The following is a 144,179-nucleotide window of genomic DNA, read 5'->3' as shown; positions in this document are numbered from 1 at the left end:
TTGGATTTCCGGATCACGGAGTGAACTACTTATACGATGGACTACTTGCTAGAGATGGGGTGCACCTTACGAAGACTGGTAAGCATGTATTTGGAAGTCGCCTTGCTACACTTGTAAGGAGAGCTTTAAACTAGAACAACATGGGAAGGGAAGCAAAAGACCAGAAAAAGCCATACACCTGACAAATGCTATTGAGAACTCTGCTATTAGAAGTGGAAAGGAAGAACAAAGACGAAAGAATCTAATTAATAAAAATATTGGAGAAAGAGAAACCAATCACAAACTAAAATGTTTCTATACTAATGCACAAAGCATGGGCAACAAACAAGGAGAATTGGAACTACTAACACAGGAAAAGAAATATGATGTCATTGGAATCACTGAAACTTGGTGGGACAATACACATGATTGGAATACAAGACTAGAAGGATACAACTTATTTGCAAGAAACAGACTTGATAAACGAGGAGGGGGTGTCGCATTGTATGTTAGAAACGCGTATATCTGCACAGAGATTGAAGCTTCAGAGACTGGGAGTTCTGTGGAAACTGTTTGGGTAAGAATACAAGGACAGAACAATGGAAAGGACACCATTGTAGGCATTTACTACAGGCCGCCTGTGCAAGCTGAAGCTATGGATGAACTCTTTATGCATCAAATGGCCAAGTTCTCCAAAAAATATGACATAGTTGTCATGGGAGATTTCAACTATCCAGACATTTGTTGGGAATCTCTCTCAGGCAAAACTAACAGGTCAAGGAAATTCTTATCCTCTCTTGCTGACAACTTTATCTTCCAAAAGGTAAGGGAGAAAACAAGGGGAACTGCTACCTTGGATCTAATCCTTATAAACAGGGAGGAAATGGTTGAGGAGGTAAAAGTGGCTGGGACCCTAGGAGGTAGCGACCATGCTATTTTAGAATTTTGGATAACTAGAGGCGGAAGACCTGTGAAGACTCAGATGTCAAGGTTAGATTTCAGAAAGGCAGATTTTAAGGGATTCAGAAAGAGAATTGGAGGGATCCAATGGCTGGATATCCTTAAAGACAAAAATGTCCAGGAAGGATGGGAAATCTTGAAAAATGAAATTCTCAAAGCACAGTTGTTAACAATTCCGAAAAGAGGGAAGAATAGGAAGCAGTTAAGGAAACCAGGATGGATGAACACAGAACTTAAGCACATGCTAAAAAGGAAGAAAAAAATGTTTATAAAATGGAAAGAGGGAGGCATATCTAAAGAAGAATATAATGCTGTCTGCAGAACCTGCAGGGCACAAATCAGATTAGCTAAAGCTGAAAATGAATTGAGGCTTGCAAGAGATGTCAAAAGCAATAATAAAGGATTTTGGGGATATGTCAAAAGTAAAAGAAAAGTCAAAGATGCTATAGGATTTTTACAGGATGAAAATGATGAAATGGTAAGACAGGATGTTGAGAAGGCTGAACTTTTAAATTCCTATTTTGCATCTGTTTTCTCTCAGAAAGGAAATGTAACATCAACTGTTATTCACTGTCCTATTAAGGGAATAGAAGAATCCAGGATATCTATAAACAGAAAGATAGTGAGGAAACACTTAGCTAGCCTAAATGAATTCAAGTCTCCAGGTCCAGATGAATTACACCCCAGAGTACTGAAGGAGATAGCAGAAGAAATGTTTGAACCCCTCTCTATAATCTTTGAAAATTCTTGGAGAACAGGAGAAGTGCCAGAAGACTGGAGAAGAGCAAATGTTGTTCCTATCTTCAAAAAGGGGAAGAAGGTGGACCCAGGTAACTATAGGCCGGTGAGTCTGACTTCTATACCAGGAAAGATCTTTGAACAAATTATTAAACAACATGTATGTCAATACCTGGATAAGAATGAAGTGATTAAACAGAGTCAGCATGGGTTTGTAACTAATAAGTCATGTCAGACTAACTTAATTTCCTTCTATGACGGTATCACTGATTGGGTGGATCAAGGAAATGCTGTAGATATAGTATATCTTGACTTCAGCAAAGCATTTGACAAAGTCTCTCATACAATCCTTATTGAAAAAATGATTAAGTATGGAATGGACAAGGCAACTGTTAGGTGGATTCATAACTGGCTTAGTGATCGGACCCAAAGAGTGGTCGTAAATGGCTGCACATCCAGTTGGAAGAATGTCTCAAGTGGGGTACCACAGGGCTCTGTCCTGGGCCCTGTATTGTTCAACATCTTTATCAACGATTTAGATGAAGGAATTGAGGGTAAACTGATTAAATTTGCTGATGACACAAAGCTAGGAGGGATAGCTAATACTAGAGAAGAGAGAGAGAGGATTCAAAAAGATTTAAATAAACTGGAGAAGTGGGCAGCAACTAACAGAATGGTTTTTAACAGGGAGAAATGCAAAGTACTACATCTGGGCAATAAAAATGGAAAAAGCATATATAGAATGGGAGGAATAGGGCTAAGTGACAGCACATGTGAAAAAGACTTGGGTATACTAATAGATCACAGACTGAATATGAGTCAACAGTGTGATGCAGCAGCAAAAAAGGCAAATGCAATTCTAGGATGTATTAACAGAAGCATACAGTCTAGATCACGTGAAGTCATTATTTCCCTCTACTCCTCTTTGGTCAGACCTCATCTGGAATATTGTGTCCAGTTTTGGGCACCACATTTTAAAAAAGACATCAACAAACTGGAGCAAGTTCAGAAAAGAGCGACCAGAATGGTGACCGGTCTGCAAACCCTGTCTTATGAGGAAAGGTTGCAGGATTTGGGAATGTTTAGTTTGCAAAAGAGAAGACTGAGAGGAGACTTAATAGCTGTCTACAAATATCTAAAGGGCTGTCACATTGTAGAAGGATCAACTTTATTCTCATTTGCACAAGGAAAGACTAGAAGCAATGGGATGAAACTGAATGGGAGGAGACACAGATTAGATATTAGAAAAAACTTTTTGACAGTTAGAGTGATCAATGAGTGGAACAGGCTGCCACGAGAAGTGGTGAGTTCTCCTTCAATGGAAGTCTTCAAACAGAGGCTGGACAGACATCTGACTGGGATGATTTAGCGAATCCTGCTTTGAGCAGGGGGTTGGACCAGATGGCCCAGGAGGTCCCTTCCAACTCTACGATTCTATGATTCTATGATTCTACCCAGTGCACGCTCTGCTCTGTCCTGGTCTCCCACACATTACCCAGTGCACGCTCTGCTCTGTCCTGGTCTCCCACACATTACCCAGTGCACGCTCTGCTCTGTCCTGGTCTCCCACACATTACCCAGTGCACGCCTCCTTAATATAGGATCGCATAGCCTCGTGCTCGGGTACAGATAAATTGAAGAGCCGACCCTTGGGAAATTTACACCCCGGGATCAGTTCAATTGCACAGTCATAACTCCTATGAGGAGGCAGAGACGCAGACTCATTCTCACTAAATACATCATAAAAGTCTGCCAAATAATCAGGAACATCATGCGACTGAGGAGAGGTGGAAAACACCGGAGCCTTACTAAAGGCACACCGACAACCCCAACTCACCACAGACACAGATTTCCAATCCAAAACTGGATTATGAATTTGTAACCAGGGAAACCCCAGAACAATAGTATCATGCAGATTATGCAACACCAAAAATCTGCAATTTTCTTGATGGTCTGGGGCGACCCGCATTACCACCTGGGTCCAAAACTGAGGTTTATTTTTAGCCAAAGGAGTAGCATCAATCCCCCTCAAAGGGATAGGCGTCTGCAGAGGTGTCATCGGAAATCCACAACGTTTAGCAAAATCCAAGTCCATTAGGTTTAGGGCTGCTCCCGAATCCACAAAAGCCTTGGCGGAAAATGTGGACAGGGAGCAGATCAGAGTAATAGCCAGAAGAAACTTAGGTTGAACACCACCAACAGAAAACGTGTGTGCAAAGCGTTTCTCTCGTTTAGGACAGACAGAAATAATATGCGAGGCATCTCCACAGAAAAAACACAACTTATTACGCCTTCTGAACTCCTGACGCTGCTCTCTGGAAAAAACTCTATCACATTGCATAGGTTCAGACATTTGTTCAACAGGTGGCAACACCTCTCGTGCAGCTTTGCGTTCGCGCAAACGCCGATCAACCTGAATGGCTAATGACATAGAATCGTCAAGACCAGAGGGAACAGGAAATCCCACCATAGTATCTTTTACGGCTTCTGACAACCCCTTCCGAAAGAGAGCAGCCAAGGCATTATCATTCCAGGTAGTAAGTACTGCCCACTTTCGGAATTTTTGACAGTACAATTCTGCCGAATCCCGACCCTGGTTCAATGCCAGCAGGGTCTTTTCAGCCTGATCAATGGCATTAGGTTCGTCATACAACAACCCCAAGGCCTGAAAAAATGCGTTCACATTATTCAGAATAGTATCATCTGGTTTCAAAGAAAACGCCCAATCCTGGGGATCGCCACGCAGCAAAGAGATGACAATTTTAACCTGCTGCGCGGAGCTCCCTGACGAGTTAGGCTTCAAGGCAAAAAATAATTTACAATTATTTTTGAAATTCAAAAATTTAGACCGATCCCCAAAAAATACATTAGGTGTAGGAATCTTTGGTTCAGCAGCATGTGAATGAGCAAGGTAGGCGGAAATTCCCCACAGTTGCGCAGCGAGCTGCTCCACACGATCGGACAATTGCTTTATCTCCATTGAGAGAAAAAAAAATTCCCCCTACGGCCTCAGAGATATAGAGGAAACAATATACACACCTTTTTTTTTTTTTTTTACAATTCTTTCCTGCTATTGAGTACCCTAGGATCTGCGGTATGGCAGGTGATTCTGTTATGATTGAGTCACCGTAGGAGGCAGACACAAAAATAGCTACGTCCAGAAAACCAGAGAAGTTGGCAACTATCAGATTGCAGACCCCTGAACCTATCAACACAACTAGCTGTAGCCGTGGGGGGTTCCTACGATGCCCTAGACCCCTCGATCACAGCCGGAGCGCTAAATAGCCTAAAGACAGAAAAGGAAATCTAAACTGCCCCAGAGCAGACCCCAAAGTAAAAGGCAGCCCCCAACATATAATGACTGTGAAGCAAGATGAAAAAACACTCACACAGATAGAAAGATAGGCTGAGCAAACGATGGGGCCCAAGCTAACTAAACAGAACAGGAAAGGAAGGTTGCTGTCTGCAATCTGCCAAAACCCTATCAAAGACATAAGCCAACAAGCTGATATGAAAAAGACCCTGAAGCAGCTAGGCTTCAAAAACTAAATCAGCACTCAGGTATTTTCAGAAGACAGAGCTAAAGGAATTCAGCACACACCAGCAGGGAATGGCAGAAATCCAGAAAAACAAAGCAAAACAAAGTCAAAGCACAAATGCAAAAAGCCGAGCAGAAAACTTAGCTTTAGAAGAGCAGGAATTCAGACTGGTCTCCAAGGATCCCACAGAGAAATCACCCGCAGGGCAGAAGGGCGTCGGCAGCCTTATATCCAGTCAGTAACTCCACTCAGCCAGTCATCATCATCAGACTCAGGTGTTTGATAATCAGGCTCACTACCTTTCTTTACAAGAAGAGGGAGTTCCTCGGGCATCAGTAGTGAAGGGGAAAATGAACTCACAACACATTACCCAGTGCACGCTCTGCTCTGTCCTGGTCTCCCGTACATTACCCAGTGCACGCTCTGCTCTGTCCTGGTCTCCCGCACATTACCCAGTGCACGCTCTGCTCTGTCCTGGTCTCCTGTACATTACCCAGTGTACGCTCTGCTCTGTCCTGGTCTCCCGCACATTACCCAATGCACGCTCTGCTCTGTCCTGGTCTCCCGCACATTACCCAGTGCACGCTCTGCTCTGTCCTGGTCTCCCGCACATTACCCAGTGCGCGCTCTGCTCTGTCCTGGTCTCCCGCACATTGCCCAGTGCACGCTCTGCTCTGTCCTGGTCTCCCGCACATTACCCAGTGCGCGCTCTGCTCTGTCCTGGTCTCCTGCACATTACCCAGTGCACGCTCTGCTCTGTCCTGGTCTCCCGCACATTACCCAGTGCACACTCTGCTCTGTCCTGGTCTCCCGCACATTACCCAGTGCACACTCTGTTCTGTCCTGGTCTCGCACACATTACCCAGTGCATTCTCTGCTCTGTCCTGGTCTCCTGTACATTACCCAGTGCACGCTCTGCTCTGTCCTGGTCTCCCACACATTACCCAGTGCACCCTCTGCTCTGTCCTGGTCTCCCACACATTACCCAGTGCACGCTCTGCTCTGTCCTGGTCTCCTGTACATTACCCAGTGCACGCTCTGCTCTGTCCTGGTCTCCTGTACATTACCCAGTGCACGCTCTGCTCTGTCCTGGTCTCCCACACATTACCCAGTGCGCGCTCTGCTCTGTCCTGGTCTCCCGCACATTACCCAGTGCACGCTCTGCTCTGTCCTGGTCTCCCACACATTACCCAGTGCACGCTCTGCTCTGTCCTGGTCTCCCACACATTACCCAGTGCACGCTCTGCTCTGTCCTGGTATCCTGTACATTACCCAGTGCACGCTCTGCTCTGTCCTGGTCTCCCACACATTACCCAGTGCACGCTCTGCTCTGTCCTGGTCTCCCGCACATTACCCAGTGCACGCTCTGCTCTGTCCTGGTCTCCCGCACATTACCCAGTGCACGCTCTGCTCTGTTCTGGTCTCCCACACATTACCCAGTGCACGCTCTGCTCTGTCCTGGTCTCCCATACATTACCCAGTGCACGCTCTGCTCTGTCCTGGTCTCCCACACATTACCCAGTGCACGCTCTGCTCTGTCCTGGTCTCCCATACATTACCCAGTGCGCTCTCTGCTCTGTCCTGGTCTCCCGCACATTACCCAGTGCACGCTCTGCTCTGTTCTGGTCTCCCATACATTACCCAGTGCACGCTCTGCTCTGTCCTGGTCTCCCATACATTACCCAGTGCACGCTCTGCTCTGTCCTGGTCTCCCATACATTACCCAGTGCGCGCTCTGCTCTGTCCTGGTCTCCCGCACATTACCCAGTGCACGCTCTGCTCTGTCCTGGTCTCCCGCACATTACCCAGTGCACACTCTGCTCTGACCTGGTCTCCTGTACATTACCCAGTGCACACTCTGCTCTGTCCTGGTCTCCTGTACATTACCCAGTGCGCGCTCTGCTCTGTCCTGGTCTCCTGTACATTACCCAGTGCACGCTCTGCTCTGTCCTGGTCTCCCGCACATTACCCAGTGCACGCTCTGCTCTGTCCTGGTCTCCCACACATTACCCAGTGCACGCTCTGCTCTGTCCTGGTCTCCCGCACATTACCAAGTACGCGCTCTGCTCTGTCCTGGTCTCCTGCACATTACCCAGTGCACGCTCTGCTCTGTCCTGGTCTCCCGCACATTACTCAGTGAACGCTCTGCTCTGTCCTGGTCTCCTGCACATTACCCAGTGCACGCTCTGCTCTGTCCTGGTCTCCTGCACATTACCCAGTGCACACTCTGCTCTGTCCTGGTCTCCCACACATTACCCAGTGCACGCTCTGCTCTGTCCTGGTCTCCTGCACATTACCCAGTGCACGCTCTGCTCTGTCCTGGTCTCCTGCACATTACCCAGTGCACACTCTGCTCTGTCCTGGTCTCCTGCACATTACCCAGTGCACACTCTGCTCTGTCCTGGTCTCCCGCACATTACCCAGTGCACGCTCTGCTCTGTCCTGGTCTCCCGCACATTACCCAGTACGCGCTCTGCTCTGTCCTGGTCTCCTGCACATTACCCAGTGCACGCTCTGCTCTGTCCTGGTCTCCCGCACATTACTCAGTGCACGCTCTGCTCTGTCCTGGTCTCCTGCACATTACCCAGTGCACGCTCTGCTCTGTCCTGGTCTCCCGCACATTACCCAGTGCACGCTCTGCTCTGTCCTGGTCTCCTGCACATTACCCAGTGCACACTCTGCTCTGTCCTGGTCTCCTGCACATTACCCAGTGCACGCTCTGCTCTGTCCTGGTCTCCCACACATTACCCAGTGCACGCTCTGCTCTGTCCTGGTCTCCCGCACATTACCCAGTGCACACTCTGCTCTGTCCTGGTCTCCCACACATTACCCAGTGCACGCTCTGCTTTGCCCTGGTCTCCCGTACATTACCCAGTGCATGCTCTGCTCTGTCCTGGTCTCCCGCACATTACCCAGTGCACACTCTGCTCTGTCCTGGTCTCCCGCACATTACCCAGTGCACACTCTGCTCTGTCCTGGTCTCCCACACATTACCCAGTGCACGCTCTGCTTTGCCCTGGTCTCCCGTACATTACCCAGTGCATGCTCTGCTCTGTCCTGGTCTCCTGCACATTACCCAGTGCACACTCTGCTCTGTCCTGGTCTCCCGCACATTACCCAGTGCACGCTCTGCTCTGTCCTGGTCTCCCACACATTACCCAGTGCACGCTCTGCTCTGTCCTGGTCTCCCGCACATTACCCAGTGCACGCTCTGCTCTGTCCTGGTCTCCCACACATTACCCAGTGCACGCTCTGCTCTGTCCTGGTCTCCCGCACATTACCCAGTGCACGCTCTGCTCTGTCCTGGTCTCCCGCACATTACCCAGTGCACACTCTGCTCTGTCCTGGTCTCCCGCACATTAGCCAGTGCAGACTGTGCTCTGTCCTGGTCTCCCACACATTACCCAGTGCACACTCTGCTCTGTCCTGGTCTCCCGCACATTAGCCAGTGCACACTCTGCTCTGTCCTGGTCTCCCGCACATTACCCAGTGCACACTCTGCTCTGTCCTGGTCTCCCGCACATTACCCAGTGCACGCTCTGCTCTGTCCTGGTCTCCCACACATTACCCAGTGCACGCTCTGCTCTGTCCTGGTCTCCCGTACATTACCCAGTGCACGCTCTGCTCTGTCCTGGTCTCCCGCACATTACCCAGTGCAAGCTCTGCTCTGTCCTGGTCTCCCACACATTACCCAGTGCACACTCTGCTCTGTACTGGTCTCCCGCACATTACCCAGTGCACGCTCTGCTCTGTCCTGGTCTCCCGCACATTGCCCAGTGCACGCTCTGCTCTGTCCTGGTCTTCCACACATTACCCTGTGCACGCTCTGCTCTGTCCTGGTCTCCCGCACATTACCCAGTGCACGCTCTGCTCTGTCCTGGTCTCCCGCACATTACCCTGTGCACGCTCTGCTCTGTCCTGGTCTCCCACACATTACCCAGTGCACTCTCTGCTCTGTCCTGGTCTCCCGCACATTACCCAGTGCACGCTCTGCTCTGTCCTGGACTCCTGTACATTACCCAGTGCACGCTCTGCTCTGTCCTGGTCTCCCGCACATTACCCAGTGCACGCTCTGCTCTGTCCTGGTCTCCCGCATATTACCCAGTGCACGCTCTGCTCTGTCCTGGTCTCCCGCACATTACCCAGTGCGCGCTCTGCTCTGTCCTGGTCTCCCGCACATTACCCAGTGCACGCTCTGCTCTGTCCTGGTCTCCCGCACATTACCCTGTGCACGCTCTGCTCTGTCCTGGTCTCCCGCACATTACCCAGTGCACGCTCTGCTCTGTCCTGGTCTCCCGCACATTACCCTGTGCACGCTCTGCTCTGTCCTGGTATCCTATACATTACCCAGTGCGCGCTCTGCTCTGTCCTGGTCTCCCGTACATTACCCAGTGCACGGTTGGAAAACCGCTGGGCCTTTTCCTGGGAGAGAGATAACTTATCCACCACTTGGTCCCAGATCTGGTGCATTCTCTCCACCACAGTGTCAACACCTGGGCAGGCAGAGGGCTCCACCTGCCCTGAAGAAAATCGAGGATGAAACCCAAAGTTACAAAAAAAAAGGTGACATCAAAGTGGCAGAACTAGCTCTATTATTTAAAGCAAATTCGGCCAAGGGCAAAAATGAAACCCAATCATCCTGATCAGCTGAAATAAAACATCTCAAATATGACTCCAAGTTCTGGTTTGTTCTCTCTCTGTCTGCCCATTGGTCTGAGGGTGAAAAGCAGAGGAGAAGGACAACTGAATTCCCAGATTGGAACACAAAGTTCTCCAAAATCTAGACACAAACTGGACTCCTCTGTCAGATACAATGTTCTCAGGAATCCCGTGCAAGCGAACCACCTGTTGTAAAAACAGGGGCACCAACTCAGAGGAAGACGGCAACTTAGGGAGTGATACAAGATGAACCATCTTAGAGAACCTATCACAAATCACCCAAATAACAGTCATTCTCTGAGAGACAGGCATATCAGAGATGAAATCCATTGAAATATGGGTCCATGGCCTCTTGGGGACAGGCAAAGGCATCAACAACCCACTAGAGCGAGAACACGATTTAGACCGGGAGCACGTCCCACAGGACTGCACAAAATTCCTGACATCACGAGACAAGGAGGGCCACCAAACAGACCGACTCACCAGATCTCTAGTACCAAAAATACCTGGATAACCAGCCAAAGCAGAGCAATGAACTTCAGACATCACTCTCTTCTTCCACTGGTCAGGAACATACAACTTTCCACTGGGACAACGCTCAGGTTTGTCCTCCTGGAACTCTTGCAGAGCAAGTCTCAAATCGGGCGAGATGGCAGAAAGAACTACCCCTTCGCCTAAGATGGTAGCAGGCTTGGTCACCACAGGAGAATCAGCAAAGAAGCTCCTAGAGAGGGCGTCTGCCTTGACATTCTTAGTTCCAGGAAGAAAAGAAACCACAAAATCAAAACGTGTAAAAAACAAGGCCCACCTAGCCTGTCTAGGGTTCAAGCGCTTAGCCGACTCTAGGTAAATCAAATTCTTGTGGTCAGTGAGGAGGCAGAGACGCAGACTCATTCTTACTAAATACATCATAAAAGTCCGCCAAATAATCAGGAACATCATGCGACTGAGGAGAGGTGGAAAACACCGGAGCCTTACTAAAGGCACACCGACAACCCCAACTCACCACAGACACAGATTTCCAATCCAAAACTGGATTATGAATTTGTTACCAGGGAAACCCCAGAACAATAGTATCATGCAGATTACGCAACACCAAAAATCTGCAATTTTCTTGATGGTCTGGGGCGACCCGCATTACCACCTGGGTCCAAAACTGAGGTTTATTTTTAGCCAAAGGAGTAGCATCAATCCCCCTCAAAGGGATAGGCGTCTGCAGAGGTGTCATCGGAAATCCACAACGTTTAGCAAAATCCAAGTCCATTAGGTTTAGGGCTGCTCCCGAATCCACAAAAGCCTTGGTGGAAAATGTGGACAGGGAGCAGATCAGAGTAATAGCCAGAAGAAACTTAGGTTGAACACCACCAACAGAAAACGTGTGTGCAAAGCGTTTCTCTCGTTTAGGACAGACAGAAATAATATGCAAGGCATCTCCACAGAAAAAACACAACTTATTACGCCTTCTGAACTCCTGACGCTCCTCTCTGGAAAAAACTCTATCACATTGCATAGGTTCAGACATTTGTTCAACAGGTGGCAACACCTCTCGTGCAGCTTTGCGTTCGCGCAAACGCCGATCAACCTGAATGGCTAATGACATAGAATCGTCAAGACCAGAGGGAACAGGAAATCCCACCATAGTATCTTTTACGGCTTCTGACAACCCCTTCCGAAAGAGAGCAGCCAAGGCATTATCATTCCAGGTAGTAAGTACTGCCCACTTTCGGAATTTTTGACAGTACAATTCTGCCGAATCCCGACCCTGGTTCAATGCCAGCAGGGTCTTTTCAGCCTGATCAATGGCATTAGGTTCGTCATACAACAACCCCAAGGCCTGAAAAAATGCGTTCACATTAGTCAGAATAGTATCATCTGGTTTCAAAGAAAACGCCCAATCCTGGGGATCGCCACGCAGCAAAGAGATGACAATTTTAACCTGCTGCGCGGCGCTCCCTGACGAGTTAGGCTTCAAGGCAAAAAATAATTTACAATTATTTTTGAAATTCAAAAATTTAGACCGATCCCCAAAAAATACATTAGGTGTAAGAATCTTTGGTTCAGCAGCATGTGAATGAGCAAGGTAGGCGGAAATTCCCCGCACTTGCGCAGCGAGCTGCTCCACACGATTGGACAATTGCTTTATCTCCATTGAGAGAAAAAAAAAATTCCCCCTACGGCCTCAGAGATATAGAGGAAAAAATATACACACCTTTTTTTTTTTTTTTACAATTCTTTCCTGCTATTGAGTACCCTAGGATCTGCGGTATGGCGGGTGATTCTGTTATGATTGAGTCACCGTAGGAGGCAGACACAAAAATAGCTACGTCCAGAAAACCAGAGAAGTTGGCAACTATCAGATTGCAGACCCCTGAACCTATCAACACAACTAGCTGTAGCCGTGGGGGGTTCCTACGATGCCCTAGACCCCTCGATCACAGCCGGAGCGCTAAATAGCCTAAAGACAGAAAAGGAAATCTAAACTGCCCCAGAGCAGACCCCAAAGTAAAAGGCAGCCCCCAACATATAATGACTGTGAAGCAAGATGAAAAAACACTCACACAGATAGAAAGATAGGCTGAGCAAACGATGGGGCCCAAGCTAACTAAACAGAACAGGAAAGGAAGGTTGCTGTCTGCAATCTGCCAAAACCCTATCAAAGACATAAGCCAACAAGCTGATATGAAAAAGACCCTGAAGCAGCTAGGCTTCAAAAACTAAATCAGCACTCAGGTATTTTCAGAAGACAGAGCTAAAGGAATTCAGCACACCCCAGCAGGGAATGGCAGAAATCCAGAAAAACAAAGTCAAAGCACAAATGCAAAAAGCCGAGCAGAAAACTTAGCTTTAGAAGAGCAGGAATTCAGACTGGTCTCCAAGGATCCCACAGAGAAATCACCCGCAGGGCAGAAGGGCGTCGGCAGCCTTATATCCAGTCAGTAACTCCACTCAGCCAGTCATCATCATCAGACTCAGGTGTTTGATAATCAGGCTCACTACCTTTCTTTACCAGAAGAGGGAGTTCCTCGGGCATCAGTAGTGAAGGGGAAAATGAACTCACAACACATTACCCAGTGCACGCTCTGCTCTGTCCTGGTCTCCCGTACATTACTCAGTGCACGCTCTGCTCTGTCCTGGTCTCCCGCACATTACCCAGTGCACGCTCTGCTCTGTCCTGGTCTCCTGTACATTACCCAGTGCACGCTCTGCTCTGTCCTGGTCTCCCGCACATTACCCAGTGCACGCTCTGCTCTGTCCTGGTCTCCCGCACATTACCCAGTGCGCGCTCTGTTCTGTCCTGGTCTCCCGTACATTACCCAGAGCACGCTCTGCTCTGTCCTGGTCTCCCGCACATTACCCAGTGCACGCTCTGCTCTGTCCTGGTCTCCCGCACATTACCCAGTGCGCGCTCTGCTCTGTCCTGGTCTCCCGCACATTACCCAGTGCACGCTCTGCTCTGTCCTGGTCTCCCACACATTACCCAGTGCACGCTCTGCTCTGTCCTGGTCTCCCGCACATTACCCAGTGCATGCTCTGCTCTGCCCTGGTCTCCTGTACATTACCCAGTGCACGCTCTGCTCTGTCCTGGTCTCCCGCACATTACCCAGTGCACGCTCTGCTCTGCCCTGGTCTCCTGTACATTACCCAGTGCACGCTCTGCTCTGTCCTGGTCTCCCGCACATTACCCAGTGCGCGCTCTGCTCTGTCCTGGTCTCCTGCACATTACCCAGTGCACGCTCTGCTCTGTCCTGGTCTCCCGCACATTACCCAGTGCACGCTCTGCTCTGTCCTGGTCTCCTGTACATTACCCAGTGCACGCTCTGCTCTGTCCTGGTCTCCCGCACATTACCCAGTGCACGCTCTGCTCTGCCCTGGTCTCCTGTACATTACCCAGTGCACGCTCTGCTCTGTCCTGTTCTCCCACACATTACCCAGTGCACGCTCTGCTCTGTCCTGGTCTCCCGCACATTACCTAGTGCACGCTCTGCTCTGTCCTGGTCTCCCGCACATTACCCAGTGCACGCTCTGCTTTGCCCTGGTCTCCCGTACATTACCCAGTACGCACTCTGCTCTGTCCTGGTCTCCCGTACATTACCCAGTGCACGCTCTGCTCTTTCCTGGTCTCCCGCACATTACCCAGTGCACGCTCTGCTCTGTCCTGGTCTCCCGCACATTACCCAGTGAGTGCACGCTCTGCTCTGTCCTGGTCTCCCGCACATTACCCAGTGCACGCTCTGCTCTGTCCTGGTCTCCTGTACATTACCCAGTGCACGCTCTGCTCTGTCCTGGTCTCCCACACATTACCCAGTGCACGCTCTGCTCTGCCCTGATCTCCGGTACATTACCCAGTGCACGCTCTGCTCTGTCCTGGTCTCTGGTACATTACCCAGTGCACGCTCTGCTCTGTCCTGGTCTCCTGGACATTACCCAGTGCACGCTCTGCTCTGTCCTGGTCTCCTGGACATTACCCAGTGCGTGCTCTACTCTGTCCTGGTCTCCCGCACATTACCCAGTGCACGCTCTGCTCTGTCCTCGTCTCCCGCACATTACCCAGTGCACGCTCTACTCTGTCCTGGTCTCCCGCACATTACCCAGTGCGCGCTCTGCTCTGTCCTGGACTCCCGCACATTACCCAGTGCACGCTCTGCTCTGTCCTGGTCTCCCGTACATTACCCAGTGCACGCTCTGCTCTGTCCTGGTCTCCCGCACATTACCCAGTGCACGCTCTGCTCTGTCCTCGTCTCCCACACATTACCCAGTGCGCGCTCTGCTCTGTCCTGGACTCCCGCACATTACCCAGTGCGCGCTCTGCTCTGTCCTGGTCTCCCACACATTACCCAGTGCACGCTCTGCTCTGTCCTGGTCTCCTGTACATTACCCAGTGCACGCTGTGCTCTGTCCTGGACTCCCGCACATTACCCAGTGCGCGCTCTGCTCTGTCCTGGACTCCCGCACATTACCCAGTGCGCGCTCTGCTCTGTCCTGGTCTCCCGCACATTACCCAGTGCGCGCTCTGCTCTGTCCTGGTCTCCCGCACATTACCCAGTGCGCGCTCTGCTCTGTCCTGGACTCCCGCACATTACCCAGTGCGCGCTCTGCTCTGTCCTGGACTCCCACACATTACCCAGTGCGCGCTCTGCTCTGTCCTGGTCTCCCACACATTACCCAGTGCACGCTCTGCTCTGTCCTGGTCTCCCGTACATTACCCAGTGCGCGCTCTGCTCTGTCCTGGTCTCCCGTACATTACCCAGTGCGCGCTCTGCTCTGTCCTGGTCTCCCGTACATTACCCAGTGCGCCGCTCTGCTCCGCTCTGGACTCCTGTGCATTTCCCAGTGCGCAATCTATGCCGTCTTGGTCTCTGTCTCCTATGAGCCAGTCCCTGGTACTAGCTATTGCGGTATACCTTCCCCCCGGGCCTACTCCTAACGCTCCCTGTATAGCGGGCGGTTTCACCTGATCAGCTCACCCGGGATCGGTCGGTCCCGCAATCCAGTGGGTCAACACTATAGGAACCATGACATCGGATGTAGGTGAGCGCATATCTCCATGGCTCGTGCATGCATGATCTCCTTCCTGCTCTGACTTCACGTGTTGTGTTGGTCAGTATGTCAATCAAGCCTGTCATACATAGGCTTTCACTGAAACGGTGATTTATACAACTATGGAAAGAGTTGCTTTCTCGGCTCTGACATTCTGCACTTGCTATATCACCGGGACATAAGTCTCTGACATGCGTTTTGCTTTTTCTTAGCCTGGTGATATTGCAAGTGCAGAATGTCAGAACCGAGAAAGTAATTCATTCCATACTTGTATAAATCGCCGTTTCATTGACAGCCTATGTATGATTACAGCCTATATGATCCACTCTAGCTCAGAACTGTGTCATAGCTGTGTAACTGTAAACCAATACCTCCTCCACTACTGTGAAGAATTATAATTAATGGTCGCCCTGAGTAAGATTTCCCCAGGATTCCAAAAAGAACTCATGTTTCCTTTGTGTCACCTTCATATACTGAGTGGCGTGCATACAATATTTAGTATGGGCCCAATGGATGCAGATTTGCTCTCTTTGTGTCCTTGTGCTGGAGAATAATGCCAGCCTTTTTCAGGTGCCCTACAAGTATACAGGTGGGCACAAGATGGAGGTAATATCCTCAACATAAGCTATAATTAGGGCATGTTCCCTTTTCCTACCGGTAGTTTTGGGAAATGCTTGATAGGACTTGGCACCAATCATCCAAAGTATAAAATGAGGTAGTAAGGGGTGATGTGTATTAGGCTGCCCATTCCTGGGACAGTGTGGGGTAGTACAAGTGACAACTGGGGCACATATAGTTTGGGGGCTGTGAACCTGTTAGAAAATGTGGTTCTGTGCTCCCACTTGGGAATGGATGGGTCTGGTACTACGCTACTACAGTCGCAAGCGCTGCTATTGTCCTGACCCTGGAGGCAGAGTTACCACATGCGCAGGGAAAACATCCCAATCTTATGGAGCATTGCGTTCGGGAATAGTAGGTTGCATGGGGACGCGGGATGCCATATCTCCCATGGATTTCACTACACATGGGACGCTGTGTTCCCCAGTTTCCAGGCAACACAGTGTAATGCAGATGACTGAATGCAACGCACAGATAACGCAAGGCCGGAATGGCCAGTGAACTATATAATTCTGTTTAAACACAATAGTAATTTACAGTAATTCTAAACAGCTGGTGATAATAACAAAGCAAATCAACAATAAACCAAACAACGATACGAGTGAAATAGCAACGATAGTTCTTCACTATATAATACTAATGTCCTCTTCACAAAGGTAGTGCGCCCATTCAAGGGAGTTATCATAATGGTTCTCTCTTTAACTCTGGCCCTAGCGGGGGTCACCGGGTTTTTCTGCTAGGCCGCAAGTCTTTTTGACGAAGTCTATTGAAGCGCATTGAGCCTCCCACACAACAACCAGCCCGCTCGTAACCTGTTGTCCTAACCCTGGCCAGTACCGGTACCGTATGTTAAAACTGGAAGCAACGGCCCTGCTCATTCGTGATGTCCCTCTGCAATTGCAGGCGTACCTCTCAAGTCGTTGTCTCCTCATGGACCTTTCCTGCTTGACCATCAGCGAACATCTCCTAGGTCTGGAGCAGAAAGAACTGGGGCTCGTCTGGTCTCTGAGTCTCGACCAGCGTATTGTGCAGGTCCTGCGCTTGACCGGCACAGTCGGGTGTCTAGGTCTTTCCGGACGCAGTCTGAAGCTTGTCAGGTGGCGACTGACACCCTGGTGGCGCACATTTCCTGCTGAAACCTGTCATGCTGGCCTCAGCTCCATCTATGGTCCACGTCTGCTCTCTCTTTCTCTTGGCACCAAATCTGCTTGCGGTTTGGTGCACAGGGCTTTTATATTCTGGAACTCTGTCCAATGAGTCACCTGACCAGGTACAGCTCACGAAGCTGCTCCCCCTGCAATTCTTCCTGTACAAATTGGTTCCACCTGATTGCACCCGGCCAGAAAATGACAGACTTTCCTTACTATGGTCACATCCCCCAAGGGTTCTTCATGGCTAAAACTGCTTCCTCTTACAGCAGGACGCTGCTGTGTCCAGTACTAGGCAGTGGTAGGATTGTGTCCAGTACTAGGCAGTGCTAGGATTGTATCCCGTACTAGACAGTGGTGGGATTGTGTCCAGTACTGGGCAGTGGTGGGATTGTGCCCAGATCTAGGCAGTGGTGGGATTGTGTCCGGTACTGGGCAGTGGTGGGATTGTGCCCAGATCTAGGCAGTGGTGGGATTGTGTCCAGTACTAGGCAGTGGTGGGATTGTATCCCGTACTAGACAGTGGTGGGATTGTGTCCGGTACTGGGCAGTGGTGGGATTGTGCCCAGATCTAGGCAGTGGTGGGATTGTGTCCAGTACTAGGCAGTGGTGGGATTGTATCCCGTACTAGACAGTGGTGGGATTGTGTCCAGTACTAGGCAGTGGTGGGATTGTGTCCGGTACTAGGCAGTGGTGGGATTGTGTCCGGTACTAGGCAATGCTGGGATTGTTTCCGGTACTGGGCAGTGGTGGGATTGTGTCCGGTACTGGGCAGTGGTGGGATTGTGTCCGGTACTAGGCAGTGGTGGGATTGTGTCCGGTACTAGGCAGTGGTGGGATTGTGTCCGGTACTAGGCAGTGGTGGGATTGTGTCCGGTACTAGGCAATGGTGGGATTGTGTCCGGTACTAGGCAATGGTGGAATTGTGTCCGGTACTAGGCAGTGGTGGGATTGTGTCCGGTACTGGGCAGTGGTGGGATTGTGTCCGGTACTGGGCAGTGGTGGGATTGTGTCCGGTACTAGGCAATGGTGGGATTGTGTCCGGTACTGGGCAGTGGTTGGATTATTTCTGGTACTAGGCAGTGCTAGGATTGTGTCCGATAGTAGGCAATTGTGGGATTGTGTCCCCGGTACTAGGCAGTGTCCATTCTGCTGTGCAGGTTAGCAGGGAGTGATTTTCTGGAGATGATTGGGAGGTAGTAAACACTTGATCATTTCCTTCAGCATCAGGCGGCTATTTAACCCTGCTCCCAGCTCAGGTCTTTACTGTTTATAGTGGTGCAAGAGGGTGGACTGATGTGTGGACCTGTCTGATGGAGAAAAGTGAATTTAAACTGTGCATTGTACAAATGCTTTATTATAATTTATATATATATATATATATATATATATATATATGTGAGACCCACTTCCTGCTACACTGCCCCAAATACTCAGCAGTGAGGGACACTCACTTCAGGAGACTCTCACATCTCTTCCCAGATTTCATCACCATGAAGGAGGAAGAGAAAACATATATCCTGCTGGGGGAAGAAGAGAGAGCAGTGGAGATAGCAGCGCAATATGTGTGCGAATGTCATAGACTGCGAGGAAGAGAACTATGATATGCCATGAACTTCTATGGCCCCCTGTGGTGAACTCATTTTCTGGTTTACCTCTGGCTTCTGGTGAGGGTGGTGGAGCTGGCTGTGTTGACAGAGGAGTTGTGAGTTCTCCATCCGGGCTCCCTCTGGTGGTGACAGTAGGTAATGAAGCTGATCTAAATGGCAGAGACCTGCCACCTGAGGAGGAGGACTGTGAGTGGACATCAGGAGTCTCTGACTGGATTTAAGGCAGCCGACTCCCTGATTTTGTGCTGTGATTTTTTCCTGCCCTGAGGTTCTGGTTTCCAGTTCTGTTCCTGCCTTCTCAAGCTAAGTGTGCTCTGCTATTTTTTCACATGAGATTTGGTCTGGTTTACTCAGTTTTTGTGGTCAGCCAGCCCCTGCTGGCGCTGTGCTGAATTTCCATTATTTGTGCCAGTTTGCTTTTTGTCCCTGATCAGATTGGTCTCTTTTTTTGCTCTGTCTTCACAATATACCAGAGTGCTGATATAGGGAATTGAAGTCTAGTGACTTCAGGGTTTTTGTTATCAGAAAGTGTTGGACATTTTTTGGCAGGGTTTTGTGCGTGATTGCAGACAGCATCTTTCCTTTCCTGTCCTTTCTAGTTAGTGTGGGACCCATCGTTTGCTCAGCCTGTTTTTCTATCTGTGTTTGTGTTTTCATCTTGTCTCACCGACAATACATGTTTGGGGGCTGTCTATTGCTTTGGGGGTCTGCTCTGGGGCAGTTTGGATTTCCCCTTTACTTGCTTTGGGCTTATTTGGTTCTCTGGCTGTGACGAGGCGTCTAGGATCATCTTGGGTACGCTCCACGGCTACTGCTAGTTGTGTGGATAGGATCAGGGGTCTGCAATCCGCTTAGTTACCAACCTCTCTGGTTTTCTGTGGCTTAGCTTGTTTTTGTTTTTCCTCCTCGGTGACTCATTCATAACAGCCCCCACCCTGGATCTGCCCCATGCCCCCATTCACCTTCCCTATGCCATGGACTTCTATAGCCCCACCCTGGATCTGCCCCATCCCCCCATCCACCTTCCCTATGCCATGGACTTCTATAGCTCCATCCTGGATCTGCCCCCATCCACCTTTCCTACAGCCCCTACCCAACATCCCTACAGTCCCTATCCCTATTCCCTTATGTACACTTTCTTTGGCAAAACTAATGTGTATTTAGTCCTGCTAATAAAGCTTCTTTGAATTTCAATTTGAATTTGAATTATATGTGTGGGACAACAGCTAGAATTGGTGAGAGACGGTGTAGTACTGGCTTTTGGCTACTAGAGGGAGATATAGGGATAGTGAGAAGAGGACCTAACAGCAGCTGAAGCTAGGAAACGCCAAGTCATGGTGGGCGGAGTTAAGGGGACTAAGGAGGGGCATTCCCAGGAAAGGGGATAAAAGGAAGGAGAGTCCCAGGGTTAGAGAGATCTCAGGAGGTGACAGAGGAAAGAAGAGCTCAGGAGAAGACAGAAGAAAGCAGAGCTCAGGAAAAGACAGGAGACGGATAGTCGGGGGTGGCCCTGACAGGACAGCTGCAGAACAAAGGATGCAGGACAAAGGACACCTGAGGTACCGGACGGCTGGACACCGAAGGGGTAGTAAGTGTCGCAGCGGACGGACTCGACCGGGGGAAGCGCTGTGGCCGTGGGCCTAACGGCAGCCACAGTGAAAGAACCCAGAGGGCCATCCCATCGCAAACAGGAGTAGGAGGAGATGATAGGTACCCGGGCTGTCGCATTGCTGTGGATGTCAAAAGAGACACCCAATAAAGTGGACCTGATTGAACGTTCTCCTGCGTCTATCTCCAGTCTGTTTCACAGCCGAATGGGGCCACCCCCCAGTCGGCACACGATCCAACAGTGGTTCCTACGTGGTGCGGTGATCAGTGTTGCTTTGCAGTTTTGGCTGCTCTCTTTCATGGTTGGTCTTAGGGTTCATTTCCCTTTTCTCTTCGTGCTACACTCACAGGTTTTCTCGCAGAGGTATCTACCTGATCTCAACTAGGCTCCGGCCGCGTTACCAGACGCCAGCTGACCAGTGATAGCGGGCTTGGGAAGGGCTCTGCTAAAGTCCCCCTCCTTGTTACTGGGAGTTGGATGAAGAGTATCCCAGCCTTTTAAGGCTCGCTTAGCTGGGGCAGTTTGCGCGAAGTGTGTCTATGGTTGCGCCTTTGGTGCCAGTGTAGCTGGGTCTCTGCGATTGCGCGTAACAGGAGCCCCTACTTTCTGCTTCTTTTCAGCCTCCAGTTTCTGCATTCTTTCATGGTTTTGCTGGAAGTGTTGAGCTACAGCCGCCACATATTGAAGAGTGAATTAGATTTCCTGTGGTTTCACGGCTCATAACATCAGATGCTCCGAAGCTCTGAACCCACAAAGCTAAAAAGACGTAATTGCAGGATTTTGTGTCTCTTAGTTGTTTTTATGGACGCATCCAGCACCTGATGCTGCACTCTCATCATCGCGCTTGTAATTAGCTTTCCCAAGCCGCCTTTGATAGAAATATCCAGAAGTAAAGATGTATATAGCTGCTATCTGTTCTGGCAGATTCCGACCCGGAGTCAGATGTTCCGTTCTCACAATATTTTGTATCTGGACGAAAGAGAAGTTTGTGAAGCCAAAACGTCATGTCTGAATGAGCCGCTCTGCATCGGGGCAGAACATGGCAGATGTCAACCAAAGGCTCCGGCATCCAGGGAAAGTAATTTACCAAAGTACTAAATGAGTTCTGTTAGGTAAACTGCAAGTAAAAAAATCAGTTATGGTTTTACACTTGCTATTAACCTCTTCACAACCTTTGACATACATCTACATCAAAGGTTGTGTCTGTGCCTTTGATGCGGGTTTGCATGCCGAGCCCACACTTTTCCCTGCACATGATGACTAATTTAATCAGCTATCATGTGCCTTTAACAGCCGCAGGTGGATCGAAGCTCTACCTGCTGTTAACTAGTTAAATCCAGCTGTCAGTCACTGACAGCGGCACTTAGCACGTCCCAGTAGGGAGCGTGTGGCGCCCCCAGGAGTATGGTCGCCACAGTGGCATTACCTTCCTCCTAGGGAGTGTGATGTCATGCTTGGAAGCAATAAAGGGTCTCTCTATCAGTTAAATACAACACACAGCACAGTTCCCACTCCAGGCCAGCAGAGGGAGCTCTGAACCAAAGCTGGGGGAGGAGCTGGTCTCTGGGAGCCGGGAAGGGCAAGTTAGTTAGTTCTGTGAGGAGGGTGAAGTGTGTGGACGAGAGAAGAAGAGCTGGAGGATTGAGCAGAATTCAGGCTCACTTTTAGCGCAGCGCATGGTCCGGAGTCCGGTCTCCGAGGTTGTATGGATACTGATGTTCCTGCAGCAGAAACCGGAGGAATAGGAAGCTGTAAATGCTCTGTTCCCACATAAGACTCAGAGGCACAACAGCAAAGTGTGAGCCAGAAGAAGGAGGCTACAGCTGTCTGCCATACGAGGGGGTTCTAAAAGAGAGCAAGCAAGAGGAACTTTAGTGTAACTCAGTACTGCAAGTACCTCAGATAAGCGCTAGAAAGGAGACTACACAGCCCACCTGCATAGAGAGATTCCGGAGTTGCTTCCAGGCTGGCCAACTCCTGTTCCATCTGTAATCTGGATCCTGGACTGCACTTGCAATGCAAAGTAAGGGTAAAGGAAACTGCACCCTGTAGTGTCATTGCCTTCTTCCTGCAACCCCTTCAGCACTGCTACATCTCTGTGCCAGACACTACACCCTCTTCCTCAACACCTATTACTACTGCCCTGGGGCTACAGCTCTACCTGTGGGGAGCTATTACATCTTGCTGCCTTATACCATCTGTCCCAGAGGATCTGCCTGCAGCGTCGACTTAACCCCTTCATTGCCGAGCACCACAGGTGGCGTCACGTATCATCCACTTATAAACTTTAATCACCCACGCTCAACCCCTTTTACATGGACGCCCAGGGCCACGGACCGGGTCACCGCTACTGTGACACTTCCCTCTGAGATACCGGCCCGGTACCGAGTACCCCACTGCCCTGGCGGGCGATCCAAATGCATCGTTCATCATCGCATATGAAGACTATAAAATAAAGTAAAAAGTGTGAAAAAAAGTTTTTAAAAATATGAAAAAAATACAAAAAACATAAAAGTTTAAATCACTTCCCTTCAGTTAAACCTTTTTTTTTTCCTTTCAGGCATTTGGGACTTAATATGGGGTTTTGCCCCCGGTGGCCATAGGTGTAATTACATGTCTGTTGTTTTCCCTGCTTATGTGATCACACCCTTTGCTATATAAGGTCACATGGTGTATCAGCAGGTGTTGGTAATAGCAAGTCCTTTTTGGATTCCAACCACGGTGAAGTTAGCAGCTGGCTCTGAGGTGTTTAGCCACTGCTGAAACTTGAATGGTGCTGAATTCTGCCTGCCCGGTGTTTGCAGCAGAGAAAGACAGTGAAGTTGCAGCTGGCTCTGAGGTGTTGAGCCACTGCTGAAATCCTATCTGGTGCTGAACTCTGCTGCCTGGTGACTGCAGCAGAGAAAGATGGTGAAGGTGGCAGCTGGCTCTGAGGTGTCGAGCCAAAGCTGAAAGTTAATCTGGTGATGAACTCTGCTGCCTGGTGACTGCAGCAGAGAAAAGATGAGTGTTTTGGTGTTTTCCCCTTTTTCCTTCGTGTGTGTTAGTGCAGCGGTGGGACCAGTGTCCGCACTATCCAGTTCCTTAGTAAGGGATAGGTGCAGGGTTAGTGAGGGATCCAGGTATCCTGGTCGGCAACAGGTGAGGAGCCTGTATAGGGAACGTTAGGAGTGTTCAGGGACACTGCCTCAGGGGAGTGCAGGAGGTCTCCACGTTCCTGTTCCCTATTGCAGGGCCCACCATTGTAACTGTGTCCCCGGTGTTTCCCCCTTGTCTTGTTGTTTCAGTTACCAACCTGCGGGTCGTGTCACACAGGACAGGTACACGTGACAAGTCCGATCTATCAAAATATAAAATAAGTTAATCCAATCGTAAACACCGTAACAATAAAAAAAAAATCAAAACACCAGAATTACGGTTTTTTAGCCACTGCAACGTTGCAATAAAATGCAATAAGACATTGTATCTACCCCAAAATGGTATCAATAAAAACGTCGGCTCAGGGAGCAAAAAATAAGCCCTCAACCAGCCCCATATAAAAAATATTTCCTAATTTTTTTCATCACTTTGTAGGTATCGCAGGTACACGGGATGCAGTGACGACATGGGAGTCGGAGTGAACTTAGAATGTAACTTTTATATATATATATATATATATATATACTAGCTACGAACCCGTTCTACGCCCGGATGGGGAGCACTTTTATTGTTATATGGTCTCCCATCCTGGTAGGTGCTGCCCCCCTCCTATCCTGGTATACATGGCCCCCTCATCCCTATCCTGGTATGCATGGCCCCCTCATCCCTATCCTGTATGCATGGCCCCCTCATCCCTATCCTGGTATGCATGGTACCCCTCATCCCTATCCTGTATGCATGGTACCCCTCATCCCTATAATGGTATGCATGGTACCCCTCATCCCTATCCTGTATGCATGGTACCCCTCATCCCTATAATGGTATGCATGGCCCCCTCATCCCTATCCTGGTATGCATGGTACCCCTCATCCCTATCCTGTATGCATGGTACCCCTCATCCCTATAATGGTATGCATGGTATCCCTCATCCCTATCCTGGTATGCATGGTACCCCTCATCCCTATCCTGGTATGCATGGTACCCCTCATCCCTATAATGGTATGCATGGTATCCCTCATCCCTATCCTGTATGCATGGCCCCCTCATCCCTATCCTGTATGCATGGTACTCCTCATCCCTATCCTGTATGCATGGTACCCCTCATCCCTATAATGGTATGCATGGTACCCCTCATCCCTATCCTGTATGCATGGTACCCCTCATCCCTATAATGGTATGCATGGTATCCCTCATCCCTATCCTGGTATGCATGGTACCCCTCATCCCTATAATGGTATGCATGGCCCCCTCATCCCTATCCTGTATGCATGGTACTCCTCATCCCTATCCTGTATGCATGGTACCCCTCATCCCTATAATGGTATGCATGGTATCCCTCATCCCTATCCTGGTATGCACACATGCTCCGGAGCCTGGCACTGCGCCACTCACAGACCCCCGGCAACTGACAGAAACCCTGACAGGTCAGTTTAGACACTTGTGCATGTCTCCGATGCGAGTGGGGCCGGAGCATCACTTCCGGCGCCTGTTAGTGAGGTGTGCGATCACTGACGTCATTTGGGGAGTTCCCCGTGACCCACACCACCATGATGGCTCCAGAGATGATTCTATAATATAACGCTTGGAGCGTCATTCTGTACTGTGCAGGCGCGTCACGCTTGCGCAGTCTATAAAGGCTTCAGACAGAGTGACGCTTAGCCCGTTATATTATAGATTTTTGTCTATAAGGGCTATCTTGAGTAACCGACAAGCTAACAACAGTTATCCTCGCAGGGATCAGAACAATAATACACAGGTAACACGATCACGACTACCCGGTTGAAACCGGTAACTATGGGGCCGCAGTATGGCCAACTACGGGTCCAGAAAACTACAGGTTATCAACTACAACGTGTCACTTATCCTCCTCTGACGTCCGGCAGAGTGGTGGTCGATGTCTCTTTGGCGTCCTAGCCGCTGGGCCCAGCTGATGAGGATCTGACGCAGGCTTCAGGCCTTCCTACGCCCAGGTGGAATGTGGGCACAACAGGCCCCTGTAGAGTTCCTCTGCGTTGCGCCTCCCGGTGGAGGTGGGATGGCGACAGCTGGTGCCCGAGACGTGTGGGCCGCAGCCGCGGGCTGGGGCCGGACAGCGGCGGCCACGGGTAGCTGCGAACAGGCCACAGACTGGAGTCGGTCGCAGGTGGCGGCGAACAGGCCACAACCACGGGCTGGAGTCGGGCTGTGGCAGCCGCGGGTGGCAGCAGGTAGGCCACAGCCAGGTGCTGGAGTCGGGTAGCGGTGGCTGCGGTAAGTGCGGTCGGGGTCCCTCTGCTGGTCGGCTTGGTGCCGTCTCCTTCCTGTCCGTGATGAGTCTTTCTCCAGTCCCTCTAGTCGTCGCTCTCTCCTTCTGGCTCTCTGGCACCCTCCAGTCTTCCTGCTCCTTCTCCCCCGCTCTGTCCAGTGCCTCCTGCTGGCGTCCCCAGCGCCTTTTATAGTGGCTCCGCCCCCACTCCTTCTGGAACTCTCCCCGGTCCATCCTCTAATTATGTCCCCTGGAAACATGTTCCCTAGGAACCTTGGTGACAATCCCATTGGTTCTGGCCCGGTTACACAGCGGGGACTCCCCCTCCTACAACTTAAATACAGAAAAAACTATAGATGTTTGGTGTCTGCACACTCCTACTGACCTGGAGAATCATATTGCGGAGTCAATTTTACCATACAGCAAACATAGTAAAATAAACCACTCTCAAAAAATTATGGAATTGCACGTTTTTTCAGTTTGGAATTTTTTTTTCCTGCTTTCCAGCCCATTGCATGACAAAATGCATGGTGTCATTCAAAAGTGCAACTCGTTCCGCAAAAAACAAGCCCTCATACGGTTATGTGAATGGAAAAGTAAAAAGTTATGGCTGTTGGAATAAGGGGAGGAAAAAAGCAAAAGCTCAAAAACAGAAAATCGCAAGGTCATCAAGGGGTTAAAAGAAAAGATGTGAAACTGACTAAAAAGGTCTAGGTGTAAACAGGTGAATCAGGCAGTCAGTGAGCCTGATGCTGAAAGTGTCTCCCGTGAAAATATTCCTAGCCAATTTTAAGAGGGCTGAAAAAGGATCCTCTTGTCAATGTTATGGCCACTTAAAGTTGCCCAGTTTGAAATCCCTCCCCCTTTGACATTCTATAATTTACATTTTTTTTAATCTTATATCACCATTTATGGTACAGTGAGTGCTTGGTTATATTTTATCTAACCTTTTACACATTGTACATGTGTCTCAAGTTATTTAGAGGTCATTTCCCTTCACTCAGGGTCAGTAACAGAGGGCATCAACAGCAGGATAAGGTTCTCTGTACATTTAAATGAGGGGAGGTTACCTCTGCAAGTGACCCCAGCAGAAAGAATCTTGGTCCACCCAAAAGGAATGAAAGAGAAAGCTTTAATGTTGAGAGAGCCATCCCAATAGTGAGAGATAGTGCTAAGCGGAAAGAAAAGGCAAACGGAGTTGAGACCCAGGAATGGCCATATAGTGAGCGAAGAGCGTGCACCAGGAGATGAGGGCTGAAGGTGTAAGCGACTGCTGCAAGCTATCACATTATGTAAGGCCATCGGAAGAGTGGACTTGGCAGAGAAGGCCTGGGCAGGTGTAACTGGAGATGTAAATGGTAAGGTCTATGCAGCTATCAATGGCTGTACAGTCTGCTACTGGTTATGGATATGGTTGAGCCGTGATTCTGAGCCGTCTCGAAAAGCGAAACCCCACATCTAGTGTTGGACTGCATAAATTCTTAAAAGGGGGTGCCACACAACATCCGACGCACCCCTTACACTGTGCCGCATCGAGTTATAATGTCCCTCAATTTGGAGGACTTAACCTGTATTGCACATGACATGCATTAATATGAATGGACACTGTAATACTTCACTTCTCCTGCGGAGGTGCTGCAGAAAAATTAAACACTTGCTTACAAGTTTCCCCACAGATCACAGCTGATTGCTGCTGGGTCCAGCAGAACACTTTTTGATCTTCTTAATATCAAGGGAACTTCTAGAGGCCGTCCAAAATTGAGAACTACTTTAAGGTCATTACTGGTGGTTTTAGCAGAGCGGGGGTGGAGTATAAGGGATTGTTCATAGGGATCGTCCCAAAAGGAATCTACAGGCTGCGCCTCCTGTGTAGTCTCCAACAGCAAGGACAGGCTGCAACGAGAGAAGAATTACTGAAAAATCGATTGTCATCTGGGGGTGTCCAAGGTCGCGGCTGATGGAGTTCATGCATTGTGGGAGACAGATCTGGATGAATATTCACAGAAGCCAATCACCTGGTCTGCACCAATATGGAAGGCTGGCAGCGGAGGCGGGATGCCTAGAGGTGCAAAGAGTGGCTGACTTCCCTATATCTGTGCAGCAGGGAGGCGGAGGAGGTGAGCTGTGAACACTTATCTTCTGAGAAACGATCACTTTCTCAATATGGAAACTGCTGGAGGCACCAGCCTCTTGGGCGGTACCACCAGCGGAACACCGTCACACCACACACACTGTATATTCCATACGCACCACACACACTGTATGCGCCGTACGCAGCCTCTTGCACTGTACCACTAGTGGAACACCGTTGCAAACATGCAGCCGCCGGGATCAGCCGAATGATTAACTGACTGCCGCCATCTTTGTACAGGAGGAGCACATGCGCAGTTTTAATGTGACCGCCGCTATCAGTTTGCAAAAAGATGGCGGCGGTCTGATTTACTACACCTGCGCGAATTCCGTGCAGGTGCAGTGAATAATTTGGCTGATTCCAATGGCAGATGTGCGACGTGTCTACAGGCAGAGGAAGCCGGTAACATTACAGGGGTTTTCCCACAAACGCAAGTTCATTTTAAAAATTGTCTGTGTCTGACCGTGTACAGAGCATACCACAGCTCCTGGGTAGGGGAGGAAGCAAAAGACAATACTGACATTACAGCAGGGGATCACAGAGGATTCATTTTTCACTGACTGTTTTTAAACAATATTTTACCTCACAAAATGTATCCTCTGCGATCTCCTGCTGTAAGCTCAGTATTGTCTTTTGCTTCCTCCCCTGCCCAGGAGCTGTGGTATGTTCTGCAATTACTCCAAATGACGGGGCTGCAGGATTCATGGACGGTTCTCAGAACGTGTTTGCTATTTTCTATCTATACAGACTATCGGCATTTACTACACAGTCACTATGGAGATGGAGCAGGGAATGCAACACGTAGTCAATGCCCCTTTAAGAGAAAATTAAAGGGGTCTTCTGTTTTCAGCTACCTTCATTTTTTTAAACAGGATTTAATTTTTTCTATCTGTGCCTCCAACAGAAAACGCCGTCAGATAAGTAACTGAGACTCGAGATGATCGGCACTAGCAGGTGTCTTTGCTTTGTATTCGGTTACGTGGGCAGAATCCTTTGTTGCACTGCTTCGTTTGTAGCGTTCCAAGTTTTTTTCATCCGTGACATCGACAGGACACGAACATTTCAGGATCTTTCTAGATCTCCCTTTGATTATCTGGATGAATGATGGTTCCCTGCGCCCCCGTTCTGAGAGTAAAGGAACGTGTCCGACCCAGGGAGACGCCTGGTTCAGGTGCTAATATTTAGTATTTCGTTGGAACATAGAAAACGAGATTTTACACTTCGAAAACCAAACAAATTGGTGGATTTTAGAGACTAAAAGCCGCCTCTCATGAGTTACACTGACGGTTCACAGGATTTAATGGTATTTCCGACTTATAGGACAGAGAATAACTGACCAACTGCTGGGACCCCACAATCCCGATTACCCCGCTCGGCAGAGCCCCCTTCTCTGGATGGGTGGTGGTCCTAGCAGTCGGACCCTCAGCAATCAGTATAATCCTTTCATGTGACGATTGCTCGGTTCTGTCACTTCTGCATATTTTCGACATGAACGCAGCAGATGCCCATAAATATGGAATTCTGTAGGAAGAGGAAATCAGAAGTTTAATTTGCTTTCTCTAAACTTGTAGAACATCTTGTGTTTGTCAGCGAAGCAGCAAATAAGAACGTACAGCATCCAATCTGTCGCCTCTGTTCACACCGAGAAGCAAACAAGCTGATATCTGACATCTGCAAAGTAATGGCTGAATATCTTATAAGATTTGTGTGGCTGAAATGACCCCAGAACTGACTGAAGGACGAGCACAGGAGCTGGAGATGCAACATGGATCCCAAAATCTGCTGATAGATCTCCACCATGTGCCATTATTAATACAAGCGTCTTGAGTAGCAGGAAGGTCGCTATACCCCCAAGGAATCGCATCACCACTGACTACAGACAGGATCTTATGTATCTCTGTATACAGGGAGCTCCCCCTAGTGGTGGCTGCAGACGGGATCTTATCCTGTATCTCTGTGTACAGGGAGCTCCCCCTAGTGGTGGCTGCAGACGGGATCTTATCATGTATCTCTGTATACAGGGAGCTCCCCCTAGTGGTGGCTGCAGACGGGATCTTATCATATATCTCTGTATACAGGGAGCTCCCCCTAGTGGTGACTGCAGACGGGATCTTATCGTGTATCTCTGTATACAGGGAGCTCCCCCTAGTGGTGGCTGCAGACGGGATCTTATCGTGTATCTCTGTATACAGGGAGCTCCCCTTAGTGGTGGCTGCAGACGGGATCTTATCGTGTGTCTCTGTATACAGGGAGCTCCCCCTAGTGGTGGCTGCAGACAGGATCTTATCGTGTGTCTCTGTATACAGGGAGCTCCCCCTAGTGGTGGCTGCAGACAGGATCTTATCGTGTGTCTCTGTATACAGGGAGCTCCCCCTAGTGGTGGCTGCAGACAGGATCTTATCGTGTATCTCTGTATACAGGGAGCTCCCCCTAGTGGTGTCTGCAGACAGGATCTTATCGTGTATCTCTGTATACAGGGAGCTCCCCCTAGTGGTGTCTGCAGACAGGATCTTATCGTGTATCTCTGTATACAGGGAGCTCCCCCTAGTGGTGTCTGCAGACAGGATCTTATCGTGTATCTCTGTATACAGGGAGCTCCCCCTAGTGGTGTCTGCAGACAGGATCTTATCGTGTATCTCTGTATACAGGGAGCTCCCCCTAGTGGTGTCTGCAGACAGGATCTTATCGTGTATCTCTGTATACAGGGAGCTCCCCCTAGTGGTGTCTGCAGACAGGATCTTATCGTGTATCTCTGTATACAGGGAGCTCCCCCTAGTGGTGTCTGCAGACAGGATCTTATCGTGTATATCTGTATACAGGGAGCTCCCCCTAGAGATGGCTGCAGACAGGATCTTATCGTGTATCTCTGTATACAGGGAGCTCCCCCTAGTGGTGGCTGCAGACAGGATCTTATCGTGTATCTCTGTATACAGGGAGCTCCCCCTAGTGGTGGCTGCAGACAGGATCTTATCATGTATCTCTATATACAGGGAGCTCCCCCTAGTGGTGGCTGCAGATAGACAGAAACTTTCTCATGCATCTCTGTATGTAGAGTAATATTTAACCACCATTTAGTACATTGCTTTACTATCCCTTTAACTTGAGTGTGAACTTTGACAAATTTTCAGTAATTTAATCTACATCCTGAGTCTCTGCGGAGATATAAATAAATATTGGACCATCTGCAATAATGAATGCAATTATTTTAAACAGTTTTCCTAAATCTGTAGCCTTCAGCTGTCATTTCACGGACGTGGTGGGGGAATAGATCGGGCGCCTGCGATATCAGTGCCACCCGTTCAGGAGATTATAATGAGCTGCGCTGAGTAAGAATTTCTGCAGCCAATTTGTGACCCAGTTTAAATGTCAGTTCCTGTAAGTGATGGAAATAGATCCGTAGAGCGAGGGACTCCGGACGAGTATTGCTCGCTGAGAAGAGTCACTTATAGAGACGCCTATGGGGACATTTTAGATTTTATACTTAGGGAAACATTTTTTACTTAAAGGGGAACTCCAATGTAAATGCTGTTTACCAATAAATTATTGATACTTTACCTATAATAGCTGTGTGACAACCAGTATGGCCTCCATTACACCTCCAGCTGAGGTTTTCGCTCTGCAGAAAAGGACTTGTCTGATTTGAAGAGTTCTTATATTTTAAAGGGGTCCCTATATAATAAGTAGATCACAGCGATCATCTCTGGAAAGTGGCCATAAGTGTTCAACTTCCCTGCAGCACTCTGCAGGAGGAATGGAGTATTACACTGTTCTCTTGAAATCGATGGGCTCACAGTGTAATGTGTGGCTGTGCTGGATGCAAGAGTGTGAACATTTTGGAAAGTTTTATGTTCGGACTGTTATATGAGGGTCTGGGGAGACCACTTGTTTAATAATTATTAAAATGAGTTTATGCAACCAGACATTTGGACCTAATAGTCTGCCCTCTATGCCGTTATTACACCTGGAATGTCTTGGACCCCTTTTCAATACTCCTCTAGTATTGGGGGGTTGAAGAGTCAAAACTTTATTATAACAAAATGAGGAAGTATCAAGAAAACCTAATATAGAAAATAATAAGAAGGGAATGGATTACAGTGTGATCCCTTATTGTACAGCTGCTTCTCACAAAATTAGAATATCATCAAAACATTACTTTATTTCAGCTCTTCAATACAAAAAGTGAACCTCCTATATTCTATAGAGTCATTACACACAGAGTGATCTATTCACGTGTTTATTTCTGGTAATGTTGATGATTATGGCTTACAGCCAATGAAAACCCAAAAGTCATTAGCTCAATAAATTAGAATAATTAACAAAAAACACCTGTAAAGGCTTCTTAAGTGTTTATAAAGGTCCCTTAATCTGTTTCAGTGGCTCCACAATCATGGGGAAGACTGCTGATTGACAGGTGTCCAGAAGGCATTTACTTTTTCCTGCCCACTCTTTCATAAAGGCCACCTCCATGGAGTGTACGGCTTATTGCGTTCGTATGAACAGATATTCCAGTCTATGCTTAGGAACTCTGCAGCTCCTTCAGGGTTACCTTTGGTCTTTTTGCTGCTTCTCTGAATAATGCCCTCCGTGCCCGGGCTGTGAGTTTTGGTGGGCCCTCTCTTGATAGGTTTGTTGTGGTACCATGTTCTTTCCATTTGATGATAATGGATTTGATAGTGATTCGGGGATCATCAAAGATTGGCATATTTTTTATAACCCAACCCGGACTTTTACTTACAACTTTGTCCCTGACTTGTTTGGAGATCTTGTTTGGTCTTCATGATGTTGTTTGGAGATCTCCTTGGTCTTCATGGTGTCATTAGAAGATATCCTTGATCTTCATGGTGTTGTTTGGAGATCTCTTTTGTCTTCATGGTGTTGTTTGGAGATCTCATTGGTCTTTATGGTGTTGTTTGGAGAGCTCCTTGGTCTTCATGGCGTTGTTTGGAAATCTCCTTGGTCTCCGTTGTTGTTTGGAGATCTCCTTGGTTTTCGTGGTGTTGTTTGGAGATCTCCTTGGCCTTCGTGGTGTTGTTTGGAGATCTCCTTGGTCTTCATGGTGTTGTTTGGAAATCTCCTTGGTCTCCGTAGTGTTGTTTGGAGATCTCCTTGGTCTTCGTGGTGTTGCTTGGAGATATCTTTGGTCTTCGTGGTGTTTGGAGATCTCCTTGGTCTTCATGGTGTTGCTTGGAGATCTACTTGGTCTTCATGGTGTTGTTGGAGATCTCTTTGTTCTTCATGGTGTTGTTTGGAGGTCTCCTTGATATTGTTTGGAGATCTCCTTTGTCTTCATGGTGGTGTTTGGAGATCTCCTGGGTCTTCATCGTGTTTGGTTAGTGGAGCCTCTTGCTTATGATGTTGCAGCCTATGTGGCCTTTTAGCAAAAGGTAAAGTGTATAAACTGACAGACACGGCACTCTTAGATTGCACACAGGGGGACGTCCCGTCCTTAACGATGGGACTTATGAAGGGAATTTCTGGAGCAAGCAATTTTTAGGGACTTCATGTCAAAAGGGGTGACTACATATGAACATGCCAAATTTTAGTTATTTGATCCCATAAATTTATTTTATGCCTATATTTTTCTCACTTCCCTTCACTAGCTTTACACTATTTAGTCCTGATGCGTCACACGCATATCGGATTAGAAAAATATTTACACAGGTTGTAATGGAACAAAACAGGTAAATAGCCAAGGAGGGTTAATGCTTTCACAAGCCACTGTATATTTTTGTAATTCCCCAATATATATATGATCACACAGACGCAGGACACAGGAGAATTCTCTTATAAAATGATTGTCTTTTATAACTTATTTGTAGAACTTAGATTTTTTTCCATTCTCTGGACATGAAAAATAACAAAAATTGTCGATTTTTCAACCAGAATGCGCCTTCGGTGGAGGTATGTGCATTTTATTCCCGCATCCTCCCGGCCGATATCCGCAGCATCTGTAGTTTCCGCTCCCTGTCCAATATGTACATTGTCGTCTGCTACATAAACAGGATTGACGGCGTCATTACCCTGCAAATAGCCGGGGAGAGGCGCAGTACTTTAGTGCATCCGCTCCACATCACGCGGTCACCTGCTGCCTTTTATTTAGAGTTCACCTTGCCCTATAGATTACCGCCTCTCCACGTAGGAATTAAAAATGGGGGAGGGGAAGGTGACCGCGTGTGACATTGGCCGGCTTTGTTCTTCAGAATACGGAAATATCTACGGCTGAGAGTGGAAACGCTGCAATCCAGATCCCCCTCCCCACGTCATTACCCCTGCCTGGTGAACGTACCCCGCAGGCGTCCAAGCCAAGGACACACATGCCACCGGTTATTATACAAGTGCAGCAGAGCGGAATATGTCACCAGACCCAGAAATTATATATATGAGAATGACAAACTCTGCTCTGCTACATCTACAAGAGGATGCCGTTATAAGTCCTGTACAAATACAGCAATGCTGGCTCTATTCAAACCAAAGTATAAATTACCGCAAAGTCTAATCTAGATGTCTGGAATATTCAAGACATCAAGAAAGCCACAGTCATAAAGTCCAACTAAATTAACAGCTATCAAAAAATCTTTATTAAACATATAATTAATGAAACAAATACAAAGGGAGGTGAATAAAATGCAAACATAAACCAGCATCCACAAACAGGCTGGTAGAAACACATGCTCATAAAGGTCATTTATACACATATGCATTTTCATATTATTGCACCCATAGTATTCATCAATAATAAAAAAGACTGGCACATATCAAATACAAATGCAGATCAAATAATCAGTCACACCTAAATAGGAGACCCGCATAGGTAATGCAAATAAATACCTGGCAGGGTGCATCAACCAGATGTCCCGTGGTCCACCAGTCCACCCCGACGCGCGTTTCGGAGCAGAACTCCTTCCTCAGGGAACGAGCCGCAAGTGCAAAGCTGAGCATATTTATATACAGATGACTGGAAGTGTTGTTAGGCACAGAAAGCCACACCCGGCGCCTGATCACGTGGGGCCCCGCGTGTTTGTCACCGGCTGACTGGGCGGGAGGCATCCCGGCTCTGTTATGGAGACACATCGCTTTCTGTGCACGCCCCCTGAGGGAGTTCTGCCCCAAAACGCGCATCGGAGCGGGCTGGCGGACAACGGGACATCTCGTTGCTGCACTAAAAGATTTTTTGATAGCTGTTAATTTAGTTGGACTTTATGACTGTGGCTTTCTTGAATATTTTGTGCAGTTGGTTCAGATATGGTCTATATATACAGTTTGGGTGATATATGATTTAATTATAATTATATGGTCTACCTATGTGGTGAAGAATTCTACCCATCTGTATATTATGCTTGTCACTATGCTTTTTTGTTATGTCAGGAATATTACAGGAAGGAATAAAATCAAAAACAGAGAAGAATTATTCATTCCAATATAAATACAAATTAAAATAGCAAGAGATTGTTTCTTTGGGAAGACATACAGATCCAAGGCCCCCATAGGAAACTACAGGATATAATCACGCTGTCTGAAGCCACTAGTGGATGCTCCCTCTAGTGGTGGCTGCAGACAGGATCTTATCATGTATCTCTGTATACAGGGAATAGAATCATAGAATCGTAGAGTTGGAAGGGACCTCCTGGGCCATCTGGTCCAACCCCCTGCTCAAAGCAGGATTCGCTAAATCATCCCAGTCAGATGTCTGTCCAGCCTCTGTTTGAAGACTTCCATTGAAGGAGAACTCACCACTTCTCGTGGCAGCCTGTTCCACTCATTGATCACTCTAACTGTCAAAAAGTTTTTTCTAATATCTAATCTGTGTCTCTTCCCATTCAGTTTCATCCCATTGCTTCTAGTCTTTCCTTGTGCAAATGAGAATAAAGTTGATCCTTCTACAATGTGACAGCCCTTTAGATATTTGTAGACAGCTATTAAGTCTCCTCTCAGTCTTCTCTTTTGCAAACTAAACATTCCCAAATCCTGCAACCTTTCCTCATAAGACAGGGTTTGCAGACCGGTCACCATTCTGGTCGCTCTTTTCTGAACTTGCTCCAGTTTGTTGATGTCTTTTTTAAAATGTGGTGCCCAAAACTGGAGCACCACAGGGAGCTCCCCCTAGTGGTGGCTGCAGACAGAATCTTATCATGTATCTCTGTATACAGGGAGCTCCCCCTAGTGGTGGCTGCAGACAGGATCTTATCATGTATCTCTGTATACAGGGAGCTCCCCCTAGTGGTGGCTGCAGACAGGATCTTATCATGTATCTCTGTATACAGGGAGCTCCCCCTAGTGGTGGCTGCAGACAGGATCTTATCACGTATCTCTGTATACAGGGAGCTCCTCCTAATGGTGGCTGCAGACAGGATCTTATCATGTATCTCTGTATACAGGGAGCTCCCCCAAGTGGTGGCTGAAGACAGGATCTTATCATGTATTTCTGTATACAGGGAGCTCCCTCTAGTGGTGGTTGTAGGAAGATAGAATTATACAAGATCATTCCTTGTCTTTGCAGTGGACGTGGAGCTCTGCATTAAGTGTTTTTACACATATAAAAAGAGATCACAAATTAAATCAGCACAACATGATGCACAAACTACATGAAGATAAAAGAATAAGAGGTGGAAGTTTCCTTTAAAGCTTTGGCTACACGGCAACTCAATGTCATTAGTAAATAACAGTAAAACAGTGATACTTTCCCAGACTGGTGGATGTTGCTCTAATACGTGGGTGGCTGAGAACGAGCAGCACAGGTACTGCCTGCTGATACTAATGTGGAGGGCCAGGAATTAGTGCGGCCACTGCCCCCTATGAGGCTTATGGCCCTATAGGTGTAATGCAGACCATAATATAATAAGCAGTACATTTTCCTTTTCCCGGAGTTCAGCACATTCTCATTTTTGGCAGTTTCTTGGCTGTGCAGTGTTCCATCAGGAGCAGAGAAAAGCCATGAGTAAAGATTAATAGTCTTAAGTATGTTTTTGGATGGTGAATAAATATATTAATTATATTGAAAAAGTGAGAAGAAAGCTGATGTGTAATGAATGGGTCACCAAGGAGGAAAAAACCTAAACATACTAAGCCCAGAAAAACCAGAGAGGTTGGTAACTAAGCAGATCCCTGATCTTACCACACAACTAGCAGCAGCCGTGGAGCGTGCCTACAATGAACCTAGACGCCTCGTCACGGCCGGAGGACTAAATAAGCCTAAAGCAAGAAAAGGGAAAACTAACTGCCCCAGAGCAGACCTCAAAGAATAGACAGCCCCCACACATGTATTGACGGTGAAACAAGATGAAAACACAAACACAGGTAGGAAAATAGGCTGAGCAAATGATGGGGCCCAAACTAACTAGAAAGGAGAAGAAAGGACAGACACTGTCTGCAATCTGCCAAAAACCCTACAAAATAATGTCCAACACTTCTGATAACAAAATTAACCCTGAAGTCACTAGACTTCTCCCATTATATCAGCACTCTGAAATATTCTGAGACAGAGCAAAAAGAGGCCAATCTAATAAGGGACAAAAAGCAAATTGGCAAACACAGATAAATAAGAGTCGAAATTGAGCACAGCCCCAGCCGGGGCTGGCTGACCACACAAAAAACTGAACAGAACAACAAAATCAAGTGTGAACATTAACAGAGCAACTTAGCTTGAGCTGACTGGAACAGAGCTGAGAACCAAGACCTGACAAGCAGAAGGAATCACCAGCAACTGAATAGGGCGTCAGCTGTCTTAAATCCAATCTGAGACTCCTGAGATCCAATCGTCATCCTCATTCTCAGGTGGCAGATCTCCACCGATCAAATCAGCCTCACTACCTCCCATTACCACCAGAGGGAGTCTGGAAGGAGAACTCACAACTGGTGAACCAGAGAATGAACTGACAACACTGATGTATGTCAATCACGTCCTCGGGCTACACACACACTGCATGCCACACACACACACACACACACACTGAATGCCACACATGCACACTGCACGCTACACACTGCATGCTACACATACACACTGCATGCTACACATACACACTGCATGCTACACATACACACTGCATGCTACACATACACACTGCATGCTACACATACACACACTGTATGCTACACACTGCATGCCACACACACTGCATGCTACACATACACACGCTGTATGCCACGCACACACACCGCATACACACAATAGAGGACATACCATTCTCTCTTCTCCGCTTCCGTTCCCCCAGACTGAAGGACCTTTGTCACGTGGCCATGATGTCACCAAAGGACCTTCTACCTTACTAACTTTGGGAACTGCAGTGTTAATATAGGCTGGGTGATCTTTTGGGGATGGGGCCCTTGGTAATGACATTTTGCAGCTCCCTATCATCAATCCTGCTAATAACAACAAACGAGCCCAAAGTGGATTCAGCTCAAAGGGATCAGAAAAACACAAGAAACTATTTTATTAAGTCCCTATCCCTCCCCCTCGGCTCCAGGTAACAAATCACTAATGTTATACACAGGCCCTAACTGGTCGGCTGGCATTTCTGTAGGCTCTGGATATTCTGCTGCCGCGAAACGTATCGGCCAACGCGTTAATTGCTGATCTGCTGCAGAGACTTCAGGTCGGGTGAAACCTGCAAATAAATAGTTAAACATCAATCTTAGTCTTTGCTCACACTGACATCAAAAATTTTGTCATATGTAACGCTTTTCTGTTAGAATAGTCAATGATAGGGGCCCTTATATTTCGAAAAGTGTTTTGTTCTTTTTTTTGCAGGCCTTTTCTCTAACTTTCATTTGTCTCTTAGCTAGTGGATAGAGAATAGCTGCTATGATGTCTCCCATACACAGCGCTCACAAACATGAGGGATTCCTGCTCTCCTGTCTCTATCTAGCACATATCCAGCAGCAGACTTATTGCGGATGTTATACAGCAGTACTGAGCAGTAGAACTGTGAATCCAGCTCTGGACTAATATAACATACTTACCAGAAAGCATTATCATGTTAGACATTATGCGGAAGTACTGTGAATACAGCTATGGGGTGAGCACTTACTAGAAAGCTAAAGTATGGAGGACATTAAGCAGCAGGACAGAGCAGTGAAGCCATGAATCTTAAGGTAAGAAAACACTTAGTAGAAAGAAGAAAATAAAGAAAGGTGGAAAAAGAAGCAGATTTCCTTGAGAATGTACAGTGCCTTGCGAAAGTATTCAGCCGCCTGGAACTTTTCAACCTTTTCCCACATATCATGCTTCAAACAAAGATACCAAATGTAAATTTTTGGTGAAGAATCAACAACAAGTGGGACACAATTGTGAAGCTGAATGAAATTTATTGGTTATTTTAAATTTTTGTGGAAATTCAAAAACTGAAAAGTGGGGCGTGCAATATTATTCGTCCCCTTTACTTTCAGTGCAGTAAACTCACTCCAGAAGTTCATTGTGGATCTCAGAATGATCCAATGTTGTCCTAAATGACTAATGATGATAAATATAATCCACGTGTGTGTAATCAAGTCTCTGTATAAATGCACCTGCTCTGTGATAGTCTCAGGGATCTGTTTGAAGCACAGAGAGCATCATGAAGACCAACACAACAGGCAGGTCCATGATACCGTTGTGGAGAAGTTTAAAGCCGGATTTGGATACAAAATGATTTCCAAAACTTTAAACATCCCAAGGAGCACTGTGCAAGTGATCATATTGAAATGGAAGGAGTATCATACCACTGCAAATCTACCAAGACCCGGCCGTCCCTCTAAACTCTCATCTCAAACAAGGAGAAGACTGATCAGAGATGCAGCCAAGAGGCCCATGGTCACTCTGGATGAACTGCAGAGATCTACAGCTGAGGTGGGACAGTCTGTCCATAGGACAACAATCAGTCGTACTTCACAATTGTGTCCCACTTGTTGATGATTCTTCACCAAAAATTTACATTTGGTATCTTTATGTTTGAAGCATGATATGTGGGAAAAGGTTGAAAAGTTCCAGGGGGCCGAATACTTTCGCAAGGCACTGTAGTTTACAACACTCCTTTCATTATTCGCTTGCAAGATGTATGCAACATTTATTGAAAGAGCAGTGACGGTGGGGCCCCAAATGCTGACATATTGTACCATCTGCGGTGAAGGCTAGACGTCGGTCGTCGTCCACTACTTACCGCAAAGTCGCAGCCTGTACATTTCTTGATATCATCTACAGAAAGCCCTTCAGCGATTTCTATCAGTGTCAGTCCGTTCTTTCTGTCCACATCAAAGACGGCCTAAAGCACACGGAGGAGTAAAGAGCTGGGATCAGCCGAAAATCATAACATACCTGTGGTATAAATATGGCGGTACAGCAACGGTGGCAGCCAAGATGAGGCCACTGGTCCAAGTGGTAAATACTTTCATCAGTCTGACTACTGGCATGAAGAGAGGAGGAATGCCCAATACCCAAGCCATTAGCACGCAGCGTACGGCACATCCTCTGTGACACGCAGCAAGGCACATTCGCACACTGCACAGCGCACAACTTCAGAGTCCATCCCCTCGGCCAGACCTGGGAAAAGTGCCGCACAGTGCCTGCCCGCTCGCTGTCTCCAGAAGTCAGCATTGGTGGAGGAGGGGCCTCCGGTCACTTCCCCCACCAATCAGCTTGTGAAACAGTCATGTCATCGCGTCAGCTGTGTACCGCCGGAAAGTCAACAACAGAAGCAGAAGCAGGGCGCCTGGGAACGGGACCGAGGAGACTATGTGGTGTTTTTTTTTCTATGTGTATGAATATGGGGGTGAACATGGTGATTCTATGTGGGTGATGTGCAGCACATGGGAAAGCTGTATACTGTCATGCAGTATATGGGGAGGCTGTGGGGGGGGTTCATGCAGTATATGGAAGGCTGTGTGGGGCCTCATGCAGTATATGGGGAACTGGGGCTCATGCTGTACATGGGGAGGCTATGTCAGGCTCATGCTGTACATGGGGAGGCTGTGTGGGGCTCATGCTGAACATGGGGAGGCTGTGTGGGGCTCATGCCGTACATGGGGAGGCTGTGTGGGGCTCATGCAGTATATGGGGAACTGGGGCTCATGCTGTACCTGGCGAGGCTGTGTCGGGCTCATGCCGTACATGGGGAGGCTATGTCGGGCTCATGCCGTACATGGGGAGGCTATGTCGGGCTCATGCCGTACATGGGGAGGCTATGTCGGGCTCATGCCGTACATGGGGAGGCTATGTCGGGCTCATGCCGTACATGGGGAGGCTATGTCGGGCTCATGCCGTACATGGGGAGGCTATGTCGGGCTCATGCCGTACATGGGGAGGCTATGTCGGGCTCATGCCGTACATGGGGAGGCTATGTCGGGCTCATGCCGTACATGGGGAGGCTATGTCGGGCTCATGCCGTACATGGGGAGGCTATGTCGGGCTCATGCCGTACATGGGGAGGCTATGTCGGGCTCATGCCCTATATAGGGAGGCTGTGTGGGGCTCATGCCGTATATAGGGAGGCTGTGTGGGGCTCATGCCGTATATAGGGAGGCTGTGTGGGGCTCATGCCGTATATAGGGAGGCTGTGTGGGGCTCATGCCGTATATAGGGAGGCTGTGTGGGGCTCATGCCACATATGTAGTAGGCTGTGTGAGGCTCATGCCATATATAGGGAGGCTGTGTGGGGCTCATGCCATATATAGGGAGGCTGTGTGGGGCTCATGCCGTATATAGGGAGGCTGTGTGGGCCTCATGCTGCATATGTAGTAGGCTGTGTGAGGCTCATGCCGCATATGTAGTAGGCTGTGTGAGGCTCATGCCACATATAGGGAGGCTGTGCGGGGCTCATGCCATATATAGGGAGGCTGTGTGGGGCTCATGCCGTATATAGGGAGGCTGTGTGGGGCTCATGCCGCATATGGGGAGGCTGTGTGAGGCTCATGCTGTATATAAGGGGTTGTTGGGGGGGGTTTAAAGATACTGTATATAGGGGGTGTCAGCATACTTAGTTTTGCTCAGTATTAAGTGATACAATTAATATTAATAAATTAAGACTGAGTAGAATTAATTTCAAGCTATAGGTTCTGCCCTCCATAACAGTCATGGTCTCTCATGTGGCCCCTCAGGAAAATTAATTGCCCACCCCTGCCCTAGGCCAAAACTCTGTGTATTGCGGTCCGAGTATGGACTGAGATGCACGGATCGGTCGCGTATCTCCTGATATATGGCCATGAGGCTGGCAGTAGGGTTCACTTGCAGCCATTTTAAGGGTACGTAAACGCTGAGTTTTTTGCAGCTGCAGCTTGTAATAACCGACAGCTCCCTGCAGTCCCCGTGATGCACCGAGCCAGAGGCTCAGGGTGGGATGGGCTGGTACAGCCACCATGCTGGCATTGATTATACCCCCTCCCTCCGCAGGCAGCAGGACAGTGACACATTTCACCTTCTCAGTAATGATCCGGTCCACGCACTGTTTCCCCGTCAGCGGCAGGCTGCATCGTTCCAGGATTTTGTGCGTTCCTCCCTATATTGAAGAAAGAGCGCGCACATTAGCGTACATAAAATACCGCTCTGCACATGGTAAAATCACACTTCATCCAGTCTGGCAGGAAATATCCCTCTCATGATTAGAAAAACATGGCTGCTTTCTTCTGAAAACAGCGCCACCCTTGTCCTCAGGTCGTGTGTGGTACTGAATCTCGGCAATATTTACCTTAATAGAACTGAGCTGCAATACTGGACCTGACCTGTGAATGGAGGCGACACTGATTTTGATAAAAAATAAAATCATGCATGTCTAGTCCCTTTAAGAAGAGATGCATGCACAAATGCTAAGACTTTCCTTGATTAAAGGGGAAGTACCCGTTCTTTCTGGCCCTACCCCCATCTTTGGTGAAATTTTTTTGTTGTTGTTGACTTTGGGGCTAAAAATATTTTTTGCAGTTGGTTTCCATTAAAAATGTTGCATTGTTTGTCTATTACAGGCTCTTAAGTTTTTCTGCACATTCTATGTGGTCTGTGGTTATCAATCGTCTGAGAGAAGCTCAGAAAAGAGAGACTCTCCTGGGTGTTCTTCTTCAAGTCACCTTTGATACAGAGGCATATCTCCCTTGTATAGTTCACAGCTGTCCTTCTAGCCATCATCCACAGGTCAGGGGGAGGAGGAAAGAGTTTAACACTCATTACTTGAGTATTTAATCAATCTGCATAGTTCGTCCTTCACAGTTTTGCAGGTCAACAAACTAGCTGGCCTGGTACAATGTTTAATCAACATACACTACCGTTCAAAAGTTTAGGGTCACTTAGAAATTTCCTTACTTTTGAAAGAAAAGCACAGTTTTTCCAATGAAGCTAACATTAAATGATTCAGAAATACACTCTATACATTGTTAATGTGGTAAATGTCTATTCTAGCTGCAAACGTCTGGTTTGTAATGCAGTATCTTCGTAAGTGTATAGAGGCTCATTTCCAACAACCATCACTCCAGTGTTCTTATGGTACTTTGTGTTTGTGAACTGTGTAAGAAGGCTAATGGATGGTTAGAATACCCTTGAAAACCCTTGTGCAAGTATGCTAGCACAGCTGAAAACAGTTTGGCTGATTAGAGAAGCTATACACCTGACCTTCCTCTGAGCTAGTTGAGAATTTGGAGCATTACATTTGTTAGTTCCATTAAAATCTCTCAAAATGACCAGAAAAAAAGAACTTTCATGAGAAACTCGACAGTCTATTCTTGGTCTTAGAAATGAAGGCTATTCCATGCGAGAAATTGCCAAGAAACTGAAGATTTCCTACAACGGTGTGTACTACTCCTTTCACAGGAAAGCACAAACAGGCTCCAACCAGAGTAGAAAGAAAAGTGGGAGGCCCCGCTGCACAACTGAGCAACAAGACAAGTACATTAGAGTCTGTAGTTTGAGAAATCGACGCCTCACAGGTCCTCATCCGGCAGCTTCATTAAATAGTACACGCTAGTGTCAACGTCTACAGTGAAGAGGCGACTCCAGGATGCTGGCCTTCAGGGCAGAGTGGCAAAGAAAAAGTCATATCTGAGACTGACTAATAAAAGGAAAAGATTAATATGGGCAAAAAAACACAGATATTGGACAGAGGAAGATTGGAAAAAAGAGTTATGGACAGACGAATCCAAGTTTGAGGTGTTTGGATCACACAGAAGAACATTTGTGAGATGCAGAACAACTGAAAAGATGCTGGAACAGTTCCTGACGCCATCTGTCAAGCATGGTGGAGGTAATGTGATGGTCTGGGGTTGCTTTGGTGCTGGTAAAGTGGGAGATTTGTACAAGGTAAAAGGGATTTTGAATAAGGAAGGCTATCACTCCATTTTGCAACGCCACGCCATACCCTGTGGACAACGCTTGATTGGAGCCAATTTCATCCTACAACAGGACAATGACCCAAAGCACACCTCCAAATTATGCAGGAACTATTTAGGGAACAAGCCGGCAGCTGGTATTCTGTCTGTAATGGAGTGGCCAGCGCAGTCACCAGATATCAACCTCATTGGGCTGTTGTGGGAGCAGCTTGACCGTATGGTGCGCAAAAAGTGCCCATCAAGCCAATCCAACTTGTGGGAGGGGCTTCTGGAAGCATGGGGTGAACTTTCTCCAGATTAACTCTGCAAATTAACTGCTAGAATGCCAAAGGTCTGCAATGCTGGAATTGCTGCAAAGGGAGCATTCTTTGATGAAAGCAAAGTTTGAAGGAGAAAATTATTATTTCAAATAAAAAAATTTTTTTTGAACCTTGTCAATGTCTGGACAAGATTTTACATTCATTTGGCAACTCATTTGATTAATAAAAGTATGAGTTTTCATGGAAAACACAAAATTGTCTGGGTGACCCCAAACTTTTCAACAGTAGTGTATTAACAAACATCTATTGTTCAGTTACCCTATGTCCCTGTCCCTCAAAGACAGCAGACAATGAGTTGGAACAAACAGCAACTGAGAAGTCAACATCCAGACTCGTACGAACAATAGTCTGTGTTTCTTGACCAACCAATGAAAAACACATTCAAAAGTCAACATAAAGATAATAGCGTATGTCTCCTAGCCTACTGAAAATAGACATCTAGATAATTAAGATTAAATGCTGTGTCATCACACAGGACTATAACGACCCTGCAGCTGTGCATCCAGCACATGACCAGGGGTCATCTTATCACCTGGGAGCAATCAATTAATTCTCTTAGTCAATGACAGTAAGCAGACGTCTTGAAGAGAGCAAAGCTGAAAACGGATACAATTTTCTCACCGACTCAGATTTCAAGATCTTTGTTTGCTTTGTCATCTGCTGGGCTTGTAAAATACTTCTCACCTTTTCAGATTTCAAGATCTCTGCTTATTGTCAATACATAGGAACATTGAAGACTCCTATCCTGCTCGTGTGCTGGATGTACAGCTGCACGACTCATTAAAGTAACAGCCCAATTATCAGAGCTGTGTCTTGTAACGAGCAGTGCAGCTGTGCATCCAGCACATGACCAGGACTGATTTATAACAACTGGAAGTAAACAGAGTTTTTTATTGAATGAATGCAAGCGGAGACCTTGATTGCTTCCGTGCCGTTATCAAGATCTCTGCTTGTGGTCACTGAATAAGGACCTTCATTGATTACACTGGATATATGTCAATCCTGGTCATAACATGCACACACGGTTGTGGATGTGCATTGTGCTACAGATTTACCACATCAATTTGAAAGGGCGAAATCTGAATCTTCTGCAAGGCAATGAACAAGAGTTTCTGCAGCATCTGCGGCTGTGTAATGAGCTGTGCACATGACCAGTACAGATTTACAACCAATAGAACTAAAACAACGTTTTTATTGAACGATAGAGATTTTGATCACGTTCTTGTCTTTTTCAAGACCTCTGCTTGCGGTCATTGAATATGAACCTTCATTATTTACATCCATTGGATATTTATCGGCCCTGGTCATATCATGGACGCACAGGTGCTTAAGTAGATTGTGCTGCAACAATACCCTATGACCATGTGCACACTGGGGTTTTCAAGCAGATAAGGAGCTAAAACTCTCCACATCACCTCCAAATATGAAATCTCAGTTTCTGCTCTGCAGACACCTCTGGCTGTACACATGGCCGTGCACCTGTGGCATCTGTGCAGAGCCGTGCACCTGTGGCTGTGTACAGGGGGGTCGTGCACCTGTAGCCGTGTACAGGGGGCCGGGCCGTGCACCTGTGGCCTGTGTACAGGGGGACCGTGCACCTGTGGCCGTGTCCAGGGGGGCCGTGCACCTGTAGCCGTGTCCAGGGGGGCCGTGCACCTGTGGCCTGTGTCCAGGGGGGCCGTGCACCTGTGGCCTGTGTCCAGGGGGGCCGTGCACCTGTGGCCTGTGTCCAGGGGGGCCGTGCACCTGTGGCCTGTGTCCAGGGGGGCCGTGCACCTGTGGCCTGTGTCCAGGGGGGCCGTGCACCTGTGGCCTGTGTCCAGGGGGGCCGTGCACCTGTGGCCTGTGTCCAGGGGGGCCGTGCACCTGTGGCCTGTGTCCAGGGGGGCCGTGCACCTGTGGCCTGTGTCCAGGGGGGCCGTGCACCTGTGGCCTGTGTCCAGGGGGGCCGTGCAACTGTGGCCTGTGTCCAGGGGGGCCGTGCAACTGTGGCCTGTGTCCAGGGGGGCCGTGCACCTGTGGCCTGTGTCCAGGGGGGCCGTGCACCTGTGGCCTGTGTCCAGGGGGGCCGTGCACCTGTGGCCTGTGTACAGCATTATGCACTTGTGGCCGTGTACAGGGCCGTGCACCTGTGGCCTGTGTACAGGGCCGTGCACCTGTGGCCTGTGTACAGCATTATGCACTTGTGGCCGTGTACAGGGCCGTGCACCTGTGGCCTGTGTACAGGGCCGTGCACCTGTGGCCTGTGTACAGGGCCGTGCACCTCTGGCCTGTGTACAGGGCCGTACACGTGTGGCCTGTGTACAGGGCCGTCCACGTGTGGCTGTGTACAGGGCCGTCCACCTGTGGCTGCGGACAGGAGGGTGCACCTGTAGCTATGTATAGGGCCATACACCTGTGGCTGTGTACAGGGCCGTCCACCTGTGGCTGCGGACAGGAGGGTGCACCTGTAGCTATGTATAGGGCCATCCACTTGTTGCTGTGTAAAGGGCCATACACCTGTGGCTGCGGATTAGAGGGTGCACCTCTGGCTATGTAAAGTGTAAAGGGCCATACACCTGTGTCTACAGCACCTGACCAATACAGGTTTCAATCTCCCGAAAGTCAATAATAAAGGTTCTGACTCATTGATAGCAGAGAACTTGAGAAGAGTAATGGACAGTGTTTCATGGAGAATTGCAGAATTTCTTATTATAAGAAAATTTGCTGAATGTGAAATATTCCAGTTAGGAGCAGAGAGAAATTCTGCCGCACTGATCGGGGACGAGAAAGTTACTGGAAACTTTTTATAAAACTTTTTCCTGGGTAAATGTTTATCTGGCAAATCACACGTGGCGATCAGGAGCTGTACAGGAGTCTAGAGAGACGGCTGGCAGTGCCATCCCTGCAGATGATGAGTTACCCCTGTGATCGGGCAGAATTTTAGTGGATCCGGGTGTCACTCCAGATTCATAAGGAATCACCAGAAAAGAAAAAACACCATCCGTGCACGCGGCAGAAATAATAATAATAAATTTTATTTTTATAGCGCCGACATATTCTGCAGCACTTTACATTTCAGAGGGGATTTGTACAGACAATAGACATTACAGCATAACAATAATCACATACAGTAGATTATAACAAATACCAAGAGGAATGAGGGCCCTGCTCGCAAGCTTACAGTCTATGAGGAAAGAGGTAGACACGAAAGGTGGGTGGTAACAGTTGCCCTGATTGTATGGACCAGCCATAATGTTAAGTGTGTAACAGTACAGACACAGAGGGCTAATGGATGCATAAAGCATGTGGGACATGATGCTGGGAACCTGGTTATGGTAAAACTTTTGGCTCTGCCACACAGGGATAGGTTAGGTTAATGTGTTGAGGCGATAGTCCAGTCTGAATAAATGCGTTTTCAGGACACGCTTAAAATTGTGGGGATTGGGGACTAATCGTATTGACCTGGGAAGTGCATTCCAAAGAATTGGCGCGGCACGTGTAAAGTCTTGGAGACGGGAGTGGGAGGTTCTGACTATTGAGGATGCTAACCTCAGGTCATCAGCAGAACGGAGGGCGCGGGTAGGGTGGTATACTGAAACAAGGGAGGAGATGTAGGGTGGTGCTGAGCCATGGAGGGCTTTGTGGGTGAGGGTAATAAGTTTATACTGAATTCTGGAGTGGATGGGTAGCCAGTGTAATGACTGGCACAAGGTAGAGGCATCGGTGTAACGATTGGTGAGGAATATGATCCTGGCTGCAGCATTCAAGACAGATTGGAGAGGGGAGAGTTTGGTAAGAGGGAGACCGATTAGAAGAGAGTTACAATAGTCGAGACGAGAATGAATAAGAGAAACAGTAAGAGTTTTTGCAGAGTCAAAGGTAAGAAAAGGTCGAATTCTAGAAATGTTTTTGAGGTGCAGATGACAAGAGCGAGCCAGTGATCGAATGTGGGGGGCAAAGGAAAGCTCGGAATCAAGTATGACCCCAAGACAGCGGGCATGTTGCTGGGGAGTAATAGTGGAACCACACACAGAAATAGCAATGTCGGGTATAGGTGCATTAGTAGCGGGAGGAAACACCAGGAGTTCAGTCTTTGACAGGTTCAGTTTCAGATATAGTGAGGACATGATATTAGACACAGCGTTTAGACAATCGCCAGTGTTTTCTAGAAAGGCTGGCGTGATGTCAGGAGAAGAAGCGTATAATTGGGTGTCATCAGCATAGAGATGGTACTGGAAACCAAATCTACTGATTGTTTGACCAATAGGGGCAGTGTACAAGGAGAAGAGGAGGGGGCCTAGAACCGATCCTTGAGAAACCCCAACAGTAAGGGGAAGGTGAGAGGAGGAGGAACCGGCAAAAGAAACAGTAAAGGAGCGGTCGGAGAGATAGGAGGAGAACCAGGAGAGAACGGTGTCCTTGAGGCCAATGGAATGGAGCATAGTGAGGAGGAGCTGATGATCCACAGTGTCGAATGCTGCAGAGAGATCCAAGAGAATTAGCATGGAGTAATGACCATTTGATTTAGCTGTTAGCAGATCATTAGAGACTTTAGTGAGGGCAGTTTCAGTGGAGTGTAAAGAGCGGAAACCGGATTGGAGAGGGTCGAGAAGAGAGTTTTCTGAGAGATAGCGGATAAGACGGGAGTGGACCAGGCGTTCCAGGAGTTTAGAGATGAAGGGAAGATTAGAGACAGGTCTATAGTTAGCGGCACAGTTTTGGTCGAGGGATGGTTTTTTAAGTAGTGGATGTATGATGGCATGCTTAAATGAGGAGGGAAAAATACCAGAAGAGAGAGAGAGGTTAAATATTTTAGTTAGGTGAGGGGTGACAGCAGGGGAAAGGGACTGGAGGAGATGTGACGGAAATGGGTCACTGGTGCAAGTAGTTGGGCGAGAAGATGCAAGGAGCCTGCTTACTTCTTCTTCTGTGACTGGTTCAAAATCAGAGAGTGAGTTAGATGCAGTGGGGGAGGGAGGACAGTGCATGGTATGAGGGGATTTGGAGATAATTTCCTGTCGGATCTGGTCAATTTTTTCGTTGAAGTAATTGGCCAGATCGTCAGCTCGGAGCTCCGTGGTTGGGGCCTGTACTCTTGGATTGAGTAGAGAATGAAAAGTGTCAAAGAGACGTTTCGGGTTATTGGACAGTGAGGTGATGAGGGTGTTGAAATAGGTTTGTTTGGAGAGGTGAAGGGCAGTGTTGTATGTTCTAAGCATAAACTTAAAATGGATGAAATCTTCGTGCAGATTGGATTTTCTCCACAGACGTTCGGCGCACCTGGAGCACCGCTGCAGGAAACGTGTTTGCACCGTGTGCCAGGGTTGTCGCCGTCTGTGTTGTGGTGTTCTATTTATAGGGGGTGCAAATTCATCCAGGGCAGTTTGAAGTGTTTCATTGTAATGCTTCAATGCAGCATCAGGACATGAGAGGGAGGAGATAGGGGCCAATGAAGACTGCAAGTTCTTCAGAAGTTTCTGGGTGTTAATGGCCTGTATGTTTCTATAAGTCTGGACAGTGGGGGTGACCTGAGCAGCCTGGCAGTTCTTTATAGAGAATGAAAGAAGATTGTGGTCAGAGAGCGGGAGAGGGGAGTTTGCAAAATCATCCACTGCACAAAGCCGAGAGAAGACCAAGTCGAGGGAGTTTCCGTCTTCATGCGTTGGAGAATTAGTAAGCTGCGAAAGGCCAAATGAGGAGGTTAGAGATAAAAGGTGAGTAGCAGATGGGGAGAGGGGAAGAGCAATGGGGATGTTGAAATCTCCCATGATGAGGGTAGGGATGTCACAGGAGAGAAAATGTGGAAGCCAAGTGGCAAAATGATCCAGGAACTGATGGGAGGGGCCGGGAGGACGATACACCACCGCCACTTGCATGGAGAAGGGGGTGTAGAGTCTGACGGCATGGACCTCAAAAGAAGGGAAGACAAGTGAGGGTACTTGAGGGATAACCTGAAAGGTACATTTTGGTGATAGGAGCAGACCAACGCCTCCACCAGCTCTATTGTCTGATCTTGGGGTATGAGAGAAGTGTAGCCCCCCGTATGAAAGAGCAGCAGCAGCGGTAGTATCTGACTGCTGGATCCAGGTTTCAGTAAGAGCCAGGAGGTTAAGAGAATTAGAAAGGAAAAAGTCATGAGTGAAGGAGAGTTTGTTACACACTGAGCGAGAATTCCAAAGTGCACAATTAAGAGAGACAGATGGCATGCAGGGAATATTAATAAGATTAGAGGGGTTTCTGAGTGTAGCAGTGGGGGGGTTTGACTTTCTATAACATGGGGGACCAGGGTTGGGAGCAATGTCTCCTGCGACTAGGAGAAGGAGGATAGAAAGAGTGAGCAGATGGTTAAGTGATTTGTGAGAGCGTCTCTGGTGTTGAATGGTGGGACTGCCTGGATCTGTGCAATTTAACAATGTGAAAAGAGCGTGAGTGCTATACATAGGAGAGGAAAGGAGTGAGGGGCCGATATGGATGGAGTGTAGAGAGTTAATGCCAGGGCGGTGGATAAATTACACAAATGCATATGGTATATATTTGTTGTACTCCTAATGTACAGGGAGTAGATGTATATAAATGTCTTACCTGTCTCCTGCCCTGTCTAACTGCCATGTTATAACTGCCAGAAGTACTTTGATACATGTACTTCGATTACATGTGCATAAATGCCACCCCTGCATAAATGCTCCCCCTAGCTATGTCTGAATACATAGGAGGTTAAGGCTAAGTTTTTTTTTTTTTTTTGGCTCTCTCTTCTCGTTAATCAATCACACTAAATTGAGACACCAGGACCCAATAAAATGTTGTGGTCAAATAAACACATGTCCAGCACTACATGGATCATAAAGCACTTTGAAAAGTTTCTTGACCTCACAACATAAGGGGACAAGCAGAGTAAGTTGAAAAAAACTATATACCAGATATAAGTTTGCAGAGTTGAAAACACATAGATAGCATTCAGGATTAACTGCTTGCTGACATTGAATGGAGACACAGGAGTGGATTCAGAGCAGAGATTGGAAAAGCTGGTTACCAGATATAAGTTTGCAGAGTTGAAAACACATAGATAGCATTCAGGATTAACTGCTTGCTGACACTGAATGGAGACACAGTAGGCAGAAAGGCGACTCTGTCCTGCCAGGCGCTGTCACTTATTGCCATAAACTCGATTATGGCGAGCGGAGAAACAAGACAGGCATCCGGAAAATGAGCCGTATCCATAGAAACAGCTGAAGCTCTGCCTAAATAACACATCCATCTCCGTTCAGCTAGTCGACTCCTGTCCATTAAATGCAGAAAACCTTCACATTTCTGCCACGGCCCGGCCTCATCTCCCTCCGAATCTTCATTTTAAAGGTGGACCGATTGATTGCAGATAGTAGAGGTGGCGTCGGTCGGCCATTATTAGGGCTCATTGCGATCTGCATGGAAACCTGGCAATAAGTGCTCAATATTCCTGCAGCGCCTTCATAGGGGACAGGGAGTATTACACAGTGTCTATTCAGATCAATGGTTGTGTGTGTAACACAGGACAGGACGGGTCTTCAGAGGGAGAGACAATTTATGTATCCACTCTGACCAAGTGATCAGAAGCCTACACAAAGGACCCCCCTTTAATAAATACCCAATATTGTGTATGAAAATGGCAGGACAATCTATTTTTAGCAAACCAAGAAGAATAGACTGTTATCTTTATGTTGACTTTTGAATGTATGTGTTTCTTTCTGGTTGGTCAAGAAAACAGATTTTGGCTTGCAATATTGACTTGTAAGTTGACATTTGATGTAACATTGTGCTCTTATCCTTGAGGACTAGTGATGTTTGCTGATATGCTATTTACTCATTGTCCATGCCAGCCAGTTTGTTAGCATTCAAAGCAGAGGAGGAAAATCTATGCTAATAGATTACGAAATCAAAACATTTGAATTGGTCTTACCAGCATTACCTGTAAATACTGAATGAAGGACACTTGTTAAATATAAAAAGAGGCGATATGCCGCCGTAAGAGACAGAGAGAGCCAGAGATTCAGCCAAGACATCCAAAGGACCAGAGACAGGACAGCAGCCACAACATCATGGCTCCATCATGAGGGACACAGATTTGTCATTCTACAGGATGCCATAAGCCTCAGCACCTCAGCCTCGGCTGGAAGTATACAGATCTATTCCATTGACCATCGCTGTACCATGGATACGTTTGTGAAACCCAGGTTGGGACCATCCGGTCACCTGAAACCTATGGATATATCTGGAGAAACCAGATTGAGACCATCCGGTCATCTGGCACCTATGGATATGTTTGGAGAAACCAGGTTGGGACCAACCGGTCACCTGGCACCTATGGATCCATTTGGAGAAACCAGGTTGGGATCATGCGGTTACCTGGCACCTATGGATCCGTTTGGAGAAACCAGGCTGGGACCATACAGTCAGCTGGCACCATGGATACGTTTGGGGAAACCAGGTGGAGACCGTCAGGTCACCCGGCCTTGTACATAAATGAACTGTCATCTTCCAGTGCTTGTCGTCACCTCCTCTCTCTGTGTGTGCGCCACAGAAGTAAGAACTGCTCTTATCCTAGGGAGTCAGAGGAAGGGTGAGACTCTAATCTGCACCATCTTGGGTACTGTGCTGGGACTGTTCTATGTATTATCTGCCTGTTTTTAGGTTCAATAAAGTACTGCCACACTGTTTTACCATCACCCTCTGTTGTCTGAGAAGCGTTATGCTCACATTAAAAAGAGAGCGGGCGTTCGGTGGGATGATCCCTGGTCCATGCTGTTTCGGCTAGCGGACAGGGGCGCCCGCCACCCCCTCCCCCCGTGTCTCTACACATAGGTAGGGTTATAGTTAGAATAAAATCTGTCTCACCTTGGCGGAGTGCTCCATAGTAACAACTACTTTTGTTCCAGAGCTGGAGACCAAGTCCATGGCGCCACCCATTCCTTTCACCATTTTACCCTAAAAGAAGAAAAAATATATATATTTTTAATTCTTTTCAATTACACCATAAAACATCTTTAATCTAGAAAAGGGAATATTAAGAATTCTTTAGGCTTTGAGACCACTTCAATTTTGCAAATAATATCGTTTAATAAGGTTAAAATGCAAAAAAAAAAAAAAAAAAAATGGAGCCGCGTACTGAAATACCGAGTCTTGTAAAATTTTATAAATTTAAATAAAAAATTAATCCCCTCCAACTAAATTTGGGTCATTAACATTGATGGTCCAGACTTATGTGCAGCACCCAGCTTAACCACTGATCAGACAGATCCTAAGAAATAAGGAGGGAGGGCAGGAAAGCAGCAAGTGCAACGTCTCACCCCGATGCACCTGGGGCTCATATGCACATTACTCAGAAAACAGCACAACAGATTCCTACAATCAAGGAACGGATTTCATCAGCTTATATAAAAGTATAAAATCCTTATGACAGGTTCTCTCAGAAAGGGAAAGAATGTCAGAAAGAAAAAAAAACAAAACACCAAAATCAAAACATGTGAAAGTGATGTGACCTTAGGGGTCTTGCAGCAAAGTTATACTTGCAGTTTTTGGTTATTTTCCCAGCAACAATTCCAGTAAGGGCAACGTAACATCTGGCTGATGCCAAACATTCACCACTGCCAAAAACTCTGCTAAACGGCAGCATATGGAAAGTGGTCAGGAGGGAAAGCGACTAAAATGAGGGGTACAGCAGGAGCCTAAATGTAAAGGGGCCCGGACTCCAGTCAGATACATTGTAACAATCCAGCAGATATCTCTGCTGCCTTTAGCTCACAGAGCATTGTCTGCACTGGATACAATGTATCAGTCTGGAGTCACAGAGCATTGTCTGCACTGGATACAATGTATCAGTCTGGAGTCACAGAGCATTGTCTGCACTGGATACAGTGTATCAGTCTGGAGTCACAGAGCATTGTCTGCACTGGATACAGTGTATCAGTCTGGAGTCACAGAGCATTGTCTGCACTGGATACAATGTATCAGTCTGGATTCACAGAGCATTGTCTGCACTGGATACAGTGTATCAGTCTGGAGTCACAGAGCACTGTCTGCAATGGATACATTGTATCAGTCTGGAGTCACAGAGCATTGTCCGCACTGGATACAATGTATCAGTCTGGAGTCACAGAGCACTGTCTGCACTGGATACATTGTATCAGTCTGGAGTCACAGAGCATTGTCCGCACTGGATACAATGTATCAGTCTGCAGTCACAGAGCATTGTCTGCACTGGATACAATGTATCAGTCTGGAGTCACAGAGCATTGTCTGCACTGGATACAATGTATCAGTCTGCAGTCACAGAGCATTGTCTGCACTGGATACAATGTATCAGTCTGGAGTCACAGAGCATTGTCTGCACTGGATACAATGTATCAGTCTGGAGTCACAGAGCATTGTCTGCACTGGATACAATGTATCAGTCTGCAGTCACAGAGCATTGTCTGCACTGGATACAATGTATCAGTCTGGAGTCACAGAGCATTGTCTGCACTGGATACAGTGTATCAGTCTGGAGTCACAGAGCATTGTCTGCACTGGATACAATGTATCAGTCTGGAGTCACAGAGCACTGTCTGCACTGGATACAATGTATCAGTCTGGAGTCACAGAGCATTGTCTGCACTGGATACATTGTATCAGTCTGGAGTCACAGAGCATTGTCTGCCCTGGATACAATGTATCAGTCTGGAGTCACAGAGCATTGTCTGCACTGGATACAATGTATCAGACTGGAGTCTCAGAGCATTGTCTGCACTGGATACAGTGTATCAGTCTGGAGTCACAGAGCATTGTCTGCACTGGATACAGTGTATCAGTCTGGAGTCACAGAGCATTGTCTGCACTGGATACAATGTATCAGTCTGGAGTCACAGAGCATTGTCTGCACTGGATACAGTGTATCAGTCTGGAGTCACAGAGCATTGTCTGCGCTGGATACAGTGTATCAGTCTGGATTCACAGAGCATTGTCTGCACTGGATACAGTGTATCAGTCTGGAGTCAAAGAGCACTGTCTGCACTGGATACATTGTATCAGTCTGGAGTCACAGAGCATTGTCTGCACTGGATACAATGTATCAGTCTGGAGTCACAGAGCATTGTCTGCACTGGATACATTGTATCAGTCTGGAGTCACAGAGCATTGTCTGCACTGGATACAATGTATCAGTCTGAAGTCACAGAGCATTGTCCGCACTGGATACAATGTATCAGTCTGGAGTCACAGAGCATTGTCCGCACTGGATACAATGTATCTGTCTGGAGTCACAGAGCATTGTCTGCACTGGATACAATGTATCTGTCTGGAGTCACAGAGCATTGTCTGCACTGGATACAATGTATCTGTCTGGAGTCACAGAGCATTGTCTGCACTGGATACAATGTATCAGTCTGAAGTCACAGAGAATTGTCTGCACTGGATACAATGTATCAGTCTGGAGTCACAGAGCATTGTCCGCACTGGATACAATGTATCTGTCTGGAGTCACAGAGCATTGTCTGCACTGGATACAATGTATCTGTCTGGAGTCACAGAGCATTGTCTGCACTGGATACAATGTATCTGTCTGGAGTCACAGAGCATTGTCTGCACTGGATACAATGTATCAGTCTGGAGTCACAGAGCATTGTCCGCACTGGATACAATGTATCTACCGTACTTCTCAGATTAAGAGAAGGAATTTGAAAAAAAAAAGTATTAAAGTTTAAAATCAAAAAGTATTCAAAACTTTCTTTATTTTTATATAGAGAATAAACTTTATTTACAGAAAATGAAATAAATTTGATGTTTTTGAATTTTTGGGACAAAAAATAAAACGATCTGCCTGGAGATCACGGTCGCTATTCAAAAGGTGTTTTTTTTGCCCAAAATTAACAAACATTTAGAAAAATATCAGCCATTGTGTTTCTTTTTGCTATCTACACACTGGTATTTTTGCTGGTTTGTTAGATTTCTGATTTGATTGCAGGCTATTAGACCATAAAAAATGCTACTTGTCCCCTCTGCCTCATCACTCACTATGAAGTGGGAGGAGACACAGATTAGATATTCGAAAAAACTTTTTGACAGTTAGAGTGATCAATGAGTGGAACAGGCTGCCACGAGAAGTGGTGAGTTCTCCTTCAATGGAAGTCTTCAAACAGAGGCTGGACAGACATCTGACTGGGATGATTTAGCGAATCCTGCTTTGAGCAGGGGGTTGGACCAGATGGCCCAGGAGGTCCCTTCCAACTCTACGATTCTATGAAATACTGCTAAGATCCACCTTTGTAAAAAAAAAAAAAAAAAAACAACAAGATTTGAGGGATCAAATTACAGCTGCCTATTGGTCTATTCGGAGGATGGCATTAAAGCACAAACACATTTACTGCAGCTTTTAGTAAGTATTTATTTCACATTAGAGCTGGAATCACAGGTGCACTGCTCATTGCGGTTGCATTGTTCTTTATGCTGCTTCTGCTCTTTAGTGGTTTATCTCCCCTTAGTGCTGGATTCTGGATTCACAATTGCACTACTCAGTACTGTTGTATACTGTCTTCCATGTTGCTGCTGCTGCTCCTTAGTGTTTTAATTCACTCCAGTGCTGGATTCACAGCTGCACTGCTCATGTCACGAGTGTCACGTCTTCCTGGGAGATCTGGGGTTAGGCGATCTTTACTTACTGTGTTTTGTTCCAAATATTAAATGGACTTCATTTCCTGTGGCACTGAAGAAGTTAATAACTCTTTGTATGCTGGTTAGAGACATGCAGCTCCATCTCACAGCTGCTTCTAACCTGCTCGTTTTCTCTCTATATATAAAACCTGGCCAGACCTTCTCATCCCTGCCTGTGAAAGTTTTGCTTCCTTGAGTTGGTATGCTGAATCTGAAGCTTGTAGTTGCTGCTGGAGATTGCTGCTTGCTGTTTTTGGGTGTATGCTTTCTCCATACTATTCCCATTTGGTTTGTACCTTCCTATCCCTCCCTTCATTCCTCTCTACACTTGGTGAGTGTTTTTTGTATGTGTGTTGCTTTTTGTTATCCATGTTTGTATTACGTGTTTATACACTAATACAGTATATGTCCTGGGGAGGAGGACAGGACAGCTTAGGACATTAACAGGAGCACAGTAAGGTTGGAGTCTCAGGTCTCTCTACCTTCAAGAGTAACCCCAGGACAGGAAAAGATAGGTCCCAATTCCAGGGACAGTTTGAAGCCCGTTTTCCTTACCTAAGATAGTCACAGCATGACAGCTCAGTACTGTTGTGTTATGTTCTTCATGCTTCTCTCTAGTTGCTTATCTTGTGGTGCTTTCACATTGCGTTTAGGCAGCCATTCTTTGGCACCGTCGGGGCTTGCATCTTAACTACCTGCAAAACATGTTTCGGGCATATGTGCCAACGGGCCATAGACTAATGGTGCTGACAGAGCGAACACGTGCTCTGTCGTGCATTATTTTCGGGAGTGTACACCTACTGGAGATGGACACCCAGATACAATCTACTACATCTGAGTGTCCGCCTCCAGTAGATGAACGACAGTGCATGTTCGTGCGGTCGGCACAGTTATAGTCTATGGCCCCTTTGGTGCATATGGCCTGGTGGGGGCACAAGCTCTGGTGGGGTCAACGAAGGGTTTGCCAGAATGCAATATGAAAGCTCTAGTGATGAGCGAACGTGCTCGGATAGGGTGTTATCTGAGCATGCTCATGTTCTAATCAAGTATTTTTGGCATGCCCGAAAAATATGCTCAAGTCGCCGAGGCTGCATGTCTCGCAGCTGTTCGACATGCAGTGATTGCTTAACAAACAGACGTGGGACATGCAGCTTTGGTGACTCGAGCATATCTTTCGTGCATGCCGAAAATAGTCGATTAGGATACGAGCATGCTCAGGTAACACCTTATCCGAGCACTCTCGCTCATATTCCAGTGCTGGATTCACATCTATATAGCTCATTACTGTTTTGTTATGCTCTCCCTGCTGCTGCTCTTTAGAGTTTATCGCGCTACAGTGATGAATTCATAGCTACACTGCTGAGTACTGTTGTGTTATGTTCTAAATGCTGCTGCTCTCTAGCGTTTTATCTCAGCTACATTGTTCAGTGTTATATTCGCCATACTTCTGTTGCTGTCTCATGGTTTATTTCACTACAGTGTTGGATTGACAGCTATGTTGCTTAGTACTGTTGTGTTATGTTCTCCATTCTTCTGCTGCTCTTCAGTGGTTATCTCACACCTAGTGCTAGCTTCACAGCTGCACTGCTCAGTATTGTTATATGTTGTCTTCCATGCTACTGCTGCATGTGTAACATAGAGACAGAAGAGCAGGAATTCCTCATGTTTGTGTATGCTGTATTTGGGAGACATTATAGCAGCTGAAAAATTTAAAGATAAAAGTCTGCAGCGGAAACTGGTGAAAAATATAGGATAGAAGTCATATAATGGTCACAATTAGTGTTATTCCCCAAGGACAAACTACAGCTTATTCTGGACAGACATCTGGTGCGCGTTAAGTCAATGGAATTTGTCCGGATTCTTTATATTTCAAAACTGCCATTCCTGTACAGTATAATCCGTTGCTATTATTGGATTGTTTCTGAATTTATCACCACAGAAAGACTAAAAAATTAGATCAGAGTAATATCAGCAGGAGTATTCTGTATGGTCATCAACAGATGCGTAACCTGTGTGGCAGAAAAAGCTGCAGCCAGGTAACGCGCCTTGTCTACAGGCCAACCACAAAGATATCTCATAAAATATGGAACATAATCCTGGGGTGATCAGAGGGTCAGAGAGGCTGGCACCGGGCTGTGATCGCTGCCAGCATCAGTGATCGCAGCAGGGATTTTACACAAGAGTAATCAGAAACACCCGCAAAGTCATGTGACTGCCGAGGTAATGTGTGCACGACACCGAGAAGATAATGCCCCCAAGCCCGAGGTCACATTCTTCTACAAGACAGCACACTGCAAGACACATGACGGAGGAACGCCAGGGAGGAGGAACCCCACGGGAGGAGGAACCCCACGGGAGGAGGAACGCCACGGGAGGAGGAACGCCACGGGAGGAGGACCGCCACGGGAGGAGGAACCCCTGGGAGGAGGAACGCCACGGGAGGAGGAACGCCACGGGAGGAGGAACCCCACGGGAGGAGGAACCCCACGGGAGGAGGAACCCCACGGGAGGAGGAACCCCACGGGAGGAGGAACCCCACGGGAGGAGGAACGCCACGGGAGGAGGAACGCCACGGGAGGAGGAACCCCTGGGAGGAGGAACGCCACGGGAGGAGGAACCCCACGGGAGGAGGAACCCCTGGGAGGAGGAACCCCAGGGAGGAGGAACCCCACGGAGGAGAAATATTGCCAAAAGAGGAACATGGAGGAGGAACACCGCTACCAAAGGAGGAAACAATTAACTTCTCACATACATACAATGTGGCAACTGCAAATATGGGAATAGTAGAAATGAAGGACGTGCACTCTGTAAAATATATGGGAGGTGCAGGCTGAACCCGGAACCAGTCCAGTGGGAATCACAAAGAAGAAACAGCTGCACTCAAAATTATGATTTTTCATATGCAAAAAGATAAATTTATTATAGTCACCACAGCAATGAAAAAAAGTATAACGAGGTACACAGTGACTGCACCAGCAGAATAGTGAGTGCAGCTCTGGAGTATAATACAGGATGTAACTCAGGATCAGTAATGTAATGTATGTACAGTGACTGCACCAGCAGAATAGTGAGTGCAGCTCTGGGGTATAATACAGGATGTAACTCAGGATCAGTAATGTATGTACACAGTGACTGCACCAGCAGAATAGTGAGTGCAGCTCTGGGGTATAATACAGGATGTAACTCAGGATCAGTAATGTAATGTATGTACAGTGACTGCACCAGCAGAATAGTGAGTGCAGCTCTGGGGTATAATACAGGATGTAACTCAGGATCAGTAATGTAATGTATGTACACAGTGACTGCACCAGCAGAATAGTGAGTGCAGCTCTGGAGTATAATACAGGATGTAACTCAGGATCAGTAATGTAATGTATGTACACAGTGACTGCACCAGCAGAATAGTGAGTGCAGCTCTGGGGTATAATACAGGATGTAACTCAGGATCAGTAATGTAATGTATGTACACAGTGACTGCACCAGCAGAATAGTGAGTGCAGCTCTGGGGTATAATACAGGATGTAACTCAGGATCAGTAATGTAATGTATGTACACAGTGACTGCACCAGCAGAATAGTGAGTGCAGCTCTGGAGTATAATACAGGATGTAACTCAGGATCAGGAATGTAATGTATGTACACAGTGACTGCACCAGCAGAATAGTGAGGGCAGCTCTGGAGTATAATACAGGATGTAACTCAGGATCAGTAATGTAATGTATGTACACAGTGACTGCACCAGCAGAATAGTGAGTGCAGCTCTGGGGTATAATACAGGATGTAACTCAGGATCAGTAATGTAATGTATGTACACAGTGACTGCACCAGCAGAATAGTGAGTGCAGCTCTGGAGTATAATACAGGATGTAACTCAGGATCAGTAATGTAATGTATGTACACAGTGACTGCACCAGCAGAATAGTGAGTGCAGCTCTGGGGTATAATACAGGATGTAACTCAGGATCACTAATGTAATGTATGTACACAGTGACTGCACCAGCAGAATAGTGAGGGCAGCTCTGGAGTATAATACAGGATGTAACTCAGGATCAGTAATGTAATGTATGTACACAGTGACTGCACCAGCAGAATAGTGAGTGCAGCTCTGGGGTATAATACAGGATGTAACTCAGGATCACTAATGTAATGTATGTACACAGTGACTGCACCGGCAGAATAGTGAGTGCAGCTCTGGAATATAATACAGGATGTAACTCAGGATCAGTAATGTAATGTATGTACACAGTGACTGCACCAGCAGAATAGTGAGTCCAGCTCTGGAGTATAATACAGGATGTAACTCAGGATCAGTAATGTAATGTATGTACACAGTGACTGCACCAGCAGAATAGTGAGTGCAGCTCTGGAGTATAATACAGGATGTAACTCAGGATCAGTAATGTAATGTATGTACGCAGTGACTGCACCAGCAGAATAGTGAGTACAGCTCTGGAGTATAACACAGGATGTAACTCAGGATCAGTAATGTAATGTATGTACACAGTGACTGCACCAGCAGATTAGTGAGTGCAGCTCTGGAGTATAATTGATAATCAAAGATTAATCTAAAAGAAATGTTGCATTCATCCCTATGCACCAATTCTACTATGGTGGGCATGCCCTTTACATCTCAGTACATTTTTGACTACCAGAGCAGTAACCATGTATCCTTCCGCTCCACTACACTAGACTGAATTCGCACTTCATGACTCCCACACCACAGATACATCACTAGTGATCAGTGATGACCCCTAGCAGTCCACCCTCAGCCTATAACGAGCGGCAGAGGAGTCCTTCACACTGTATATAGATTTTCGGTTGACAAGGTCTGAAGGTCGCCACATAATGATGGAGACAGAGCTGGGAGAACCGGAGAGCTCAGACATTTAGTCCATTTCTCTCTATTCTATATGTCTTGCCTTTTTTTTGCACTGTTGCTATGCAACTGCCCCCCCCCCCCCCCCCCCCGCTTAATTTCCCCTATGCGAGATCCATCAGACGGCACGACACGATGCTGCGCGGAATGACAATTATTTGCTTTCAGTGACCTGGCAATCATGGATCCCTTACTGCCTGCACCCAGCGAGCACAGGCCTGACAAACCGCACAAGAACAGAAAAAACAGGCAACACACGGCGCAGCTTCAGAGCCGGAATCCAGTGCACTGTCATCCAGAGCTGTAATCAAAATTCTGCATATATCTGAGATCAAACCTAATATAATTTCTAAGGTTCTCCATTCATTTCAATCGCGCTAAGGTGCAATATGCTGCCAAGAAGCCACACGGGACACACCCCTATACAGCTCTAGCAAAAATTAAGAGACCACTGCAAACATTTTCAGTTTGTCTGATTTTTCTCTTTATATTTTTTGAGTAAAATGTAAATTGCTCTTTCTATAAACTACTGACAACGTGTCTCCGAATTTCCAAGCAATACATTTTAGATTTATATTCAGAAAATGAGAAATGGTCAAAATAACAAAAAAATGCAGACCTCAAATAATGCGAAGAAAACAAGTTCATAATCATTTAGAAACAACAATACTAATGTTTTACCTCAGGAAGAGTTCAGAAATCGATATTTTGTGGAATAACCATGATTGTTAATCCCAGCTTTCCTGCGCCTTGGCTGCTTTCCACCAGTCTCTCACTCGGCTTTTGGGAGACCTTATGCCACTCCTGGTACACATATGTAAGCAGTTCTTCTTTGTTTGATGGCTTGTGACTATCCATCTTCCTCTTGATTACATTCCAGAGGTTTTCAATGGGGTTCAGGTCTGGAGATTGGGCTGGCCAGGACAGGGATTTGATGTGGTCGTCCTTCATCCACACATTGATTGACCTAGATGTGTGGCATGGCACATTGTCCTCAGAGTTGAGGAACATTGCCTGAGCAGAAGGAATCAGCTGTTTTTCCAGGATAACCTTGTATGCGGTTTGATTCACACGTTATTCACAAAGATTATCCTGCCCAATTCCAGCCTTGCTGAAGCATCCCCAGATCATCACCGATCCTCCAAGTTTCACAGGGGGTGCAAGACACTGTGGCTTGTACACCTCTCCAGGTCTCCGTCTAACCATTAGACGACCAGGTGCTGGGCAAAGCTGAAAATTAGACTCATCAGAGAAGATTACCTTACTCCAGTCCTCTATGGACCAATCCTTATGGTCTTTAGCAAACTTCAGCCTGGCTCTCCTTTGCTTCTCATTGATGAAAGGCTTTTTTCTACCTTTACATGACTTGAGCCCTGCCTCTAGGAGCCTGTACGAACTGTTCTTGCCATGCACTTCACCCCAGCTGCCATTTGCCATTCCTTCTGTAGGTCACTTGATGTCATCCTGCGGTTGCTGAGTGACATTCAAATAAGATGACGGTCATCCCGGTCAATGAAGAGTCGTTTTTTCCCTTTGCCGGTCTGTAGCTTCGTTGTCCCCAATGTCTGCTGCTTGACCTCCTTGTAATGGACTGCCATCTTAGAATTTTTAAGGATGAGGTAACATGACGCTCACTGTATCCCTCTGCTAGTAAAGCCAGAATTGAGCCTGTCTTTTCCTCACTCAAGACTTTTCTTTTCAACTTCTTTGGCATGGTTAAAAGTTATTTTTTCATTCCTATTACTTTTGGGATATTACTAGCACTTGTTTGGCCATCCAGCTTGTCCTATTGCAGGAGGACTGTGAACACCACAGCAGGGTTTATTATACTTTCCTTCGTTAAATAAGATTTGGTTCAGGTGATCACCTAATCAGAAGCACATTAAGTAGAATGAGGTGGACTCTGGTTGGAATTCAACTGACACTGGAATGGAATGGCTGTCAGACATGCAGAGAAGCTGATTTTTTGATTTTTCTAAAACTGTGCAGTGGTCTCTTAATTTTTACCAGAGCTGTTTACACTACACCACACGGGACACACCCTCTATACACTACACCACACGGGACACACCCTCTATACACTGCACCACACGGGACACACCCTCTATACACTGCACCACACGGGACACACCCTCTATACACTGCACCACACGGGACACACCCTCTATACACTGCACCACACGGGACACACCCTCTATACACTACACCACACGGGACACACCCTCTATACACTACACCACACGGGACACACCCTCTATACACTACACCACACGGGACACACCCTCTATACACTACACCACACGGGACACATCCTCTATACACTACACCACACGGGACACAACCTCTATACACTACACCACACGGGACACACCCTCTATACACTACACCACACGGGACACACCCTCTATACACTACACCACACGGGACACAACCTCTATACACTACACCACACGGAACACACCATCTATATACTACACCACACAGGACACACCCTCTATACACCGCACCACACGGGACACACCCTCTATACACCGCACCACACGGAACACATCCTCTATACACCGCACCACACGGAACACATCCTCTATACACTACACCACACGAGACACAACCTCTATACACTACACCACACGGGACACAACCTCTATACACTACACCACACGGGACACAACCTCTATACACTAAACCGCACGGAACACATCCTCTATACACTACACCGCACGGAACACATCCTCTATACACTACACCGCACGGAACACATCCTCTATACACTACACCGCCCGGAACACATCCTCTATACACTACACCGCCCGGGACACAACCTCTATATACTACACCACACGGGACACAACCTCTATACACTACACCCCACGGGACACATCCTCTATACACTACACCACACGGGACACATCTTCTATATAATACACCACACGGGACACATCCTCTATATACTACACCACACGGGAGACACATCCTCTATATACTACACCACACGGGACACATCGTCTATATACTACACCACACGGGACACATCCTCTATACACTACACGGGACACATCCTCTATACACTACACGGGACACATCCTCTATACACTACACGGGACACATCCTCTATACACTACACGGGACACATCCTCTACACACTACACCACACGGGACACATCCTCTACACACTACACCACACAGGGCACACCCTCTATATACTACACCACACGGGGCACACCCTCTATATACTACACCACACGGGACACACCCTCTATATACTACACCACACGGGACACACCCTCTATATACTACACCACACGGGACACACCCTCTATATACTACACCACACGGGACACACCCTCTATATACTACACCACACGGGACACACCCTCTATATACTACACCACATGGGACACACCCTCTACATACACCACACAGGACACACCCTCTATATACTACACCACACAGGACACACCCTCTATATACTACACCACACAGGACACACCCTCTATATACTACACCACACAGGACACACCCTCTATATACTACACCACACAGGACACACCCTCTATATACTGCACCAAACGGAAGACATCCTCTATACACTACACCACACGAGACACAACCTCTATACACTACACCACACGAGACACAACCTCTATACACTACACCACACAGGACACACCCTCTATATACTACACCAGACGGGACACACCCTCTATACACTACACCAGACGGGACACATCCTCTATATACTACACCACATGGGAGACACCCTCTATATACTACACCAGATGGGACACACCCTCTATACACTACACCACACGGGACACACCCTCTATACACTACACCACACGGGACACATCCTCTATATACACCACCACACGGGAGACACACGGGACACATCCTCTATATACTACACCACACAGGACACATCCTCTATATACTACACCACACGGGAGACACACGGGACACATCCTCTATATACGACACCGCACGGGACATATCCTCTATATACTACACCGCACGGGAGACGCATCCTCTATACACTACTACACCACACGGGATACATCCTCTATATAATACACCACACGGAACACATCCTCTATATACTACACCACACGGGACACATCCTCTATATACTACACCACACAGGACACATCCTCTATATACTACACCACACGGGAGACACATCCTCTATATACTACACCACACAGGACACACCCTCTATATACACCACACAGGACACACCCTCTATATACTACACCACACAGGACACACCCTCTATATACTGCACCAAACGGAACACATCCTCTATACACTACACCACACGAGACACAACCTCTATACACTATACCACACGAGACACAACCTCTATACACTACACCACACGGGACACACCCTCTATATACTACACCAGACGGGACACACCCTCTATACACTACGCCATACGCTGTATGTAAGTTTCCTATATGTCTGTGTATGGGGAGTGCACTTTTTTAGCGCATTATTTTTAGATTATAAGAATATAATCAATCATTTTGTGCTTCCCCCGTCTTTTACAGGCGTCATCTATTGAGAGCATTTGCCTCTCATCGTGCTCGCCATCAGTTAGCGGAGAATTAACCTTTTTATCTTTCATGCAGTTTTTCGCTCTTTGTGGTAATGAGCCGTCTCTGAACACATCCTAATGGAGACACTTCGGCTATGAAGCAGAATGTAATCTGATTATTAAAGGTTAGAGCTGGTAACAAAACCAAAAGGAAAAAAAAAATAATAAAGGAATAAAATATTTGCCGTAGACAAGAATCCATTTTTGCACAATCAACCTGAAGATCGGCTGCAGCCACCAGGACGGCTCTCCGGCCCGAGCTCTCTGCAGCCATTGCTGGCAATCACACTACCGTGGCTTTTGGCTTTTCGTGGCGCACACAGATTACATTTATAAGGAGTAATGGGATTTATTTTGGGTTATGTGGGTCTCCCTGTCTTTTGTAAGTCATCGATATGGATTAGAAAATCATGGGAGCTTTCAAAGTGCCAAATTGTGGTGATCGTTAGGGGTCTCCGTTATCAGACTCCCATTGATCTAGAAAATGTCACTCTTCCCATTAAGAGCTGGTAACGTCTTGCAGCCCACGAAACTACGGCCCCCAGATACAACCTCCCACTTTTAGGGGAGTTTGCATAACCGTGGTTCTTTACAACTGGGTTCCTACGACTGTCTAGCAAAATCGGGACTATACCTGTTAGAAGGGACCCTTGACAGTAAGCGGTTCACAACGTTTCCCGCCAATGGGACTACCGTTAACGAGCTAATACGGAAACTTGGCACCAAGCTTCCAGTTTCTCTGCAGCGCCCCTACAGAAGACATTAAGTATTACACGGCTCCCATTCATATCAATGGGTCGTGTGTGTAATGCAGGACAGGTCGGGTCCTCCAGAGGGAGAGGCGCTCTCTAAAGCCATGACTAAGAAGTGAGAATGTGACCCGAATATTATCTCAGTAGGGAGAAGGAAGGAAAACGAATGTTTTTACAACCCTTTTAAAGGGTTAATGACACATTATGAGCTCCGAAATGGCATTTCCCCCCCAGCCGGGGCCATTCTGCGGGTCGACCATGTGTACAGATTGCATTTCATTCGCGTTTCTGAGGCGTGATCATCCGAGCTCACCGCGGCAGAACATTTTCTGCATTTCTGGTGATGGCGGTTTAGTTCCGGGCTCCACGGATGAACTCGCTTTCTGGAAGGGATTAATACATCAGTTACTGCTTGAACAGACTTCTCCCCTGTATACAGCCGCTGACCCATTTCTTACATACTAGCACTACTCCGTGAGGACGATAATCTCATTATCTGCACAATTACACTTTTTAATCGCTCTAATGCACGCAAAATAAAATGAAGCAAGTGCAACAATAATCTTAATTAAAAATCTGTTTTCTGTCTTCAGCTCCGATAGACAACTGTGCGTCTCCATGGTTACAGAACACGGGCAAACCCTGTGTAATCAGATCCTGCAGATAATCTCACTTTTTTGCACTAAAGAGACAGGAATAAAAGTCCTGGAATAAACATTTGTCTTCAAAAATGGATTCACATATAACAGCTTGGAAGTTTTATGCAGCATGTTACTTTATGTTAGTACAGGCATCTCTGTATACAGGGAGCACCCCCTAGTGGTGGCTGCAGACAGAATCTTATCATGTATCTCTGTATACAGGGAGCTCTCCCTAGTGGTGACTGCACACAGGATCTTATTATGTATCTCTGTATACAGGGAGCTCCCCCTAGTGGTGGCTGCAGACAGGATCTTATCATGCATCTCTGTATACAGGGAGCTCCCCCTAGTGGTGGCTGCAGACAGGATCTTATGTATCTCTGTATACAGGGAGCACCCCCTAGTGGTGGCTGCAGACAGGATCTTATCATGCATCTCTGTATACAGGGAGCTCCCCCTACTGGTGAGTGCAGACAGGATCTTATTATGTATCTCTGTATACAGGGAGCTCCCCCAAGTGGTGGCTGCAGACAGGATCTTATGTATCTCTGTATACAGGGAGCTCCCCCTAGTGGTGGCTGCAGACAGGATCTTATCATGTATCCCTGTACACAGGGAGCTCCCCCTAGTGGTGGCTGCAGACGGATCTTATGTATCTCTGTATACAGGGAGCACCCCCTAGTGGTGGCTGCAGACAGGATCTTATCATGTATCTCCGTATGCAGGGAGCTCCCCCTAGTGGTGGCTGCAGACAGGATCTTATCATGTATCTCTGTATACAGGGAGCTCCCCCTAGTGGTGACTGCAGACAGGATCTTATTATGTATCTCTGTATACAGGGAGCTCCCCGTAGTGGTGGCTGCAGACAGGATCTTATCATGTATCTCTGTATACAGGGAGCTCCCCCTAGTGGTGACTGCAGACATAATCTTATGTATCTCTGTATACAGGGAGCTCCCCCTAGTGGTGACTGCAGTCTTATCATGTATCCCTGTATACAGGAAGCTCCCCCTAGTGGTAACTGCAGACAGAATCTTATGTATCTCTGTATACAGGAAGCTCCCCCTAGTGGCGGCTGCAGGGAAATAGGATGTTAAATTATTACTGTCTATGTAGGGGATTTTGAGCTTTTAATAAAAAAAAAAAAAAAAAAATAACCAGCACGGATAATAAAACCAGGGAAGGCACTACCAGCGAATGCCATAAAAGTTGAATCCATGGGTCAGACAGAGGAACCCAACAGATCTCATAATCGGGACGATGAGTGTCTGTTCTCGTGCACTCAGTACTATAGTTGAGAATCATTCATGCAGAGTTTCAGAGATTCGTCCCCACTGATCCCATGATCACGTATGTTTTAGCCGCTAATTCAGTAGAAATCCCCTGTAGAATCATAGAATAGAATCATAGAATCGTAGAGTTGGAAGGGACCTCCTGGGCCATCTGGTCCAACCCCCTGCTCAAAGCAGGATTCGCTAAATCATCCCAGTCAGATGTCTGTCCAGCCTCTGTTTGAAGACTTCCATTGAAGGAGAACTCACCACTTCTCGTGGCAGCCTGTTCCACTCATTGATCACTCTAACTGTCAAAAAGTTTTTTCTAATATCTAATCTGTGTCTCTTCCCATTCAGTTTCATCCCATTGCTTCTAGTCTTTCCTTGTGCAAATGAGAATAAAGTTGATCCTTCTACAATGTGACAGCCCTTTAGATATTTGTAGACAGCTATTAAGTCTCCTCTCAGTCTTCTCTTTTGCAAACTAAACATTCCCAAATCCTGCAACCTTTCCTCATAAGACAGGGTTTGCAGACCGGTCACCATTCTGGTCGCTCTTTTCTGAACTTGCTCCAGTTTGTTGATGTCTTTTTTAAAATGTGGTGCCCAAAACTGGACACAATATTCCAGATGAGGTCTGACCAAAGAGGAGTAGAGGGAAATAATGACTTCACGTGATCTAGACTGTATGCTTCTGTTAATACATCCTAGAATTGCATTTGCCTTTTTTGCTGCTGCATCACACTGTTGACTCATATTCAGTCTGTGATCTATTAGTATACCCAAGTCTTTTTCACATGTGCTGTCACTTAGCCCTATTCCTCCCATTCTATATATGCTTTTTTCATTTTTATTGCCCAGATGTAGTACTTTGCATTTCTCCCTGTTAAAAACCATTCTGTTAGTTGCTGCCCACTTCTCCAGTTTATTTAAATCTTTTTGAATCCTCTCTCTCTCTTCTCTAGTATTAGCTATCCCTCCTAGCTTTGTGTCATCAGCAAATTTAATCAGTTTACCCTCAATTCCTTCATCTAAATCGTTGATAAAGATGTTGAACAATACAGGGCCCAGGACAGAGCCCTGTGGTACCCCACTTGAGACATTCTTCCAACTGGATGTGCAGCCATTTACGACCACTCTTTGGGTCCGATCACTAAGCCAGTTATGAATCCACCTAACAGTTGCCTTGTCCATTCCATACTTAGTCATTTTTTCAATAAGGATTGTATGAGAGACTTTGTCAAATGCTTTGCTGAAGTCAAGATATACTATATCTACAGCATTTCCTTGATCCACCCAATCAGTGATACCGTCATAGAAGGAAATTAAGTTAGTCTGACATGACTTATTAGTTAGAAACCCATGCTGACTCTGTTTAATCACTTCATTCTTATCCAGGTATTGACATACATGTTGTTTAATAATTTGTTCAAAGATCTTTCCTGGTATAGAAGTCAGACTCACCGGCCTATAGTTGCCTGGGTCCACCTTCTTCCCCTTTTTGAAGATAGGAACAACATTTGCTCTTCTCCAGTCTTCTGGCACTTCTCCTGTTCTCCAAGAATTTTCAAAGATTATGGAGAGGGGTTCAAAAATTTCTTCTGCTATCTCCTTCAGTACTCTGGGGTGTAATTCATCTGGACCTGGAGACTTGAATTCATTTAGGTTAGCTAAGTGTTTCCTCACTATCTTTCTGTTTATAGATATCCTGGATTCTTCTATTCCCATAATAGGACAGTGAATAACAGTTGATGTTGCATTTCCTTTCTGAGAGAAAACAGATGCAAAATAGGAATTTAAAAGTTCAGCCTTCTCAACATCCTGTCTTACCATTTCATCATTTTCATCCTGTAAAAATCCTATAGCATCTTTGACTTTTCTTTTACTTTTGACATATCCCCAAAATCCTTTATTATTGCTTTTGACATCTCTTGCAAGCCTCAGTTCATTTTCAGCTTTAGCTAATCTGATTTGTGCCCTGCAGGTTCTGCAGACAGCATTATATTCTTCTTTAGATATGCCTCCCTCTTTCCATTTTATAAACATTTTTTTCTTCCTTTTTAGCATGTGCTTAAGTTCTGTGTTCATCCATCCTGTTTTCCTTAAATGCTTCCTATTCTTCCCTCTTTTCGGAATTGTTAACAACTGTGCTTTGAGAATTTCATTTTTCAAGATTTCCCATCCTTCCTGGACATTTTTGTCTTTAAGGATATCCAGCCATTGGATCCCTCCAATTCTCTTTCTGAATCCCTTAAAATCTGCCTTTCTGAAATCTAACCTTGACGTCTGAGTCTTCACAGGTCTTCCACCTCTAGTTATCCAAAATTCTAAAATAGCATGGTCGCTACCTCCTAGGGTCCCAGCCACTTTTACCTCCTCAACCATTTCCTCCCTGTTTATAAGGATTAGATCCAAGGTAGCAGTTCCCCTTGTTTTCTCCCTTACCTTTTGGAAGATAAAGTTGTCAGCAAGAGAGGATAAGAATTTCCTTGACCTGTTAGTTTTGCCTGAGAGAGATTCCCAACAAATGTCTGGATAGTTGAAATCTCCCATGACAACTATGTCATATTTTTTGGAGAACTTGGCCATCTGATGCATAAAGAGTTCATCTATATCTTCGGCTTGCACAGGCGGCCTGTAGTAAATGCCTACAATGGTGTCCTTTCCATTGTTCTGTCCTTGTATTCTTACCCAAACAGTTTCCACAGAACTCCCAGTCTCTGAAGCTTCAATCTCTGTGCAGATATACGCGTTTCGAACATACAATGCGACACCCCCTCCTCGTTTATCAAGTCTGTTTCTTGCAAATAAGTTGTATCCTTCTAGTCTTGTATTCCAATCATGTGTATTGTCCCACCAAGTTTCAGTGATTCCAATTACATCATATTTCTTTTCCTGTGTTAGTAGTTCCAATTCTCCTTGTTTGTTGCCCATGCTTTGTGCATTAGTATAGAAACATTTTAGTTTGTGATTGGTTTCTCTTTCTCCAATATTTTTATTAATTAGATTCTTTCGTCTTTGTTCTTCCTTTCCACTTCTAATAGCAGAGTTCTCAATAGCATTTGTCAGGTGTATGGCTTTTTCTGGTCTTTTGCTTCCCTTCCCATGTTGTTCTAGTTTAAAGCTCTCCTTACAAGTGTAGCAAGGCGACTTCCAAATACATGCTTTCCAGTCTTCGTAAGGTGCACCCCATCTCTAGCAAGTAGTCCATCGTATAAGTAGTTCACTCCGTGATCCAGAAATCCAAATCGTTGCTGACGGCACCATCGACGTAGCCAGTTGTTCACCTGCAGAATCTTATTCCACCTCCTTGTTCCATGGCCATCCACTGGGAGGATGGAAGAGAAGACCACCTGCGCTCCCAGTTCTTTCACTTTCTTGCCTAAGTCTTCAAAGTCTCTGCAGATGATTTCCAGGTCGTTTCTTGCGGTGTCATTTGTCCCCACATGTAGTAGCAGGAATGGGTAGTCATCTGTAGGTCTGAAGAGTCCTGATATCCTGTCAGACACATCTTTAATTTTTGCACCTGGCAGACAGCACATTTCTCTTGTAGTTATATCCGGTCTGCAGATAGCGGCCTCTGTTCCTCTCAGCAGGGAATCCCCCATGACCACCACTCTCCGTTTCTTCTTCACAACATTTTTCTTTCTCCATCCAGGAGGACTCTGAGGGCGTACAAGGTTGCTGTTTGTTGGCAAAGTCTTATCCTGATGTATTTCTTCATCGTTTTCCTGCGTGAGAGCCTGGTACTGGTTTCTGAGCAGTATGGGTGCTGACTGCCTCCTGATCCTCCTGCTTCTCTGGGTCACATGTCTCCATTCCTCTGTTTCTTCAGGTGCACTTCGAATTTCTTCTCTTTCTGTAACATGAAGAGATAATTCTGCTCTGTCTAAGAACTCTTCACCTTCCTTAATGATCTTCAACGTAGCTAACCTCTCTTCGAGATTTTGCAACTTTTCCTCCAACAGGGACACAAGCTTGCATTTGTGGCATGTGAAGTTTGGCTTTTCCACTGGTAAATCTGTGAACATGTAGCAAGAAATGCAGCTCACCAAATGGCTCCTGGCCTCTTCCATCTTGAGATTTCTTAAAAACGATGAAAGATGAGCCAAATTTCACTTATCCCAGAAGGCACTGGGAATATGCAAATGATCTCCTCAAAACTCTTCCCCTGGTTTTCCGATTTCCTCTTTTCAGCTGCAACCACCAAAACCCAGTGATCGTTGAGCTCGCGGAGACTCTTCACTTATCCCAGAAGGCACTGGGAATATGCAAATGATCTCCTCAAGACTCTTCCCCTGGAAGTCTTAACAGTGCAAGAAAAGTCACAATGTTTGAAAGCATCAATGACTGGATCTGTGACCCTCATGTAAAAGCCGTCACTACAGATTAGGGTCAGGATGGGAGGCGGAGCGGGGGAATACAACACTGTATATAATGTCAAGTGATGCTGTTGTATATGAAGCAATTTAATACTTATCACTCATTAGCTTTAGGGCTTATCCGTCACTGATCCGATGATTTATTCGCTCCTTTATCCCGTCAGTGCAGCAGTCCAGGCCATAAATATTAATGAGGCACCGGGAGAAATCGTTTATCAGACTTCATCTTCTTAGGCTTCACTAAGGCTCCGTTTAGGTGCTAGAGATGGGAACGGCAACTCCAGACGCATCATTAATCATGGGCAATCTGAAGTTATAGGATAGAGATGGATCTGGGCAGTCTCCATACGAGTGAAGCAACTAATTATGAGTCAAGTCTTCAGCTCCAGAGCTGCAGATAGAGGGGGAGGAGGGGGATGCAGCTGAACGCATCAATGATCCCATAATCAGCTACATTTCTCATTTTACAGAAATAAATTAATCACTATGTCAGTGATAAGTTCTACAACTGTCTTTGGGCACAATTCATAATTTGCATTTTTTTGTTTGTTTTGTGGTATTTGCATACACAGTTCACAAAATAAAATATGCAATGCATGGCCTATAAGTCTCCTTACACAGGCATGTCATTCACCACAAGGAGAGATGTTACTCTTAGACCTCAGCATAAAATTTAAAAAAAAAAAAAAAGGCCTCTTTATTTTCGTCTTTATCCCACGTTCCCACTTTTTATCGTCACACGCTATGCTAAAATGTCGGGAAAACTTCAAGGGTACAAAAACAAAAGACACTTTCACCAAAAGTTTGAAAAAATAATTAATTAAAAAAAAAAAAAAAAAAGACCGAGAACATGCCTGCATAGGCAAGCAAAAAAAAAAAAAAAAAACAGGTGAGGAGTAGTAAAAAAAAAAAAAAATACAAATTGAAAAAAGAAGATGGTGCAAATCAAAAACAGGTGAAAAACAGTAAAAACTACACAAAGAGAAAAAGCAATTGCAATAATGAATTGGGACCTTAACGAGTAATTTTTTTCGCCCATTCATTGTATCCAGTGTAGACAATGCTCTGTGAGCTAAACAGATCTCTCTGCTGGTTTGCTACAATGTATCAGTCCTGAGTCCGGGATGTTTAGCTCACAGAGCATTTTCTAGGGACAGGGATGAAAAAAACTAATCTAAAGAGAATAGAATATGCCTCAATTTAAAAAAAAATAAAAACATTTTTTTTAATTAACCAGAATTTTTTACAATTTGCTTAGGGAGAACCCAGCAAAATGTTAGCTGCTGGATATTAAGAGAGCGTAACGGGGGGGATAAAAAAAAGAAATTCTTATACACCTTTCTTCGGCCCTCCTGTACCTGTCCCACCACCTCCAGTCCACCGATCGGCTCTTCTCTTCTGTCTCCCTTCTTCGCTCAGGACCTCCGGCCACTTCCGTCGTGTCTTGCGTTCACTATGTTCTACGCCATCTCGCAGCCATTCACGAGTCTCGAGCCCCACGTTACGATGCGGGGCCTAGTGAATGGGAGACATGGCCAGAAGTGACCAGAAACCAGCAACTTTTTGACAGTTAGAGTGATCAATGAGTGGAACCAGCTGCCACGAGAAGTGGTGAGTTCTCCTTCAATGGAAGTCTTTAAACAGAGGCTGGACAGACAGCTGTCTGGGATGATTTAGCGAATCCTGCTTTGAGCAGGGGGTTGGACCAGATGGCCCAGGAGATCCCTCCAACTCTACGATTCTATGAACAGTGATGGAACAAAAGAGAAAAAGAGCCGATGGGACGAGCAGTGGCGCCATAGGTACTGGAAGAGCAGAAGAGATGGTGGTATAACTTTTTTTCTATCCTTTTCCTGGCCACCTGAATCCATGAGAATAGAACTTCCTGTACTGAGATGAACTAATTGAAATTTGGGACATTTGTTCAACTCCAGTTTTCAGCTAAAAATCTACACATTTTCTTTAATTTTTTTTTTAATTTTCTTTAATTTTTTTGGAGCTGAAGTGATATTTTATAGCTTTTTCAAATTCAGAAATCTCAACAAATGTTAAAGTGCGTCAACCAAAAAACAAAACAGAAAAAAAATATATATTTTCCTGGGGAAATCAATTCATAGATTAAAAGATTAAAAATTATGAATTTCATAAAAGAAATAAAATTCTAAAGTTTTTTAATGTCAGAAAAAAAAAAAGATAATAACGGAAAGGAAATTAGTAACATGACACAAGGACGACGTGAAAGAGCGCTGCAAGCGTTAACCACCTGGCACCGCCTGATAGTAGTTACAGCCACTTATCAGCTCTCCGGAGATAAAGCCGCTCTGCATATCTGCGGACAACTTCAAACAGGCGCAGGAAAACGGAAAAGATTTCATTTTTCACCGATGTGAGCAAAGTGGAGACATTTTCCCGTGACCTTTTATTTCTGTGTCTAAACTTCGTGCAAAAATCATTCATATTCTAATATAAATGTCGGACAAGATTTTCTCTCTTTTTTATTGCATTTTTTTAAACTTTAATCCCTTTTAGGACTCTGCAGATACTTAAAACCCCCTTTCAATGTCACTTTCTGATGAGATAACAGAAAAAAAATTACCTTGCCTGTTGATTAGCTTGCAAAAGATTAGTATCATCTACAAACAATGAAAGTTCACTCCAATTGCCCTTGACAAAGTCATTAATAAATATGTCAAAAAGAAGAGGGCCCAATACTGACCACTGTGATGATTCTGGTCTGGATGGCAATGCTGAGAAGTGAGCTGCAGAAATGGGAATCGTCAGCCTATTTACTGCAGTAATTTAAGATTATACAAATTATTTTGTGAGTTTCACAAATAAAAAAAAAAACCCTTTTGAGGTAACATAAAAAAATCAAGACAAAGAAAAAGTATAAAAAGAAAACAAGTAAGTGTCATCAGTTTCTTTGCACTGCTGGTCGTTGTTTATCTGGTAGGAGCAATGACGTCTCGTCAACATGCGTGACCCCTGCAGCCAATCATCAGCATCAATGGTGACAGCAGTAAACAAAGACCATCAGGAGGCACTGGTACCAGAGGAAGATAACTGGTGAGTACCCATTTTTTTTCATTATGCCATTCAATATGCTGCCTTTGTCCAACTATTTTTTCAAGGAAAGCCGCATTTAAAGTGAACCTGTCAGCAGGATTGTGCACAGTAACCTACAGACAGTGTCAGGTCGGCGTCGTTATACTGATTACAATGATACCTGGTGATGAAATCTGTCTTGTGGCTTTTGTTTAATCTTTATTTTCAGTTTTGAGTTAATGATATGCCTGTGCTCCGGGGCGGCCTGTGGGGAGTCTTCATGTGGTGCTCTGATTAGGTATTCATAAAGCAGACTGCTGACAGGTCACCGATCCCTCACTGACCTCCCCCAAGTTTACATAATCAATATTATACAGCTCTGGCAAAAATTAAGAGACCACTGCAGTTTTATAAAAATCAGCTTCTCTGCATGTCTGACAGCCATTCCATTCCAGTGTCAGTGGAATTCCAACCAGAGTCCACCTCATTCTACTTAATGTGCTTCTGATTAGGTGATCACCTGAACCAAATCTTATTTAACGAAGGAAAGTATAATAAACCCTGCTGTGGTGTTCACAATCCTCTTGTAACAGGACAAGCTGGATGGCAGAACAAGTGCTAGTAATATCCCAAAAGTAATAGGAATGAAAAAATAACTTTTAACCATGCCAAAGGAGTTGAAAAGAAAAGTGTTGAGTGAGGAAAAGAAGGGCTCAATTCTGGCTTTACTAGCAGAGGGATACAGTGAGCGTCATGTTACCTTCAACTTAAAAATTCTAAGACGGCAGTCCATTACAACGAGGTCAAGCAGCAGACATTGGGGACAACAAAGCTACAGACCGTCAGAGTGCAAATACGACTCTCCATTGACCTGGATGACTGTCATCTTATTCAAATGTCACTCAGCAACCGCTGAATGACATCAAGTGACCTACAAAAGGAATGGCAAATGGCAGCTGGGGTGAAGTGCATGGCAAGAACAGTTCGTAACAGGCTCCTAGAGGCAGGGTTCAAGTCATGTAAAGCTAGAAAAAAGCCTTTCATCAATGAGAAGCAAAGGAGAGTCAGGGTGAAGTTTGCCAAAGACCATAAGGATTGGACCACAGAGGACTGGAGTAACGTAATCTTCTCTGAGGAGTCTAATTTTCAGCTTTGCCCAACACCTGGTCGTCTAATGCAGGGTTTCCCAACTCCAGTCCTCAAGGCACACCAACAGATCATGTTTTCAGGATTTCCTTTGTATTGCACAGGTGAAGCAATTATCACCTGAGCAATACTAAGGAAATCCTGAAAACATGATCTGTTGGTGTGCCTTGAGGACTGGAGTTGGGAAACCCTGGTCTAATGGTTAGACGGAGACCTAGAGATTCGTACAAGCCACACTGTCTTGCACCCACTGTGAAATTTGGTGGAGGATCGGTGATGATCTGGGGATGCTTCAGCAAGGCTGGAATTGGGCAGAATAATCTTTATGAATCAAGCCGCATACAAGGTTATCCTGGAAAAACAGTTAATTCCTTCTGCTCAGGCAATGTTCCCCAACTCAGAGGACAATGCGCCATGCCGCACAACTAGGTCAATCAATGTGTGGATGAAGGACCACCACATCAACTCCCTGTCATGGCCAGCCCAATATCCAGACCTGAACCCCATTGGAAACCTCTGGAATGTAATCAAGAGGAAGGTGGATAGTCACAAGCCATCAAACAAAGAAGAACTGCTTAGGCTGTGTGCACACGCTACGGATTCTGCTGCTGATTGATCCGCGCGGATTTTGCAAAATCCGCAGGTCAAAAGACCTGCGGTTTATCTGCGGATTAGCCTGCGGTTTTGCCCTGCGGTTTATCACCTCTACAATGGAGGAGATGGTAAACTGCAGCAGAATCCGCAGAAAGAAGTGACATGTCAATTATTTCTGCGGATTAGAAACCGCAGCAAATCCATACGGAAAATTCCATAGCATCTGCACAGTGGTTTCCATTTCCCATAGGATATAATGGTACTGTACACCGCAGCAGAATCCGCAGCGTGTGCACACACCCTTACATTTGTGTACCAGAAGTGGCATAAGGTCACCCAAAAGCCGTGTGAACGACTGATGGAAAGCAGCCAAGACGCAGGAAAGCTGGGATTAACAATCATGGTTATTCCACACAATACTGATCTCTGAACTCTTCCTGAGGTAAAACATTAGTATTGTTGATTCTAAATGATTATGAACTTGTTTTCTTAGCATTATTTGAGGTCTGCAAGCTCTGCGCTTTTTTTGTTGACCATTTCTCATTTTCTGAAAATAATTACAAAATTTAGCGCTTGGAAATTCGAAGACATGTTGTCAGTAGTTTACAGAATGAAAGAGCAATTTACATTTTACTCAAAAATATACTTATAGATAAATAATCCATCTGAAAATGGCGCCTGCCACGCCTGCACAGTAGCAGCTATCGGTGATTTGATAGCTGCTACTGCGGGGTCATCTTGCTAGAGAAAAGAAAACATTTCCCCCTCTAAGATGGCATTGCCAGCGCAGTAACAGCCATCGGTAATCCCTGAGAGCTGCTACTGCACAGGCAGCACCATCTTGGAGGAGGAGGACTTTTTTTTTTATCTAGCAAGATGGCGCCGCCGGCGCATGCGCAATAGCAGCTATTTGATCACCGATAGCTGCTACTGCGCAGGCACGACAGGTACCATTTTCAAAATGATTTTTTTCTCTTTTGGAATATCAGGATAACCTCAAACATATTATATACACAGTACACATGCGATTATGCTGCAGGCAGCGCAGGTAAGGTTTTTTTTCCAATAAGTATAATGTATATAATATTCATTATGTAAACTAAGGGCAGATCAGTGAGAGATCAGTGACCTGTCAGAAGCCATACAGATGAATAACTTAATCAGAGCATCACATGAAGACACACACCCCCACAGCCCAGCCCCGAAGCACGAGATTATCATTTACTGAAAATAAAGATTAAACAGCCACAAGACAGATTTCATCACCAAGAATCAATGTAATCTATATAACGACCCCAACCTGACACTGTCTGTAGGTTACTGTGTAGAATCCTGCTGACAGGTTCCCTTTAAACCTAGCTGTAAAAAATTCCCTTTTATTTATGAAACTAACAAAATAATTACAATAATCTTAAATTACTGCACTAAATAGGCTGACAATTCCCATTTCTGCAGATCACTTCTCAGCATTGCGGTCTAGACTGAGGCAAAATGGCCAGAATCATCACAAGGGGTCAGTATTGGGCCCTCTTCTTTTTATCATATTTATTAATGACCTTCTCAGGAGCATTTAGAATAGAAGTTCAATGTTTTCAAATAAAACTAATACTTGCAAGGTTATCAACACAGAGGAGGATAATTAAATATTACAGAAGGATTAATACAAAGATGGGGGCATGGTGCTGAAAATGGCAATTGAAGTTTATTTTGGATAAATGTAAGGTTGTGCACAATTCTGTACTAAATGGTAAAAGAGTCACTGAAAAATGTTTGTGTGAATGGCCACCTCTATAAAGAACATAAAGGAAGTGTGTGCTCCAATATGGCCTCCTCTATACAGACAGTACAGGAGGGAAGTGTGTGCTCCAATATGGCCTCCTCTGTACAGACAATACAGGAGAGAAGTGTGTGCTCCAATATGGCCTCCTCTATACAGACAATACAGGAGGGAAGTGTGTGCTCCAATATGGTCTCCTCTATACAGACAATACAGGAGGGAAGTGTGTGCTCCAATATGGCCTCCTCTACACAGACAATACAGGAGAGAAGTGTGTGCTCCAATATGGCCTCCTCTATACAGACAATACAGGAGGGAAGTGTGTGCTCCAATATGGCCTCCTCTACACAGACAATACAGGAGAGAAGTGTGCGCTCCAATATGGCCTCCTCTACACAGACAATACAGGAGAGAAGTGTGCGCTCCAATATGGCCTCCTCTACACAGACAATACAGGAGAGAAGTGTGTGCTCCAATATGGCCTCCTCTATACAGACAATACAGGAGGGAAGTGTGTGCTCCAATATGGCCTCCTCTATACAGACAATACAGGAGGGAAGTGTGTGCTCCAATATGGCCTCCTCTATACAGACAATACAGGAAGGAAGTGTGTGCTCCAATATGGCTTCCTCTATACAGACAATACAGGAGGGAAGTGTGTGCTCCAATATGGCCTCCTCTATACAGACAATACAGGAGGGAAGTGTGTGCTCCAATATGGCTTCCTCTATACAGACAATACAGGAGGGAAGTGTGTGCTCCAATATGGCCTCCTCTATACAGACAATACAGGAAGGAAGTGTGTGCTCCAATATGGCTTCCTCTATACAGACAATACAGGAGGGAAGTGTGTGCTCCAATATGGCCTCCTCTATACAGACAATACAGGAGGGAGGTGTGTGCTCCAATATGGCCTCCTCTATACAGACAATACAGGAGGGAAGTGTGTGCTCCAATATGGCCTCCTCTATACAGACAATACAGGAGGGAAGTGTGTGCTCCAATATGGCCTCCTCTATACAGACAATACAGGAGGGAGGTGTGTGCTCCAATATGGCCTCCTCTATACAGACAATACAGGAGGGAAGTGTGTGCTCCAATATGGCCTCCTCTACACAGACAATACAGGAGAGAAGTGTGTGCTCCAATATGGCCTCCTCTACACAGACAATACAGGAGAGAAGTGTGTGCTCCAATATGACCTCCTCTATACAGACAATACAGGAGGGAGGTGTGTGCTCCAATATGGCCTCCTCTATACAGACAATACAGGAAGGAAGTGTGTGCTCCAATATGGCTTCCTCTATACAGACAATACAGGAGGGAAGTGTGTGCTCCAATATGGCCTCCTCTATACAGACAATACAGGAGGGAAGAGTGTGCTCCAATATGGCCTCCTCTATACAGACAATACAGGAGAGAAGTGTGTGCTCCAATATGGCCTCCTCTATACAGACAATACAGGAAGGAAGTGTGTGCTCCAATATGGCTTCCTCTATACAGACAATACAGGAGGGAAGTGTGTGCTCCAATATGGCCTCCTCTACACAGACAATACAGGAGGGAAGTGTGTGCTCCAATATGGCCTCCTCTATACAGACAATACAGGAGGGAAGTGTGCGCTCCAATATGGCTTCCTCTATACAGACAATACAGGAGGGAAGTGTGTGCTCCAATATGGCCTCCTCTACACAGACAATACAGGAGGGAAGTGTGTGCTCCAATATGGCCTCCTCTACACAGACAATACAGGAGGGAAGTGTGTGCTCCAATATGGCCTCCTCTATACAGACAATACAGGAAGGAAGTGTGTGCTCCAATATGGCTTCCTCTATACAGACAATACAGGAGGGAAGTGTGTGCTCCAATATGGCCTCCTCTACACAGACAATACAGGAGGGAAGTGTGCGCTCCAATATGACCTCCTCTATACAGACAATACAGGAGGGAAGTGTGCGCTCCAATATGGCCTCCTCTATACAGACAATACAGGAGGGAAGTGTATGCTCCAATATGGCCTCCTCTATACAGACAATACAGGAAGGAAGTGTGTGCTCCAATATGGCTTCCTCTATACAGACAATACAGGAGGGAAGTGTGTGCTCCAATATGGCCTCCTCTACACAGACAATACAGGAGGGAAGTGTGCGCTCCAATATGGCCTCCTCTATACAGACAATACAGAAGAGAAGTGTGTGCTCCAATATGGCCTCCTCTATACAGACAATACAGGAGGGAAGTGTGTGCTCCAATATGGCCTCCTCTATACAGACAATACAGGAGGGAAGTGTGTGCTCCAATATGGCCTCCTCTACACAGACAATACAGGAGGGAAGTGTGTGCTCCAATATGGCCTCCTCTACACAGACAATACAGGAGGGAAGTGTGTGATCCAATATGGCCTCCTCTATACAGACAATACAGGAGGGAAGTGTGTGCTCCAATATGGCTTCCTCTATACAGACAATACAGGAGGGAAGTGTGCGCTCCAATATGGCTTCCTCTATACAGACAATACAGGAGGGAAGTGTGTGCTCCAATATGGCCTCCTCTACACAGACAATACAGGAGGGAAGTGTGTGCTCCAATATGGCCTCCTCTACACAGACAATACAGGAGGGAAGTGTGTGCTCCAATATGGCCTCCTCTATACAGACAATACAGGAAGGAAGTGTGTGCTCCAATATGGCTTCCTCTATACAGACAATACAGGAGGGAAGTGTGTGCTCCAATATGGCCTCCTCTACACAGACAATACAGGAGGGAAGTGTGCGCTCCAATATGACCTCCTCTATACAGACAATACAGGAGGGAAGTGTGCGCTCCAATATGGCCTCCTCTATACAGACAATACAGGAGGGAAGTGTATGCTCCAATATGGCCTCCTCTATACAGACAATACAGGAAGGAAGTGTGTGCTCCAATATGGCTTCCTCTATACAGACAATACAGGAGGGAAGTGTGTGCTCCAATATGGCCTCCTCTACACAGACAATACAGGAGGGAAGTGTGCGCTCCAATATGACCTCCTCTATACAGACAATACAGGAGGGAAGTGTGCGCTCCAATATGGCCTCCTCTATACAGACAATACAGAAGAGAAGTGTGTGCTCCAATATGGTCTCCTCTGTACAGACAATACAGGAGGGAAGTGTGTGCTCCAATATGGCCTCCTCTATACAGACAATACAGGAGGGAAGTGTGTGCTCCAATATGGCCTCCTCTATACAGACAATACAGGAGGGAAGTGTGTGCTCCAATATGGCCTCCTCTATACAGACAATACAGGAGAGAAGTGTGCGCTCCAATATGGCCTCCTCTATACAGACAATACAGGAGGGAAGTGTGCGCTCCAATATGGCCTCCTCTATACAGACAATACAGGAGAGAAGTGTGTGCTCCAATATGGCCTCCTCTATACAGACAATACAGGAGGGAAGTGTGTGCTCCAATATGGTCTCCTCTGTACAGACAATACAGGAGGGAAGTGTGTGCTCCAATATGGCCTCCTCTATACAGACAATACAGGAGGGAAGTGTGTGCTCCAATATGGCCTCCTCTATACAGACAATACAGGGGGGAAGTGTGTGCTCCAATATGGCCTCGTCTATACAGACAATACAGGAGGGAAGTGTGCGCTCCAATATGGCCTCCTCTATACAGACAATACAGGAGGGAAGTGTGTGCTCCAATATGGCCTCCTCTGTACAGTCAATACAGGAGGGAAGTGTGTGCTCCAATATGGCCTCCTCTATACAGAGAATACAGGAGGGAAGTGTGCGCTCCAATATGGCCTCCTCTATACAGACAATACAGGAGGGAAGTGTGTGCTCCAATATGGCCTCCTCTATACAGACAATACAGGAGGGAAGTGTGTGCTCCAATATGTCCTCCTCTATACAGACAATACAGGAGAGAAGTGTGTGCTCCAATATGGCCTCCTCTATACAGACAATACAGGAGGGAAGTGTGTGCTCCAATATGGCCTCCTCTACACAGACAATACAGGAGGGAAGTGTGCGCTCCAATATGGCCTCCTCTATACAGACAATACAGGAGGGAAGTGTGCGCTCCAATATGGCCTCCTCTACACAGACAACACAGGAGGGAAGTGTGTACTCCAATATGGCCTCCTCTATACAGACAATACAGGAGGGATATGTGTGCTCCAATATGGACTCTTCTATACAGACAATACAGGAGTGAAGTGTGTGCTCCAATATGACCTCCTCTATACAGACAATACAGGAGGGAAGTGTGTGCTCCAATATGGCCTCCTCTATACAGACAATACAGGAGGGAAGTGTGTGCTCCAATATGGCCTCTTCTATACAGACAATACAGGAGTGAAGTGTGTGCTCCAATATGACCGCCTCTATACAGACAATACAGGAGGGAAGTGTGTGCTCCAATATGGCTTCCTCTATACAGACAATACAGGAGGGAAGTATGTGCTCCAATATGGCCTCCTCTATACAGACAATACAGGAGGGATATGTGTGCTCCAATATGACCTCCTCTATACAGACAATACAGGAGGGAAGTGTGTGCTCCAATATGGCCTCCTCTATACAGACAATACAGGAGGGAAGTGTGTGCTCCAATATGGCCTCCTCTATACAGACAATACAGGAGGGAAGTGTGTGCTCCAATATGTCCTCCTCTATACAGACAATACAGGAGAGAAGTGTGTGCTCCAATATGGCCTCCTCTATACAGACAATACAGGAGGGAAGTGTGTGCTCCAATATGGCCTCCTCTACACAGACAATACAGGAGGGAAGTGTGCGCTCCAATATGGCCTCCTCTATACAGACAATACAGGAGGGAAGTGTGCGCTCCAATATGGCCTCCTCTACACAGACAACACAGGAGGGAAGTGTGTACTCCAATATGGCCTCCTCTATACAGACAATACAGGAGGGATATGTGTGCTCCAATATGGCCTCTTCTATACAGACAATACAGGAGTGAAGTGTGTGCTCCAATATGACCTCCTCTATACAGACAATACAGGAGGGAAGTGTGTGCTCCAATATGGCCTCCTCTATACAGACAATACAGGAGGGAAGTGTGTGCTCCAATATGGCCTCTTCTATACAGACAATACAGGAGTGAAGTGTGTGCTCCAATATGACCGCCTCTATACAGACAATACAGGAGGGAAGTGTGTGCTCCAATATGGCTTCCTCTATACAGACAATACAGGAGGGAAGTATGTGCTCCAATATGGCCTCCTCTATACAGACAATACAGGAGGGATATGTGTGCTCCAATATGACCTCCTCTATACAGACAATACAGGAGGGAAGTGTGTGCTCCAATATGGCCTCTTCTATACAGACAATACAGGAGTGAAGTGTGTGCTCCAATATGGCCTCCTCTATACAGACAATACAGGAGGGAAGTGTGTGCTCCAATATGGCTTCCTCTATACAGACAATACAGGAGGGAAGTGTGCGCTCCAATATGGCCTCCTCTATACAGACATTACAGGAGGGAAGTGTGTGCTCCAATATGGCCTCCTCTATACAGACAATACAGGAGGGAAATGTGTGCTCCAATATGACCTCCTCTATACAGACAATACAGGAGGGAAGTGTGTGCTCCAATATGGCCTCCTCTATACAGACAAAACAGGAGTGAAGTGTGTGCTCCAATATGACCTCCTCTATACAGACAATACAGGAGGGAAGTGTGTGCTCCAATATGGCCTCCTCTATACAGACAATACAGGAGGGAAGTGTGTGCTCCAATATGGCCTCTTCTATACAGACAATACAGGAGTGAAGTGTGTGCTCCAATATGACCTCCTCTATACAGACAATACAGGAGGGAAGTGTGTGCTCCAATATGGCCTCCTCTATACAGACAATACAGGAGGGAAGTGTGTGCTCCAATATGGCCTCCTGTATACAGACAATACAGGAGGGAAGTATGTGCTCCAATATGGCCTCCTCTATACAGACAATACAGGAGGGAGGTGTGTGCTCCAATATGGCCTCCTCTATACAGACAATACAGGAGGGAAGTGTGTGCTCCAATATGGCCTCCTCTACACAGACAATACAGGAGAGAAGTGTGTGCTCCAATATGGCCTCCTCTATACAGACAATACAGGAGGGAAGTGTGTGCTCCAATATGGCCCCCTCTATACAGACAATACAGGAGGGAAGTGTGTGCTCCAATATGGCCTCCTCTATACAGACAATACAGGAGGGAAGTGTGTGCTCCAATATGGCCCCCTCTATACAGACAATACAGGAGGGAAGTGTGTGCTCCAATATGGCCCCCTCTATACAGACAATACAGGAGGGAAGTGTGTGCTCCAATATGGCCTCCTCTATACAGACAATACAGGAAGGAAGTGTGTGCTCCAATATGGCTTCCTCTATACAGACAATACAGGAGAGAAGTGTGTGCTCCAATATGGCCTCCTCTACACAGACAATACAGGAGAGAAGTGTGTGCTCCAATATGGCCTCCACTACACAGACAATACAGGAGAGAAGTGTGTGCTCCAATATGGCCTCCTCTATACAGACAATACAGGAGGGAGGTGTGTGCTCCAATATGGCCCCCTCTATACAGACAATACAGGAGGGAAGTGTGTGCTCCAATATGGCCTCCTCTATACAGACAATACAGGAAGGAAGTGTGTGCTCCAATATGGCCTCCTCTATACAGACAATACAGGAGGGAGGTGTGTGCTCCAATATGGCTTCCTCTATACAGACAATACAGGAGGGAAGTGTGTGCTCCAATATGGCCGCCTCTACACAGACAATCAGACAATACAGGAGGGAAGTGTGTGCTCCAATATGGCCTCCTCTACACAGACAATACAGGAGGGAAGTGTGTGCTCCAATATGGCCGCCTCTATACAGACAATACAGGAGTGAAGTGTGTGCTCCAATATGGCCTCCTCTATACAGACAATACAGGAGGGAAGTGTGTGCTCCAATATGGCCGCCTCTACACAGACAATTAGACAATACAGGAGGGAAGTGTGTGCTCCAATATGGCCTCCACTACACAGACAATACAGGAGGGAAGTGTGTGCTCCAATATGGCCTCCTCTATAAAGACAATACAGGAGGGAAGTGTGTGCTCCAATATGGCCTCCTCTATACAGACAATACAGGAGGGAAGTGCGTGCTCCAATATGGCCTCCTCTATACAGACAATACAGGAGGGAAGTGCGTGCTCCAATATGGCCTCCTCTATACAGACAATACAGGAGGGAAGTGTGTGCTCCAATATGGCCTCCTCTATACAGACAATACAGGAGGGAAGTGCGTGCTCCAATATGGCCTCCTCTATACAGACAATACAGGAGGGAAGTGTGTGCTCCAATATGGCCTCCTCTATAAAGACAATACAGGAGAGAAGTGTGTGCTCCAATATGGCCTCCTCTATACAGACAATACAGGAGGGAAGTGTGTGCTCCAATATGGCTTCCACTATACAGACAATACAGGAGGGAAGTGTGTGCTCCAATATGGCCTCCTCTATACAGACAATACAGGAGGGAAGTGTGTGCTCCAATATGGCCTCCTCTATACAGACAATACAGGAGGGAAGTGTGTGCTCCAATATGGCCTCCTCTATACAGACAATACAGGAGAGAAGTGTGTGCTCCAATATGGCCACCTCTATACAGACAATACAGGAGGGAAGTGTGTGCTCCAATATGGCCTCCTCAATATAGACAATACAGGAGGTAAGTGTGTGCTCCAATATGGCCTCCTCAATATAGACAATACAGGAGGGAAGTGTGTGCTCCAATATGGCCACCTCTATACAGACAGTACAGGAGGGAAGTGTGTGCTCCAATATGGCCTCCTCTATACAGACAATACAGGAGGGAAGTGTGCGCTCCAATATGGCCTCCTCTATACAGACAAAACAGGAGGGAAGTGTGCGCTCCAATATGGCCACCTCTATATAGACAATACAGGAGGGAAGTGTGTGCTCCAATATGGCTTCCACTATACAGACAATACAGGAGAGAAGTGTGAGCTCCAATATGGCCTCCTCTATACAGACAATACAGGAGAGAAGTGTGTGCTCCAATATGGCCTCCTCTATACAGACAATACAGTAGGGAAGTGTGTGCTCCAATATGGCCTCCTCTATACAGACAATACAGGAGGGAAGTGTGTGCTCCAATATGGCTTCCACTATACAGACAATACAGGAGGGAAGTGTGTGCTCCAATATGGCCTCCTCTATACAGACAATACAGGAGGGAAGTGTGTGCTCCAATATGGCCACCTCTATACAGACAATACAGGAGGGAAGTGTGTGCTCCAATATGGCCTCCTCTATACAGACAATACAGGAGGGAAGTGTGCGCTCCAATATGGCCTCCTCTATACAGACAAAACAGGAGGGAAGTGTGCGCTCCAATATGGCCACCTCTATATAGACAATACAGGAGGGAAGTGTGTGCTCCAATATGGCTTCCACTATACAGACAATACAGGAGAGAAGTGTGAGCTCCAATATGGCCTCCTCTATACAGACAATACAGGAGGGAAGTGTGTGCTCCAATATGGCCTCCTCTATACAGACAAAACAGGAGGGAAGTGTGCTCTCCAATATGGCCACCTCTATACAGACAATACAGGAGGGAAGTGTGCGCTCCAATATGGCCTCCTCTATACAGAGAATACAGGAAGGAAGTGTGCGCTTCAATATGGCCTCCTCTATACAGACAATACAGGAGGGAAGTGTGTGCTCCAATATGGCCTCCTCTATACAGACAATACAGGAGGGAAGTGTGTGCTCCAATATGGCCTCCTCTATACAGACAATACAGGAGGGAAGTGTGTGCTCCAATATGGCCTCCTCTATACAGACAATACCGGAGGGAAGTGTGCGCTCCAATATGGCCTCCTCTATACAGACAATACAGGAGGGAAGTGTGCGCTCCAATATGGTCTCCTCTATACAGACAATACAGGAGGGAAGTGTGCGCTCCAATATGGCCTCCTCTATACAGACAATACAGGAGGGAAGTGTGCGCTCCAATATGGCCTCCTCTATACAGACAATACAGGAGAGAAGTGTGTGCTCCAATATGGCCTCCTCTATACAGACAATACAGGAGGGAAGTGTGTGCTCCAATATGGCTTCCACTATACAGACAATACAGGAGGGAAGTGTGTGCTCCAATATGGCCTCCTCTATACAGACAATACAGGAGAGAAGTGTGTGCTCCAATATGGCCACCTCTATACAGACAATACAGGAGGGAAGTGTGTGCTCCAATATGGCCTCCTCTATACAGACAATACAGGAGGGAAGTGTGTGCTCCAATATGGCCACCTCTATACAGACAATACAGGAGGGAAGTGTGTGCTCCAATATGGCCTCCTCTATACAGACAATACAGGAGGGAAGTGTGCGCTCCAATATGGCCTCCTCTATACAGACAAAACAGGAGGGAAGTGTGCGCTCCAATATGGCCACCTCTATATAGACAATACAGGAGGGAAGTGTGTGCTCCAATATGGCTTCCACTATACAGACAATACAGGAGAGAAGTGTGAGCTCCAATATGGCCTCCTCTATACAGACAATACAGGAGGGAAGTGTGTGCTCCAATATGGCCTCCTCTATACAGACAATACAGGAGGGAAGTGTGTGCTCCAATATGGCCTCCTCTATACAGACAATACAGGAGGGAAGTGTGTGCTCCAATATGGCCTCCTCTATACAGACAAAACAGGAGGGAAGTGTGCTCCAATATGGCCTCCTCTATACAGACAATACAGGAGGGATGTGTGTGCTCCAATATGGCCTCCTCTATACAGACAATACAGGAGGGAAGTGTGCGCTCCAATATGGCCTCCTCTATACAGAGAATACAGGAAGGAAGTGTGCGCTTCAATATGGCCTCCTCTATACAGACAATACAGGAGGGAAGTGTGTGCTCCAATATGGCCTCCTCTATACAGACAATACAGGAGGGAAGTGTGTGCTCCAATATGGCCTCCTCTATACAGACAATACAGGAGGGAAGTGTGTGCTCCAATATGGTCTCCTCTATACAGACAATACAGGAGGGAAGTGTGCGCTCCAATATGGTCTCCTCTATACAGACAATACAGGAGGGAGGTGTGCGCTCCAATATGGCCTCCTCTATACAGACAATACAGGAGGGAAGTGTGCGCTCCAATATGGCCTCTTCTATACAGACAATACAGGAAGGAAGTGTGTGCTCCAATATGGCCTCCTCTATACAGACAATACAGGAGGGAAGTGTGCGCTCCAATATGGCCTCTTCTATACAGACAATACAGGAGGGAAGTGTGTGCTCCAATATGGCCTCCTCTATACAGACAATACAGGAGGGAAGTGTGTGCTCCAATATGGCCTCCTCTATACAGACAATACAGGAGGGCGGTGTGCGCTCCAATATGGTCTCCTCTATACAGACAATACAGGAGGGAAGTGTGCGCTCCAATATGGCCTCTTCTATACAGACAATACAGGAGGGCGGTGTGCGCTCCAATATGGTCTCCTCTATACAGACAATACAGGAGGGAAGTGTGTGCTCCAATATGGCCTCCTCTATACAGACAATACAGGAGGGAAGTGTGTGCTCCAATATGGCCTCCTCTATACAGACAATACAGGAGGGAAGTGTGTGCTCCAATATGGCCTCCTCTATACAGACAATACAGGAGGGAAGTGTGTGCTCCAATATGGCCTCCTCTATACAGACAATACAGGAGGGAAGTGTGTGCTCCAATATGGTCTCCTCTATACAGACAATGCATGAAGTGTGTGCTCCAATATGGCCTCTTCTATACAGACAATACAGGAGGGAAGTGTGTGCTCCAATATGGTCTCCTCTATACAGACAATACAGGAGGGAAGTGTGTGCTCCAATATGGCCTCCTCTATACAGACAATACAGGGGGGAAGTGTGTGCTCCAATATGGCCTCGTCTATACAGACAATACAGGAGGGAAGTGTGCGCTCCAATATGGCCTCCTCTATACAGACAATACAGGAGGGAAGTGTGTGCTCCAATATGGCCTCCTCTGTACAGTCAATACAGGAGGGAAGTGTGTGCTCCAATATGGCCTCCTCTATACAGAGAATACAGGAGGGAAGTGTGCGCTCCAATATGGCCTCCTCTATACAGACAATACAGGAGGGAAGTGTGTGCTCCAATATGGCCTCCTCTATACAGACAATACAGGAGGGAAGTGTGTGCTCCAATATGTCCTCCTCTATACAGACAATACAGGAGAGAAGTGTGTGCTCCAATATGGCCTCCTCTATACAGACAATACAGGAGGGAAGTGTGTGCTCCAATATGGCCTCCTCTACACAGACAATACAGGAGGGAAGTGTGCGCTCCAATATGGCCTCCTCTATACAGACAATACAGGAGGGAAGTGTGCGCTCCAATATGGCCTCCTCTACACAGACAACACAGGAGGGAAGTGTGTACTCCAATATGGCCTCCTCTATACAGACAATACAGGAGGGATATGTGTGCTCCAATATGGCCTCTTCTATACAGACAATACAGGAGTGAAGTGTGTGCTCCAATATGACCTCCTCTATACAGACAATACAGGAGGGAAGTGTGTGCTCCAATATGGCCTCCTCTATACAGACAATACAGGAGGGAAGTGTGTGCTCCAATATGGCCTCTTCTATACAGACAATACAGGAGTGAAGTGTGTGCTCCAATATGACCGCCTCTATACAGACAATACAGGAGGGAAGTGTGTGCTCCAATATGGCTTCCTCTATACAGACAATACAGGAGGGAAGTATGTGCTCCAATATGGCCTCCTCTATACAGACAATACAGGAGGGATATGTGTGCTCCAATATGACCTCCTCTATACAGACAATACAGGAGGGAAGTGTGTGCTCCAATATGGCCTCCTCTATACAGACAATACAGGAGGGAAGTGTGTGCTCCAATATGGCCTCCTCTATACAGACAATACAGGAGGGAAGTGTGTGCTCCAATATGTCCTCCTCTATACAGACAATACAGGAGAGAAGTGTGTGCTCCAATATGGCCTCCTCTATACAGACAATACAGGAGGGAAGTGTGTGCTCCAATATGGCCTCCTCTACACAGACAATACAGGAGGGAAGTGTGCTCCAATATGGCCTCCTCTATACAGACAATACAGGAGGGAAGTGTGTGCTCCAATATGGCCTCCTCTATACAGACAATACAGGAGGGAAGTGTGCGCTCCAATATGGCCTCCTCTACACAGACAACACAGGAGGGAAGTGTGTACTCCAATATGGCCTCCTCTATACAGACAATACAGGAGGGATATGTGTGCTCCAATATGGCCTCTTCTATACAGACAATACAGGAGTGAAGTGTGTGCTCCAATATGACCTCCTCTATACAGACAATACAGGAGGGAAGTGTGTGCTCCAATATGGCCTCCTCTATACAGACAATACAGGAGGGAAGTGTGTGCTCCAATATGGCCTCTTCTATACAGACAATACAGGAGTGAAGTGTGTGCTCCAATATGGCTTCCTCTATACAGACAATACAGGAGGGAAGTGTGTGCTCCAATATGGCTTCCTCTATACAGACAATACAGGAGGGAAGTATGTGCTCCAATATGGCCTCCTCTATACAGACAATACAGGAGGGATATGTGTGCTCCAATATGACCTCCTCTATACAGACAATACAGGAGGGAAGTGTGTGCTCCAATATGGCCTCTTCTATACAGACAATACAGGAGTGAAGTGTGTGCTCCAATATGGCCTCCTCTATACAGACAATACAGGAGGGAAGTGTGTGCTCCAATATGGCTTCCTCTATACAGACAATACAGGAGGGAAGTATGTGCTCCAATATGGCCTCCTCTATACAGACAATACAGGAGGGATATGTGTGCTCCAATATGACCTCCTCTATACAGACAATACAGGAGGGAAGTGTGTGCTCCAATATGGCCTCCTCTATACAGACAATACAGGAGTGAAGTGTGTGCTCCAATATGACCTCCTCTATACAGACAATACAGGAGGGAAGTGTGTGCTCCAATATGGCCTCCTCTATACAGACAATACAGGAGGGAAGTGTGTGCTCCAATATGGCCTCTTCTATACAGACAATACAGGAGTGAAGTGTGTGCTCCAATATGACCTCCTCTATACAGACAATACAGGAGGGAAGTGTGTGCTCCAATATGGCCTCCTCTATACAGACAATACAGGAGGGAAGTGTGTGCTCCAATATGGCCTCCTGTATACAGACAATACAGGAGGGAAGTATGTGCTCCAATATGGCCTCCTCTATACAGACAATACAGGAGGGAGGTGTGTGCTCCAATATGGCCTCCTCTATACAGACAATACAGGAGGGAAGTGTGTGCTCCAATATGGCCTCCTCTACACAGACAATACAGGAGAGAAGTGTGTGCTCCAATATGGCCTCCTCTATACAGACAATACAGGAGGGAAGTGTGTGCTCCAATATGGCCCCCTCTATACAGACAATACAGGAGGGAAGTGTGTGCTCCAATATGGCCTCCTCTATACAGACAATACAGGAGGGAAGTGTGTGCTCCAATATGGCCCCCTCTATACAGACAATACAGGAGGGAAGTGTGTGCTCCAATATGGCCCCCTCTATACAGACAATACAGGAGGGAAGTGTGTGCTCCAATATGGCCTCCTCTATACAGACAATACAGGAAGGAAGTGTGTGCTCCAATATGGCTTCCTCTATACAGACAATACAGGAGAGAAGTGTGTGCTCCAATATGGCCTCCTCTACACAGACAATACAGGAGAGAAGTGTGTGCTCCAATATGGCCTCCACTACACAGACAATACAGGAGAGAAGTGTGTGCTCCAATATGGCCTCCTCTATACAGACAATACAGGAGGGAGGTGTGTGCTCCAATATGGCCCCCTCTATACAGACAATACAGGAGGGAAGTGTGTGCTCCAATATGGCCTCCTCTATACAGACAATACAGGAAGGAAGTGTGTGCTCCAATATGGCCTCCTCTATACAGACAATACAGGAGGGAGGTGTGTGCTCCAATATGGCTTCCTCTATACAGACAATACAGGAGGGAAGTGTGTGCTCCAATATGGCCGCCTCTACACAGACAATCAGACAATACAGGAGGGAAGTGTGTGCTCCAATATGGCCTCCTCTACACAGACAATACAGGAGGGAAGTGTGTGCTCCAATTTGGCCGCCTCTATACAGACAATACAGGAGTGAAGTGTGTGCTCCAATATGGCCTCCTCTATACAGACAATACAGGAGGGAAGTGTGTGCTCCAATATGGCCGCCTCTACACAGACAATTAGACAATACAGGAGGGAAGTGTGTGCTCCAATATGGCCTCCACTACACAGACAATACAGGAGGGAAGTGTGTGCTCCAATATGGCCTCCTCTATAAAGACAATACAGGAGGGAAGTGTGTGCTCCAATATGGCCTCCTCTATACAGACAATACAGGAGGGAAGTGCGTGCTCCAATATGGCCTCCTCTATACAGACAATACAGGAGGGAAGTGCGTGCTCCAATATGGCCTCCTCTATACAGACAATACAGGAGGGAAGTGTGTGCTCCAATATGGCCTCCTCTATACAGACAATACAGGAGGGAAGTGCGTGCTCCAATATGGCCTCCTCTATACAGACAATACAGGAGGGAAGTGTGTGCTCCAATATGGCCTCCTCTATAAAGACAATACAGGAGAGAAGTGTGTGCTCCAATATGGCCTCCTCTATACAGACAATACAGGAGGGAAGTGTGTGCTCCAATATGGCTTCCACTATACAGACAATACAGGAGGGAAGTGTGTGCTCCAATATGGCCTCCTCTATACAGACAATACAGGAGGGAAGTGTGTGCTCCAATATGGCCTCCTCTATACAGACAATACAGGAGGGAAGTGTGTGCTCCAATATGGCCACCTCTATACAGACAATACAGGAGGGAAGTGTGTGCTCCAATATGGCCTCCTCAATATAGACAATACAGGAGGTAAGTGTGTGCTCCAATATGGCCTCCTCAATATAGACAATACAGGAGGGAAGTGTGTGCTCCAATATGGCCACCTCTATACAGACAGTACAGGAGGGAAGTGTGTGCTCCAATATGGCCTCCTCTATACAGACAATACAGGAGGGAAGTGTGCGCTCCAATATGGCCTCCTCTATACAGACAAAACAGGAGGGAAGTGTGCGCTCCAATATGGCCACCTCTATATAGACAATACAGGAGGGAAGTGTGTGCTCCAATATGGCTTCCACTATACAGACAATACAGGAGAGAAGTGTGTGCTCCAATATGGCCACCTCTATACAGACAATACAGGAGGGAAGTGTGTGCTCCAATATGGCCTCCTCAATATAGACAATACAGGAGGTAAGTGTGTGCTCCAATATGGCCTCCTCAATATAGCCAATACAGGAGGGAAGTGTGTGCTCCAATATGGCCACCTCTATACAGACAGTACAGGAGGGAAGTGTGTGCTCCAATATGGCCTCCTCTATACAGACAATACAGGAGGGAAGTGTGCGCTCCAATATGGCCTCCTCTATACAGACAAAACAGGAGGGAAGTGTGCGCTCCAATATGGCCACCTCTATATAGACAATACAGGAGGGAAGTGTGTGCTCCAATATGGCCTCCTCTATACAGACAATACAGGAGAGAAGTGTGTGCTCCAATATGGCCACCTCTATACAGACAATACAGGAGGGAAGTGTGTGCTCCAATATGGCCTCCTCAATATAGACAATACAGGAGGTAAGTGTGTGCTCCAATATGGCCTCCTCAATATAGACAATACAGGAGGGAAGTGTGTGCTCCAATATGGCCACCTCTATACAGACAGTACAGGAGGGAAGTGTGTGCTCCAATATGGCCTCCTCTATACAGACAATACAGGAGGGAAGTGTGCGCTCCAATATGGCCTCCTCTATACAGACAAAACAGGAGGGAAGTGTGCGCTCCAATATGGCCACCTCTATATAGACAATACAGGAGGGAAGTGTGTGCTCCAATATGGCTTCCACTATACAGACAATACAGGAGAGAAGTGTGAGCTCCAATATGGCCTCCTCTATACAGACAATACAGGAGAGAAGTGTGTGCTCCAATATGGCCTCCTCTATACAGACAATACAGTAGGGAAGTGTGTGCTCCAATATGGCCTCCTCTATACAGACAATACAGGAGGGAAGTGTGTGCTCCAATATGGCTTCCACTATACAGACAATACAGGAGGGAAGTGTGTGCTCCAATATGGCCTCCTCTATACAGACAATACAGGAGGGAAGTGTGTGCTCCAATATGGCCACCTCTATACAGACAATACAGGAGGGAAGTGTGTGCTCCAATATGGCCTCCTCTATACAGACAATACAGGAGGGAAGTGTGCGCTCCAATATGGCCTCCTCTATACAGACAAAACAGGAGGGAAGTGTGCGCTCCAATATGGCCACCTCTATATAGACAATACAGGAGGGAAGTGTGTGCTCCAATATGGCTTCCACTATACAGACAATACAGGAGAGAAGTGTGAGCTCCAATATGGCCTCCTCTATACAGACAATACAGGAGGGAAGTGTGTGCTCCAATATGGCCTCCTCTATACAGACAAAACAGGAGGGAAGTGTGCTCTCCAATATGGCCACCTCTATACAGACAATACAGGAGGGAAGTGTGCGCTCCAATATGGCCTCCTCTATACAGAGAATACAGGAAGGAAGTGTGCGCTTCAATATGGCCTCCTCTATACAGACAATACAGGAGGGAAGTGTGTGCTCCAATATGGCCTCCTCTATACAGACAATACAGGAGGGAAGTGTGTGCTCCAATATGGCCTCCTCTATACAGACAATACAGGAGGGAAGTGTGTGCTCCAATATGGCCTCCTCTATACAGACAATACCGGAGGGAAGTGTGCGCTCCAATATGGCCTCCTCTATACAGACAATACAGGAGGGAAGTGTGTGCTCCAATATGGTCTCCTCTATACAGACAATACAGGAGGGAAGTGTGCGCTCCAATATGGCCTCCTCTATACAGACAATACAGGAGGGAAGTGTGCGCTCCAATATGGCCTCCTCTATACAGACAATACAGGAGAGAAGTGTGTGCTCCAATATGGCCTCCTCTATACAGACAATACAGGAGGGAAGTGTGTGCTCCAATATGGCTTCCACTATACAGACAATACAGGAGGGAAGTGTGTGCTCCAATATGGCCTCCTCTATACAGACAATACAGGAGAGAAGTGTGTGCTCCAATATGGCCTCCTCTATACAGACAATACAGGAGGGAAGTGTGTGCTCCAATATGGCCACCTCTATACAGACAATACAGGAGGGAAGTGTGTGCTCCAATATGGCCTCCTCTATACAGACAATACAGGAGGGAAGTGTGCGCTCCAATATGGCCTCCTCTATACAGACAAAACAGGAGGGAAGTGTGCGCTCCAATATGGCCACCTCTATATAGACAATACAGGAGGGAAGTGTGTGCTCCAATATGGCTTCCACTATACAGACAATACAGGAGAGAAGTGTGAGCTCCAATATGGCCTCCTCTATACAGACAATACAGGAGGGAAGTGTGTGCTCCAATATGGCCTCCTCTATACAGACAATACAGGAGGGAAGTGTGTGCTCCAATATGGCCTCCTCTATACAGACAATACAGGAGGGAAGTGTGTGCTCCAATATGGCCTCCTCTATACAGACAAAACAGGAGGGAAGTGTGCTCCAATATGGCCTCCTCTATACAGACAATACAGGAGGGATGTGTGTGCTCCAATATGGCCTCCTCTATACAGACAATACAGGAGGGAAGTGTGCGCTCCAATATGGCCTCCTCTATACAGAGAATACAGGAAGGAAGTGTGCGCTTCAATATGGCCTCCTCTATACAGACAATACAGGAGGGAAGTGTGTGCTCCAATATGGCCTCCTCTATACAGACAATACAGGAGGGAAGTGTGTGCTCCAATATGGCCTCCTCTATACAGACAATACAGGAGGGAAGTGTGTGCTCCAATATGGTCTCCTCTATACAGACAATACAGGAGGGAAGTGTGCGCTCCAATATGGTCTCCTCTATACAGACAATACAGGAGGGAGGTGTGCGCTCCAATATGGCCTCCTCTATACAGACAATACAGGAGGGAAGTGTGCGCTCCAATATGGCCTCTTCTATACAGACAATACAGGAAGGAAGTGTGTGCTCCAATATGGCCTCCTCTATACAGACAATACAGGAGGGAAGTGTGCGCTCCAATATGGCCTCTTCTATACAGACAATACAGGAGGGAAGTGTGTGCTCCAATATGGCCTCCTCTATACAGACAATACAGGAGGGAAGTGTGTGCTCCAATATGGCCTCCTCTATACAGACAATACAGGAGGGCGGTGTGCGCTCCAATATGGTCTCCTCTATACAGACAATACAGGAGGGAAGTGTGCGCTCCAATATGGCCTCTTCTATACAGACAATACAGGAGGGCGGTGTGCGCTCCAATATGGTCTCCTCTATACAGACAATACAGGAGGGAAGTGTGTGCTCCAATATGGCCTCCTCTATACAGACAATACAGGAGGGAAGTGTGTGCTCCAATATGGCCTCCTCTATACAGACAATACAGGAGGGAAGTGTGTGCTCCAATATGGCCTCCTCTATACAGACAATACAGGAGGGAAGTGTGTGCTCCAATATGGCCTCCTCTATACAGACAATACAGGAGGGAAGTGTGTGCTCCAATATGGTCTCCTCTATACAGACAATGCATGAAGTGTGTGCTCCAATATGGCCTCTTCTATACAGACAATACAGGAGGGAAGTGTGTGCTCCAATATGGCCTCCTCTATACAGACAATACAGGAGGGCGGTGTGCGCTCCAATATGGTCTCCTCTATACAGACAATAAAGGAAGGAAGTGTGTGCTCCAACATGACCTCCTCTATACAGACAATACAGGAGGGAAGTGTGTGCTCCAATATGGCCTCCTCTATACAGACAATACAGGAGGGAAGTGTGCGCTCCAATATGGCCTCCTCTATACAGACAATACAGGAGGGAAGTGTGTGCTCCAATATGGTCTCCTCTATACAGACAATACAGGAGGGAAGTGTGTGCTCCAATATGGCCTCCTCTATACAGACAATACAGGAGGGAAGTGTGTGCTCCAATATGGCCTCCTCTATACAGACAATACAGGAGGGTGTTGTGAGTTCATTTTCCCCTTCACTACTGAGGCCCGAGGAACTCCCTCTTCTGGTAAAGAAAGGTAGTGAGCCTGATTATCAAACACCTGAGTCTGATGATGATGACTGGCTGAGTGGAGTTACTGACTGGATATAAGGCTGCCGACGCCCTTCTGCCCTGCGGGTGATTTCTCTGTGGGATCCTTGGAGACCAGTCTGATTCCTGCTCTTCTAAAGCTAAGTTTTCTGCTCGGCTTTTTGCATTTGTGCTTTGACTTTGTTTTGCTTTGTTTTTGTGGATTTCTGCCATTCCCTGCTGGGGTGTGCTGAATTCCTTTAGCTCTGTCTTCTGAAAATACCTGAGTGCTGATTTAGTTTTTGAAGCCTAGCTGCTTCAGGGTCTTTTTCATATCAGATTGTTGGCTTATGTCTTTGATAGGGTTTTGGCAGATTGCAGACAGCAACCTTCCTTTCCTGTTCTGTTTAGTTAGCTTGGGCCCCATCGTTTGCTCAGCCTATCTTTCTATCTGTGTGAGTGTTTTTTCATCTTGCTTCACAGTCATTATATGTTGGGGGCTGCCTTTTACTTTGGGGTCTGCTCTGGGGCAGTTTACTTTTCCTTTTCTGTCTTTAGGCTATTTATCTCTCCGGCTGTGATCGAGGGGTCTAGGGCATCGTAGGAACCCCCCACGGCTACTGCTAGTTGTGTTGATAGGTTCAGGGGTCTGCAATCTGATAGTTGCCAACTTCTCTGGTTTTCTGGAGGTAGCTTCTATTTTTGTGTCTGCCTCCTACGGTGACTCAATCATAACAGGAGGGAAGTGTGTGCTCCAATATGGCCTCCTCTATACAGACAATACAGGAGGGAAATGTGTGCTCCAATATGGCCTCCTCTATACAGACAATACAGGAGGGAAGTGTGTGCTCCAATATGGCCTCCTCTATACAGACCATACAAGAGGGAAGTATGTGCTCCAATATGGCCTCCACTATACAGACAATACAGGAGGGAAGTGTGTGCTCCAATATGGTCTCCTCTATACAGACAGTACAGGAGGGAAGTGTGCGCTCCAATATGGTCTCCTCTATACAGACAATACAGGAGGGAAGTGTGTGCTCCAATATGGCCCCCTCTATACAGACAATACAGGAGGGAAGTGTGTGCTCCAATATGGCCTCCTCTATACAGATAATACAGGAGGGAAGTGTGCTCTCCAATATGGCCTCCTCTATACAGACAATACAAGAGGGAAGTGCGTGCTCCAATATGGCCTCCTCTATACAGACAATACAGGAGGGAAGTGCGTGCTCCAATATGGCCTCCTCTATACAGACAATACAGGAGGGAAGTGCGTGCTCCAATATGGCCTCCTCTATACAGACAATACAGGAGGGAAGTGTGTGCTCCAATATGGCCTCCTCTATACAGACAATACAGGAGGGAAGTGTGTGCTCCAATATGGCCTCCTCTATACAGACAATACAGGAGGGAAGTGTGTGCTCCAATATGGCCTCCTCTATAAAGACAATACAGGAGAGAAGTGTGTGCTCCAATATGGCCTCCTCTATACAGACAATACAGGAGGGAAGTGTGTGCTCCAATATGGCTTCCACTATACAGACAATACAGGAGGGAAGTGTGTGCTCCAATATGGCCTCCTCTATACAGACAATACAGGAGAGAAGTGTGTGCTCCAATATGGCCTCCTCTATACAGACAATACAGGAGGGAAGTGTGTGCTCCAATATGGCCACCTCTGTACAGACAATACAGGAGGGAAGTGTGCGCTCCAATATGGCCACCTCTATATAGACAATACAGGAGGGAAGTGTGTGCTCCAATATGGCTTCCACTATACAGACAATACAGGAGGGAAGTGTGAGCTCCAATATGGCCTCCTCTATACAGACAATACAGGAGAGAAGTGTGTGCTCCAATATGGCCTCCTCTATACAGACAATACAGGAGGGAAGTGTGTGCTCCAATATGGCCACCTCTATACAGACAATACAGGAGGGAAGTGTGCGCTCCAATATGGCCTCCTCTATACAGACAATACAGGAGGGAAGTGTGCGCTCCAATATGGCCTCCTCTATACAGACAAAACAGGAGGGAAGTGTGCGCTCCAATATGGCCACCTCTATATAGACAATACAGGAGAGAAGTGTGCGCTCCAATATGGCCTCCTCTATACAGACAATACAGGAGGGAAGTGTGTGCTCCAATATGGCCACCTCTATACAGAGAATACAGGAAGGAAGTGTGCGCTTCAATATGGCCTCCTCTATACAGATAATACAGGAGGGAAGTGTGTGCTCCAATATGGCCTCCTCTATACAGACAATACAGGAGGGAAGTGTGTGCTCCAATATGGCCTCCTCTATACAGACAATACAGGAGGGAAGTGTGTGCTCCAATATGGCCTCCTCTATACAGACAATACAGGAGGGAAGTGTGTGCTCCAATATGGCCTCCTCTATACAGACAATACAGGAGAGAAGTGTGCGCTCCAATATGGCCTCCTCTATACAGACAATACAGGAGGGAAGTGTGTGCTCCAATATGGCCTCCTCTATACAGACAATAAAGGAGGGAAGTGTGCGCTCCAATATGGCCTCCTCTATACAGACAATACAGGAGGGAAGTGTGTGCTCCAATATGGTCTCCTCTATACAGACAATGCATGAAGTGTGTGCTCCAATATGGCCTCTTCTATACAGACAATACAGGAAGGAAGTGTGTGCTCCAATATGTCCTCCTCTATACAGACAATACAGGAGGGAAGTGTGTGCTCCAATATGGCCTCCTCTATACAGACAATACAGGAGGGCGGTGTGCGCTCCAATATGGTCTCCTCTATACAGACAATACAGGAAGGAAGTGTGTGCTCCAATATGACCTCCTCTATACAGACAATACAGGAGGGAAGTGTGTGCTCCAATATGGCCTCCTCTATACAGACAATACAGGAGGGAAGTGTGTGCTCCAATATGGCCTCCTCTATACAGACAATACAGGAGGGTGTTGTGAGTTCATTTTCCCCTTCACTACTGAGGCCCGAGGAACTCCCTCTTCTGGTAAAGAAAGGTAGTGAGCCTGATTTTCAAACACCTGAGTCTGATGATGATGACTGGCTGAGTGGAGTTACTGACTGGATATAAGGCTGCCTACGCTCTTCTGCCCTGCGGGTGATTTCTCTGTGGGATCCTTGGAGACCAGTCTGATTCCTGCTCTTCTAAAGCTAAGTTTTCTGCTCGGCTTTTTGCATTTGTGCTTTGACTTTGTTTTGCTTTGTTTTTGTGGATTTCTGCCATTCCCTGCTGGGGTGTGCTGAATTCCTTTAGCTCTGTCTTCTGAAAATACCTGAGTGCTGATTTAGTTTTTGAAGCCTAGCTGCTTCAGGGTCTTTTTCATATCAGATTGTTGGCTTATGTCTTTGATAGGGTTTTGGCAGATTGCAGACAGCAACCTTCCTTTCCTGTTCTGTTTAGTTAGCTTGGGCCCCATCGTTTGCTCAGCCTATCTTTCTATCTGTGTGAGTGTTTTTTCATCTTGCTTCACAGTCATTATATGTTGGGGGCTGCCTTTTACTTTGGGGTCTGCTCTGGGGCAGTTTAGATTTCCTTTTCTGTCTTTAGGCTATTTATCTCACCGGCTGTGATCGAGGGGTCTAGGGCATCGTAGGAACCCCCCACGGCTACTGCTAGTTGTGTTGATAGGTTCAGGGGTCTGCAATCTGATAGTTGCCAACTTCTCTGGTTTTCTGGAGGTAGCTTCTATTTTTGTGTCTGCCTCCTACGGTGACTCAATCATAACAGGAGGGAAGTGTGTGCTCCAATATGGCCTCCTCTATACAGACAATACAGGAGGGAAATGTGTGCTCCAATATGGCCTCCTCTATACAGACAATACAGGAGGGAAGTGTGTGCTCCAATATGGCCTCCTCTATACAGACCATACAAGAGGGAAGTATGTGCTCCAATATGGCCTCCACTATACAGACAATACAGGAGGGAAGTGTGCGCTCCAATATGGCCTCCTCTATACAGACAATACAGGAGGGAAGTGTGCGCTCCAATATGGCCTCTTCTATACAGACAATACAGGAGGGAAGTGTGCGCTCCAATATGGTCTCCTCTATACAGACAATACAGGAGGGAAGTGTGTGCTCCAATATGGCCCCCTCTATACAGACAATACAGGAGGGAAGTGTGTGCTCCAATATGGCCTCCTCTATACAGACAATACAGGAGGGAGGTGTGTGCTCCAATATGGCCTCCTCTATACAGACAATACAGGAGGGAAGTGTGTGCTCCAATATGGCCTCCTCTATACAGACAATACAGGAGGGAAGTGTGTGCTCCAATATGGCCTCCTCTATACAGACAATACAGGAGAGAAGTGTGTGCTCCAATATGGCCTCCTCTATACAGACAATACAGGAGGCAAGTGTGCGCTCCAATATGGCCTCCTCTATACAGACAATACAGGAGGGAGGTGTGCGCTCCAATATGGCCTCCTCTATACAGACAATACAGGAGAGAAGTGTGTGCTCCAATATGGCCTCCTCTATACAGACAATACAGGAGGGAAGTGTGTGCTCCAATATGGCCTCGTATTTTTTTTTACATTTTTGCTTGTATCAAGGTAAAATGTAATGGGAAAAAAAATATTATATGTGTTTCCAATATAATACTCAAAATGCCACTAAAATATGGTTTAGATTTTTATGAACTGTATTTATAAGATAGATATTTTTTTAAATTTTGCTTTAATTAGTTTTTAATCATTTTTTTCAGCCTTCTTGCCTGCACAGCAGAACTCATCTGTGTCACTTAGGACTCAGCAGCTCCAGCCGCCTCCGGTGATCACTAGGACGGTGGGAGGATGTGATATTTCTGCTTCCTGTGCTATATATATTATATATATGCTATGTCCATGTATAGAGCGACCAGGAGGGCAGAATCATAGAATAATAATAGCTCAAATGGCTATAATTATTGGTTAGACTATCATAATTCATTGATATTGTTATGAAGTGGAGTTCAAGGCAATGCCAAGCTCCAGAAGAAGCCTCAGTGGCTAAACACAAGTCAGACTTTTTTGATCTTTCAGATTCTGTTTTTAATGGTTATTTTTCAAGTACACAAAATACCTATCAGAATCACCTTTGCCATCTTCATCAACATGGAAAATCTAAACAGCCTAATCTGTCCAACAAAAACAAGTCACCACTCTCCCAAGTCGCAGAAAAGATGCAAATGCAACTGGTTACACACACAAAGGTAAACCGCAGAACTAAGACAGCATCCTGTGAAGACGAAGGACTTCGCTAAAAAGATTCAGAATTCAAGGTGTTACAGGTTCTATTTTCTTCTATAGTACTTCTTCTGGGGATACGATTATTCAGCTTTGCCTCATCACTCTAGAACTATTATTAAGAGCAAAGGCCAAAAATCCCAACAATTGTGCAGTCCTGTGATACAAAGTGGTTAATTGTATGAAGAAAAATTCATAAATCAGGTAAACCTCAACTCGTGTTTCACCAGTGCGGCTTCTTCTGGAGGCTTGGCTAAGCTGTGAACTCCAACTCATATCTATATCAATCATCCGTATTCATCGCAAACATATACACAGAAAGATTTTTCTTTATGTAAAAAAATATTCACTAAATGACATCTATGCTTTTTTTCTGTCTGAACACAAACACTTAATGATAGAATAAAAATGTATCAATGAATGATGACAATCTAAAAAATTATTATAGCCATGTGAAATTTAATGAATATATTTTTAGATACAGAAAAATCTTGAGGCGGTTCAAATCTAGCTAAGCCTCAGAAGAAGCCACAGTGGTGAAACGCGAGTCAGGCATTCCTTGCTGTTTTAGAGCCTGTTTTTTTTTTTTTTTTATAGATCTTTTATAAATATAAAAAAAAAATACATGGCAGAAGGAACCTAAGCATTTAAGAAAGATGAATGATGGGAATATGACAGGTATAAAAATCTGTTCACACCTAAAAATTTTCTACAGAACTGTGTCAAATCGCAGCAATAAGCATCTAAGAGTTTACTACGACCTTCCCCCTCCACATCATACAGGGTGAAACGCTGCGTATGAAATCTGCACCGCGGGTAAATTTCAGCTGCAGATTTGCTTTACGGAGTGAGTACGAGATGTCAGTCCAGTAATCAAAACCGAACACCCACGGCGTGTCCACCGCACACCGCAATAACGCACGTGAACACCAGAGCGTGCAGCCATACTCACAGGGATCATCCAGTTGGCCAGATCTCCATATTTCGAGACCTGCATGGCGCCCAACATCGTCAAATCCACGTGTCCCCTATGTGGAACAAAACAAGAGAAACTTCAGAAAATTTTCTCCTTTCTCTGTTTATTTAGCGAGAGCAGGCAACATGGGAACAGACGACTCACCCCCTAATCATGGCAAAGGAGTCATCACTGGAGAAGTACGCGGCTCCTGGAAGCACCGTCACTGTCTCTTTACCTAAAAGAAAAGGCAGTGCTTAGTATACAACAATCATAAAAGAAATCAATACTCATCCTGTATTATACCCCACTCACTACTCTGCTGGTGCAGTCACTGTGTGCATACATTACATTACTGATCCTGAGTTACATCCTGTATTATACTCCAGAGCTGCACTCACTATTCTGATGGTGCAGTGACTGTGGACATACATTACTGATCCTGAGTTACATCCTCTATTCTCCAGAGCTGCACTCACTATTCTGCTGGTGCAGTCACTGTGGACATACATTACATTACTGATCCTGAGTTACATCCTGTATTATACTCCAGAGCTGCACTCACTATTCTGCTGGTGCAGTCACTGTGTACATACATTACATTACTGATCCTGAGTTACATCCTGTATTATACCCCAGAGCTGCACTCACTATTCTGCTGGTGCAGTCACTGTGTACATACATTACATTACTGATCCTGAGTTACATCCTGTATTATACTCCAGAGCTTCACTCACTATTCTGATGGTGCAGTGACTGTGGACATACATTACTGATCCTGAGTTACATCCTCTATTCTCCAGAGCTGCACTCACTATTCTGCTGGTGCAGTCACTGTGGACATACATTACATTACTGATCCTGAGTTACATCCTGTATTATACTCCAGAGCTGCACTCACTATTCTGCTGGTGCAGTCACTGTGCACATACATTACATTACTGATCCTGAGTTACATCCTGTATTGTACTCCAGAGCTGCACTCACTATTCTGCTGGTGCAGTCACTGTGGACATACATTACATTACTGATCCTGAGTTACATCCTGTATTATACACCAGAGCTGCACTCACTACTCTGCTGGTGCAGTCACTGTGTACATACATTACATTACTGATCCTGAGTTACCTCCTGTATTATACTCCAGAGCTGCACTCACTATTCTGCTGGTTCAGTCATTGTGTACATACGTTACATTACTGATCCTGAGTTACATCCTGTATTATACTCCAGATCTGCACTCACTATTCTGCTGGTGCAGTCACTGTATACATACATTACATTACTGATCCTGAGTTACATCCTGTATTATACCCCAGAGCTGCACTCACTATTCTGCTGGAGCAGTCACTGTGTACATACATTACATTACTGATCCTGAGTTACATCCTGTATTATACCCCAGAGCTGTACTCACTATTCTGCTGGTGCAGTCACTGTGTACATACATTACATTACTGATCCTGATTTACAGCCTGTATTATACCTCAGAGCTGCACTCACTATTCTGCTGGTGCAGTCACTGTGTACATACATTACATTACTGATCCTGAGTTACATCCTGTATTATACTCCAGAGCTGCACTCACTATTCTGCTGGTGCAGTCACTGTGTACATACATTACTGATCCTGAGTTACATCCTGTATTGTACTCCAGAGCTGCACTCACTATTCTGCTTTTGCAGTCACTGTGTACATACATTACATTACTGATCCGGAGTTACATTCTGTATTATACTCCAGAGCTGCACTCACTTTGGTAACCTGAACCATTTGTACCTGCATTGATAAGATCGGGATCCACTTCCTCTTTCGTGGGGTACGGGCCCTGGAAACACATGTGCATATTTAGTGTCCAGTCTGTTATATTCAGCCTCTCTAACCCTGCAGCTTTGTGATTACAGCAGAGAGGTACTAAGCTACCCTGCAATCAATCATGTGGATAGCAGTCTCGCTGTGCCGCCCCTGCTCCCTCCTCCTCCCAGCAGACACAGCGGGTCCATTTTATGGAAATTTGGGGGTTTGGCGACTTTGCTCTAAGGTGTACAAGGAATAATGAAGCTGTTACGTACCAGGCCCAGGACGCCATTTTCACTCTGCAGGTGAACGGTGATGTCCTTCTTGATGAAGTTACTGGCCAGATTCGGGATTCCAATCCCCAGATTTGCTGAAATTTCAGTAGTCAAGGTGGAATCAATAATAACACAATGACGCTTCCGATAAATGTGGGAGAGGAGCAATAAACAGTCCAAACGATGGAGGCGCCGGGTGTGAGCCCTAGGAGGTGACACTATTACACCGGGTCTGAGCACTAGGAGGCGGCACTATTACACCGGGTGTGAGCCCTAGGAGGTGGCACTATTACACCGGGTCTGAGCACTAGGAGGCGGCACTATTACACCGGGTGTGAGCCCTAGGAGGTGGCACTATTACACCGGGTCTGAGCACTAGGAGGCGGCACTATTACACCGGGTCTGAGCACTAGGAGGCGGCACTATTACACCGGGTCTGAGCACTAGAAGGCGGCACTATTACACCGGGTCTGAGCACTAGAAGGCGGCACTATTACACCGGGTCTGAGCACTAGAAGGCGGCACTATTACACCGGGTCTGAGCACTAGGAGGCGGCACTATTACACCGGGTCTGAGCACTAGGAGGCGGCACTATTACACCGGGTCTGAGCACTAGGAGGCGGCATTATTACACCGGGTCTGAGCACTAGGAGGCGGCATTACTACACCAGGTGTGAGCACTAGGAGGCGGCATTACTACACCAGGTGTGAGCACTAGGATGTGGCATTACTACACCGGGTGTGAGCACTAGGAGGCGGCACTATTACACCGGGTGTGCCACTAGGAGGAGGCACTATTACACCGGGTCTGAGCACTAGGAGGTGGCATTACTACACCGGGTGTGAGCACTAGGAGGCGGCATTACTACACCAGGTGTGAGCACTAGGAGGTGGCATTACTATACCGGGTGTGAGCACTAGGAGGCGGCATTACTACACCAGGTGTGAGCACTAGGATGCGGCATTACTACACCGGGTGTGAGCACTAGGAGGAGGCACTATTACACCGGGTCTGAGCACTAGGAGGTGGCATTACTACACCGGGTGTGAGCACTAGGAGGCGGCATTACTACACCGGGTGTGAGCACTAGGAGGCGGCACTATTACACCGGGTCTGAGCACTAGGAGGCAGCATTAATACATCGGGTCTGAGCACTAGGAGGCGGCACTATTACATCGGGTGTGAGCACTAGGAGGCGGCATTATTACACTGGGTGTGAGCACTAGGAGGCGGCACTATTACACCACGTGTGAACACTAGGATGCGGCTCTATTACACCAGGTCTGAGCACTAGGAGGTGGCACTATTACATCGGGTGTGAGCACTAGGAGGCGGCATTATTACACCGGGTGTGAGCACTAGGAGGCGGCACTATTACATTGGGTGTGAGCACTAGGAGGCGGCATTACTACACCGGGTGTGAGCACTAGGAGGCGGCACTATTACACCAGATCTGAGCACTAGGAGGCGGCACTATTACACCACGTGTGAGCACTAGGAGGCGGCTCTATTACACCGGGTCTGAGCACTAGGAGGCGGCAATATTACACTGGGTGTTAGCACTAGGAGGCAGCACTATTACACCGGGTGTGTGCACTAGGAGGCAGCACTATCACACCAGGTGTGAGGACTAGGAGGCAGCACTATCACACCAGGTGTGAGCACTAGGAGGCGGCACTACCACATGACGTTTGAGCACTAGGAGGCAGCAGTACACCAGGTGTGAGGACTAGGAGGCGGTACTATTACACCGGGTGTGTGCACTAGGAGGCGGCACTATTACACCGGGTCTAAGCACTAGGAGGCAGCACTATTACACCAGGTGTGAGCACTGGGAGGCCGCACTATTACACCGGGTGTGAGAACTAGGAGGCCGCACTATTACACCGGGTGTGAGGACTAGGAGGCCGCACTATTACACCGGGTGTGAGGACTAGGAGGCTGCACTATTTCACTGGGTGTGAGGACTTGGAGGCCGCACTATTACACCGGGACTGAGCACTAGGAGGCGGCACTATTACACCGGGTGTGAGGACTAGGAGGCTGCACTATTACACCGGGTCTGAGCACTAGGAGGCGGCATTATTACACCGGGTGTGAGGACTAGGAGGCCGCACTATTACACCGGGTCTGAGCACTAGGAGGCGGCACTATTACACCGGGTGGGAGGACTAGGAGGCCGCACTATTACACCGGGTCTGAGCACTAGGAGGCAGCACTATTACACCGGGTGTGAGTAGGAGGCCGCAGTATTACACCGGGTCTGAGCAATAGGAGGCGGCACTATTACACCGGGTCTGAGCACTAGGAGGCGGCATTATTACACTGGGTCTGAGCACTAGGAGGCGGCATTATTACACCGGGTCTGAGCACTAGGAGGCGGCACTATTACACCGGGTCTGAGCACTAGGAGGCGGCACTATTACACCGGGTCTGAGCACTAGGAGGCGGCATTATTACACCGGGTCTGAGCACTAGGAGGCGGCATTAATACACTAGGTCTGAGCACTAGGAGGCAGCACTATTGCACCGGTCTAAGCACTAGGAGGCGGTACTATTACACCACGTGTGAGCACTTGGAGGCGGCACTATTAAATCGGGTGTGAGCACTAAGAGGCAGCATTATTACACCAGGTGTGAGGACTAGGAGGCCGCTCTATTACACCGGGTCAGAGCACTAGGAGGCCGCTCTATTACTCTGGGTGTGAGGACTAGGAGGTGGCACTATTACACCAGGTGTGAGGACTAGGAGGCGACACTATTACACTGGGTCTGAGCATTAAGGCCGGTTTCACACTTGCTTTTTTTTTTTCCTATTCTTTACATGGGTGCGCACACACATGCGTTTGTACGCGTTTGTATGCACATGCGTTTTTTTGTAGTGTGCGCTCCGGCGCACAAAATGCGTCCGACTTACATTACTGATCCTGAGTTACCTCCTGTATTATACCCCAGAGCTGCGCTTACTATTCTGCCGGTGCAGTCACTGTGTACATACATTACATTACTGATCCTGAGTTACATCCTGTATTATACTCCAGAGCTGCACTCACTATTCTGCTGGTGCAGTCACTGTGTACATACATTACTGATCCTGAGTTACATCCTGTATTATACTCCAGAGCTGCACTCACTATTCTGCTGGTGCAGTCACTGTGTACATACATTACATTACTGATCCTGAGTTACATCCTGTATTATACCCCAGAGCTGCACTCACTATTCTTCTGGTGCAGTCACTGTGTACATACATTACATTACTGATCCTGAGTTACATCCTGTATTATACCCCAGAGCTGCACTCACTATTCTTCTGGTGCAGTCACTGTGTACATACATTACATTACTGATCCTGAGTTACACCCTGTATTATACCCCAGAGCTGCACTCACTATTCTTCTGGTGCAGTCACTGTGTACATACATTACATTACTGATCCTGAGTTACATCCTGTATTATACCCCAGAGCTGCACTCACTATTCTTCTGGTGCAGTCACTGTGTACATACATTACTGATCCTGAGTTACATCCTGTATTATACCCCAGAGCTGCACTCACTATTCATCTGGTGCAGTCACTGTGTACATACATTACTGATCCTGAGTTACATCCTGTATTATACTCCAGAGCTGCACTCACTATTCTGCTGGTGCAGTCACTGTGTACATACATTACATTACTGATCCTGAGTTACCTCCTGCATTATACTCCAGAGCTGCACTCACTATTCTGCTGGTGCAGTCACTGTGTACATACATTACATTACTGATCCTGAGTTACATCCTGTATTATACTCCAGAGCTGCACTCACTATTCTGCTGGTGCAGTCACTGTGTACATACATTACATTACTGATCCTCAGTTACCTCCTGTATTATACTCTAGAGCTGCACTCACTATTCTGCTGGTGCAGTCACTGTGTACATACATCGGGTCTGAGCACTAGGGGGCGGCATTATTACACTGGGTGTGAGCCCTAGGAGGTGGCATTACTACACCAGGTGTGAGCACTAGGAGGCGGCACTATTACAACGGGTGTGAGCACTAGGAGGCGGCATTATTACACCGGGTGTGAGCCCTAGGAGGTGGCATTACTACACCGGGTGTGAGCACTAGGAGGCGGCACTATTACACCGGGTCTGAGCACTAGGAGGCAGCACTATTACACCGGGTGTGAGTACTACGATGCAGCATTATTACACCGGGTGTGAGCCCTAGGAGGTGGCATTACTACATTGGGTGTGAGCACTAGGAGGCGGCACTATTACATCGGGTCTGAGCACTAGGAGGTGGTATTATTACACCGGGTCTGATCCCTAAGAGGTGGCATTACTACACCGGGTGTGAGCACTAGGAGGCGGCACTATTACACCGGGTCTGAGTACTAGGAGGCAGCACTATTACACCAGGTGTGAGCACTAGGAGGCAGCATTATTACACCGGGTGTGAGCACTAGGAGGCGGCATTATTACACCAGGATCACTAGGAGGCGGCACTATTACACCAGGTGTGAGGACTAGAAGGCAGCACTATTACAACGCGTGTTAGCACTAGGAGGCAGCACTATTACACCGGGTCTGAGCACTAGGAGGCGGCATTACACCAGGTGTGAGGACTAGGAGGCGGCACTATTACAACGGGTGTTAGCACTAGGAGGCAGCACTATTACACTGGGTCTGAGCACTAAGGCCGGTTTCACACTTGTGTTTTTTTGCGCTTTTTTTTGCGCAAAAAATGCATGCTTTTTTTTTCCTATTCTTTACATGGGTGCGCATACACATGCGTTTGTACGCGTTTGTATGCGCATGCGTTTTTTTTTGTAGTGTGCGCTCGGGAGCACAAAATGCGTCCGACTTGCCCCCAAAAAACGCATGCGCACGCAATGCGTTTTTTTTTTCACTCAACCATCCATTATAGTCTATGGGTGCGCTGATGTGCGCATGTTAATGCGCACGTCAGCGCAAAAACAATAACGCATGCTTTTTTTAAAAAAAAGCGCAAAGAACGCACAAAAACGAATGATGCGTTTTTTATGTGCGTTTGCACGGTGCGCAGCGCCAAAAAAAAACACAAGTGTGAAAGTAGCCTAAGAGGCGGCACTATTACACCGGGTGGGGATCCATGCAGCGTGCTGTATAATGTGCGCTTTTGGATGCGGCATCTAAGGGGCTGATCGGCTGGGATCGATGCTAGGTCACACTAGCTGTAGGTGCGTGTGTGCTGTGTGACACAGCCGGCATCCGCCATGTATAGAGTGGGCTCGCTCCTAAGCCTGGTCCATACAATTCTTTCCGGCTATATGGATTTCACTATAGAATGACTTCCCAGGCTGCTCTGTGTCATCATCATGGGAGCGACATAGCGGGACCCAAGACCTTCAGCTTGTGGAGTACAGCTTTGGTCTATTCCAGAGGGTCCAACAAAAGGGACTAGCAAAAAAAAAAAAAAAAACATAAAAAAAAAATCATCTCCAGGCATGTACCGAGCTCCTGGGGTTGAGGCACCCGGCATGAACCCTCTACATGAAGGATACCATACATCCCATCCTGGAACTCCAGGGCGGCTCGTCTGATGATCCGCTCTCTCACAAGGTCAGACTCTTTCTTCGGTTTCGGCGCGGCGTTTTCGGCTTTCTGTATTGTGAGCCTCTAATGAAGACAGTAAGGCGAAGCCTCGTATTAAACCGCGGCAGAGAGGAGACGTCATTAGTGCTAGAACAAGTGGTCAATGCCAGACGAGGTCACGGTCCAGACCTGAAGGAATGTCATTACAAGCAGCAGACGATCGCCAGACCCCAGTCGGACGGGAAATAATGAGCCGAGCTCCTTCCTGCCATGATCAGGGGAGACCATGATGACAAGATGGTCGCTGAGAACATTCTGTCCGTGGCCCATTATATACCAGTCATGATGTAATAAGCCGGCGGACCACAACCACATCAGATCTTACCTCGATTTTTTTCTGATAGTGGTCGCCCTTAATAATCCGATCCACGTAGATGCTGGCAATGTGGATGTCTTCTGGTGCAAAACTTCCAGTGTCCACGACCTCCTCCACCTGAAAGCATCAAATGTGACACTGAAAAAAAATCACAACGTGAGGATCTGGTCCACTAATAAGGAAAAAAAGCCAAGGAGGCGAGAAAAGGAATGGTAAAGACCCCAAATCTTCAGCTGGGGTTCTGGCACACGGCACGGCCCCTGCAATCTGCAGCTGGGGTTCTGGCACACGGCACGGCCCCTGCAATCTGCAGCTGGGGCTCCGGCACACGGCACGGCCTCTGCGACCTGCAGCTGGGGCTCCGGCACACGGCACGGCCTCTGCAACCTGCAGCTGGGGCTCCGGCACACGGCACGGCACCTGCAACCTGCAGCTGGGGCTCCGGCACACGGCACGGTACCTGCAACCTGCAGCTGGGGCTCCGGCACACGGCACGGTACCTGCAACCTGCAGCTGGGGCTCCGGCACACGGCACGGTACCTGCAACCTGCAGCTGGGGCTCCGGCACACGGCACGGTACCTGCAACCTGCAGCTGGGGCTCCGGCACACGGCACGGTACCTGCAACCTGCAGCTGGGGCTCCGGCACACGGCACGGTACCTGCAACCTGCAGCTGGGGCTCCGGCACACGGCACGGTACCTGCAACCTGCAGCTGGGGCTCCGGCACACGGCACGGTACCTGCAACCTGCAGCTGGGGCTCCGGCACACGGCACGGTACCTGCAACCTGCAGCTGGGGCTCCGGCACACGGCACGGTACCTGCAACCTGCAGCTGGGGCTCCGGCACACGGCACGGTACCTGCAACCTGCAGCTGGGGCTCCGGCACACGGCACGGTACCTGCAACCTGCAGCTGGGGCTCCGGCACACGGCACGGTACCTGCAACCTGCAGCTGGGGCTCCGGCACACGGCACGGTACCTGCAACCTGCAGCTGGGGCTCCGGCACACGGCACGGTACCTGCAACCTGCAGCTGGGGCTCCGGCACACGGCACGGTACCTGCAACCTGCAGCTGGGGCTCCGGCACACGGCACGGTACCTGCAACCTGCAGCTGGGGCTCCGGCACACGGCACGGTACCTGCAACCTGCAGCTGGGGCTCCGGCACACGGCACGGTACCTGCAACCTGCAGCTGGGGCTCCGGCACACGGCACGGTACCTGCAACCTGCAGCTGGGGCTCCGGCACACGGCACGGTACCTGCAACCTGCAGCTGGGGCTCCGGCACACGGCACGGTACCTGCAACCTGCAGCTGGGGCTCCGGCACACGGCACGGTACCTGCAACCTGCAGCTGGGGCTCCGGCACACGGCACGGTACCTGCAACCTGCAGCTGGGGCTCCGGCACACGGCACGGTACCTGCAACCTGCAGCTGGGGCTCCGGCACACGGCACGGTACCTGCAACCTGCAGCTGGGGCTCCGGCACACGGCACGGTACCTGCAACCTGCAGCTGGGGCTCCGGCACACGGCACGGTACCTGCAATCTGCAGCTGGGGCTCCGGCACACGGCACGGTACCTGCAATCTGCAGCTGGGGCTCCGGCACACGGCACGGTACCTGCAATCTGCAGCTGGGGCTCCGGCACACGGCACGGTACCTGCAATCTGCAGCTGGGGCTCCGGCACACGGCACGGTACCTGCAATCTGCAGCTGGGGCTCCGGCACATGGCACGGTACCTGCAGGGCAATGACTTTAACACAGAGCTACTCAACCTCCATATGTATGGAGCGATGTGAGCCCGACTACTGACCACTGCAGCCAATCACTGGTCTCAGCGGTCACACGAGAGGACAGCACGTGATTGACTGCAGGGAAGTAAACAAAGAGCGACTAAAAGTAGGACGCCACGCAACGCCACAGCGGGCACTTACCTCCACCACCGTCACTTTGGCAGCTTTACACATCGGCTGGTTGAAGTTTCTCGCCGTTTTCCTGTTTATAAAAAAAAAAAAAAACCCTTTTGGTCATCTACATTACTAATGATAGATATTCTGCCATCCACGACCGCTGACAGGTATGGAGTTCATCCATCATCCTTCATTATTCCTACTCCTCTGCCCCCCATGGACATATCATGTCATGATGACATCATGGCAGCCATGGACTCTTTACGGCAGGATGCTTTACTGCAACGTGTGACATCATCAGCACAGCCAGATAACCCCGCCATGTCGAAACCAGTGCGTCCGGCTCATGGTCGTACCTGAATACGACGTTCCCGGCACGATCCGCTTTCCAGGCCTTCACCAGGGCAAAGTCTCCAGTGATGGAGTTCTCCATAACAAAGTGGCGGCCATTAAATTCCTTCACCTGGGAGAGAAAAGTCTCATTAATAGTGACCTCGTTTTGAAGGTGTTTCGCGCTGATCTGCCTTTCTCTGAGCTGCTGATTACTGACCACCCGAAAATTCAGCCAATAATCAGCAGTAAGGAGAAAAGAAAGATCCAGGGGGTCCGAATCATTGCTGTATTTACACCTATAATTTAATCTGCTTTTTGCTGTTTTATGATGTCTTTTTTTGCTGCACCTATTTTCCATCTGTCAGTCCTTCACAACGAGCTCACTAGCAGATTCTCAGTTAACTCATTATGCAGCCAACAATGCAACACAAAAGATTTAGAAAGCAAACAGTGCAAAACGTTTAGAAAAACCCAACTACAATAATTATTTTTTTTCCCCCAAAATACAAGCACCTAAATGTCTCCATGTCCTGGAATGGAGAGAATTCCCCCCCCCCCCAAAAAAAAAAAAAATCTGATCAAACGCACAAAGCAAATGTTATCTGCTGCAAGAACGCCACCTAGTGGAGAAGCAGAGCAACATCTTGCACACCTCTGCCAGAATATGACGGGGAACGGCGCACTTCACATTCATGAAAAGCTAAAATGATAGCAATGAAATAGCAAAATATAAACCCTCAACACACTGATATATTATAAGATGTGAACCCTGTATATAGAGGTGTTATCAGTCATTGTACAGGGGGAAGAGGTGAGCTGTGATATCACCTATTGTGAATGGTGGATTCTGTGTCATCTACTGTATATATAGGTGTTATCAGTCATTGTACAGGGGGAGGAGGAGGTGAGCTGTGACATCACCTATTGTGAATGGTGGATCCTGTGTTATCTACTGTATATAGAGGTATTATCAGTCATTGTACAGGGGGAGGAGGAGGTGAGCTGTGACATCACCTATTGTGAATGGTGGATCCTATGTTATCTACTGTATATAGAGGTGTTATCAGTCATTGTACAGGAGGAGGAGGTGAGCTGTGACATCACCTATTGTGAATGGTGGATCCTGTGTTTTCTACTGTATATAGAGGCGTTATCAGTCATTGTACAGGAGGAGGAGGTGAGCTGTGACATCATCTATTGTTAATGGTGGATCCTGTGTTATCTGCTGTATATAGAGCCGTTATCAGTCATTGTACAGGAGGAGGAGGTGAGCTGTGACATCACCTATTGTGAATTGTGGATCCTGTGTTATCTACTGTATATAGAGGTGTTATCAGTCATTGTACAGGAGGAGGAGGAGGAGGTGAGCTGTGACATCATCTATTGTTAATGGTGGATCCTGTGTTATCTGCTGTATATAGAGCCGTTATCAGTCATTGTACAGGAGGAGGTGAGCTGTGACATCACCTATTGTGAATGGTGGATCCTGTGTTATCTGCTGTATATAGAGCCATTATCAGTCATTGTACAGGAGGAGGAGGTGAGCTGTGACATCACCTATTGTGAATGGTGGATCCTGTGTTATCTGCTGTATATAGAGCCATTATCAGTCATTGTACAGGAGGAGGAGGAGGTGAGCTGTGACATCACCTATTGTGAATGGTGGATCCTGTGTTATCTGGTGTATATAGAGGTGTTATCAGTGAAGATGAGGCAGTGAGATCTCTAGTATGAGACCTAGCGGCCATTGTGAATATAGAATGTGATATTTAAAATTTACAAAAAATTTTTTTTTCAAAAATGCATTTAACCCCTTCATGACCAAGCCTATATTGACTTGGCCATTTTTTGCATTTCTGACCAGTGTCCCTTTATGAGGTAATAACTCTGGAACGCTTCAACGCATCCTAGCGATTCTGAGATTGTTTTTTCGTGACTTATTGGGCTTCATGTTAGTGGTAAATTTAGGTTGATAATTTTTGCATTTATTTGTGAAAAAAACGGAAATTTGGCGAAAATTTTGAAAATTTCGCTATTTTCAAATTTTGAATTTTTATTCTGTTAAACCAGAGAGTTATGTGACACAAAAAAAATAGTTAATAAGTAACATTTCCCACATGATTACTTTACATCAGCACAATTTTGGAAACATTTTTTTTTTGTTAGGACGTTATAAGGGTTAAAAGTTGAACAGCGATTTCTCATTTTTACAACAAAATTTACAAAACCATTTTTTTTAAGGGACCACCTCACATTTGAAGTCACTTTGAGGGGTCTATATGGCAGAAAATACCCAAAAGTGACACCATTCTAAAAACTGCACCCCTTCAAGCTACTCAAAACCACATTCAAGAAGATTATTAACCCTTCAGGTGCTTCACAGGAACTAAAGCAATGTGGAGGGAAAAAATGGACATTTTAATTTTTCCAACATAAATTTTCTTTTAGCATCAATTTTTTCATTTTCACATGGGCAACAGGATAAAATGGATCCTAAAATTTTGTTGGGCAATTTCTCCTGAGTGCACCGATACCACATATGTGGTCATAAACTACTGTTTGGGTGCACGGCAGGGCTCAGAAGGGAAGGAGCGCCATTTTACTTTTTGAATGGAAAACATGCTGGAATATTTAGCGGGTGCCATGTCGCGTTTGGAGAGTCCCTGTGCGCCTAAACATTGGAGCTCCCCCACAAGTGACCCCATTTTGGAAACTAGACCGTCCAAGGAACTTATCTAGATGCATAATGAGCACTTTGAACCCCCAGGTGCTTCACAAATTGATCCGTAAAAAAAAAGTAAATTGTTCTCATAAATTTTATTTAGCCTCAGTTTTTTCATTTTCACAAGGGCAACAGGGTAAAATGGATCCTAAAATTTGTTGGGAAATTTCTCCTGAGTGCACCGATACCTCATATGTGGTCATAAACCACTGTTTGGGCGCACGGCAGGGCTCAGAAGGGAAGGAGCGCCATTTGACTTTTTAAATGGAAAATATGCTGGAATATTTAGCGGTTGCCATGTCGCGTTTGGAGAGTCCCTGTGCGCCTAAACATTGGAGCTCCCCCACAAGTGACCCCATTTTGGAAACTAGACCGTCCAAGGAACTTATCTAGATGCATAATGAGCACTTTGAACCCCCAGGTGCTTCACAAATTGATCCGTAAAAAAAAAGTAAATTGTTCTCATAAATTTTATTTAGCCTCAGTTTTTTCATTTTCACAAGGGCAACAGGGTAAAATGGATCCTAAAATTTGTTGGGAAATTTCTCCTGAGTGCACCGATACCTCATATGTGGTCATAAACCACTGTTTGGGCGCACGGCAGGGCTCAGAAGGGAAGGAGCGCCATTTGACTTTTTAAATGGAAAATATGCTGGAATATTTAGCGGTTGTCTACGGTAGAGAAGAAAAGAACTACTTATACCCAAACAGCAAACCAATGAAGACAATATCATAAGGTTCATCACCACTTTTTCCAATGGGGCAAATGAGCTGAGAGCCATTATGAACCGACATTGGCCAATACTATGTATGGACAAGGATCTTGGAGGCTTGATCTCGGACAATCCACAAATTACATTTAGAAGGGGCCGCTCCTTAAGGGATAGGTTGGTCCGCAGCCATTATACCCAGAAAACCTCATACAGCTCAACATGGCTAGGTACACAGCCGAAAGGCTGTTACAGATGTGGTAGCTGTAAATATTGTACCTCTATTCAACAGAGCAAAGAATTTCAGAGCAATGTCACAGGAAAGATCTACCCTATTGGTCAATTCATTAATTGTAGATCAATAGGAGTGGTATATAAAATCACCTGTAGCTGTGGCCTTGAATACATCGGCAAGACCAAGAGGGAGCTGAGGGTTAGGGAAGGCGAACACCATAGAGATATAATTCATAAACGTGATACACCGGTAGCCACCCATGTCAATCAAAGACATAAGGGTGACGTGAAGGCAGTCAGTTTCATGGGCATAGAAAAGGTCCCCCAAAATCCAAGAGGAGGTGATTGGGATAAACGCATACTCCAAAGAGAAACCTATTGGATTTTCTCATTACAATCTGTATATCCCAAAGGACTGAATGAGACACTATCCTTTTCTTCCTTCTTGTAGGGAGTTTTAATAGGGCTTTTTAGTTCAGGGAGAGCCGACGAGGAGTGGGGGCGCCATTTGCGCAGGAATTTAGGGTGCCAACCTCCGCGTGAGGTAGGGAACAGCTAGTTAGGGACCTATAGGGCCAGATTTAGCGGGCACCCTTTCTATAATTCCTACAGATATATGGAGGTTGGTGGTATCCCCTTCTTATGCATGCAATAAAATTAAATTAAATGAATAATTTCCACATCACACATATTTTGCAGTTGGTATCCTGACTTTTTTTTTTTTTCTGCTTCTTTTCCTATGACGGGGTGTAAAGAATTTGTTTTCATTCACAAGATAATCCCTGACAATGTCCATAATATGGGTGTTGGCGTTTTGTACTGATTCATAACGCCTATGCAATCATAAAATGACTTAATAATTCGGGTCCCGTATAAATAATGATAGGGGGACGCATTCAACATTTATGATTGATTAAATGAAGCCGCACTATTAGATTGATGCAATAAAATAAAGTGAGCGGCTCCTATTGATACGTGATGGTCAGGTGACTGCTTAGACCAATCACGCAATATCTTGATATGCAGACTGACATGCCCGGTTACGCCCAGGAAGTGGGGCAGGGTATGGTCGGTTCCTGTCTCAACATGACGCGCAGCGTCTGTTTAGGAAAACCCAGGAAGTGGGGCAAGTTGCCTGAGCAGATGCCGGCGTCATGCGCAAACCGGAAGTACTGTACGGGGCAACCGGAAACGGCAACAAGCCGCGGTATGCCGCGATTTATAAAAGGCAGCTATCTCACAACGGGCGTGCTATGCGCCAGAAGAAGGTGTCACAATACCCCTGATGAGTCAAGCATCGACGAAACGCGTTGGGTGACAAGTCTGGAGATCGGGTCACGATTTTGGGTTTCAGATGGACCTTACCTGATCATCCGTTCTTTATAGAAGCGTTTAAAGATAAGTACAGCGGTCTCAGTTTCTATAGTGGTATCATAAATGGATACAATTTGCTCATGAGGTGATTTTATGCTTATGCATTTGACCGATGCTGTACATATGCTGTGCTAATTTATATACGGGCTGGATATATGTCTATTAAGTAATATTAATTCTGATGACATAAAGGCCTGGTCGGCACACAATTACAAATATACAAGGCTCATATGGTCGGAGATTCCAGGTTTTGAAACACCTGGACAAGAAATACGTTAATGTCCAGGGCCATATGGTACCTTATTTAGTACAAAACGGTTTGTTTTTATTAGAACACTGCACAATTGCACTTTGGCACATGTTTGTTTTGATTTGATGTATGGTTTTTAAAGAATCATTAAAGGTTATGTTTTATTGATCATGATATACCAATTTGCTACCTCTAAATATTTAGCGGTTGCCATGTCGCGTTTGCAGAGCCCATGTGCACCTAAACATTGGAGCTCCCCCACAAGTGACCCCATTTTGGAAACCAGACCCCCCAAAGAGCTTATCTAGATGTGTAGTGAGCACTCTGAACCCCCAAGTGCTTCACAGAAGTTTATAACGCAGAGCAATGAAAATAAAAAATCATTTTTTTTTGCTCAAAAATGATTTTTAGCCCACTATTTTTTATTTTCACAATGGTAATAAGATAAATTGGACCCCAAAAGTTGTTGTCCAGTTTGTCCTGAGTACGCTGGTACCCCATAAGTGGGGGGGGACCACTGTTTGGGCGCACGTTGGGGCTTGGAAGGGAAATAGTGACGTTTTGAAATGCAGACTTGATGGAATGGTCTGTAGGAGCCATGTTACGTTTACAGAGCCCCTGATGTACCTAAACAGTGGAAACCCCCCCACAAGTGACCCCATTTTGGAAACTAGACCACCCAAGGAACTAATCTAGATGTGTGGTGAGCACTTTGAACCCCCAAGTGCTTCACAGAAGTTTATAACGCAGAGCCGTGAAAATAAAAAATAATTTTTTGTCCACAAAAATAATTATTTAGCCCCCAATTTTTTATTTTCCCAAGGGTACCAGGAGAAATTACACCCCCAAATTTGTTGTGCAATTTTTCCTGAGTGAGCTGATACCCCATATGTGGGGGTAAACCACTGTTTGGGCGCATGTCGGGGCTTGAATTGGAGGGAGCACTGTTTAACTTTTTGAATGCAAAATTGGCTGGAATAAATGGTGGCGCCATGTCGTGTTTGGAGACCCCGTGATGTGCCTAAACAGTGGAAACCCCTCAATTCTATCTCCAACCCTAACCCCAACACACCCCTAACCCTAATCCCAACCCTAATCATAACCCTTACCACAACCCTAACCCCAATACACCCTTAACCCTAATCCCAACTCTAACCCTAACCACAAGTCTAACCGTAATCCCAACCCCAACCCACCCCTAACCCTAATCTTAACCCCAAGTACAACCCTAACCCTAATTACAACCCTAACCTAATCCCAACCCGAATTCCAAACCTAACCGTAATTCCAACCCTAACCGTAATTCCAACCCTAACCGTAATTCCAACCCTAACCGTAATTCCAACCCTAACCGTAATTCCAACCCTAACCGTAATTCCAACCCTAACCGTAATTCCAACCCTAAGCCTAATTCCAACCCTAAGCCTAATTCCAACCCTAAGCCTAATTCCAACCCTAAGCCTAATTCCAACCCTAAGCCTAATTCCAACCCTAAGCCTAATTCCAACCCTAAGCCTAATTCCAACCCTAAGCCTAATTCCAACCCTAAGCCTAATTCCAACCCTAAGCCTAATTCCAACCCTAAGCGTAATTCCAACCCTAAGCGTAATTCCAACCCTAAGCCTAATTCCAACCCTAAGCCTAATTCCAACCCTAAGCCTAATTCCAACCCTAAGCCTAATTCCAACCCTAAGCCTAATTCCAACCATAAGCCTAATTCCAACCATAAGCCTAATTCCAACCCTAAGCCTAATTCCAACCCTAAGCCTAATTCCAACCCTAGCCCTAACCCTAATGGAAAAATAAAAATATTTTCTTATTTTATTATATGTTCCTACCTATGGGGGTGATAAGGGGGGCGGTGATTTACTTTTTTTTTATTTTGATCACTGCGAAAGTGATCAAAATAAATGAATGAATCTGCAGGTCGCAGATTCCCGGCGGGTGCACTGCGGATGCGCCCGCCATTTTCCAAGATGGCGGCGCCCATCATCCGGGACGGCGGCAAACCGGGATTGCCAGAGAGACTTCGGAGCCACCGTGCAGGGTGAGAGGGGGTGATCGGAGGGTGGAGGGGACCGTAGGGAAGGCAGGGGGAGCAGATTTTGACAGCGGCTGCCGATCGGCGCCGTCAGATGGTGGCGGCGGCCGATCAGCGCTGTCAGTCAGTTGGGGGGGGTCGGTTCAGTGTCTCCAGCCATGCCCGATGCTATTTCAGCTTTGGCCATGGCTGGATTTGTAATATTTCAGCAAATTTCATTGATGAAACATTACAATCGCTCTGATTGGCTGTTAAAAGTGAAACTGCCAATCAGAGAAATCGTAGGTACGTGGGGGCTAAGCCACGCCCCCTGTGGTTAACTCTAAGGTGTCCTCTGTGTGCGGGTTGGGTGACCTTTCAGTGACCCCACATAGGCGTCATGGGTCGTTTTGGCACGACTTTTCATGACGCCTACGTGGCGTCAAAGGTCGGGACGGGGTTAACATAAAAAACCTGATTTAAAGAATAGGTCCTTTTCTGGTGACACATTCCCTTTAAGTATCCGCAGCGTCACCGAGATCAGGAGAGAGGAACATTTCTGAAGTGAATCATTTTATGGCTCCCAGGAAGCTGCAGTAATAAAGTATCAGCAGAGAAGACACATAAATCCTCCTCACCTCTTTGGGCTCGCTGGCGATCGCTATGCTGCCATCTTTATTATACTTTATAGGCGCTCCTCCTTCCTGGATTAATGTGCCGTAACCCGTGGCGGTATAAAACGCTGGAATCCCTGCGCCGCCGGCCCGAACCTTCTCTGCCAGCGTTCCCTGGAGGGGGATAAAAAACACAATTTCTCTGTGAAACATTTATTTTTCTATAACAAGAAAATCGTTTTCCATTAAGTGGAGTTAGACAGCGGGACGTGCAGACAGTGTGCGCAGCGGGCGGAAAGAACGTATAACAGGTGACACATATACACCGCAGTCAGGTAACGGACGACCGAGTGTGCGGCCAGTGACAGACCTTGAACAAGATGCTAAGAATTTTGCAGCACAATGGTGTGAAAGTCCCACCACTTTAAATAAAGGTACCGCCTGAGGTGCTATGTTGTGGGACAACTTTTGACCTCAGGGGCGTACCTACAGTGGGTGCAGGGTTGCAGTCGCATCCAGGTCCCAAAGCCTGGACCAATACCATTAAAGTCCTGTAATAGTTAATGGCCGTGCTGGAGATTTTGCATTGAAGCCCATGAGCTTCACGTTACGCCATAGTGTGACATATACTGTATAATACCACTATTACAGTACTTTGATGGTAGTCTTGTGTGTATGTGACTGTGGGGTCGGATTTATGCACTTGGACATTATGCCGGACTTTGGGCCATGTCAAAGATCGCTTTATGCCGCCAGCTTAATGCATGGCGACACGCAAGGTACTGCAAGCGTGGCAAGCAAGTCACACAAAAAAAAAATTCAACTTGCTTGTTGCGCTACATTGCAGGTCACAATGTGATCCCATTAACCTGCAATATATCAGCGGCGGAAAACGATTTTTGGACGCGCAACCAGCGTCGTGGCAAACACTACCGCGAAGCCCCAATTTCACTCTCCACCAAATATTGATGCTCCACCTATAAGAACCAGAGCAAAACGCTAAGGACGGGTCACCTGCGGGACGAGCTCCACTTCCAGCTCTCCTTGGAGATACTGCCTCTCAAACTCCGCGTTCTCTCCCACGTAGGAGGACACCATGCGCTTGATCTGCTTGGTTTTCAGGAGTAAGCCCAGGCCGAAGTCATCCACTCTGCGAAAACAAGAAAAAAGCAAATTGTGAGGCATTGTAAACTTTGGCAAAACTGCGGTCCCGCGCTAGCCTCCTGATCACTACCCATGCCGGACAAAAACCTGCTCAGATTCTGTAACCGTGAAAGTGACGTGATCGCAATAGGAAATGTCGCTGATGCTTCGCAATATCTGCAGTGTCGCAGGGACGCGAGTGGCCGCGCAAGTAGCACAATGTACCTGTGCAACCTGCTGCCTGTGGCTTTCAGTACCTCTACTACCTGTCTTCGGTCTCCAAAATGTCTGCCTGTTGATTCCAGTACTTGTGTTACTTATTCCCAGTCTCCCAAAATCTCCGTTTCCTCTCTGAGGTTTCCAGGACATCTGATGTCAGCCTGCGGCTTCCAATACCTCTGCTACTTGTTTCTGATTTTCTAGGACCTGTGCTCCCTTTTTGTGGTCTCCAGAACATCTTCTGTCTGCTTGTTGCTTTCAGTACTTCTGTTACTTGTTTCCGGTCTTCAAGGACCCCTGCTACCTGTCTGTGGTCTCCAGGACGTCTCCTGTCTGCCTGCAGATTACAGTACCTCTGCATTTCACATGTGCTTCAACTGCCTGCTGCACTGACACCCATGTGCCCAAACGGACCTTGTGCTTTTGAGGATCCACCTCACCTAGTGAGCCCCTGACACATAGTAGTCAGTGCATGGCCAATATCATTTATAGGGATTCTGTCTAACCCCATGGAAAGTTTCACTGTTCTGGGCGGGTTTTCCTGACACTTTATTAGCTGCATTTTACAGCAGAAACCATGGACCACAAAAAGCTGACAACACAGCAAAGGGATCTCACTGTGGAATGTTAGCAGTCAGGAGAAAGGTACCAAGAAATTTCCTAGGCATTACATACCATGGTCGCTGTGGAGATGTCATCAAAAAGTGGCTTAAATTTGGCACAACATTGACATTACAAAGAACTGAATATTCCTCAAAAATTAAATGAAAACACAGGAAGAAAATTGGTCTGGGATGCTGATAAGAGGCCTAGAGCAACATTAAAGGAGCTGCAGGAATTTCTGTCCGTTCCTGGTTGTGTCCTACATGTGACAAAAATCTACCATATTCTTCATATGTCCGGCTTGTGGGGTCGGGTGCCAAGTCGTATGACATTTCTTACAAAAAAAAAAAATAAAAATCCCAGCTACGTTTTGCCAAAACATTTATTAAAGTATGCTAAAATCAAATGGGGAACATATGTTATGTTTGACAACACCAATGCTAATTTTTTTTTTGCCCAAAATTCCAACAGATGCAAAGCCGACACTGTGCATCACCAGAAGATCACCATCCCCTCAGTGAGGCATGGTGGAGGCAACATTGTGCCTCAGCAATCGTGTCGTTACAAGGGCAGATGGATGTGTCGAATAATGTGTGCCCCCGTGTTCCCGCAGAGATTGACAGTCGTGACATTTGAGTCTGCTCAGAATACCCACCCACTCCATTACGTGTACTGTGGATTTTGGGAGGGAGTATTGTTTCCCGCAGCACATGTCCCGCTTACACAGTATGATGTGCTGCCGAGAATGGTGATTTTTAAGTTTGCTCAATAATAATTTTAGGTGGCGAATGAGTGTTTTCCTCATTCATCAGGTGATCAGCAGCCATTATACACTACCAGGTGATCGTGAAAGGAGAGTTCCCTCTGTGTGACCACAAATACGTGTCCCATGTACTGGCAAGAGTGGTCATGAAGGTCGATCAGGTGACAAAGCAAACAGAAAACACCAGATAAGATAACCCCTATCATCCAAATGAGCCATGAATGACAGGACAGGGAGTGATCAGATAATCAGGGACAGCCTGACACTCCTGGACGGCAGCCAAGAGCAACACGCGGGGTTTACACATGGCAAATATCCTCCATAGATAGGAGCGCCGTGCAATGTACAGGCGTGGATTATAGGAATGTCCCTGCGAATATACAGAAATCTGAAGCCAATGTGCCAATACGTGCAACATAGAGGTGCATATACCCGACACAGACTGTCAGAGCCAGCTCACTGTGCGACTCTCAGTTAACTCATTCTGCAGCCAGAAGTACCATATGTATAATTTTATTTTATTTTAGAAATTTCATTCATTTTGCTGCTAAGAGAAAATATTTTTTTTTTAAAGGGAATCTGTAACAGAAGCCATGTTGATACCTAATACCGCACATTAGGAAAACGCCTCCCGATAGCTGCACTCATTAAGATAAGGTAACACCGACAGGGGATATAATCTGCAGATATGGCAGCCGCTGATAACGAGAGCCACTACTGGGACGGTGAATAAGTCAGATAGATGAGGTTAGTCCTGGTCAGGTTGTGTGCGGCACAACTACGCAAAGAGTGATGTGTAATCCAATGATGGCTGCTGCTCCGGCAACTGCACTCACACCAAATGGAGGGAGGATATAACAAGAGAGGAGCGCGGTGGATCCCGGGGAACGCGTTTCGGCTGGTAGGTTCCTCTCCGAAACGCGTTGCAATAAATTGGAATTTTTTTTAATACTTACCGCCTGGACTAACATTAGTCAGCGACAGCACCCGGGATCCATCGCACTCCTTTGTGTTACCTATAGGATAAAGGTACGGAGTAGACGATTCATGACAGGCCCATGTAATCCCTCCAGCCTCCCACTCCTGTGACAAGTAAATGGTAACCCCACAAGGTTAGGGTAGGATGTAAAGCTGCGGAAGATGTGGTAATCCCACAACACAAGAGCAAGGCCAGAGAGAAAAGACAGGAGCTCAAGAGTTGCAAGTTAGGAGATGTCTGGTGTCAGTTCGCCCCCCTCCATTAGCCTGACCTGCGGCAAACACTCGGCTCCTGCTCTGGATGACTCATGTATCATGTTAATGTAATTCCACAATTGTCCTATAGTGGCGACTGCAGGAGAAATAGGCGGCTGCCCACAATTTCCGCAGCTCCTCAGGGTATTTTTTATTGCTGGGGTTTAATATTTAAACCCGCCATACGTTTCCAGGAATATGGGCTTTTTAATTTAGTGGTAATATTTATGACCTTTACGAGAGGGTGTGGCTCACAGGATCCTCTGGGGCGTGTCTTTGGGCTGCCCTGTATAATTAACTTGTGAGCCACACCCCTTGGTAAAAATTGGTACGAAACAAAAAGACCCGGATCTCTGAACCGTATAAACGATTTAAACAATACAAAGAAAACGAAATATTCAGGGGAGGAGGAATAAAATAAGAGGAAAAAGACTGGGCACTGCTGACCTGGTGACAAGTCCTATTTAAGCATTGGGAGAGGAGCAGTGTCAATGACTTTGCGCCTGCACGTAGCGACCAGGATGGAGCACGATCTGCTGATATCATGCATCTGTCCTATTCGACCCAATATGCTTTCCATATTCCTGTAATTACCTTCCCCATAGAAGGCTCGAGGGTCAGGACATGGTCTACAGCACCCCCCCCAAGAGGGCAAATATCTGCAGAGTCTAATCTGGGGTCTGTACTAGATTATGGAGTCTGGTGTAGAGGACCAGAGTCTAATCTGGGGTCTGTACTAGATTATGGGGTCTGGTGTAGAGGACCAGAGTCTAATCTGGGGTCTATACTAGATTATGGGGTCTGGTGTAGAGGACCAGAGTCTAATCTGGGGTCTGTACTAGATTATGGGGTCTGGTGTAGAGGACCAGAGTCTAATCTGGGGTCTGTACTAGATTATGGGGTCTGGTGTAGAGGACCAGAGTCTAATCTGGGGTCTGTACTAGATTATGGGGTCTGGTGTAGAGGACCAGAGTCTAATCTGGGGTCTGTACTAGATTATGGGGTCTGGTGTAGAGGACCAGAGTCTAATCTGGGGTCTGTACTAGATTATGGGGTCTGGTGTAGAGGACCAGAGTCTAATCTGGGGTCTGTACTAGATTATGGGGTCTGGTGTAGAGGACCAGAGTCTAATCTGGGGTCTGTACTAGATTATGGGGTCTGGTGTAGAGGACCAGAGTCTAATCTGGGGTCTGTACTAGATTATGGGGTCTGGTGTAGAGGACCAGAGTCTAATCTGGGGTCTGTACTAGATTATGGGGTCTGGTGTAGAGGACCAGAGTCTCATCTGGGGTCTGTACTAGATTATGGGGTCTGGTGTAGAGGACCAGAGTCTCATCTGGGGTCTGTACTAGATTATGGGGTCTGGTGTAGAGGATCAGAGTCTCATCTGGGGTCTGTACTAGATTATGGGGTCTGGTGTAGAGGACCAGAGTCTCATCTGGGGTCTGTACTAGATTATGGGGTCTGGTGTAGAGGACCAGAGTCTCATCTGGGGTCTGTACTAGATTATGGGGTCTGGTGTAGAGGACCAGAGTCTAATCTGGGGTCTGTACTAGATTATGGGGTCTGGTGTAGAGGACCAGAGTCTACTCTGGGGTCTGTACTAGATTATGGGGTCTGGTATAGAGGACCAGAGTCTAATCTGGGGTCTGTACTAGATTATGGGGTCTGGTGTAGAGGACCAGAGTCTAATCTGGGGTCTGTACTAGATTATGGGGTCTGGTGTAGAGGACCAGAGTCTAATCTGGGGTCTGTACTAGATTATGGGGTCTGGGGTAGAGGACCCTTAAATGTAAAACCCCCATATAAGGGTGTAAACATTTAGCAACATTAGTGCCGAGACCGCCTCAACCTGTGCTGTCCCTACAGCCCGTCGCTTCTCCTCGGCCCGTGCTCCATGTTACCCATGCACCGTCTCGTCCCTTATCTTGCAGCATCCGCCCTGTCACCTCATTAGGACTTAATGTACAGAATGTGGTGGATCATTAACGAGGACACGTTATAGTTCAGCTACTTCGTGTCGGTAGCGCGCTTCATTAGATCACTACTGTAGAAGCCGGTGTCACAGATATCTGTGCAGATGAAGCAGAGCCAGGAGGGTCTACGGCACGACCTGTCACGGCACGGCAATGCAATAGTTACCGGCGGGTGTATAATCCATGCACGATCCCGCGATTCTGTCTACCAGGGGGTTACACAATCCAGCCGCAGTATTACTGCCCGTACTGGGCTCTTTGCCCGACATTCCTGGGCCGATCAGATGACAGTAAGCAACGACAACTCTTAGGAAACCAGTAAGAGAAAGTTTAAGGCTCGACCATGACGTCTATTTATGACGTAAGAAGCGCCAGAGAATTCAATGTAGTAAGAGACAAAATGGAGCAGAGTCGAGGGTTCCGGCCACATTAGGCTCGCTCGTAGTCTGTTACCATAGTGATACTGTAGATCACCCAGACTTCTGTTTATTCATTTTAAAAAGGTTCTCCCGGAATCTATTACTTTGTAAAATCTCTTAGTGTATTTGAGTAGTCATTGGCTAATTTCCTCCATAACTGCGTCTCTCTGCTCAACATGAGATATGCGCTCCTTCATGTGACCGCTGAAGACTACATTTCCCACAAGCCCCTGCTTCTTCTCTCGCCCGTAAAGGTTTCTAATCCTCCAGCCTCTGATTTTGCATGTGTTTCACATTTATTCCTCCCCTGTGTTTCACGTTTATTCCTCCCTTTTGAGCCCTCTCCTTGCACTCCAATCACAGAGCAGCTTTCATTTTAACAGAGCCGTTTAAAAAATGAAAGCAGCGCGCTGATTGGTTGCTACGGACAACAAAGATGGCGTCTCATTCAGACAGTGTAGATAAAGGCCCGGTTGTGTTAGTAGAATTACTCGGTTTGCCGCAGGTTTACTTTACTGTTCTGCGCCCACGTTTTACGTCTTTTAACCCCTTTACCCCCAAGGGTGGTTTGCACGTTCATGACCGGGCCAATTTTTACAATTCTGACCACTGTCCCTTTATGAGGTCATAACTCTGGAATGCTTCCATGGATCCCGGTGATTCTGACATTGTTTTCTCGTGACATATTGTACTTCATGTTAGTGGTAAAATTTCATTCAAATAATTTGCGTTTATTGTGGGAAAAACAGAAATTTGGCGAAAATTTTGAAAATTTCGCAATTTTCCAACTTTGAATTTTTATGCCCTTAAATCACAGAGATACGGCACACAAAAAACTTGATAACTAACATTTCCCACATGTTTACTTTACATCAGCACAATTTTGGAACCAAAATTTTTTTTTGTTAGGAAGTTATAAGGGTTAAAAGTAGACCAGTGATTTCTCATTTTTACAACACCATTTTATTTTTAGGACCACATCACATTTGAAGCCACTTTGAGGCGTCTATATGATAGAAAATACCCAAAAGTGACACCATTCTAAAAACTGCACCCCTCAAGGTGCTCAAAACCACATTCAAGAAGTTTATTAACCCTTCAGGTGCTTCACAGGAATTTTTTGAATGTTTTAAAAAATGAACATTTAACTTTTTTTTCACAAAAAAATTACTTCAGGACCAATTTTTTTTTTATTTTACCAAGGGTAACAGGAGAAATTGGACTGCAAAAGTTATTGCGCAATTTGTCCTGAGTACGCTGATACCTGACATGTGGGGGTAAACCACTGTTTGGGCGCATGGCAGAGCTCAGGAGTGAAGGAGCGCCGTTTGACTTTTTCAATGCAAAATTGGCTGGAATTGAGATCGGACACCATGTCACGTTTGGAAAGCCCCTGATGTGCCTAAACAGTGGAAACCCCCCACAAGTGACACCATTTTGGAAACTAGACCCCCCAAGGAACTTATCTAGATGTGTGATGAGAACTTTGAACAACCCCCAAAGGCTTCACAGAAGTTTATAACGTAAAGCCGTACCCATCATTTTTTCCACAGAAATGATCTTTTCACCCCCAATTCTTATTTTCCCAAGGGAAACAGGACACCAAAAGTTATTGTGCAATTTGTCCAGAGTACGCTGATACCCCCATATGTGGGGGTAAACCACTATTTGGGCGCATGGCAGAGCTCGTAAGGGAAGCAGCGCCATTTGACTTTTTTGGCTGGAGCTGAGATCAGACACCATGTCGCGTTTGGAAAGCCCCTGATGTACCTAAACAGTGGAAACCCCCCAATTCTAACTCCAACCCAAACCCCAACACACCCCTAACCCTAATGGGAAAATGGAAATAAATACTTTTTTTTAATTTTTGTTATTTTTCCCTAACTAAGGGGGTGATAACGGGGGGTTTGATTTACTATTTATGGCGGGTTTTTATGTTTGGCAGCTGTCACACGCTAAAAGACGCTTTTTATTGTAAAAATAGTTTTTGAATCACCACATATTGAGAGCTATAATTTTTCCGTATTTTGACCCACTGAGTTATGTGAGGTCTTATTTTTTGCGGGACGAGTTGACGTTTTTATTGGTGCCATTTTCGGGCACGTGACATTTTTTGATCGCTTTTTATTCCGATTTTTTGGGACGCAGAATGAACAAAAACCAGCATTTCATTAATTTCTTTTGGGGGGTGCGTTTACACCGTTCCGCGTGCGGTAAAATTGATAAAGGGGTTCTATTCTTCGGGTCAGTACGATTACAGCGATACCTCATTTATGTCTTTTTGTTTTGGTGCTTTTATATAAAAAAATAATTATTTTTGCATCGCTTTATTCTGCGAGCTATAACGTTTTTATTTTTTCACTGATGATGCTGTGTGGTGGCTCGTTTTTTGCGGGACAAGATGACGTTTTCAGCAGTACCATGTTTATTTATATGCGTCTTTTTGATCGCGCGTTGCTTGTGTTTTTTATTTAGAAAAAAAATAATTTATTAGGGAATTTTTTTTTATTATTTATTTTGGAATTTTTTTAAAATTAATTTTACAAGTGTTTTTTTTTTTTGTTTTTTTTTACTTTATTATATTGTCCCGGGGGGGTGACATCACTGTCATGTGTCAGATCGCTGATCTGACACTTAGAACAGCGCTGTATCAGATCAGCGATCTGACAGGCGCTGCTGCAGGCTTCCTCATGCCTGCTTTTAGCAAGAAATGACGAAGGCGCCTCCCTGGCCATATTGGATCTGGGGGCCTGCAGGGAGGGGGACTCTAGGAGCGACGCAGCACATCGCGTCGCTTCGGGGGTCGCAGGGAAGCACGGAGGGAAACCCCTCCCTGTGCGCTTCTCTCCTATGCCCCGGTACACTGCGATCATGTTTGACCATAGTGTGCCAGAGGTTAATGTGCCGGGGGCGGTCCGTGACCGCCCCTGACACATAGTGCCGGGTGTCAGCTGTGAAAATCAGCTGACACCCGGCCGCGATCAGTGGCGCTCCCCCCGTGAGCGCCGCTAATCGCGTGTGACGTAATATTCCGTCCTTGGGAGCGGTATCACGTGACAGCTGCAGGAAGGAAGAGCTGCCAGAGACCGTGGGAGAAGCAGGGGCTGCAGAGACCTCACCAGGAGGGGGTAAGTATATGCAATATTCACCTCTCCCCGTTCCACCGCCGCTCTGTCCTCTGCATCCTCTGTTCAGGTCAGAGACAATGACGCAATGACGTAGTTAGTGCGCGCCCTCTGGCTGAACAGTCATTGCTGAGAGCCGGAAGACGGCGGTGGAACGGGGACAGGTGAATATCGCCGCTGCCGGGGCCCTGAGAAAGCGGCGACACCAGCACCTGGCCCCCATAGTGCGCCGGTGTCCCCGCCTGCTCAGGACACCGCCACCTGGCCCACAGCGACGAGAGGTAAGTATGTCTTTTTTTTTTTTATTCGCAGCAGCAGCATATGGAGGCATAATCTATGGAGCATTCTATGGGGCCATAACCTTTATGGAGCAGCATATGGGGCATATTATTCTAGGGAGCATCTTATGGGGCAATTATTAACCTTTGTGCAGCATTATATGGGGTGTATTTTGTATGGAGCATCTTATGGGGCCATTATTAACCTTTGTGCAGCATTATATGGGGTGTATTTTGTATGGAGCATCTTATGGGGCCATCATGAACTGTATGGAACTGTATACTCCAGATTCAATATGGATATTCAAAAATATTTAACCTACTGATGTCTCAATTATTTTTACTTTTATTGGCATCTATTTTGATTTTTGAAATTTACTAGTAGCTGCTGCATTTTCCACTCTAGGCTTATAATCGAGTATATACAGTATTTTAAGCAGCATTTTTCCTGCTAAGAGACGCAGAAAATTCTCATGCAAATTCTTAGTGTGTGCACATACCTTTAAACTTTCCGAAGTGAATTCTGTATCTACCGATCTCTACATATTTACAAAAAAAAAAAAAAAACAGAATACAAAAGCAAATATTAATTGACGGCCAAATGACTGGACCAATCAGCACCAAATTTGGCACGTAGGCAATTCAGTATATTTGCAAAAAAAAAAATGGAATATACACGTATATAAAAAAAAAGGATCTATGGACAAACCACTGAATAAATTAATCTTTTCTTTTGTAATATTTTTTTTTGCTAATATGTCGAGGTCCTAAAGAGCAGAAACCTGTTGTAAAACCTTCTGAAGAGCCCAATTTGGCCACAAATCAATATTTGATTTGGTGCTTATTTTTTTGTGCGAATATCCCGAGAACATTTTTGTGTTGCATTGTAGGGCGGGCTTCGATTAACACCAGAGACCCGGCCCCCCAGACTTGCTATAAACACACGGTGGGGGACGGATGATGGAGGATGGGTGCTTACCCCGCATTGTTGCTCACGGCCGTTATTTGCTTCACGCCTGTTTTAAGGAGGCCGTCAATAAGTTTCTCCGGGATTCCACACAAGCCAAAACCTGGGGAGGACAAAAACAATCAACTAGAAGTCGTCAATATACGGTCACTTAAAGGGGCAGAGGGAGCACAAATTTTCTCTGGTGCCCATGGCAACCAATCACAGCGCAGCTTTCAATTTATATCCTGCTTACGAAAAATAAAAGCTGCACTTTGGATGCTATGTGCAAGACATTTCTTTTTCTTTTAGGCAGTTTCCTATATCAGCCTCCATGTAACTCACGGGATCTCAAACTCGGCAGAGTAAACGGGCCGCACATAAGAAAAAATGAGCTGGGGGGGCCCGCATTCCATTCAAACTTAATACACCTCGTACACACGCGGCTCCGCTCCGTACACCTCGTACACACACAGCTCCGCTCCGTACACCTCGTACACACGCGGCTCCGCTCCGAACACCTCGTACACACAGGGCTCCGCTCCGTACACACAGGACTCCGCTCCGTACACCTCGTACACACGTGGCTCCGCTCCGTACACCTCGTACACACACGGCTCCGCTCCGTACACCTCGTACACACGTGGCTCCGCTCCGAACACCTCGTACACACAGGGCTCCGCTCCATACACACAGGACTCCGCTCCGTACACCTCGTACACGCAGGGCTCCGCTCCATACACGCAGGGCTCCGTACACCTCGTACACGCAGGGCTCCGTACACCTCGTACACGCAGGGCTCCGCTCCGTACACGCAGGGCTCCGCTCCGTACACGCAGGGCTCCGCACACGCAGGGCTCCGCACACGCAGGGCTCCGCTCCGTACACGCAGGGCTCCGCACACCTCGCACACACACGGCTCTGCTCCATCCACCCTGTAAACCCTTCCTGACCCCACGCAGAAACTTAAGCCCCCGTTACACTAAACGATGTCCCAGCGATCCCACCAATGATCCGACATGATGGGATCGCTGAGACATCGTTAGACAGCCCCAGCGATCAGGACCAGCAACGCTGGACGCTAATGTAAACGTCGGGTATCCAGGAGCCGCGCGAATCCTGGATACCCGACGTTTACCTTGGAAACCAGCGTGTACGTCGCTGATCGCTGGTCTCTCGCTGCCACACACAGTGATGCGCACTGGGCAGCGGGAGACCACCGAGCGGAAAACGGCCCAGGCCGCTCGAGCACGATCAGCGATAACCGGCAGGGGAGCCGGTCGCTGATCCCCGTCACACACAGCGAGATCGCCTAGTGTGACGGGGCCTTTACCTTCATCCAGTACCATGACAACCAGCACACAGACAGCAGCGTCCGACACACACTCAGGCCCCTGACTCATCCCCCTCCCGTGACCTCATCACAGGTCCTGTGCAGTGTGTGCACACAGAACAGCCAATGCCATCTCCGCTCCTGGCTGCGTGCCTTCCCCCTGCCTCAGGGAGTGAGACATGTGGTGCACTGCGGGCCGCTGATGCCTGCCTCAGGGGCCGCGTTTGAGACCCCTGATGTAGATGCATTGTATCTCCATGGTAACAGACTACAAACCACCGCTGTGTAGTCAGGTCATGCAGTTAGACTCCCTTCTATGTGACTCTACTTCTTGCTAACCTACTCAATGAAAATAAGGTAATGGTAAGAGGGCAGAATGGAGTAGAACTGCGGGATCCGACTAAACAGGAATTTTGGAGTCTGTTACCACGGCGACACAAAAATACTGCAAATATGACTTCTCCTTGTGAATGGCACATCCCCAGTTCATCCCATAATCCAAGGTCCATCCTAGGTCCAAGGTTACTATTCCTGAGCCAGATGGGACCTCATCCCAGCAGAGATTCGAGTTACTACCACCCATGATGTGCAGATCATAGTCAGGGTTTTGATAGGATTGACAATTTTCTGAAGCATAAAGCACAGACTCTGCCTAGAAGTGAGGAGGGAGCGGGACTCACAGGTAGAGATGGGCGAACGCAAACAGTACACCTACTGTTCAGGCACGGACACCGAACACCGGGTGTTTGTCGTGCTGTCATGTGCATGACAGCGCAGCAAATACCGCTTCTGATCGGCGGTAAAATCATCACCGCCGGTCACAGAGCCACGGTTCCCACAATATCAAATGACAGCGTGAGCCCGCAGCTGTGATAGCAGGTATAAAGTTTACCTCCGGTCATTGGTGTCAGCTGATGGGACTACTGCTCCCATCATCCTACACCTGCTTCCGCTAATAACAGTGAGAGCAGGAGCGGCTGATGGGAGTAGTCATCAGCCGCTCCTGCGCTGTAAATAATTAATTAACATAAGAAAATTGACGTGGGTTCCCCTGTATTTTTGATAACCAGCCAGGCAAAACTCACAGCTGGGGGATGCAACCGTCAGCTGTCAGCTTCAGCAAGGCTGGTTATCAAGAATAGAAGGGTGCCCCATGACAGCATGGCAAACACTGGATGTTCGGGGCCCCCTTATTCAAGTTAACTCACAGGCTCTGCCTATAAGCGAGGGGGGAGCAGGACTCACAGGCTCTGCCTATAAGCGAGGGGGGAGCAGGACTCACAGGCTCTGCCTATAAGCGAGGGGGGAGCAGGACTCACAGGCTCTGCCTATAAGCGAGGGGGGAGCAGGACTCACAGGCTCTGCCTATAAGCGAGGGGGGAGCAGGACTCACAGGCTCTCTATATAAGTCGACGGAGGAGAAAAGGACTCACAGGCTCTCTTTCTCAGAGTCCTGGCAGCAGTTAAAGCCTTTTCACATGAAAATCCTAATTCTTATAATTATAACACTACATATCCCCAGCCTCAGAGCCTCCTTTTCTACCCCGTGCTGCTCTCATATATGAGATCTGACAGTCACTTTAAGAGATTTCATGAGAGACATCACAAAATTGATTCCAGAATTAAATTTACCGCCAACAAGCAGCGTGGAGCCGTCCGGTATGTCCTTCACCGCTTCCACTGGATCATTGTAGAACCTGGCGCTGTGTGACCCGGACGTAGAGAAGTAACAGGCACAGATCTGGAATCACAGAGGTCAATGAGCGGACAGACGAAACCCAGAGAACATTACATACCCTGCACAGCCGACGCCAGGACACAACATGGATTGTAGGGGGGGTTTATTTTGATCATGAACACATGCAGGAGTTACAGGCGTGACATATGTCCAGGGCTCTGCGGGTGCAGCACCAACGGAGACCCCACCGCTTTGTTATAATTGGCTTATGCAAGAATCCTTAGCTAGCTGCCTCTGTAGCCCCTACATGTACGGAGACTTTTTGGGGAGGTCAGACCGCAAGTGGAAAGATTTACCGTAGTCCAAAAATTGCATGCATGGGTGCAAACCCCCGGGGGCGGCTGTGGCATGTGGGTGCCGGGACGGCTGGAAATGTTGCGTGTCCTATGTCAGTGGTCTATAAATATGGCCTGGGCCAGGCTACTTGTCTCACAGGTTGCATTGTCGTCACATCAGTGACCTTGTATAAAACGCCCTCAAGTGAAAACAATGTGCACTCTACGCAGACAATCATGTGACCCTGGAAGTGACAGACTGGCAGCAGCATGTGTAGCGCCTGCAGGGGGCGTAGCGACGTTTGCTGCCTTCACGTTGGAGGTGGAAGTTTGTGAGGAGCCATTCCCCCAACACCAGCAACAAAAGTTTTCTGACATTTCATGAATTTGCCACAAACATAAAACTTGCATAAGTTTTTGCCTTGGCTCAAAATATTGATGACCCCAGACCCAGCACTTCCGTGCGGTAATAGGAAACGTCAGGGCCGTAACGGGAGGTGCGCGCGGCGCGGATTTTACCAACGTGCGCAAAATCCAAAAGCACAAAGCAGTCCCAGCTAAGAGGATGAGATTGAGCACATAGAGATTTTCCGTGGGTAAACTGACCCTCGGTCCGCAGCGATGACGCTTCTCTGTGCGAAGGGGCAGAGTGAAATCCGCGCATAAAATAAAGCATCACATTGTCAGCTGATAGCTGCTGCAAAATTTCAGGAACAGCAAAAAAAAAATAAAAATCCTGAGGATCTGATCGCAGAATTTCTGCAGATTTTTTTACGCAGATTTCACCGTCCCGGGATAGTAACGCGCTGCGGATATTCCGATGCACACGGACTTGTCAAGGTCGCTGTCACAGAACTGGAGCTCTGCACCCCCTGTACCTGAAGACCACCCCTGCCCCACAGGCCCAGGCAGACCGAGGGGCTTTCAGCAGCAAGTGGGGGGATGACCTGTGCCCAACCCTGCACCCCAAGGATGCCCCCACAAGCTGCACGAGTCAATACACTCCTATTGGAGCAAAGTCAGCAGAGGCCAGGCCCGCAGGGGAGCTGGAGACACAGGAGTGGGCACAAGGTCACGGCCAGGGCAGCATGCACACCGCCGGACACACTGTACAAAATCCACGTCACAAGGCTCTGTGCACACAGCAGCGTTATCAGCAGCAGGCAGCTGCCATGGCGGCGGGCACCGTACCTTGCTGTGTGCGCTCCTCTGCAGGCTCAGGCCTCTCCTGACAGTCGGGAGGAATCTGCAGGCGGCCATCGTTATCCAGCAAAGCACCCGAGCAGTGCCCCGAGGAGAGGAGGCCGGAGAGGAGGCTGCTACAGGGCGGAGGAGGCTGCTACAGGGCGGAGGAGGAGGAGAGGCCTGCACTGTGGAGAGGAGGCCGCCTTTAGGACCCAGTGCTGCGACCCGCAGCAGCAGACAGACCACCTCAGGGCTCAGCCTGGTCGCGACGTGGCAGATGTGCAGCTGCGATATCGTGATGAAAGTCACATAAAACAACCGATTTTCCTCCTACTTTTCCTAGTGTCCTTCCTTTGCAGGGACAGCCCCCACTATCATCCAAGTGCCCCCCTGTCCGTCTTTGCCGTAGGGCGAGGTTCACACGCAGTTTTATTCCCGTGTTGACGTTTTTTTGTGGAGCAAAAACGAAGTAGAAAATCCTCCACAAAACTCCTCCAACACTTGGGCTCCGAATCTTGAAGACTTGGGATGTCCGCGGCGGCGGCGGCTTTGATGGCGAGGTGCAAAGCAGCGCGCCCCACCACAAGTCTGACCCCAGGTCGTGAACGAGTCACGTGCCCCACCACAAGTCTGACCCCAGGTCGTGAACGAGTCACGTGCCCCACCACAAGTCTGACCCCAGGTCGTGAACGAGTCACGTGCCCCACCACAAGTCTGACCCCAGGTCGTGAACATCATGAGCAATGTTGCGCGTCCCACCACAAGTCTGACCCCAGGTCGTGACCTTCATGAGCGAAGTCACGTGCTCCACCACAAGTCTGACCCCAGGTCGTGACCTTCATGAGCGAAGCCATGTGCCCCACCACAAGTCTGACCCCAGGTCGTGAACGAGTCACGTGCTCCACCACAAGTCTGACCCCAGGTCGTGAGCATCATGAGCAAGGTTGCGCGTCCCACCACAAGTCTGACCCCAGGTCGTGACCTTCATGAGCGAAGTCACGTGCCCCACCACAAGTCTGACCCCAGGTCGTGACCTTCATGAGCGAAGTCACATGCTCCACCACAAGTCTGACCCCAGGTCGTGAACGAGTCACGTGCCCCACCACAAGTCTGACCCCAGGTCGTGACCTTCATGAGCGAAGTCACGTGCTCCACCACAAGTCTGACCCCAGGTCGTGAACGAGTCACGTGCCCCACCACAAGTCTGACCCCAGGTCGTGAACATCATGAGCGAAGTCACGTGCCCCACCACAAGTCTGACCCCAGGTCGTGACCTTTATGAGCGAAGTCACGTGCTCCACCACAAGTCTGACCCCAGGTCGTGAACGAGTCACGTGCCCCACCACAAGTCTGACCCCAGGTCGTGAACATCATGAGCGAAGTCACGTGCCCCACCACAAGTCTGACCCCAGGTCGTGACCTTCATGAGCGAAGTCACGTGCTCCACCACAAGTCTGACCCCAGGTCATGAACGAGTCACGTGCCCCACCACAAGTCTGACCCCAGGTCGTGAACATCATGAGCGAAGTCACGTGCCCCACCACAAGTCTGACCCCAGGTCGTGACCTTCATGAGCGAAGTCATGTGCCCTACCACAAGTCTGACCCCAGGTCGTGACCTTCATGAGTGAAGTCATGTGCTCCACCACAAGTCTGACCCCAGGTCGTGACCTTCATGAGCGAAGTCATGTGCTCCACCACAAGTCTGACCCCAGGTCGTGACCTTCATGAGCGAAGTCATGTGCCCCACCACAAGTCTGACCCCAGGTCGTGAACATCATGAGCAAGGTCGCGCGTCCCACCACAAGTCTGACCCCAGGTCGTGACCTTCATGAGCGAAGTCATGTGCCCCACCACAAGTCTGACCCCAGGTCGTGACCTTCATGAGTGAAGTCAAGTGCCTCACCACAAGTCTGACCCCAGGTCGTGACCTTCATGAGCAAAGTCACGTGCCCCACCACAAGTCTGACCCCAGGTCGTGACCTTCATGAGCGAAGTCACGTGCCCCACCACAAGTCTGACCCCAGGTCGTGACCTTCATGAGCTAAGTCATGTGCCCCACCACACGTCTGACCCCTGGTCGTGACCTTCATGAGCGAAGTCACGTGCCCCACCACAAGTCTGACCCCAGGTAGTGACCTTCATGAGCGAAGTCATGTGCTCCACCACAAGTCTGACCCCAGGTTTTGAACTTCATGAGCGAAGTCACGTGCCCCACCACAAGTCTGACCCCAGGTTTTGAACATCATGAGCAAGGTCGCGATTCCCACCACAAGTCTGACCCCAGGTTGTGACCTTCACGAGCGAAGTCATGTGCCCCACCACAAGTCTGACCCCAGGTCGTGAACGAGTCACGTGCCCCACCACAAGTCTGACCCCAGGTCGTGAACGAGTCACGTGCCCCACCACAAGTCTGACCCCAGGTTGTGAACTTCATGAGTGAAGTCACGTACCCCACTGCAAGTCTGACCCCAGGTCGTGACCATCATGAGCGAAGTCATGTGCCCCACCACAAGTCTGACCCCAGGTCGTGAACGAGTCACGTGCCCCACCACAAGTCTGACCCCAGGTTGTGAACTTTATGAGTGAAGTCACGTGCCCCACCGCAAGTCTGACCCCAGGTCGTGACCTTCATGAGCGAAGTCATGTGCCCTACCACAAGTCTGACCCCAGGTCGTGACCTTCATGAGCGAAGTCATGTGCCCCACCACAAGTCTGACCCCAGGTCGTGACCTTCATGAGCGAAGTCACGTGCCCCACCACAAGTCTGACCCCAGGTCGTGACCTTCATGAGCGAAGTCATGTGCCCTACCACAAGTCTGACCCCAGGTCGTGACCTTCATGAGCGAAGTCATGTGCCCCACCACAAGTCTGACCCCAGGTCGTGACCTTCATGAGCGAAGTCATGTGCCCCACCACAAGTCTGACCCCAGGTCGTGACCTTCATGAGCGAAGTCACGTGCTCCACAAGTCTGACCCCAGCTTGTGAACATCATGAGCAAGGTCGCGCGTCCCACCACAAGTCTGACCCCAGGTCGTGAACAAAGGCCACGCGACCCACCACAAGTCTGACCCCAGGTCGTGAACATCACAAGCAAGGTCGCATGTCCCACCACAAGTCTGACCCCAGGTCGTGAACATCACGAGCAAGGTCGCGCGTCCCACAAGTCTGACCCCAGATCGTGAACGAGTCACGTGCCCCACCACACGTCTGACCCCAGATCGTGAACATCATGAACGAGTCACGTGCCCCACCATAAGCCTAACCCCAGGTCGTGAACATCACGAGCAAGGTCGCGCGTCCCACAAGTCTGACCCCTGGTCGTGAACTTCATGAGCGGAGATCGCACGCCCCACAGTCCTGGCTCTTGCTGTGGACATTTTGCTGGGTGAAAATGGCATAAGTAGAAGAAAAAAATGTGCGACCTCACGTTTCGCAAACATTTTGCAACTTTCCAAAGCTTCTTACACTAGATTTCTGGCTTAAAAGTTTGGATGAATCCAAAAGACACTTCAGAAAAACAAACATTGTCCATTTGCCTGAAGTGTTTTTAGGAAAACTCAGCAGTTCCACCAGCATCTTAGAGACATCATATGCACATTCACTAAGACCGTGTTCACACTGAGTAATCAGAGCAGAAACTTGCCCAATCCTCCATAAAAAAAATGCAAAACTGCAAGTTTACAGACTCCATGCCTGTAAAATACTAATACTGCCAGGACGGCGGTCAGACAGTGACTGTCGGCTTCGTTGAAGTCAATGGCTCCCATTGAGACATATATGTTTGGGGGGAATTCCAGTGTAAACCCAGTCACCATGCACGGCACAAAGCACTTCTAGGTGTGAACCTGGCCATAGATGGCCGGTATATACAGCAACAATCTAACACTTGACTTGTACTTGGCATAGACTGCTGGCAAAAGCTTCAGCAGCACTTCCTTTACACACGGGATCTAATTTGTAACGTTTCTCCTTATGGAGAACGCAACGTGAGCTGTAAAGAGACTTATAGGCCACGCAATGCTCTCCTGTTGGACTTCTTATTCTAAGTCATGCAGCCAGACCCTTTAAAAGGTCATTTGGGACTTTTAGGACTGCTCCTTCCCGTAGGTGGCAAGAGAGTTCTTGTCCTCTTCCTCTCTGAAGCTGCCACTTGCACATCCCTTTATAGCACAGGTCCAGCCTGCTGCTCACACCCTGTCTCACCTCTCTGTCCCCTGCAGTTGCTTGTCTTGCAGTTCTCACACTTGCAGCTTTCTCACTTAGTTATCATGTTACAGTTCCACAGGCACAGCACATTGCTGTCTCTAAATATACAAATTTTCACAAATGGGGCCTGAAAAAACATGGCACTTCCCAACCAATGCATACACCAAACAGATCAAGGAAGCATAATGCCATAAAATACAAATTGCTTTATTGAAACACATACAATAGACATGAACATGATAAAAGGAGATAGATATATCAGTGAATATCACAGGTACTAGTGTGCTAGTCGTGTACAAATGTACACAAAAAATGATACAGCAAAACTAAAGTCATGGCAAAGTGCACCAATATGAAAAATTGGGGATATGCAAAACATATACATTCATGGGCAAAAGACTATAGTTGCCTGCAAAGATAATGCCGACTCAATTAAAGTACTGGAGGCATCTGATATTACATAACATTGTGATAGACATTGCAAAAATATATGCCCGGCATGAAAGGGTTCACAGCGGATAGTGGTCAGATTCAATGCATAACAATCCTATAATAGTTTAAACAAAAAACCTAAAGGAGATGTGTGTTTGGACCTAATATCCTGCTAATGACACTGAACAGACACATATAGTCAAAAGGCGTGACCTGTAATATGGCCAAAACACTACATATCTATGAAATATGTCGTCAGTAATAGTATAAAGCATTATCTGGGTCAGGGGCAAAAGGTAATATATACCCACAGTATTATGCCATCACATAGGTGCAATACACAACACAAGTGTGCCTATGGCATATGCCTCCATGTTAAAAA

At 47.0% G+C, this 144,179-nt stretch overlaps 1 protein-coding gene across 2 annotated transcripts; it reads right to left on the bottom strand.

The window, feature by feature from the left end:
* Positions 1-38,333: 38,333 nt before the first annotated feature.
* OXCT1 (3-oxoacid CoA-transferase 1) lies at positions 38,334-139,747 on the bottom strand. Of its 2 annotated transcripts, none has more exons than XM_073562661.1 (17): positions 139,163-139,747; positions 137,591-137,699; positions 134,659-134,749; positions 124,935-125,070; positions 123,945-124,094; positions 116,020-116,126; positions 115,688-115,748; positions 113,762-113,869; positions 113,346-113,460; positions 107,810-107,904; positions 107,517-107,565; positions 105,902-105,974; positions 105,734-105,809; positions 53,361-53,450; positions 42,297-42,377; positions 40,047-40,148; positions 38,334-38,516 (listed from the first exon to the last, which is right to left on the bottom strand). In XM_073562661.1, the coding sequence occupies exons 1-17, from the start codon at positions 139,229-139,231 to the stop codon at positions 38,475-38,477; spliced, it is 1,554 nt and encodes a 517-aa protein (XP_073418762.1). In that variant the 5' UTR covers positions 139,232-139,747; the 3' UTR covers positions 38,334-38,474. The 2 variants fall into 2 exon arrangements, with proteins under 2 accessions (XP_073418762.1, XP_073418763.1); XM_073562662.1 differs by lacking the exon at positions 139,163-139,747 and adding an exon at positions 137,993-138,120.
* Positions 139,748-144,179: the final 4,432 nt, after the last annotated feature.

This window comes from Dendrobates tinctorius, unplaced genomic scaffold (assembly GCF_039654945.1).
Source record: "Dendrobates tinctorius isolate UK_male_01 unplaced genomic scaffold, ASM3965494v1 ptg000362l, whole genome shotgun sequence".
NCBI classification, from domain to species: domain Eukaryota; kingdom Metazoa; phylum Chordata; class Amphibia; order Anura; family Dendrobatidae; genus Dendrobates; species Dendrobates tinctorius.
Note: the sequence above shows the minus strand (reverse complement) of the source record. Positions and strands in the feature narration are given on the sequence as shown.

Coding starts and splice junctions, on each gene's coding strand:
- OXCT1 (XM_073562661.1), bottom strand. CDS start 139,231: ATGGCCGCCTGCAGATTCCTCCCGACTGTCAGGAGAGGCCTGAGCCTG. Junction 116,127..123,944: donor TCGCCAGCGAGCCCAAAGAG/GTGAGGAGGATT, acceptor TTTCTCTCCCAG/GTGAAGGAATTTAATGGCCG. Junction 105,810..105,901: donor TCCTTTGCCATGATTAGGGG/GTGAGTCGTCTG, acceptor TGTTCCACATAG/GGGACACGTGGATTTGACGA.